The 144,179-nt window shown below is 39.5% G+C and overlaps 1 protein-coding gene across 1 annotated transcript; it reads right to left on the reverse strand.

Annotated features, from left to right (window-relative positions):
• Positions 1-25,245: 25,245 nt before the first annotated feature.
• On the reverse strand, positions 25,246-91,200 carry LOC128468609 (cGMP-dependent protein kinase 2-like). Its single transcript, XM_053450360.1, has 19 exons — positions 90,822-91,200; positions 71,012-71,607; positions 69,254-69,420; positions 67,712-67,825; positions 64,261-64,366; positions 61,702-61,765; positions 59,543-59,620; positions 58,241-58,335; positions 56,402-56,470; positions 53,964-54,065; positions 43,072-43,222; positions 42,049-42,185; positions 39,481-39,570; positions 35,497-35,638; positions 34,549-34,712; positions 33,975-34,097; positions 28,218-28,280; positions 26,989-27,055; positions 25,246-26,517 (listed from the first exon to the last, which is right to left on the reverse strand). The coding sequence occupies exons 2-19, from the start codon at positions 71,473-71,475 to the stop codon at positions 26,422-26,424; spliced, it is 2,292 nt and encodes a 763-aa protein (XP_053306335.1). The 5' UTR covers positions 71,476-71,607; positions 90,822-91,200; the 3' UTR covers positions 25,246-26,421.
• Between the last annotated feature and the right edge of the window lie 52,979 nt (positions 91,201-144,179).

Below are 144,179 nucleotides of genomic sequence, written 5' to 3' on the forward strand. Positions count from 1 at the left end.
GAAAATGGTGGGGTTGAGACACATAGGATAACCATACTTGGGAAAGGCCAGTCATGGGTATTTTTCTTTCTATACACATGAAAAGCTTCCTGCACAGGCAGCTGGCAGCAAAGTAAAATGTTCCACTGCTAACCCCTTAGAGACAGCCAAACTTTATTTGAGCAGAATGGATGCCCACCAATATAGATGACATTTTCATTGCAAGCTAACAAGGAGAGAAATCCAATTACATCACAAAAGGGGCTCACTAATAGACTATTTTCTGTGTGGTTCTGTTTTTGAGATGAAGGTTTTTTTTAAAGATGGCTGCATCTAGCAGAGCGTAGGGGTAATCCATCAGCAGCACAAAGCAGACTGAAAAAAACCTCACACTTTTGTCTTTTGTCAGTGTTTAGGGATAAAAGAGAATCATTGTAGCATTAAGCAAAGAAAAGCAGTTCTAAAATAAATAAAACTAAACCTTTTTTTATGGGAATTGGACCACATCTCTGAATTTCATTATTTGCTTGTCAAATTAACAAATTTGGCAAATGTACATTTGTTCTCATAACATGTGTTTTGGTGTGCTTTCAGCATTTTGGATAGCCTTAGTTGATCAGTCTCCATATGTTATAATTGTTTAATTTAGTATAAAGAAATTTAAGTCGAAGCCTAAACGTGTTACTAATTAAATAATATGGTTTCCACCAACCGTGTTTCTGTCCATATATGGAATAAACTTGCAGATTATCCAACCATTGAATGTTCAAACAAGATACCGTGAAAAGTTAAAACAGAACCTGTTCTGGAAAACAAAATTTGTTGATGCAAAATATGTATCAAAGTCTTCAAAAATCTACATCGTTGTCACCTGATTTTGCATAAAGATGCTTAGATTCTTTGTAATTCTGTCAATGTAGACACTGTCATCGTTATCTTCCTCATCTTTATCTTTGTCTGTGGTGTCTGCTCCATCATCTGCAAATCATCTTCTGTTGCCACACTTCAAAAACAAACAGTGAAAAATATCCAAAGAACAGACATACCCAGACACTAACATACCCAGGGCTGGACTAGTTGAGGAGCGGCATTGGGGTAAAGCTGACGGGTGCCTAATGTTATTAATGCGACCAGTGATGTAACAACCACGCGTGTGGTCCCACAGCAACCTCTCTTTTACCACCTCTCTTTTACCTCCCCCCTAGGGGGTAAAAGAGCTGAAGCTGCAGGTGAGGTAGGGGGACTATGAGTAAATGAATGAATTAATATTTGTTTGTTAGCATGAATGTGGATGTATGAGTGTGTGTGGAGGTATAGGTATTTGGGGGCAAAGATGGTACAGGCAGACTTCGGGTACAGTTGGCAAAGCCAGGCTTTTTTGGGGGGGGGGATAAAGATGGCCCAAGCAGGCTATGTGTTGGGTAAAGGTAGCACAGACAAGCTTTTTGGGGTAAAAGGAGTTATAGACAAGCTATTTGGGGACAAATATAGCACAGAAAATCTGTTTGGGGAAACAGATGGCACATAGAAGCTGTTTGGGGGGCAAAGGTGGCCCTCACAACAGTTTGGGCCTTTTTAACACTTGGTTCCTGGGATTTGAATAAAGTAGTATTTTGTTATGATTAGGAACAATTTAATATCATTTTTAAATTAATTTTTAAATACACTGCATACACTAACACACACACTAGGACACACTAACAGACACACATTCAAACACGCTACTTACTTCAATGCAGCGCTCACAAAGGGCAAGCTGATGCACTACAGGACCTGATCCCTACCCTCGAAGCATACGTCTTTTCACCAAAAATCAGGAAAACACATTGTCCTGAATACCACATTCTAACCACCGTTTGTAAGAGTCTTTCCCTTTGTATAATGGCAGTATATGCGGGTATTGCACTTTTCTAGGGGACGAGTAGCCTGTAAAACTAAATGTAAAGGTTAATCCCCTCCTCCGTAACCATAAATATGCACTCCACCCCTCGATCCTCGGTTCTTTCAACAACACGGGTTGTTGTCTGGGGGTAGCCTTCCTCCGAGTGCTCATCAGATGTGAGCAGAGAGAGGTCCGGCCTGCCACGCGCTACGGAGGCAATCTCCATCGCAATCTTTATGCGGCATGCAGTGGGAGCATGCGTACAGCGGTGGAACGCATGCCTGGGTGACGCTGTGTTCCACTGAAGATCCGATCACACTACGTAAACGCAGGAGATCCAGATCCTCCTCTAGGTCAGAATTCTCAGGGGAATGCTCACAATCTTCGGTTACCTTTTCATTTAGTGACAATTCTGAAGAAGAAGCAGGGTCTCAGGAACTAAGGAAGTTCATTAAAGAGGTGACAGAGGCATTTTTAAAACAAATATTTTAATTGTAATGCATCAAAATAGGAAAAATGTCAAGCCACTGTATGCCTTTGTGAATTGAGGTGCATACTGCTCCTTTGTCCGCAAATTGTGGGTTCACAGCAATAGCTTCCAAACGCGAATGCCGCACCTTGAATCGACTCCAGACATTTTACCTGCCTAATTGATGAAGAAATAACTAAGGAATAGCCCACACCTGTACATGAAACAGCTTTTGAGTCAATTGTCCAATTACTTTTGGTCCCTTGACTAAGATGGGGCTATATACTGGAATTCTTAAACCCTTTCTTCAACCTGGATGTAAATACCCTCAAATTAAAGCTGAGAGACTGAATTTATTTTGCTAAACAGCCAGAATTACAAAACTTGTGTCAGTGTCCACATATTTCCAGACCTAACTATGTGTTGATGCACTATAAACGCAAGTACAATTTATCCATAAAAGGAATCTGTTTCCATGACCTTTCTCGACAGTCCTGTTATATGCTAAATAATTTAACAGAAACAGAGCTACATAGATGTTTGTCAGGCTTTAAGGAGGAGTTGCGTTTTTTCACTCTTTTCCACAGTATATTATGTTAGCCATGGTATTGTGATCTACTTGAAGCCCATTTATGTAACTCAAACATTTAACTGAATCTTTAAAGCTGATATGTTTCATTGTGTGAACATCATTCCTTCGGAAGAGGTCTCTACATTTTTTGTGTTGACCCAATAAAAAGGTATCAACTTCAACTAAAGATTCCACTTTCTCTTGGGCTAATATAGCAATATAAATTTTTCTTACTAAAAAGGTTTTTTGAAATATGTAGGTTCATTTGGAGCACACTACAGATTAGCGTTTAGTTGCTTGTGATCTTGGAAATGCTATATTAAGAAGTTTTTAGGTTTTAGAAACTAAACCTAAACAACCATGGCTGTTCTTCTTGCACCCTCTAGTGGACATAATTTGAAACGGTCAAAATACATCCAATAGAATCAAGATACAGATGGTTATTCAGATATACTGTAAGTTGTGAAACTCTTATTTAAATGTAATGCTTTACAGGCATTTTTTTGCTTAATTAATTTTATTTGATATAAAGCATGAAATCCTGAGGAATAATCAATGAACAATTATTGCATGCATTATGTCCCCAGAGCTATGTAAAGGTGTGCATACCCTGCAGGTATATATGCTGCCCTTTGACTACTCTTCTATGGTATAGATCATAAAATTTTGATGTATAACGGGTATGTTAAATTAACACTCAGAGTTTACTTTATTCACTAAAGAGTGAGTGAGCAGTAGAGTTTGCAAGGTAATTTCCTTTTGAACTCACAGACATCACTATACATTTTGAAGGTCCACTCACAGACAGCTTCTGATCCAAGGTGTTTCACAGAACACTCTGCCTCCAGAAATGACTAATGCCTCCCATTTAACAGCCTTTTGTGTGCTGTCTGGGGGAGGTTTTCCAGAGCCTGGCTTAGCTGGGTCTGGCTGGGAGTCAGTCTGGGCCAGCATGGTACAGTTAGAGAGGGCTCCAGCTGGGAGCTAGGTGTTTCTTTTATGATTTTGTTTTGGGGTGTTTTGTTACAAGCTGGTGTTCCTGACTAAGTGCCCTAGAGGACTCCTAAATGTGACATGTATGGCCCTCATGCTGCAGGGTTTGTCACAATATATATATATATATATATATATATATATATATATCAAAGTGTGGTGTGAGTAACCCAAATGTTTAGATAAATAAATAGTGAATAATTTTCCCCCAACGTGCAACAGCCCTACTTATGCACTCTTCACTGGTATACACGAAGGAGCGCTCATACAAAGGGAAAGAAAAAAACAATAATATTGTAGAATGTCCAATGAAAATTTTATGCAATGAATAGTGGTGCACTCACAAAAGAAACTGTGCAAGTAAGATGAGCTATCTTACACAATTTCTTTTGTGAGTGCACTACTATTCATTACACTATTATTTTTATTAAATATGCTTTATACAGGACCATCCAATCTATTGTTGGAGCAGAATGTCACTGGGGTTTGCCCTTCATAATGTAAAATTAAGCCACTTCATCAAAGAAGTTGTACACTCCAGATGCAACACAGTGAGTTGTATGCACCGGCCACCTTGCTAGTTAGTATACAAGGTGCTGGAAACATTCCTCTGAGATTTTGGTCCATATGGACATGATGGCATCACACAGTTGCTGCATATTTGTCAGCTGCACATCCATGATGCAAATCTACCTTTCCACCAAATCCCAAAGGAGCTGTATTGGATTGAGTTCTGGTAATTGTGGAGGCCATTGGAGTACAGTGAACTTATTGTCATGTTCAAGAAACCAGTTGGAGATGATGTGAGCTTTGTGACATGGTCCATTATCCTGCTGGAAGTAGCCATTATTGTTACACTGTGGTCATTAAGGGATGGACATGGTCAGCAACAATACTCAGGTAAGCTGTCGCATTTAAACTATGCTCAGTTGGTACTAAGGGGCCCAAAATGTGCCAAGAAAATGTCCCCCATACCATTACACCACCACCATCCTGAACTGTTGGTACATTGTCTTATTTTGGGGAGCCTGTGCAAATTGTAGCCTCAGTTTCCTGTTCTTAGCTGACAGGAGTGGCACCCGGTGTGGTCTTCTGCTGCTGTAGCCCATCTGCTTCAAGGTTCGATGTGTTGTGCATTCAGAGATGGTATTCTCCATACCTTGGTTGTAACGAGTGGTTATTTGCGTTACTGTTGCCTTTCTGTCACCTCGAACCCGTCTGCCCATTCTCCTTTCACCCCTGACATCAACAAGGCATTTTTGTCCATGCAACTGCTGCTCAATGGATATTTTCTCTTTTTCAGGCCATTCTCTGTAAACCCTAGAGATGATTGTGAGTGAAAATCCCAGTAGATCATCAGTTTCTGAAATACCCAGACCAGCCCGTCTGGCACCAACAACCATGCCACATTAAAAGTTGCTTAAATCCCCTTTCTTCCCCATTTTGATGCTCTGTTTGAACTTCAGCAAGTTGTCTTGACCATGTCTACATGCCTAAATGCATTGAGTTGCTGCAATGTGATTGGCTGATTAGCTATTTGTGTTAACAAGCAATTGAACAGGTGTACCTAATAAAGTGGCGTGTGAGTGTGTATATATACATAAATGAATAGGATAATGTAATGTTTGTAGTTCATCTGTGTTCTCGTTTGGGAAAATAATCTATTTTATCTATCCGGTACAGAAATGTATAAATGATCTAGCATTAACCAAAAGTTTCTGGTTCAAAACATCAAAGACAAAGCATTATGGTTTCAACTAATTGGATAAGCTGTGTGCACAGTAGTGCAGTGAAGACTGTTTTAACACTTTAATTAGGATTTCTAGGAACTTAATAGGAAACATGTAGCGTGTTGTACATTTAACTGTCAGAGTGACAAAAGGGGATGTTATGCAATCATGTTATAGAGGTTTCATATATTTTCTACAGAATGCATGCCAGTCAAAAACATAAGGTATTCTGAATTGGCTATATAGCTAAATCATGGGATGCTTTTTAGAGGTGAGCAGTGTGTTTGTATATCTGGATGATATAAGGATGTTTTACACTTTATGACCAAAAATATGCAGACACAACTACCGTATATTCCAGCGTATAAGACGACTTGGCGTATAAGACGACCCCCGACCCCCGCAGTTAAAATATAGAGTTTGGGCTATACTCGCCGTATAAGACTACCCCTCTACCCAGTATACAACAACCAGCCAATCACGGCAAGCGCTGTACCTTGTTGTTGTTGTATACAAAGCCTGCTTGGATTGGGTGGGTCAGCTCTCCCTAACATACGTACACACCAGCTTACAAACACACATATACACATACACTGCCCTTACACACACCTGTCCATACACATACACTGCCCATACACAGACATATACATACATACACTGCCCTTACACACACATACACACAGACACACACAGATATATATATATATATATATATATATATATATATATATATATATACACACACACTAACATACGCCTGTCCATACATACACATTTATACACTGCCCTCACCACACACCCCTGCCTTAACACACACACACACACACACATATATATATATATAAACACACACACACACGGTATATATATAAACACACATCAGCTTACAAACACACACCTGACCATACACATACACTGACCATCTCACACCAACATATAGACACACTTACACCCCATCTCTTACCTTTCTCATCTTCTATCTTCCATCCAGTTGTGGGAGCGTGAGGTCTGTCATTTCAGACCTTTGCTTTACTGCTCCCTCATCACTACGAGCGGCGGGACATGACGGCATCCCCGCGCTTGGCATCAATAGCCGGCGCGTAGTGATTAGGGAGCACGGAAGCCGAGGTCTGAAGTGCCAGACCTCGAGCTCCCTGTTGGGCTAGTTAGAGGGAGGTCGTGATCTCCCCAACCAGCCCTACTCATCTTGCACCTACCTCGGCGCGGCCCTGAAGACCGGCCCAGGGGAGGCGGCTTCTTCGCTCGCCCCTCCCCTAGAGATACGTGATTCTCCAGTCCGGCTTGGTAAGTACGGTAAGTATACCCGGCGTATAAGATGACCCCCGACTTTTGAGAAGATTTTCTCGGGTTAAAAAGTCGTTTTATATGCCGGAATATACGCCGGAATCAAGCACGTAGGCAGCCATCTCCACAGACAAACATTGGTAATAGGATGGGTCATACTGAAGAGCTCAGTGACTTGTCCAATTTCCGCCCAGCTAGATCTGCTTAGACCACTGAAAGTGCTATAATTGTGAAGTGGAAGCATCTAGGAGAAACAACAGTTCAACAGTGGACTCTGCAGCTGTAAAATAATGTCCTCTGGAGTGATGAATCACGCTTCATTATCCGAAAGCCGGATGGACGAATCTGGAATGCATAGTGCCTACTGAAACCCTTAGTTCCAGTGAAGGTTGATGTTAATGCTTCCACACATGTACAGTGTCTCACAAAAGTAAGTACACCCTTGACATTTTTGTAAATATTTTATTATATCTTTTCATGTGGCAACACTGAAGACAATATAAAGTAGCGAGTATACAGCCTGTATACCAGTGTAAATGTGCTGTCCCCTCAAAATAACTCAACACACAGCCATTAATGTCTAACACATGGCAACAAAAGTGTTCTTCTCTCCACTCTCCAATAATTTTGCAAATTATCAAAACACAACCAAGTCAAGATGCCTCAGTGGACCATCTCTGCCATGATTAAAATCATCTTGTCAGATAATGTCTATTGGGAGTTAATAACACGGTTCATTTTTAAGCTTTTGTCACATTATTCCCTTTTGTGTATCAAGTCTGACAGAATGTCTTAAATAAATAAAATTCCAAACGTTCTGCAAATGCAGCCATTTGGTTCATAGAGACGAAAAAGGAATTTATGACTATGTGATGAAATTGTTGAAGCTCTGTTGCTGACCTATTTGGTCAATGATGGACCTGAAAAGTTTTTCTGTACCTTGGTCTACCAACTCTCTCCATAATATTTATGTTTTATTTTATAGCTCAAGAAAGCTAAGGACACCATAATATGGTTTCACTTCTGGTAAAATTTACTTTTTTATGGCTTGATTATGATGATGGTTGTGAGTAATGGGAAGGAATGTTGTACGCTTCCCTGAACAGGTGGGTTTTCAGAGAGGTTTTAAAAGTTGCGTATGAGGCAGAAAGTCTGATGGAACGGGGAGGGAATTCCACTGGAGGGGTGCAACGCGGGTGAAACCTTGAATACGGGAATGGGAAGAGGTAACAACAGTAGAAGATAGCCGCAGGTCGTGAGAGGAGTGAAGGGGGAGGGTAGGGGTGTATTTAGATAGGAGGATAGAGATGTAAGGGGGTGCAGAGTTGTTGAGGGCTCTATAGGCCAGGCTCAGAAGTTTAAATTTGATTCTGAAGGGTATGGGGACCCAATGAAGTGATTGGCATAGTGCAGCAGCGGATGAGCAATGGCAGCAGAGAAAAATTAATCTAGATGCAGTGATGAGAATGGATTGAAGTAGGGAGTTGCAATAATCCAGGTGAGATATCACAAGGGAGTGGATTAGTAATTTGGTGGTTTCTTGTGTGAGGAAAGGGCGGATTTGGGAGATGTTTTTCAGGTGGAGGCAGCAGGATTTGGTGAGGGACTGGATGTGAGGGATGAAGGAGAGAGCAGAGTCAAGGCAGCGAACCTGGTCTGTTGGTTGGATAGTAGAGTTGTCAACAGTAATATAGATATCAGGGATTACCATGAGTTTCATCTTAGAAATGTTGAGCTTTACGTAACGGGACGCCATCCATGATGCAATTCCTGATAGACCGTAAGTGAAGCAAGTTTGAAGAGAGGGGGGAAGGTCAGGAGCAGAAATATAGATTAGGGTGTCATCTGCATATAGGTAATACTGGAAACCAAAGGAAGAAATAATTTGTCCGAGGGAAGAAGTGTAGATGGAGAATAGCAGAGGCTCAAGAACTGTGCCTTGAGGAACACCAATAGATAGCGGTAGGGGAGAGGAGCAAATTTCAGTGAATGAGACACTAAAAGTACGGTCAGAAAGGTATGATTTCAGCCATGAAAGAGCCGTGTCACGGATGCCATGAGCATGGAGGGTTTGTAGGAGGAGGGGTGGTCGACTGTGTCAAAGGCTGCTGAGAGGTCCAAGAGAATAGCCAGTGAGAACTGGCTTTTTGTTTTAGATGCGAGGAGGTCATTAATAATTTTAGTGAGTGCAGTCTCTATTGAATGCTGTGGATGGAAACCAGATTGTAGAGGGTCAAGTAGAGAGTTTGAAGAGAGAAAGTTTGTTAGTTGATTGTAAGTTAATCGTTCCAGCAGTTTGGAATCTAGCGGGAGAAGTGAAACTGGACGGTAGTTTGATGGGGATGTGGGATCAAGGGAAGGTTTCTTTAGGATGGGGGAGATGATGGCATGTTTGAATGAGGATGGGAATACATCAGAGGAAAATGAGAGATTAAAGATGTTGATTAGGGTTGGGGTAAGGACGCTAGGGGGGGTAGAAGATGTGAAGGTGCAAGGTCAAGGGGACAGGTGGTGAGGTGGGAGGACAACAGGACCTAGGAAACCTCAAAGGGTGTAACTGGGCTGAAGCAGGTGAGGATGGATTGAGGTGAGGAGGGAGGTTGAGGTACCATATGATTGACACTATGGGAGAGGATGTTGTCCCTGATGGTGTCAGTTTTGTTTTTGGCAAGCTCTTGGGCAATGAAGTTGGAGGGCAAGGGAGGTGCTGTGGGCCTGAGAAGGGTGTAAAAAGTGGAGAATATACGTTAAGGGTTATGGGAAAGAGAGGTGATTAATGAAATGAAATGAAATATGTTTGTTTAGAGAGATGGAGGGCCAATGTATAGGAACGGAGCATGAATTCCAGCTTTCTTGGCACACTTTGGGCCCCTTAGTACCAATTCAGCATTGTTTAAACGTGACAGCCTACCTGAGTATTGGTGCTGACCATGTCCATCCCTTTATGACCACAGTGTACCCATCATCTGATGGCTGCTTTCTGCAGGATAATGCACCATGTCACAAAACTTGCATCATCCCAAACTGGTTCCTTGAGCATGACAATGAATTCACTGAACTCTAATGGCCTCCACAGTCATCAGATCTCAATCCAATAGAGCACCTTTGGCATGAGCTGGAACGGGAGATTCCCATCATGGATGTGAAGCAACATATCTGCAGCAACTGCATGATGCCATCATGTCCATATGGGCCAAAATCTCTGAGGAATGTTTCCAGCACCTTGTACAAAGTATGCCATGAAGAATGAAGGCAGTGGCCAGTGACTGTTGTAGTAAGGTACCTATTAGGACACTGCTAGAGTAGCAGGGACAGGAGGAGTATCAATATGTTTCCAGGCTTTTATTGCACCAAATCAATTGAACAAACACACAAAGAAAAACCTACTCCTATTTAGGATGCTTACTAAACAGTAGTTTTCCCTGACTAACAAAGAACTGGCAAGCTAAGCTGGTTTCCAGTATAATATAAAACAGAATATACGTCAAACGGATTCCCAAAAGTCCTCTCTCCTACCAGCCCTCCTTGTAGCACACTGGAACTCAGGTACACCTCCTGTTCCTTCCAAGATGTAGACAAATTTGCAGTGGGCTGCTCTCGGTCAGAGAGAGAGGCTGTTTCCTCCACCCTGCGTTTATCTCACAGTGCATAGTTAAACCGGGGGCACCTTTGTTAATAGGACCAGCAGTTAACCCATTAGTCACTGGGATAAACTTCTTTACAATCTCCTGCTTACATAGACGCCATCTTTCACCCTGTCACAATGTATATGTGTATATATATATATGTGTGTGTGTGTGTGTGTTTATCCCATAACTTCCATAGAGTTCTAAGGAAGACCGTAACCATAGTGATCTCTGGTGAGAGTCATAATTCCTTTACCAGACAAAAGCAGGAAACACTATACTAGCCTATACTATATAACATTTAAACTGTTATACTGTATGCATATTTTAATAATAATATCTCTAGCCAACCTATGGCCCTATCTGCAGAGACACTATTGCTATGTTTAGGGCTGCATCATAGAACCCTTAGCTCCAGCCTTTGGGCTTTGGAGAACAAAGAATGTGTTACGAAAAATTATTATATATTCAGTTGTCTCCAAATGAAAATGCTATGTTCAAATTTGTAGCAACCCAAATAAACAACAATGAGCACTAGGATAATTAAAAAGAATAGCAATGAAGACCACAGCAGGGGCTTTCAACTGAAATTAGAGCTGAAACTGTGAGAATTATGTCTTTTGCAGCCTGCCAACAGAAAGCTATATTCTAATTGCTGGTGTAGATAACAGTTTAAATGTCTCTGTAAAAAGGAGCAGACATACCTTTATCTTATTAAGATGGCTGAAAAGCATGTGTTTCTGCTAGTGAGGAGATTAATTCATGTTGCTAATTCCAAGATAGCAGAAACACATTAACTAGCTCATTGACCACATATGTATTGATGCAAATGCAAGCTACAAGTGTAGTACAAGATTTCTTTTCAGGTACGTTCCTAATAATATATATATTTATATTATATAATAATATAATATACAACATTGTGTTTTCCACATACAAAATGGTGGACGCTAACCATTGGCAACCATCCTCCGTCCCCCAATCCACTCTTTGCACACTTGGAGACTCTCAGAGATAAACAAAAAATAAAAAACAGAGAAAGTAGGAGGTTGTCTAAACAAATAAGGATTGCTAGCTCTTTAGGACAGATTGGGGATATTAACAGTATGCGATATACAGTAGGATTCCAGAGGACGGTAGCACCTGCGTCAGTGACTCTCCTGTTAAAATATGAGATGTTCTGGCAGTTTTCAATAAATTCACTTTGCAGCTGAAGACTGCCGATTCAAATCGTGTCAGAAGATGGTGCTATTATCATGGCCATATAATGCCAGTGAAACAGAAAATGTAGCCTACAGGTATTAATTATTGTTTTCATGCTCGTTGCATCAGGCTGCTGGAGGACCATCCAGTGCTGGGAAGCAGAAATGTGACACTATTCATGGCTGTTAATGCATATTTCACTGAGCAATCCAATTCTAATGCATATACTAAGTCTACTAAATAGCAGCTTCAGGTTATTTCATGTAGAGTTGAAATATATTCAGCTAATGGCCTTTCTTCCTAAGTCTGCCATAAGCATGGTCACGTAACACTTGTGTATACCTATCCTTTTCCCCCCAGAAATATAGATTATCAGGTTTGCTGTTAGAGGCATAAATCCTCAGGCAGCTGAGCAGATGTGCACTGTAACTCCGACAATCCTCAGCCTGCCAAGACACATGGTATTCATAATGTTGCATTGGCTAGAAGGGCAATGATAGTGCTGCCCAAATGTATTTATTTTGAGCGAAACCCTGCAAAACCCCACAAATGTCCGGATCAGTGAATCCACTCCTACATCTTGGTCTTCCCAGGAATGGTCAGGTCATTTGCAGGTCATTCTGTAAAGCTCCAGTTCCCACTGTAATTCCTGCTAAGGTAAAAGAGTGTATTTTAACCTTTTAGTGTCAGTGACATGTATAACACCTGGTTGAAAAGTCGATCCAGAATGCCAACCATGTATGTCATATGTGGTGGCACTGTAGGTTTCTTTGAGTGATATAAAAAAGAAAATATTTTATCCCATGCATCCCACTAATAAGCATGTTAAGGAAGAACCCTGGTTTATCACATGCTCCCAGCTTGACCTTCGATTGCACTCATTTAAGCAAGCAGGGCTCAGAAGAAGACAGATATATGTTAGCATTGATCTTTTTAGCCCATTAATAGCTGCTGGGCCTAGAGTGACATATCAGCCATTTTTTGTTCTAGTATGTGGTGATGGGTAACTAACTGATTCTTTCCTATGAGGTTATACATCGAATATACTACAGGTTAGCACATGTGTTGGTAACCTATGAAAAAATGGCCAACATCCTCACCCTAACCGGACCTATGGGGCTAGGTGAAGTTGTACCCCTGTCTCCCATGCCTCTGAGAAGCCCACCCTGTTGAGAAACATTCAGTTTCTAATATACGTCTAATAATATATGTAGATGTAATTCTTTCTTCCCACCTTAAAGTGTTGGTTTGGTCACACTTGTTTAAAAAAAAAAAAAAAAAAAAAAAAAAAAGATTCTACTTTTTTAGGAAAAACATTTGTTGTATATTCAAATCTATGCGTATGATTCATTTTAGCTAGTTGTCTACAAAAAAAAAACCCATAATGGTGAACAAAAAATCTCAGTTCGGTTGTAGCTGGATCATTAGGTATGAATCCTTTAGAGACTGAGATCACCCAACAGCGATAACATTTTGGTGGCTAAAGTAACTTTGACCAGTGACACATAATGTGAGTAATAGATTTTTATAGTACTTGTTGAGCAGAGAATAGACTTACAATCTGAACTATAATTTGTGTTTTAATTACTTCAACTTCATCCTGTAGGATGTATATAATAAATATTTATATACACACAATATATTTTGATTTGACCTATAGTTTGTCCCATATAAAAGAAATGTTTAATCAGCCTATTGATCAAATGTCTATATTTTCTCCCTCCGAGCATGGAAAATACAGATCAATTAGGTGAATAGATTTTATTCACCCCTTTCATGCCATTCAGTGGCACGTGTCAAGTATGTGAGTATTGATACCCTGTCACTATGATGTGGTTTCTATAGCGATGACGCATCTCTCGTCCTCCATTTCTAGCTACTGGACCCCGTCAGTGGGGGGTTGCCATGACGACTCTCACTTCATGTAAATAATTTCTTAGGTTTATTTGAAGAGTATCTTAACAGGACAGCTGTGGGGATTTTGTATGTTATGCTTTAACCCCTTAACTTGCAGTATTTCCAGCTGCAAAGCCTCTGGACGTAAGAGTTGTATCTGTAATCTATTGCTCATCACTTTTAGCCTTAAATACTTTTTTTTCTAGCTATAAGCTATACATTCTTATTTGATTTTGATTATTTTAACCCTTTAAGAGACTGGGCAAAAAGTATTGGGAATATAATGTATATTATGCTGCCAAAATGAGGGTAGTTTGGATTTTATTTTGAGTATTATTATGACAAAGTAAATATGATATATTATGATCAATTAGCAGTAATAATTTACCAAGACTACATGTTGACAGTTGCAGGCACCCATATTTCCAATGATGCTCCCCTTAGAAACTTGTAATACAGATAAGCCAGTATGTGGGGTTGCCTATGGATTAGGGTCCTTTTTCTCTTTACATTGCACATTCTTTTTTAAAAATCAGAGTGAAAACATGCTGGTTGTCATAAATACTGCAAAATGGACAGAGAAAGCACATTTTAGAAACATCAGGGGTCTCTAAAAAGAAGTCAACCGCGGAAACAGAGTGAAAAAGGTTCCTACTGAAAATAGAGAAATACAAGCACATCCTGGCAACCTTTACTTTAGGTATAAACTCATATTGTGCACTTTGCCCCCAGACTTACTTCAATTTCTATCAATTTCAGCTGTCTAGCCCTAACGGGACAATGTTCCAGAATTGCACATATGTGGCTTAAATCTATTGAATTCTTTTGGAAAGTCTGCCTAACGTGCGACCTATAGTGTAATTACCACTAGATATGTGTGGTTACATTAAATTTTTTTTCAAATAAGTCCAAACTGATTTATATGTATGTACGTCTGATTCAAGTCCATACTTTTATTGCTGTCATGTCTGTGTTTGGTAACTACATATAGTCATAATAGTCCGTAAAATAGTCAAATAGGGTTTATGATCTAGTTTATAGTAAGAATCAGGTGAAGGGACCTCCAGTCTTTTTGTTCGATGTCTTTATAATTGGTGTTCCAGGTGTCAAGGGAACCTCGGTGTTAATGATCGTGGTACATATCTGTGTTCCATAATAATGATCTTCCTTCTCATCAGCTTTTTTTAATTAGGTGCAGTGAAAATCCTTAAATCTCCATAATAAGCATAAACAAACTTTGCATTTCTTGACAGTGTTCTGTTGCAACTAACTATAGTAACACATTGTTCTATCAAGCTTCCACTTTTGCTTACAATAAAAGCCTGATATGTTACAGTCCTTCTTGAGACATTGCTCATCTTTTGGTTCTTTATTGATTACATTCAAGATCCTTTGGGTTTTAGCTAACAATGTTTTATTAACCATAGTGATCTAATTTATTTTGTACTTTTCTGGCCATTTTAACTAAGTGTACGCTACTTGAACATTATCAGTAGTGCAATTGATCATTGTTCAGATGTACACACTAGAGCCCTGCGCGGGACTACTTTTTTAATCCCGCTCCCGCGGATTTTAATCCCGCTCCCGCAATGTGGGTGTTCCGCTCCCGCCACATTTGTGGCCAATCCCGCCCGCTCCCGCCACATTTGTGGCCAATCATGCCCACCTCCTTACCTGATTTCCCGCGCAGTCCCGCGCGGCTAACCTCGAGTTGTTCCCTCACGGCGTCTCTTCTCTTGCTCCGCCCAGGAACAAGGCGGAGTCACAGGAAGTGACGTCACATCACGTGACTCCGTTTTGTTCCTGGGCGGAGCAAGCTAGGAGACACTGTAAGGGAGCAGCAAGAAGGCAGCCTTGCGGGACTGCGCGGGGTTACCGGGACCCGCAGGTACAGTGCCTGACCGCCCGCTCCCACCCGCAGCCCCAGCAAGACCGCCCGCGCCCGCAAGTTTTTTGGCGGGTCCCGTGGGACCCGCCTCCCAGTGCAGTCCTCTAGTACACACTATAACTCTAACACAAACTTTCTCAAATGTTGACACAAACACACCTTCACTCACTCAGACTCTTACCTTGCACAGAACATGACCCCAATGACTGTCTCAGTTACAAGTGTGTGGTGTACCTGCCTTAATGTGCATATGCCACTGATACTGTGTTTGGCCGAACACATCTCCTGCACGGAAAATAGATGTGGGATAGACAAAGAGGCAACCACATATGGGTGAATTCTGCAAGGAAAATCATGTAACTTTAAAGGGTCCTCTCAGTTATCATATGCATTAAAGTGCATATGGTGGCTGGACTGTTCCTTTAATTGACATAGAGAATGGATATACAAATCCAATCTGTCAGAATGCATAGTACATCATTTTAAATGCCCTCTAGACAAATGATAAAATACAATTTAAATGAATGTTCTTAGCAAGAAAATAAGGAAGGGCTCTGAAATCACCTAATATTAAAAAAGTTACAATTTAATACACACCTACACATTATCAAATAATAATGATGAGTATGTTATTTTTATATAATATACCAGAAACCTATGCAAACATACTAAATATGGATATACTGGATGCTTTTATGCCTTGACAAGCCTTAATGTCAATGGCTACTACATTCATGTTTAGGGATAGTTTAAAATATTTCTATGCCACTTCACAGAAATACTTTGTGTTAAAATATGAGGAATGTTTATTTAAAGCAACTAACACTCAATAGATGCACAGATTACATATTCTGCCTGTATGTCCCCTGAATTATAAACAGTCGTATCATTTATGTTATACGGCTGACATGTTTCATACCAGTAAATACAAGCAGAAACACATTTCTACTTATAAAAACTATACTAGAAGTATGCAAATGTAATTGAACCATTAAAGACAACATTATGTTGAATGAAAAAAATATGGTATCTTGTTTTCCTATGTAAATCAGGATTGGTTCACAGCAGTAACGCAGCAGGACCCCTGGTTATATAGGATTATTCTTTAGGAAGTAGAGTATTTGAAAATGTTTAAGAAATAAGATGATGTTTTCATTACAGTGATGCTTTAGGCAACAGGCAGAAGAAGAAATGGCACAGCTCATTAACATGCTGTGTGGAATGCAGGGGGCCTTTAAGCAAACTACCCCCAGAAAACATGTTTACTTGTGCATTTACTTATTTTTTTGTTATTGTATTTGATACCACGTTGGCTAGTAGCAGCTGTGTCATCTCATGGTTTAGGGGTAGGAGGAGATATACAGGCGCCCCCTGTGGTGACAATTAAAAATAGCTTTTCTTTGGTATCAATTTAAAGGATTATATGAAAAAAGTTGACATAAAAAATTAATAATGCTTGTAATATTAATGAAAATATTTATATGTAAATAACCATTTATATGTGAATAACCATTTACTATAACCATGCCTCTACATATATATACATGTATCATTTATCATGATTTTTAGTATTCAAATCATGATCACATAGCAGCATATGTCTAGTGCTCTGAATCCATGATCCATACTTTTTTCAGGGTCTTTAGTGTAATCTTACAGTAGCTAACTTTTTTTTTTTAATCACCATCCATAGCTGTCTTGGGCAGTATACAACTTTTCAGAATGAATTATTGAATTTTACTGGTTTTGCCCATGTTCCAGACAGAGGAACCTAGTATCAGAAAGCTCAGCACAATAGTATAACTAATACATATTTTCATAGTTTTGAAAGTAACGTGGTCATAGGCTGTTGTTTTATCTGTACAGAATAAAGGTTGTAATTATCAATACTGATGTGCGCTGCTCACAGGGAACTCTCACATAATCAATAAGCTTTTGAACTTAAACCTTCAAGTTTTTTTTAGCGTTGCTACTTTTTATTTGTTTTGACATTTTCATTCCTATGAAAACATATGCAATCATAGCAACACGGTCAAAGCGCGGTATTCTGCTATTAGAAGTCAGTGTAAACTTATGTCCTTAGGATATTTGTGTTCTTCGGGGATCAAAATTACGTCTTTCATCCAATATACAAATGTTTGTGTCCTGTATTTCTTTCTGATTTATTTATTTCTGTAAACCCACATATATGTCTATGGGTTCTTAACAGGTTTCTGCTTAGTTGGCAAGAACCTACCATGCCTGCATAAATCTATGTACATTGCATTATACGTGGTTAGTGGCTACTAGACAGTATTTTTATCATGGCTTTTTAAACACATATTTACTTTTGGTCTTTTATTAAAAGACAGGTCTTGCAGGTAATTTACAAAGCATATTGAGCTAGCTACAATGTCAGTGGTTTTAGGCAACCATGCAAATAGATTGGGTGCTTTGGGTGCTTTTGACGGCTCATGACCACCTAAACATTCTGAGTGCATTAATCAATACACATTCTGATTAAACATTACTATCTTTTCACTGAATGCAAGCCCTAAGATATATTTTATATATCCAACTGCATCCTAAAATAGATCTACATGCCTTATTTGCAAAGACATCATAATTAGTATTGGATCCATAGTGTAATGGTTTGTTGACCAAAGAGTTCTCAAACATATCTCTTCACTTTATCTTTTTCAGTTCATGTGGTCACTTGGACTGCACCACTTATTTTATGTAATGTACCGCAACCGGTGCGATCACTTCTGGATTTACATGCATAATCTATGCCAAACACCAGTTCTTTACAAGCCGCTTCTCCCAGTAAAATGGATTTCATCTGTGTCCATATAATGGAATGCACTGCTACATTTTCTCTATTGATCAGTCTCATATAGTACAAAATACTGAAAGGTACTGGAATATATATATATATTGACTTGTAACACAGAGCTTTGAGAGATTTATTGAAAGTCCCATGAGTGCCGGCAACCATTGGTGGAATATATATATATACCGTATTGGCTTGAATATAGGCCACACTTTTTTCCCCCACTTTAAGTCTTTAAAGTGGGGGTGCGGCCTATATTCGGGGTCTAGCGCCCCACGCCGGGCAGGCAGCGGGGTTAGGATACAGATCCCCCGCAGCGGTGCAGGGGACCTGCATCCTACTCCCCGATATGCTCAGACAGCCTCCCCTGCCAGCACTTCCCACGGGGGGGGTGCCGGCACAGGAGGTTGTCTAAGCGCATCGATGCGTTTTACCTCTGCCCATGTGTTTTACCTCTGCCCACCCCCGACTTACCGGAGCAGACTCCCGGGTGTCTTGCGGGGCCGGCGGGGGACATCTACGCAATACGCGTATGCAACTTCCGGTACCGGCACCGGAAGTTGCATACGCGTATTGCGTAGATGTCCTCCGCCGGCCCCGCAAGACACCCGGGAGTCTGCTCCGGTAAGTCGAGGAAGGGGGGGCAGAGGAGGACAGTGGCAGCATATCTCGGGGGGGGGAGGACAGTGGTAGCATATCTCGGGGAGGGAGGACAGTGGTAGCGTATCTGGGGGGGGGGACAGTGGCAGCATATCTCGGGGGGAGGAGGACAGTGGTAGCATATCTCGGGGAGGGAGGACAGTGGCAGCATATCTCGGGGGGGGGGACAGAGTGGCAGCATGTTTTTTTTGGTGCTTTTTTAAAGAAAAAAACTTTTTCTTTAAAAAAGCACCAAACTTTTAGGGTGCGGCCTATATACGGGGGCGGCCTATATCCGAGCCAATACGGTATATATATATATATATATATATATATATATATATATATATATATATATATATATATATATATATATAGCAAAATATTGTCCTGATTCAATAACATATATTACTGGCTTTACTTGGGGAAAAGCCATGAAAGCATTCTTTTCTAATAATATAAAGCACTATTCCATGGAAGAAACCTACAAAAATAAATTTGTATCAACCAGATATCCTGCATAATGTAGGACACATGGCAAAATGTATAGTACATGTTTAAACTGTTCTCTGCGTTTAATCTCTTAAACTCCAATACCTAAAAGGTATCTTGTAGCAAGTAGTGCAAAGTCATAATGTCTCATTGAGAATGTAGATACTGATGACCTCCTCTGTGATTAATGGGTTTATCCATTAAAAGGGGTATTTTACAGGAAAGTTGTAGTTTCATCTTAAAGACTTCACCGATAAGGACCAATCCCAGTGAGTTTCTGCTCATGAACGTCAAAGATGGCCCTTTGTAAAGCTTATTTAAATAAAAAAATCTCCCCACAGACTAAAGTGTACATTATGCAGGGTAAATTCTGCCCTTCTCACAGAGAAATAACCAAAGGTTAAAATACATAGCAAATTCAGGAAATTGATACCACCACTTTAGTGAAGAAACATTTTTAAGACCATAAAATAAATTCCTATATCATCAATTTAGTGAACATTCACTGTGATTTTGTAAGCCCTGAATTGCTACAAAATGGAACATTTTTTATTAAGTTTTTTTTTTATGGAGCTCATTGAAGTTGTATTATCACAAGATGAAATATTTCTATGCTACCTTGTTTCAGTTTTGTTGTTTGGTGTTGTGAAACACATTGCCTCTATATACGTATCATATTAGAAATACATAGCTTTTATTTTCCAATTAAATTTCACAATTTTTTTCAATGCATGTAACAGTCCATTTGTTGTGGACTCCGATGCACTTTACTGCTGTCTCATTTTACGCCTCTCCTAGCTACCGCTACTTGAACCAGGAAGAGTAAATATTAAGCAAACTTAAGTCTACTTCCTGTCTCAAGTTCTCAATGCAATGGGGGTAGAAACATTCAGTTTCATGTATGGTCATTGAATGTTAGCCCAAGCAGGACAAGCGTGTTTGGTGGTTGCTAGTCTAATGGATTTCGTGTAGCAGGTCAGCTCATATCGACTATAACAGGAGTGGTACATCGTTTGCGCAGGAAGTTAAGTATGCTTCCTCTTTTAACTTCCTGGTTTGAAGAAAGAGTGCAAGTACCAGTTTTCAGCAGAATGCATTTGAGTCCATGCAAAATGGGCTACAATATGCACATTTTTACCTCAAAATATGGCTGATGTGGTCCTTTAAGTGGGTTGCTTCACTCGCAATAAATGCATGAATATTATCCAACACAGCTGATGTGCAGCATGCACAACTTTAATGCCAATTAATATGTAAGATATAATCTATCCCAGATTGCGGAAATGATGTTTTATACACATGCAAATGTGTGCATTCAAAAACTCCTTTGCCACCTTTACTTACTTGAGATGAATCCTTTTCATATGGCTAATTAAAGCAGAGTCTAATTGAGGAAACATCCCTTTTATAGATAAATCATTGTGTCTGTTTCTGTAATTTGTTCTTTCTTGAAAGCATATTTTCATAATATCATGGAGAGAGATGAAAATATACACTATATGGACAAAAGTATTGGGACACCTGACCATTACACCAACAGGGACTTATATAACATTGCATTCTCAATACATATACATTAGTTATGTAGTTGTTCCCCCCTTGCAGCTGTAACAGTTTCCATTCTTCTGGGAAGGCTTTCCACAAGATTTTGGAGTGGTTCTGTGGGAATTTATGCCCATTTATCCAGTAGAGCATTTGTGAGGTCAGGCACTGACATATAAAATATGTCAGAAGAAAGTCTACACTCCTAACCATTATCAGCTATCCAATGACACCAACAGGCCCTGATTGACCATTGTTACTAAAGAGATGACTGGCTATGGCAAAATTGAGTAGGGTAATCTGAGTTTTTAACCAGTCTGTTTATGCAATTATATAGATAATTTAAAGATGATTGCTAACATTATGCCCTGGTCCCTCAAAACAGGATGTGGATATGTGAATTGTGGGCAATTTAGCATCATGTTTTGTCAACATTGATTGACGTATTCACAGTTGATCACTACATTACCACCAGAGTTACTTTTGAAATAGACCACTGTGGCAGCCCATCTATTTTTACCCCGAGTTATTTTGGCGCCAAACTGTTTTCCTGTGTTACACCCCATCCCTGTTATTTTCACAAGGATTAAAGTTTCACAGACAGGATTCAAGGGCAAAAGTCACAATCTGGGGATGGTAAAATGAAATTGGGGGACATTTGGTCACTCTAGATTAAAGGTTACTGTGACAACAATACATTTCTATATGGCTGTTTAACTGGAAAGAATATAACACTGTTCACCTCAAATCTGAAGTTATAGACCGGTGTTGATTTTAATAATGATTGCTCACATTCTCATACCTTACTAACTATAAGATATTTAAAGACATCCAAATCACCAAAACAATTGGAAATTGTTTAAAATCATCTCAGTTTCCCAGAAATTAATGTAATTTCAGAGTAGCATTGAGTATGTTTTTTTTACTCTGTTTACCAATAGAGGTGCCTCTCAAGCATTTTGTATCTAGTGGCCTCTTTACAATGGCTCTGGAATCAGAGGAAGTTTCAAAAAACATCTTTGGGATTCTGCTGACTGACCATATCCAGAACTGCCCCAAATTTATGTTGTGGCTTCGGATAATAAAACCACTGCAAACTCAAACCATGTTTTACAAGGAATTAAACCTTATTGCTGATATGTCATATGAAAATATATAGGAATTCTTGGCATATTGACATAGATGTTGTGCATATATTTTTCCATATCATGGCTCTCCTCATTTGTCTGGTAGCAGCTTGCTGTCCATGGGTTAATTGCACCTCCCCCAACACATTAACCCCTAAAGGACCAGGCTGTTGTCATCTCCTAAACTCCTTTAAAATGGGCTTTCATGTATGGAGGACGTTGATGCCCCGGGGAGGGGGCACATTTATGTTTATATTGTTGTTACCAACCTTATTAGGATGAGAAGCACAGACAGTTTTTGTTTTTTTTGTATACACTGTACAGCCAATTTGAGCCTGGGACTAACTTATCGGACCAACATTTTTCTTTTCCCTACTTATAGTATGGTACTTTTTAGATGGTGTTCCAAAATCCTGAACGTATTTCTGGAATATGTGTGGAAAAGTGATAGATGAATCTAAGCTTTGTTCTTCAGCGGCATTTTGGGGCTTTTGTCCTCTCTCTGTCCAAGAATATGGACTAAAAAAACACAGTTGTTGTTCTGAGTTTCAGAATGCAGTGGATAAATAGAAAATCCGTCTACTGTGCTCTGTATCTGAAAACCTTTCCCTAACCCCATACTTGTTTCATGGAATGGAGATCTTTGTTCTACACGTTATGAAGTGTATGTCTTCTAAATCACACTGATATACACAGTCTAGCATATTTTTCTTGTTACTAAACAAATTATTTTAATGTTTCTCCATTTAAATATTACCATGATTTGTTTTCATTCTGTATGTAACTAGCACAAGGTTGGACATTACAAGATCAAAAGGCTTGTATGAGTCTGGGATTGTATCACTGGAGTTTGTGATACCATTTTTTCTATACATGTGAGATTGTAGATTAGGATGAAGAAAACCATACCACAGATATAAACATACAAAGACATTGCAAATGCACACGAACATATGTCACTGTTCTCCAGTGGAAAGTTAATATAAATAGCAAACAAGCTAAAGTTAGAACTTTTCAATCCCATTTGCTTCAATGTTCCTACAGCTGAAATGGATATGGTATAGTAAAAATAACTGCATTATTGATTTTCTCTTGTATGACCCCTGCACATCAGAAGATCAGTATTTTCTTAAAGCAACAAAGTCAGACAAAAAAAATGTGTTTTGTTTAAGACAATAAAATGACCCAAGGGTGTTAAGGTGACTCTTAAATCTAGAATTATCTTGTATCCGGTTTAATCTTGTCACAGATCTTAAACCATTTCTTATTTGACTGCTGATGATTCCCTTGAGAAAAGCATTCTACTACGTGCTTGGAATGATGATTAGCTAGGTTCATATTTCTTATTTCAGCTGGAGTAAATGTTCATTAAAGGGATACTCTAGTGTCTTAGGCAGTATATTCAATATATATATATATATACTTAGTGAGCATCTCAAACTTGCTTTGTATGGTATTTCCCCTTGTGCAGGGGAAATTTACCTCACATCTCGGTTCTGGACTGCCCTTGGGGAAGAATTAGACTTGTATGTTGATTGAGATTTTTCCTCTATAATGGCACAAGAGAGTTAAAACTTGAGATGCTCCCAGGCACAGACGCATTGTAGAACAGGCAAGAAGAGGCTGTCCATTCTTAGTGAGCATCTCAAACTTGCTTTGCATGGTATTTCACCCTTCGAGGATCTCTTGGGGCCCACCTAAAGTCATATGGTGAGTAGAGACATGGACCTCCTTGCTCTCTTGTGCCTACAGGGATATCACCCAGACCCCACTGACGAGGCTCATGAAGGCCTATGAACCTTTGTCTGGGGTTGTTGGTTTCCTTGTGCAGGGAAATATAACCTAACATTTCAGTTCTGGACTGTCCTTGGGGCAGAATCAGACTGATATGTTGATTGTGATGCTCCCCAGCACAGACACATACTAGGAGATCTTTGTAAGTACCTCAAAACACATTCTTGAAACCTTCAGAAAAAAAACCCAAACCACTTATCTTTCTTAAGTGTCTTGACATTTCATGCCACTGACTCGTTGCTGGAGCTGACTATAGGTAAGTAAATCATCGAATTATATATAATGCCTGGAGTGTCTGTTTAAACCACATTGTGTATTTATCCCACCACCCAGCCCCCCTTTAATATTAGTATTTTTTATGTGATGCCCCCAGCCAGCACACCCTGTGGAATAGCCCCAGTCAGCCCCACATTGTGTAGTTGAGCCTACCTGTGGCATCTTTGTCTCAAACAGCCTCCCTGCGCCATCCTTGCCTCAATCAGCCTCCCTGTGCCATGCTTGCTCCCACTTACACATCCATGCTGTCACACACATATTAATAAATTCAGTCATTCACAAATATGAATTCACTCATTCACAGATACTCATTCACATGTACTCATTCACAAATATTAATTAATTCAGATACTCATTCATTCACTCATTCACAGATACTCATTAATTCCCTCATCCAGATACTCATTCATTCACTCAATCACCCATACTCATTCATACAGCCCCCTCCCATTACCTGAAAGGGAGATCTCTCTGTGCTGCTCACAGACTTCTGCAGGGGCCCGCTGCTTCCCTCTGTGTTGCTTGCACTCTATGCAAATAACTTGTTTTACTGCCCAGGGGAAGCAGGAACGCATCAGGGTCATGTGACGTAACCTAACGTGACGTGACTCCTCTGGGTTCCAACATCCCCCGGGAAGACGCTGCTCGCACAGTGCACAGGTAAGTAGCGGACACACGGGGAAGTGATCGCAAGGGTTGTCTGGGCCCCTTAGAGTGGCGGGCGTGGTCACAGTTGCAACCCCCACGACCACAGTTGCTGCCCCATTTGTCCCGCGGGCCAGACCAAATGATTTTGTAGGCCTTATACTGTCTGTGGGTCGGACATTCCCCACCGCTGGTTTAAACAAAGGATATAATGAGGCACCTCTTAGGTGGGTTATTTTTGAGAGATAACTGTTGGCTCTTATGGGATACTGGGCAAATATTGTTTATACAGTATTTATCATATACTTTCAAATCTGTTTGTTACACCACACTGAAGACTATGACACCTCTGTTTGGAAAATATGAAACACAACCATTTTTGTGATACATTGATTTAGTTAAAGCAAATATATGTCTGACATTTACCAGACCTTTATGTACACAATATTTCATATTACACAGGCATTAGTCTGTGCCTCAGCCCCATCTAGAAAAGGCACATTCATAAACACTTCTACCACACAATGAAACAAACCTGAGACACGTGTTGTGTTGTGACTGCAGAATAAACAAAACATTTGGTTCTACTTGAAGTCAACAGATGGTTCTGCTCATCCATGATGATGGGCTATAGGCTATGAACGCAACAACATTAAAAAGAACCCAGTCACCCCTAGAGGGCCCTTTGAACTGTTGACGTCAAAAAGACAGAGAGCAATAGTAACTTTGCTCATACAGCAAACAACTGTAGTAAATTTAATATGGAACTAAAGTTTTCATTAAAAACCCTGAAATTGTTTTAGCAGATTTATGCCAAGGGTATAATTTACATGGAAAATGCAATTGGTAACCAAAAGAAGCAAGTAATGTTCTCTAAGAATAAGAACACACCATTATTGGCACAGACCAAAATGTAAACCTTGAAATGGCACAGTATAAATGCAAAAACTGATGTGTGTCATCACTACTCCATACTGTAAGGTTTATGTATAAGGTAAGTTAGCGGTTGTCAGTTCCCTATAAATTATAGGCTTTAAATTTTGTGGAAATTATAAATGACTTACATACATTCAAAAAAGGTCATTAGCATTTGTAGATCACCAAAGTTGTTTAAAACACGGGCTCCTCATACTAAAAGCAGAAGAGGCAAATAAGCAATATTTAATGTATCCTAATGGTTTGTATGTGTAAAAGTGAGGTTAAAAAGCACTCCTGAGAAATACTCTTCTAGCATTACTTAACAAAATGGCTGCCTTTTATATGGCAGTGCATTTCTAGAAGCATCACTGGGCAATCATATTAAATGAGGTGGGAAGAAATGATGTTGGTATGTCTTATGATGCCACCATAGAATGTTTACTCTAGTCTGAGATGAAAAATAGCTATGTTCTTTTTGCTAAGCTCATTCTTCATGTAGTCTTACTAATGCTGGATTTGTTTGAAATATGAGTTGTTCAACTGGTGCTGTAAGTTTTTGCTGTTCTCAGATCTAGATCCACTGTGTGTTGTAAACAGGGATATCAGAGTTACAAAATAGTCACAGCATATCTCTTCAGAAGTTTTTGTCCCATCCTGAAAGTTCATCTGGTGGGTCTTCAGCTTCAGGTAAGAAAGAGTCAAAGTAACTGTGATCTGTGATCCCTTTGATCTGCATGAGAAAAGATAAGTGGTCACAGCAACTTTATGATGATCTTTGCATTACTCTGACCTTTCAGGCAAAGGGACTTTAGGCTGTGAGTGGTTTAGCAGCAACATCTGTCTGAAAAACACTGTATTATACATCTTAAGGTGTACTCTCTAAACAGACATAGTGTATGTATGCTATTTACCACCAGTTCCATGCCACTTACATGACAGCAGTTATGATATGACAGCAATAAATGGAAGCCAACTGTCTGCAGGCCATCACTCATTAAATATGGTAATTATATGTTTAGGCTTTTGCCGTATGTGTCCTAATGATTTCCAAGATTAATCAAGATTCATTGGTTACTACTCAGAGCAAATGATTAGATCTCATATAAAATATAGCTTTCATTCAATATTGAAAATGATACTTTAAATCTAGGAAACAAAGTGTTTCAGAGACTAATTCTAATAAAGCAAGACAAACACCCACCTCTCTTTTCAGTGGCGAGATCAATTTGCGATTTCGCAAGCCCTCCCAATTAAATCCTTGGAACCACCTGTAAGACAACATTGCATTTACTTCCTATGTAGAGTTGGTTTTGCTCATTCAGTATAATTTACTTATTCTTTTTTCTAATGTTAGTTTAATTTTCTGCAAAAATCACCAGTACAGCTTTGTGTACTTCTCTGTACTGATGGGAGGCATGATTCTGTTGAACTGATATAATAGCAAGTAGAAGAATACGTAAGGCAATGACCATGCATTATTTAACGATATAATGCAAGGTTTGATATTGAAGCTGAATTATTCCAAAACTAATTTATATGATTTATATCATGTTAGATGCCATTGACAACATTTACAGGTCAATTATGATAAATGTTGGTATCTGTCTATCAAACAGAAATTCCTGAGCAGAGGCATTCATGTGCAAAATAATAGCAGGAAAGTACTCAATAATTTAATATCGCCTTTACTATAATCCCAAATAATAACAGAACAACAGGAATATTACACATATGTTTAATGTACCGGTATTTTTTTTTCCATACATCATTTAGTTTGTAAGTGTCTGTATAAAATTTTGTTGGATACTGTACTGCTTTTGTAGGCAGTGGGGTCATGTGCCAGCTTGGGTATAGTCTGATTTCCTTTGACCAGCCTGAAGAGCTATAAACTCAACGGAGGACTGTGCTGTTGCACCACAAACTTCCATTGTAACTTCCACGTAGCCACTTCATAACATTCTGAAGATGAGGTGGCAATTTGCGCAAGGTGGGCAGGGCAGGCATGCTTCTGACCTCAACCATGCGCCTGCCCTTCCTTGCCTCTGGGGTAACCCAATACTGACTTGGACACCTTAAATTTTAGGGGGGGGGGGGTGATATAATAGTCTGATGGCCAGTTATGAGGTGACTGTCGTTATTGTTCAGCATTTTATTTTAAAGATAAAGGGAATTACATGGGGTGCTCTCAGGTTATATTCATGATTATGCTGTTAGAACAATATTCCATTAACATTCTACTGAATTGGAAACTGTTGTACGTATTGGTGAAATCCACCCTATGACTGGAATGAGTTTACATTGCACTTGCTCACTCTTGCATGTGCTTCCTATCATATTTTAACCGTATTTGAAATATACCAGAAATGTCATTATTTAGAATGTTACAAAACTCTTAAAGATTGATTGAGCAAATTTTCATAACATGCTTACTTGTGTTTTCTAATGTCACTGATGCCATTTTTCCGATTTCCAAGTCGTTCTGCTGGATTAATTCTGAAAAAAAGTGACATAAAAATATTTAGTAGCAGATATTTACTGGTGAGGTTATTCTGTGTGTTCTCTCTACAAAGAGTTAATTTTAAATAACATAAATTAGTGTTGCGATAGGAGCATATGCATCAGTGCTGCCATCTGCAGAAATGTAGAAATAAGGCAGAACAAGACTCTATATAGCATGACAACTAGTATTTATATAGCACCTTTCTTCCAGTGGGACTGCAAGTGCTTTTTGGATCACACTCTCAGAATTAACCAAATTGTGAGATAAATAATGTTATAATTACCCAATTGATGGGTAATAATATTTATTTAAAGGGGGCAGGCTATGGACCATGCCAACCAGACTTCCAGTGCACTCCCTGCAGGGCACAAAGCAACAGCCAGCCCAAACTGGCCACCCCATATTTCCAGTGTAAAACGCCGGCACCACCAAGTTATTTTTTAGGATATAAAACCCTTGGATGGCTTTGGTAACCACCAATATACTTTTTCCAAGTATGGCAAATGTACTAAAAAAATTGCTTCGATAATCCAATTGCCATACCTGGAAACTTCTGGGCTCTGGCTACCCGGAGCCTTCCCTTGTGGGACGTGGATAGGACTGCACACTGACGTCAGCGGGCGGTCGCGCTGACGTTGGTGGGCAGTCCCGCTGATGGTGAGTGGTCCCACTTGCGTCGGGGGAGTTCGGGCTGACGTTGGGGGAAACACCCCCATTAAAATGGGCGGGGAGTGGGGCGTGTCAAGACCCTGCTCCCGCGACCCCAAAGGATTTGGGTCTTGAGCCGGAGAACCGGAGGAGCAGCGCTAAACCGGCAATCTCTGCGTCAAACCCTGGTAACGTGGGATAAAGGTCCTTCTCCGAGCTGAGTAAAATTAGAAAGCAAAGACAGAGCTGATGAATTTAATTTTTAATCTAAGTAAAATGTTACAGTGCTTTTTATGCAAAAATGCATACAAAAGAACACGTATACAAGTACCAGTAAATAAAACTCTTTCCAAAGTAAACAGGAATAATAGAATATAGGTAAGCCATACCAATGTATAGTTCTGTGGGAGTCTCATGCACTTTTGAGTGTCTGAGGTCTTGACAGCTTATGAGATACTACATCATACTCTGTGTTGATTCAGTCACTTTTCCAAAGTATATCATTTCTAGGACCATGATGATTTGCACTATATATATTCTAGTATAAATCTTTTTGGTGCTAGGCACAGAGATAAGTACAAGGCCACCAACTGAACCCCTAGGAACAGGTTGCCCTATTCTAAATAGTGTGAAATCCAACCCTGGGGTTGGGCATCACATTGCAATGGCCAGCTCATCTGTCTGGGACAGAAAGTACTAATGGAAGAAGAATCTGAGACATTCAACAACAACAAGAGAACCACATTTTATATTAACCTAGTGTAGCAAGATAGAAATTATATGCCTTGGCTAAAGAATTTGAAAATAGTTTACAGAAAGATTAATTTATAGAATAGCCCACTTTCTTTGTTATTATTTGAAAGCTGGATCAATTGCACATTTTGTGGATTTCACTTTCATGTTATTTTTAAGTAGTTTTCATATGCGCACGAAAGAGGAATTAATCAACCTCATCTCATCGAGGAACTGCAGCTTTAAACACCCTTATGTAGGATATATATACCTTCTAAGAGTAATCTATACTATATGACCATCCCACCTATATGAGCTTTTTCAATGTCCCATTCCAAAACCATGTGCATTAATATAGAGTTTCCCCACCTTAGTGGCTATAACAGCCTCCACTCTTCTGGGAAAACTTTCCACAGGATTTTTGAGTGTGTCTGTGGGAATGTGTGCCCATGGAGCCAGAAGAGGTTTTGTGACGTCAAGCACTGGTGCTGAATAATAAGGGTCACTTGAGCTCTTCCATATCAAACTCGGAAAAACATGTCTTTATTGACTTTGCTTAATGCACAGTGGCACAGTCATCCAGGAACAGTAAAGGGCCTTCACCAAACTGGCAGAAGTTGGACACGTAAATTGTCTAAAATTTCTTTGTATGCTGTAGCATTAACATCACCCTTCACTGGTACCAAGAGGCCTAGCCAAAACCATAAAAAAACATCCCCTGACCATTATCTCTCCCTCCACCAAACTTTAGAGTAGGCAATATTCATTCTGGTAGGTATCATTCTCCTTGCATCCATTAACCCCACATTTGTCCATCAGACTTCCAGATAGTTAAATATGGTTCATCACGCCAGAGAACATGCTTCCACTGCTTTAAAGTCTAGTAGCTTTAGTCTTTAGCTTTAGGATATTGAAAATAGTATATGCAACAACAAAAATGATTTCTTCAAAAATTCTGCTTGTCTTGGTGTTAATATATAGATATTGTAGAATTTAGGGCTTATTCCAAATCTCTAGGTTTATTAATTTCTCTAAAAAGATACCCTTTGTCTAATGTAATTATTTTAGTTCCATTCAGTGCAATTGCTTGCATTGCCTTCTGTTTAATGTCTATACTCAATATGCATCCTTGGACATTTGTAAATAACCTCTGTGTTTTCTATCTTTGGGAAAGGGACTGAAAAGCCTGATAGAAAAAACTTTTCAGTCCCTTTTTTTTCATTTTATTTTTTTCTGCACAGCCAAGCGCTCATTTTGATTTTATGATAGAGCCAGCAGTTACATCACATGTAGAGTATAGCTCTAAAATCAGCAGGTAAATTGCCTAAAGGGCAGAATGGAGTTAGGCTTGCTATCATAAAGGGAAAGAGTAATTTGAATGAGTGATGTGGCCTCGTAAAATTAAAAGTTTACATTTATGTATCCCATTCTACATAGATTTTGAATTGATATTGTTGTGAAGAATTTCACGCTGTCAGTAATTGAAGTCCTCGAGATTGAGGTCATCGAGTACACTCAAGGAATGGTGTTCAAGCAACCAAGACTGTGACATTGGCCATAGTTTCTCAACAGTACATCTGATCTCTGTTTTTCAAACCTGTATGAATAGTCACTCTTTAAGAGGTACTTCAGGACACAGAGGAGCTTTGGTAACTCCAAAAGTGTATTCATTAACAGTTACTATGTTCAGTCAAACAACTTCCACATTAGTCAATTAACCTTTTTTCGAACTAGTCAATAAGATTGACTTGTCCAAGCTGTGCAGAATGGTCTTGAGTTTTTGCTATCTACAGTAACACCATACCTGCAACTCAAGGCATAGCAACCTCTTGAAAGCATGTGTGTTGTATTTCCTTCAAGTGCAATAAAAAAACAACCCAGAGCACCTCAAATGCATTCAAGTTGTATTCCTCTGTCTTTTTGTATGCTGTGAATGACACTCGTAACACACTTTGAAGATTATGACTGATTCTTTTAGTACAGGTTCTTAGTGGTTCTTTATTGTTTCATTAATTAACAATCTCTTGTGATGCCTTGCTAACTGCTGTTTACATGTCTAGTAATATCTTCATATTAATGGATACATTCCCAAGGCCAATTTTGCTGTAATTAGCAAATCCCAAGTCCTTTGTTTAAATGTGTGTACAGAATACCGGTAATATAAAGACTTATTTGAGTGGAGATGGGCTGGTGACTCATACTGCCATTTTTTTTCAGTATAAGTTTTAATTCCCATGAAAAATAATTTCATCTTTGTGCATTGATTACTTATTACATATTCTGCAGTGACTCATATTTGCTACGCTGTGTCTGAAGCCAACCTCTCCTTAAGTACTGTTTAGGAATATTAATTGTACAATGAACCGATTTAATGATAGCCTAAAATAGATGCTAAAAATTGTGATTTAAATTCAACTACTGTTACAATACTAATGAATGCCACATTAAAAGTTATCGCAAGGTTTCCAAGGACTTTTGACTGGGTAAAGAAAACAATGAAAAAGTTAAAACTGGAAATGTTAATAGGAATGTTTATTTTGGAATAAAAATGTTATTTTTATCGGAAGGTTTGGAATTTCATCTGCATACACTGGCAGACACCTTCACTATATTGCCAAGGGAAGGGAAGGACTTTGCAATTAACCAATCTTTACTTTAATATGAATTGTTCTTTAGTGGAGTTATCAGGGGCAGGTAATGCATCCCTCTTAAACAACGCATACAGTACAGACGGAGAAATGGTGGTTTGAATGTCCATGCTTTCAACAAAGAAAAATCATGGTTTAGTGTTCCTTTAAGGTCACTGAAAAGTTTTTATTAAAATAAAAAGGTTTTGTTTCAAAGAATCAAGGTACACAGAGTAAATAATTGCGTTACCAACAATAGGATGGCAACATGCATTAAAAGTGATGTGAAGCTTGAAATGCATTAAGGTAGAATGCTTTATAAATATGTTTTGCTTTTGTGTTTCCCATAGCGCTTTTGTTAGGCTTATTCAGAGATAAGGACAACAGTGTGTTTCAATTTCATTAAATACAGGAAGCATACAAGTATTGCTCTCCATTTGCTGTTGTATTTGAATGAGGATGATGGGAGTTGTGGCTGTAGTATGATTTGTATACATATCCACATATGCACATCAATAGACAGTTGGTATAAGGATACTGTTTTGGATCCTGCACGCGTTTTATAAATATTTTTGCTCATTTCCCTAGTTTATGGCTACTGACATGGTTCAATCGGCACCAGCTGCCAGTGTTTGTGAAGAATCCAGTAACCGTGCACAGAAACCATTAACTGTGATATGTTCAGCTTTTTGAAGCACAACTCAATTGAAAAAAGCACTCACTCCCTAAAATGTAATCATATTTATAATATTGTGAGTTTTGCTTTAAACATTTTTTTTTAGCTATCAAGTAAAAAGCTGAATTAAAAGATCTACCTTATTTTGTTCCTTTGCATGTTTGAGTACTTTGAGTGTTTGTAGGGGCATTCAAATAAATTTTCAATTGGATGTTACACATGCTTGCATGAAAAATACACAATTTACCCCCCCCTCAACATTTAAAAGTTGATTAAAAATGGTGTCCTCAGGACCCCCTTTTAGCCAGGGGGGTGCTGGGTGGTAATAAACCCGGGGGTTATATTCCCGATATATACTCAGGTGAAATGGGGGATGTTAAAACAAAATAACTCTTGAAGGCTCTGGTTGCGTAAATATGTATTTGTGTACCAGGGGCCACCATTGTTTGAAAGCTATCCTCTATAGACTGGAATAGGTCCCATAAAAGACTGTTAAGGTATCTCAAAATGGAAGATAATCTGCTTTAGAACCCACTGACATCAGAGTGTACATTGACCAACTTTATTACTATAGGTCTGATGGATCTAATCAGGTAGTCTTTCCAGTCTCGTAGCAAAAGGAAGATAGCTTTTCACACTCCCAAGCGGGGCCTTAATATTCCCCTCTGGTGGTGGTAGCTACGTTTGTATTTTGTAGTGTAATGTAAGTGTTGGAGAGCTGAGCTAATTGGCTTTAATTATAACGATAGCGGTTTATTTTTTACAATGTAATTTCTATTTTTGTCTTCTCAACCACAGCATCAAGTTTTTATATTTTTGAGAAGCAGCCCAGCGAACATTGTCTTTGTGACGCATTTATATCTCTTGGCTGGATTTGTCCTTACCACTTCCTCAGGGATAGTCTTTGAAAGAACCATTAACCTTTCAGCGAAGAAGCTCTTCTTACATTTCCCCTGAGTATGCTATCTTTCCAGACTCAGAACATGCAATTTAGCCACAATTACCTGCACAGCCTACGGATTAGGTCCTCAGACCGCCGTCCGACGCGATGTGGGAAGTCTACCTTCTCAATTCCTTTCAACACCATGTTATAAATTTTGATGGGATCTGTTCCGGAAAATGGAGGGCTAAGGAAATAGATTTATAGGTAATCTGTGTGTACCAACATCTGATTATTTAATGAAACATATTAGCTCTTTAATTTTACCTAATATTTAACATTTCTACAGCAAATGAGGAAACCAACGTTGCAGTTTAAAAAAAATATATATTTTTTTAAATTATGTCTGCCTTTACACCAAATTTAATGTTCTGTTAATAGTTAGTCATGACTAAAAATGAATATGTAAGTATCAGAGATACTGACCCAGTTACATTACGAAGGTCTGTGCGAGCTTCCATACCAATCTTACTTGGCGTTGAGGAAATACGACAAGGAGCTCAGCATAGAGAATAGTTGCTGTGGAGGTAAGTGTCTCGGGATGGCTGATGCACCACCCTGGGTCAGGCTTAGGGTAGCGGTCAGAATATACCATTGCCTGACAAATAATTGTGTGTGACATAAATAAGGAAGCTCACCTTCCTGTCAGTAGCTCGTAGATGAGTATTCCAAGAGACCAGTAATCTGCCCCAAAGTCATGCCCTCTGTTCATGATAATTTCAGGGGCCACATATTCAGGGGTTCCACAGAACGTCCAAGTTTTCTTTCCTGCCCCAATCTTTTTTGCAAACCCAAAGTCCACCTACAAAAAATTACTTATTTCAGTAGGAAATAATGTTGGCAAGGCAGAGCAGATTAGGTCTCTAATACACACAAAGAATTTCTACCAATGTAAAACTGATGGAAAAGGCTCCGCTTACAAATAATTTGACAGCAGATAAAAACCATTTGTAACACCTAGTATGACAACTTCATCCTTCTGTAAAAAAAAAAGAAAAAAAAACCTGGCTCATTCTTCTTGACTTGTATTAAGGTCAGCTTTATGGCAAGCCATGTATGTTTTAATTCCCTCACTGCTTTAACTTCTATCCTTTCTGCTTGAAGGCATTTAATACCCTCTCAGTGAGTAAAACTTCCCCTCTCAATGTGTATGTTCAATTTTTACAAATTTAAACCAAAAAACTTTTTCATGTATAACACCATCTCTGTGCGTTTTACATTAGATTAAAATTTGTATTTTTTATCAAAATATCTTTGTTTTTGTTGCTATAAAAAAATTTGTAACATAACCCAACATTTTGTAATTATGCATTTTTCAGAAAATTCTTCCACGCAAGATAAACAACCTTTCAGACTAGGGCTTATCAACTATTTAAATAGCTTCAAAGATGCAGAAGCAATATTCCCGCAAATTGTCTTAAAAGCGTTGCTAAGTAAACATAACCTTAGGTGTCTCGAAACACATTCTTAATAATGGAGATATTACGCTTGTTCTCTATGGAGAATACAGGTTTTGGAATATATAATTAGGATTATTGTCTCCTGCAATAACCTTTTTTTTAATGTAAGACATTTCAAAAACCAACCATCTTTATATATCCTTCAGAATCCAGAAGAAGGTTTTCAGGTTTGAGGTCTCTGTAGACAATTCCTCGATTGTGCAGGTAATCAAAGGCCTCGAGAACACAGCCAATGCAGAATCTAGCAGTGCCTTCCTCGAAGGAGCCCCTTGGGTATAACACAGAAAATACATCTTAATCTCTTAAAGACCTAAGATCAAAACCTTGCTGGTTTGAATTTCTGCTAATCAGTACTGTTCCATAATTTCCAACATTTTGTTTTACACTGTTATGTACCACCCACATTGCATGGAATCATCGTGTCACACCATACCCACACTGCATGCACATGAGTCCCTCTTTTAATACTGTGCTGACCGTTGGGCAACTATGCTAGTTTACAGATAATGAATACCTATTTTTAACTAATAAAATGTGAGGTCTACATTCTAGATCAATGGATGCTTATACCCAAGACAAACTGTAAATGTAATCTGGAACAAGGGTTTGTGTTTTCTTAAATATGCACCAAACAATATATCGATACTGTAAATTATTCAAAACAATAATGTCAACAAGTTGAAACCACAACTCTTCTGCAAACTGTCCTGATACCCCTCCCTTTGGTTGATACATGGAAGTAAGGCCCCCTAAACAGCTTATTGTTCATAGTTATTCATTAAGAAGTTGAGTGGTCAGTCTGTGGGTTACTGGCTACACTTGCCTGAGGTTGTATGCTTCTGCATACTAATACTCGCATAACAATGGACATCTACTTAAATGCTCGATGTTATTAAGTCCTTAGGACTTTAAAATTTAAACGTTTCAGGTATCTAAGCCTGAAAGCCATCAATCCTCTCTTTCTGTCCAAGAAAAGAGAACATCCAATATGGATAAAGGCTGAAAAAAGTAAGTCCTTTGTGCCCAATGGTGATGAATAATAAAATGGCTACTGGTTGTACAGTAGCATGTGTATGTAATCCTGTTCTTTTTCTAGTGTCCTAATTGTCTCCATAGGACAGTGATGGGGGAAGGCTAAGGTCATGGGATGGGGCCCTTGCCTCTCTAAAGGCTTTTATAGTCAGACAATATGTAATCAGAAACATAGTCAAAGACAGGATTAATTGCCAAGCCACCTCAAAATACTTGAGTGAATTTGCCAAATTAAACAAAATGATTGGTTTTTAATGTGATCTGCGATATACCGGCATTAGTATCTTCCAATACTGAGGTTATGAGGGAGCACCTAATTAAAGCTAGCAATTATTGAATCACAAACCATCATTATTGCCTTTCTTCCTTTTTTGCAATGAAAGTGTAGTTTTTCCAGAAAATTATCTGCATCAATGCATGGATGTATAATATAATCATATAAATCATATTGTATGCATCTGCTGTAATGGCATTATCTACCATCTGGAGCCAGTCAGCTGAACAGGTAATGTGTCATCGTGTACACTCAGCGCATTAACTCCTGCTCCTTATTGTTAAAGTTTAAGGTAATTTTGCAGTCACTAAGACTAACCATAATGCTTAAAAACTAGAAGACTTCACTTTTTTTTCAATTAGCTTATATGGTCTAAGAAATTATTGGAGCCTGTGGAGTTCCAATCATGTTATCATTTATTTTTATGGTCATTCTAGTCGGTCACTGCACACTTCTACTGACACCACAAAATGGAACATGTATGTGGTTTTGTTGTAGGCAAATTCTAACTATTTTGTTTTCATTTTAGACATTAATGTGAATTTTTACATTAAGCACTAGATATATTGACACCCTCATTACAAATAAATCATATAATGGCTGCCTCCACCAAGTCACTGGTCTACATCGCTTGTAATGCATTATTGCAGTGTGTGCGCAGAAGAATATGTGATCTTTGCTGGTTACTGTTGGCTTTCATTGGCTGTCGGGCTCCATGTCTGGCGTGATGCCTCTGTGGTGTTCATTCCGTTGCCTCTATGTCCGTACCTGATTTTGTCTCTCTGTTGCTTGTATTTAACCTGCCCCACCCTGCTCCTCTGTTTCCTACCTGCTACTGGCAAGGACCTTGGTCTGTTTCGCCTGTTAAGGTTTTGGTGTTCTGTTGTTTAGTTAAGGGTAGGTTTTAGAACTTGCCTAATTTGAATTGGCATCATGCTTACATCTTACAGCCAGTGTTCCCTCTAAGCTGTGCGCTCGTGCAAGCGCACATAACTTTTCGAGGGAGCGCACACGTCCTATAATTGTGCGCACGGGGAGCTGGGGCGGCGGGCAGTCCGTCCAGGGTGGCGCAGGCACTCCTCCAGAGACGGACAGTAATGTCCGCTGCTGGAGGAGCAAGCTCGGTTGGGGAGATCAAAAATCTCTCCCCAACCGGCTTAAAATCAATCAAGGGAGCGGGAGGTCTGTTAATGCAGACCTCCGATCCTGCTTCCTTGCGACGCGCCCGGGAACTGATGCTGTGCGTCGGGATTTGATGTCAGATCCCGGCGCACAGCATTGAAGCCACGCCCACTGTCTTTACTACACTGGAAGGACAGGACACAGAAGAAGAAGAGGCAAGAGGAAGAATGAAGAGGAGGAGGAAAAGTAACTAACAGAGGAAAGGTAGGAAAACATTAAGTGAGAGTGGATTAGTAAGTGTGTGAGAGTGATGGGTGTTATGCTGTATGTTTGTGAATGAGTGTGTGTGTGATAGCATGGATGTGTAAGTGTGGGGGGGTAGCATGGCATAGGGAGGCCGTAATCACATTAATATGATGCCCAGGTTCCAGCATGTACTGGCTGCCTGGGCATGATAGGAGTGTGATTGCTGTTAGCAATTATATGTGTATATATATATATATATATATATATATATATATATATATATATATATATATAATGTTGTTGTTTTTTGTCCAATTATGGTGTGTTATTTTTAATAAAGTGGGTTGTTTTTTTTAAAGGGGGGGTCATTTTCAGTTTCGGTCAAGTGAATGTTGAATTTTCAGTCCAGAATTTTCATTTCGGTGCATCCCTTTATACTAAGCCAGGCACTGAAGCGGTAGGTCTACACCACATCAATGTTTGGCTTAGTATATAGTGATAGGGGTTATGCTACATTATTGGCAATGTCTGGCTCAATGTATTGTGATAGGTGTTGTGCTGTGTCTCAGTATATAGTGATAGGTGTTATGCTGTACCACCGTCAATGTTTGCCTCAGTATATAGTGATAGCAGTTATGCTGCACCGTCAATGAGTGCCTCAGTAAATAATAACAGTTATGCTGCACCACTGTCAATATTTGCCTCAGTATATAATGATAGCAGTTATGCTGCAACACCGTCAGTCTGCCTCAGTATATAGTGATAGGTGTTATGCTGTACCCCTGTCAATGGTTGCCTAACGACAGAAAATATATAGCTCCACCCCCCTTGCAATGTGAATTTTTTTCATCTCCACCAACTTCGCTTTATATGGACTGTAGAAGCATATTGTGCGCACAAAATTTTGGCTCTGGGAATTTTCTGCGCACACCACCCAAGAAGAATTAGAGGGAACATTGCTTACAGCCATATGATAAACAAAATCTTCAGATATTTGCAGTAGTGTCAGATACTAGAGCTAGCCGGTACTTTTCTTGTTTTGTGTTTGCCTGTATGCCTGTCCTTCGCTCCTGTTTACCATACTTGGTTGTCACCTGGATCCGCCTACATACCTGTACCACCAGCACTAAACATGGATCCTACAGGTATAGCTTATATTAATCTTTGTTTCTGTAGTAGATACCTACTGCTATGTACCCCTCTGCTTCCTGGACTCCCTCTCACAACACCAAGATCCCTTGAATGTTGTAAATCGTCAATTAACTATTGTATATGAGTTCCCATAATGTCAGTCTAAGAAAACTAAAGGATACCAGAAATGTACACTGATTTCTTTATAAGAAGCACTCACACATCAGCTGTGTATACTCTTTTATTTAGACTACCAAGCTAGCATTGTTAAGAAACAGTAGATAAAGTATTTTTTAATAACTCACGTGTCTCTGAGAATAGTCCAGAGCTCTCCCCCAAGACATACCTCCAGCAGCATGTAAACATACTTGGCATCCCTGAAAGTTCTGTAGAGCCTAAAACAGAAGCACAAAAAAAACCCTTAACATCTGCCACCCGCATTAAGCTGCCAAGATTCAGCAAAAGTAAACGGCAAAGTCCTGTTTTAAAGTCATTCATATCCCACTGAGCCTAGCGTATGCATAAGCAGGCTTGTGTATTTACTGTACAGTCTCATAATTATTAAGGATGTCTATTGTACAAGCATCTGCACAGGCTGAAAATGAATTACTCTGCCATGAATTCTTTCCCAACACTTGTGTCTGGGAAAATGACATATGTCTGGTAGTTTGTTACAATGCAGTCTGACAGGCTTATTGTCTACACGAAAATTACACTACATACATAACAGTTGGAAAAGTGAAGCAAAAAAATCTATACAGGCGGTTCTTCTTTTCATAGTATTTAGCAATAGTGATTTCTAGAAATTTTAAGGAAGGGTTGTAGTATTTGCCCAGGAAACTGTTAAATTGAGCTCTAACTATAACTCCTAATATCAAAGGGTACTCGAAGGTGGGGAATGAAGTGATTGTGACCTATTTGATAATTGCATGTGGAGTTAAGGGTGTCCAATAAGTGCCACCTAGATTGTGAGTGGAATTTCTGAGACAGTCTTTTAAGAATGTATATTGAGTGATTGTGTGAAGAACTGTTGTGGGGTTATCATGTAAAAATGTACATGAATGACCATGCGGAGATATGGCAAGAGTGAAACGTTTGTGTGGGGGGCTGTGGAGAATGCACATGCATGTTTATGGAGTGATTATGGGGAGGTGTGAGGTGGTGGCAAATGCCTTAACACGTGCATGGTGTGAATGTGGGAGATGTGGTAAATGTGTTCACGAAGCTTACATACGCATTTGTGTGATTAGCACAGACATGCAGTGACTGTGGTGGCAACAGGAAAACCTAAGTATTAGGGGCAGAGATGTATTTACCTCTGGGGCTGCCCTATGCCTGACCCAGGGCAGACCCTGCAGCTGCAATCCTCACTAAAGATACCCTGGAGTCATTGGCGTAAGGGGAACATGACCCTGCCAGCACTACAGGATGGTGCACATGGTATTAGGGCAGGAAAGGGTTAACCCAGCAAGGGTCAGCACAAGGAAGGAAGTCACAAGGAACGTGACTGTAGCGGAGGCTATAAAGCCCCTCTAAGCACATGTGCAGGGGGCAATTACTGAACACCACAGGAGCAGTTTCATGCCCACCCTCCCCTTTTGTTTTTTGGGCTTTGTATTTCCAGCTGGCTGGTGTTTTCTTTCCCCCTTTCCCTGTGTTTTTTTCTGCTTCTTTTGCAGGGTACATTATCTTTGCTGATGGCAGAGGAGTTCCCTGGAGATGTTTGAAGGATAATGGGAGTGGCGAGTTGATTGTTGGTTAGAGGTTAGAGTTAATGCTCTCGCTGTGCAGGATTAAGCGGAAACTTAAGGTAGAGCTCCCTCCAATCTATGGACGATTGCTGGTATCCGGCGGAAAGGGGTAGTGTGCCATTATCTGCGTTTAGGATGGGAACCCTCAGTTGATTGTTTGTACACAGATGTACAGAAGACTGTATATTAATAATAATAATTAATTTAATAATTAATTTAATAATATTAATTTATTATTTATTATTAAAGTGGTTTTAAATAATTTACAAAATGTTAAATAAAGTTATGTCGAGACATGTGCTAAATAAATGTCTCGGCCTTTTCTTAATCCAATCTTGCTTGTGTCTGAGCTTTATTTCGGGTTTGGGAAATTGGGAACCTCCTGGGTATGGGCAGTGCAAGGGTCAAGAGCACCATAATATGCACCCTGGACCTGCTGCCCTACTTGGTCCAAGCCAGAATACATCCCTGTTTAGTGGGTAGCAATTAATTTTAGGATGATTCATGGCAATGGAATGATTGTTGGGTGTTAACATAGCTCAAACAATTGATGTATGGAATATGCATGGACGTATTGCTGGGGTGAATAGTGTGAAAATGAATGAAAAAGAGTATATGTGTGCTAATGGCATTACTAGAGTGACTAATGAAAAATGGTTGTTTGTGAATCTCTCGACTAAATCCTTTGATGATAGCTTTTTTCATTCATCCCTCTTTTTTTTATTCTCCCCTCTTGATTATTTAGAGGAATGTAGGGAATAAGATATACCGAGGCAGGTTGCAGATGGTGAACAGTTACACAGGACTGTTGGACAAGAGTCTGTACCTGAGGTTATAGGGTCTGTAGCTGCAGCTATGAAGGACTAGAGATACAATTATGCCTTGTCCAGATGGAGGTTACGAGAAACAAATTGCCCCTTTCATGTGATATATTGATCTCTACTTTAGTTGTATCTTAAAATGTTATGCTTTATCAGATAGGACTGTTATTATCAGCTAGTAGGGTTTTAGCACCTGGTAATCTTTTTTCTGATATTCAGTAAAGTCATTATTTGAGTTTTTGAATCTACGTGGAATGAAATAGTGGGACTGGCCATGGAATGATTGCCTGGGATTACTTACCTGATGATGAATGGACAGTTAATCTGCTGTAAAATGTTCTTTTCCCAATATACATGTTCCTGTTGATGAGTGTCTACAATATGTTTCTTCTTAATACACTTTAGTGCAAAAGTCATGTCTTCATCTTTCAGTTTCACCTAAATAAAATGGAAAAGAGCCCTTAATTTCCAATGTTCCTGGAGCAAAGATTGCTTTGGAATCCCACTCTTTCTAAATTGCATTAGAGCGTCTGTTGCAAGGGATTATTTTCAACTATACATCTCCTCTACAAAACTATTTTCTCAAATATTTTGGAAAGAAGCAACATTTTTTTAAATATATTATATTGAAGAAAGGTGGCAGCTTACATTATATTGATGAAAGGTGGTAGCTTATATTCACATTGCAATATACAATGATAGATGCCATTTTTATGTTAATACTGAAGACAACAGAAAAAACAAGGTAAGCATGTTGTATAGCTAAAACCATTGACCCAAGATAAGATTTTGACATATGGTAACCCCCTGAGGCAGAGGACACATGGGGGCAGGCTTCAGTTTGAGAGGGGGGCCACAATGGATTCATGGGGAGACTCTTTGCATGCCTGCCCAGTCTCCTCTTATGTCTAAGTGACCCTGTGCTCATTGGGGGCACAGGGTGACCAGAAAAACTTAGTCTGGTCTGCCCTAACCAGACTTTCATGGACTAGCCGGCTATGGGGGCTCTACGTCCATTTTTGATTGGACGCCAATTCAGCAGATTTCCTTAGCTATATCTTGCCTTTATCAAGTCTGAAGCAATACTGTATGGCTTCATACTTGAAAAGAGAACAAAATAAATCCATAAATCACATTTTTGATACTGGCCTTATAGCTAGAGTATTATGCTATATTGCAGAATCTTCCCTTGTTTTATTAGTAGTTATGTTGGATATGTGTCTTGATTTGACTGAGATTATCCCAGTTATTTCACATAATTTGTTAAAGGGAAATAAAACTACAATATCCCGAATCCCCCTCCAATAATAACTGCCAGTCTTACCAGTTCAACACGTCCAAATCCTCCTGTTCCTAGAGTTGTAATAACATCTAAATAGCGAAACGGGGACGTGCTAGAGAATCTGGAAACCAATTCCCGCAGCTGGTTGACCTCTGAATTATCCCGAGACATTGAATGATGAAGGCTTTTTCGCCTACAAGGCAAAAACAAACAATCCACTAAGCTCACTTCACAATGAAGATTTCACTATTTCCCAAGACAATTTAAACCAACTACTGGAGGTAGTTTGGGTTGTTTGAGTCCAGGAGTAAACAAATTCACTGTTTAACTCACACAAAATAATATTCCAAAACCACATCACCTTCTGAATACCCTAAATATTTTGACTTTGTTTAAGGCTCCTTATTAGCCAAAGCCACTCATAATGTCAATTTACCATATGTATTTACATTTGTTGGTGGAAAAATATTATCATTGCAAAGATTAAGGGTTTGTACATCCTTGGGACATCTGATATATTTTCAGCATGTTATGATATACAGGGAGTCATGGGGAGAGGGGAAAAAAGATGACTTAAATACTAATTTGTATGCCTACCTTGAGAATCCTTAAGATGTGTGAGCCCCATTGATGGATCTCTGTTACTGAACTTATCTGCACTAAACACTATTCCCTAGTGTAAGATGCATGCAATGTAATTTCCACCACAAAAAATGTGTTGGATGTAGAGGGAAATGCAACATAGGAAAAGAATACAAATGGGTTCATATTACTGCTTCAAGGGGGTCCTCACAGGAATATGCTATATGACACAGTACATATTGAGTTATTAACAGAGCTATGCTAGAAAAGACAAGAGTTGGTCTATATTACAGTGGCTTTCAGGTCTCATTTTCATGGGTTTTTTGGGGGGGGTTTGCACAATTTTCACACAGTTCGGACAAATGAGTAATCTTTCACATTATATGTATGGCATATATGAGACATTAACAGATGTTGCTTCTGCAAGACGGAACATGTATAAATACGTTTTTAAATATTTTAATCTATATATTTTAACATACAGGAAGGGTAATCTGTAGACATAAAGCAAGGGGAGTGAATGATGATGAGAGTATTACATTTCAAATAATTTTAGCCATAAAACTGGTATGGTCGAAATGAGGAGTACATATGGGAATGGAACACCCAAGGCAGGAGAGACCTAGCAAGGTCAAAACATTGCCCATTTTTAAAAGCATCTGAATAATTCTGCAGCTATAAATGTCTTGAGATTATTATGAGTGCCTGTTTGTATCAGGAGTAAAGGTGGGACCCCACTAATTCGTTACCAGCAACTGCTTCTAAACTGTACAAATATATTTGCATTGGTAGAGGGCTTCTACAGATGGCTTTATAGGCACAGTCCTAGTCTTTCTAGTTTAAAATCCAGCCCTGACCTCTGAGTTGACCTACCTTCCAAGTCAACTACTATGTACAATGCAAGCAAAGTATAAATGTCTGCTAATATATTTTTCTTTCTTTCTGTATACCTTTAATCCTTTTTTTAACAATGTGGACTACTTTTTTTCTAATTGTGTTATGCATCAAAATAAGTTGTAACATCACTGAAGTCCCATGCATGTCGGGGCAAACATGGTGCATAAGGAATTTATGCCTTCAATTAAACTTTTAACTGCTATACTTGCTCAGATCAGGAGAGAAGGGATGTGCGTGACGTAGGACACACGTATGCCTCGTTCCCTGGAGCTCCGCCTCTGTTTGGTGCTTGATGCCGACACTACCTCCGGATGTCGGTCCTCAGCATTGATTGTGCCACTGCTTCTGCTGATGCTGGTATCGCTGCTGGTGATGGTTGTGAATCCTGAATGCACTTAACTCGGTGGCTAGCTCTGTTTGTTTTTTTTTGTTTTAACCTGTATTAATAAGGCTGGCAATGCTGTCTCTGGTTGTGCCAAACTGCAAGTATTATAGACTTCTATAAGGTTGTAAAACCTTTTTTTTATATAAATAAGTACTGCTTTTTGAGCGTGGAGGGAAGAGAGGAAGAGAGAGTCTATTTTTTAGGAGAAAGTTATTAGGAAAAATGGAATGTGAGGGGGACAAATGCTAGTCGAAAGAGAGCTCTGATATTTAAATATTTGATGTCTTATGACCCACAAATTGTTATTTTGGAAGAGACACACTTGCAGGAAAAGCTTGACTTTAAAGTATTTAAAGGGTTTTTTACAGTAAGGACAATAAGGATGTGGAATTCTCTGCCTGCAGAGGTAGTTTTATCGGAGTCTGTACAGACGTTTAAACTGCAACTGGATGGATACCTGGAAAAACATAATATTCATGGATATAATCTTAAATTTTGGGGTCAAGAAGGAATTTTTTCTCTGGTTAGTGCAAAATTGGAAAGAGTGAAACCGGGGGTTTTTTTTTGCCTTCTTTTGGATCAACAGCAACAAATTAACAGATATAGGAAAGGCTGAACTTGATGGACGTATGTTTTTTTCAGCCTATGTAACTATATTGGGTGGGCCACCAGTTTTCTCCACTTCCTCAAGGGGTGTTTCAGTTCTGATTCATACGAATTTACCATTTACTTCAAATAATTCAAAAATTGGAATCAGTCCCCTCCAAAAGCCCCAGTGACGGAAGGTTCTGTCACATTTCTCCCCCTTCCGAATGGGACAGACCCAGGAGGAGACCCCAAACGGGGTTGACTCCATAGTCAGTCAGTTCACTTGGCCTATCAATGCCCTCCCAATACTGGTGTCCCAAACAATCTGCCCTTCCAAGAGCAGTACTCCCACACCGGACCTCTGCCTCTCCAGAAAAATACAACTGCTGCTGGAGAAAAGTGTGAACTGCACCTTTTCTCTGGAATCTTCTCAGCCGCTGGGGAGACGACAGGGTGGCAGAGGTCCCTTCAATTCAGGGTTGAGGATCTGACCCAGCTGTCCAGCATTTCTGGGGACCACAGGTGGCGACCACAGTCCCATCCACCTGTATGGGATACATGTCCCAGTGCTGGTAGAGAGGGGCCGCCCTGCTTTTCTCCGGTTGCCAATACTTCCCACAGGATAGGCGTGCCAACTGCCCCTTCTCCCTGGAGTCCACTTAGCTGCTGGGGTGTGATGCTGCCTGCATTCCCTCCCTCGTGCTGCCGCTGGGGAGTTAGGCCATCTACGATATCTCCCAGGACCTGAGGAGATGGGCCGGCTGCACCATCTCCCTGGTGCACACTCAGCTGCTAGGGAGTGATGTCACCTTCATCCCCTCCCTGGTGCTCATGCTGCCGCTGAGGTAATGGACCTCTGCAGCCTTCACAGGTGCTGGGGAGAGGCCCACAGTGCTCTGCCCTGTTGCCAGCACTTCAGCTGGGGCTAAGGGATCTTGTGGTTCGGCTTGCTGCTGGGGAGGGAGGACTTCTTCCCCCACTCTCCCATCTGCCGCTGGGGAGGGAGGACAAGTTCCATTGGGGAGATGGGCAGGCAACTTTTATTACAAACAAATAGAACTTATATAGAGCCTTAATTCTATTAACATTCCTTTAACAGACGCTCTCAATGTACACAGTACCCAACCCCAAATCCCATCAGCTAGGGGAGTACACAAGCTATGCATCAGGTAAGGGGATTAAGGGATACAATAGGTTTCCCCGCCTGTGTTATTCCCTCCTGTAGTGAGGCCGCCATCTGGGCAAACAGGGCTGTGCTGGCCGATTAAGAGCTCCAGCCAGGATACATGATTGTACCTTTGAAGGGCTGGAGCTGCAGCCACATTCAGTCTGTGGGGCTGGTTATAACCTAAAACATGTTATAAAATATTATAACATGGTATCGGAAACAGGACACAAAAGTGCTCCATGACCCGGCTAAACTGTACACGAATCTTCAATAAAGATCTGTAAAACATTTTTACGTAACGGAATACTCTGTGTAAATTGCCTTCAGTGAACCCAACTTCGAGTTCCCAGGAACAGGAGGTCTGGGGCAACTCCAGTTAACCTGGCCCTTTCACAATAGGTCCCCGAGCTCGAGTTCCATCACCACCAACCGCTTCAGTTCGGCTACTTCTTCCTCGGTGGGCTGCCATCTCATCAAGCAAAGCCGCAGCGTAACCAGCTCCACGAAACGCTGTTCTGGGGTGGGCAGGATCTTGCCTCTGCAGCTGTACCAGCTTTCCACAGCATCTTCCCACAGCTCTAGCCGAATCAGGGCTCTCCATTCCAGCCGTACTTCTTCTGAAATTGTCCCTCCTTGTATCGCCAGGACGACCTCAACTCGCCTCTCAAAGTCCCATAACAGGGATTCCCACTTATAATCATCAGCTCCCTGCATCGCATTGCTCCGTAGATCCGAGTCCCAGGTGAGCTGCCTATGAATCTCTCTCACCGTACTCCAGACCGCTTCTTCAGATCGGGTGGCTCTATAGATTGCCAACCTTCCCTGCAGTCTGTTGTGAAACTTCTTCGCTACCTGTTCCTGACACCGGCTAATTTCTTCTGCCACAGTTGTCGCTGTCAGCAGGCCTGTTAGTCCCGGTGGTGGTTTTGACATTCCCTTTGGAAGGAGGCGTCCCGCCGCTGCCACCAATGTGAAGGGAATGACCTGTGATCCTTCCTTCTCCCCATGGCCACTGGGAACACAAAACTTCAACCATCAGGCAGGACTAGCGTCGAAGACAGCAGGAAACATAGCTCTTCGCGAACCTCGGCGGCACTGTAGTATACAGAAGCATAGCAATATAGTGCTATAGTGCCTGACAAGGGCAGCACCGCGGCTTACTCCAATAACAAGACGGGTCTCATATTGAGGTAAAAACAGGAACTCACTTTATAGAGGAAACAATCACCACCATCCTCCAAGAGCCTTTCAATAGCCTGACGATGAGTTACGACAAATATACAAATTAGCTATAACAGAAAACCACATCAATTTACACAATCCTGCCATCAGAACCAATAATATTGGTCAGACAGGCAGAAGGAAGGCGGAAACTGGGATCTAGAGAGCTCTGGCTCTCTCACTGTTGCCGCTCTGGCTCTCTCACTGTTGTACCTGACTTAAACATAAATCCAAGCAAGGGAACCACATATTGCACTGGAATTAGTGTCCACTGTTGCCTGTTGGAATGCAGGAAGTATGTAATGGAAATTGAATTATAAATGGATATTACAACCAACTATTATAGAGGATTGTAGTAGAGTGATTGAAGATTTGAGGGACTATAAGAGTCAGCAGGTGAACCCAAACATTTTTTGGGAAATACTGAAGGCGGTGGTGCGTGTTTTTTTTTTTATATAGAAAATATCTCTGGGATAAAAAGGGGGAAGAAGGAAGAGATAAGGCTCTGGGAAAATCAAGTAAATAAAGCCAAAGAAAAGTATATATTATGTCCAACTCAGTCCAATTATGAATAATGGCTACAAACCGAAAGGATGTTTAAACTTTATATGAAGGACCAGGTAGCTTTTGACTCAATTTCTTGAGTATCAGGGCAAGGGAGTTTTCAGAATACGGGAGTTTTCAGAATACGATAAGGCTGGGAAATTGCTGGCTCTGCTGTGCAGAGAGGATACAAGTCCAACTTTAATTATAAGAATAACTGAGGATAGTTATACTACAAACCCGAAAGCAATTACCATATTTCCCCATGTATAAGACACACCTTTTTTTTAATTTTTGGGCCCGACATTTGAAAAAAAATGTATTATCATAAAATCCATACTTATCATCCTCATCACTCCCATCCATTAACTGCCCCTAAATTAAACTTAAAGACCCTATTAGCCATAACTGCCCCTAAATTAACCCTAAACACCTCATTAACTAAAACTGCCCCTAAATTAACCGTAAAGACCCCATCAACCATAACTGCCCCTAAATTAACCCTAAACACCCAATTAACCATAACTGCCCCTAAATTAACCCTAAACACCCCATTAACCACAACTGTCCCTAAATTAATCCTAAACACCCCATTAACCATAACTGCCCCTAAATTAACCCCTACCTCCAGCCCGAATATTAATTTTATACTTACTGTTAGATGAGTTGCTCAGCAGTGTCAACGCTATAAGGAAAGGGGTGGGGCCAACCGCCAGTGAGTCAAAAAGGGGCAGGGCCACTCAGTGTGACTGCAGGGAGGTACTGGGAAGTAGTAACTACAACCTACAACCACTGCATAAGATGCACCCAGTTTTTAGACCCCAATTTTTTTGAAAAAAGGTGCGTCTTATACATGGGGAAATACGGTAATGCTTGCTTTGAGAAATACTATAGCGAGCTAAATAGATCAAGACTTGCTGCCCAACCTTCTCGGATAAAAAAGTTTTGGGGCCAAATGTTATGTAGATATCTTAATGATATTGATAGAAATACCCAGGACTCACCCTTGACTCTGAAAGAGATTATGGAAGCAATATATTCTTTACAATCTCAAAAAGCTGCCAGCCCAGATGGTTTTCCAGTTGATTGGTATAAATGTCATAGATCTGTATTGGCTAAGCATCTGAGTTTTTGAATTTTCTAAACATTCCGGTTCTCTTCCAGATTCGATGTATGAAGCTGATTTAATTGTGCTTCTGAAACCTGGAAAGGACCTGGCTTTATGTGATTCATATAGACCGATATTGGGAGCAGATATAAAGATTCTGGCAAAGATTATACAAAATTATAGACAAATTTATACATGATAATCAAACAGGCTTTATGCCTTGTAAATCAACTGCCACAAATCTGAGGAGATTAATTACTTTGTTACAAACCCCGAGATATGCTAATGCTGCTAGAGTAGTAGTTTCTCTTCATGCAACCAAGGGCAGTCCTTGAAAAATTTAATTTTGGCCAAGGCTTTATTAACTGGATCAAGATTCTATATAAGAAACCCAAACTTAGGGTATATACTGGCTAGGTTGTATCAAATTGGATTGATCTGGGTAGAGGAACTTGCCAAGGTTGCCCTCTTTCCCCAGCATTATTTACTCTATTTATTGAACCGCTGGCTGAATATATTAGAATATCAGATAGGATAAATGGTTTTAGAGTGGGCTGAAAAGTAGAGAAGGTTGCTCTTTATGCTGATGATTTTTTATTATTTTTGGAGGATCCATGTTCTTCATTGGTGAATCTTTTAGAGATTGTAGAAGAATTTGGGGCCTTATCCTGTTTAAAGATAACCTGATCTAAATCGAATATAATGCAACTTAATAAGGGAGCTAGGGAAAAGAGCTTAGTTACTGTAACTTGGACTGATGATTTTAAGTATTTGGGGTTGTGATATCAAGTAATGTGACATCATACTTTAAACTAAATGTCCAACCAATACTGGAAAGAACGGTGCAAAAGCTATCTGTTTTGAAACATTTACCTATCAATGTATCTGGAAGTTTGATAAAGATGATGATTCTTTCGCAATATATGTTTTTTTTTCAAAACTCTACGATTGCTCTCCCAAGAATCTTTTTTTTTTAAAATGGGCTAGGGTGTTTGAGTCTGACGCAGAAAGATTCTGTCTCTGAATCTCATAGATTAACCCAACTCTATATAATTCATAGAGCACATACGACACCAAGTAAGTTGTTTAAAGCAAAGTTAAGATTGTGTGATATCTGCCTGCGCTGTTTTTGAAAAGTAGGCAATTGGGTCCATATGATATAGCAATGTCCCAAAATCTCTAAATTTTGGTTTACGGTCTTGAAAATTATAGGGTCATGTATTGACTCAGTTTTGACTATTGATCCCAAATGGTGCATTTTGGGTTTGGTTGACAAGAATAGTCATCTAGATAAATATGTTTCTACTTTAGTCTCTACATTATATTTTTACGCTAGGAAGACAATTGTTAAAAATTGGATCAATCTAAATCCACCTTCTATTATACAATGGTTTAAATTGATCAATAACGACCTACCATTGATTAGGAATTATTTGGTAATGGGGAGATTGGAGGAATTTGAGAAAATATGGAACGTATGGTTGAGCGATCCCAAAACTGGTTCTTTTAAACCACCATGATCCTACTTACTATAAATATGTACATTTGATTGATGATCCTTTTTCCTGACAACCATGACCATACTATCTATAAAAACATATATAGGTTTGAGGATTCTTCTTTTTTTTTTTTTGTTTTGGACATGTAGATTGGTTAGAACACGGAAGATAACAAAATAATACTAAAATTGTAGGGTCTCTACAACTGGGGAGAGGTGGAGGAAAAAAATGAGATTGGGAGGCAGTATGGGAGGGGTGTATGAATTCGCTCAAGGATGATGAATTATAATCATTAAACTCAACTGAATGAATGAAATCTGAGAGCAAAAAAAAAACAAAAAAAACACTTGCCCAGATTGGTGATTTTGGGGAGCCTTTTTTTAAATAACTACTGTATCTTACAGTTTATTTGTTAAAAAGCTTTAATAACTACTTGATTTTTTCAAAGGGACTTTAAATTTTATCAGACACAAATAGATACTAGATTACATTTGCAGTAGCGATATTTGGGAACTTCCCAGGGTGGGTGACCCAGAGCTCCTCTGCTAGAGTGATTTCATATGGTGACTGGTCCAGCTGTGCATATGGCCAAGTCTAGGCCCAGGCTACCTTGTGAGTGCTGAGAGTAAGAGGGGGCATGGCCAAACACTGCTCCCTTGCACAGAGAAAGGAGGCTCTCAAAGAGTTCTCCGGTATGATGATGGTCATTGGATAATATGTATTCTGAGAATTTTGAAAAATATAAATAGGCATAACGTAGCATTCTGGCACTCTAAAAATATATTTAAGTTTAAAAATAGTTATTTCAGGGATCAAGTATTTTGTCCTTTTCAACTTTAAGTTGTCAAAATATGTCTGAAACCCTAAATGAGCATTATCACACTGTGAACCATTTTATATTAAAGTATCCAATTTCTCTCAATTTTAAAAAGTCACTGTGCAAAGAGTATAAGAGGCACAAAGAAAGCTTTACCAGGCTAGGTTACAATTGTTCATATTGAAACAATCCAACTATGTAATAAAGAAAATTGTACCTCTAATTCACTCATCACAAATACACACTGTTACTTTACACTCTAAACTTTTATTTCAGCAGGAAATATTGGCCAAAATTATATATAGCCAAGCTTATTTGGGAAGTAGAACCAAGAAATCCAGAAAATCTTCACTATTTTAATGCATGGATTCACAGGTAAATGGTACATTTATCATAGATGTAGAAATGGTCATGCCTCCTGCCTTCCTCAATTTGCATGTTAATGAACAGCATTGACCTTTACTGTGAAGTATTCCGTAAAGTGGCAGAATTGGAGAGTATAAAATAAGATGGAGGTGGTAGAAATAGTAGAGGACAGTTTGATGGACCAGTGGAAGAAATGGGTGATAGAGGTCCACTTGTTGGAATGACTTGCAACTTAAATTCCCACACCCTTCTATGACCTTCCAACAGCTGGTTTATAGTGGGCTTAAGAAAAAGGATCTCATGAATGTAAATCATAGTTATGGAACATTTTGGTATATGCATCTGGTTCCCCGGGCCTCAAGCTTGGTGTTTTCAATCACTGGGTGGGGAGCAGTATTTGGTTGCACCCATTCCTTACCCAATTCCACTGCTTCATGCATGGTATGTGCCACGTCATCATCACAGACACAACTTTCCTGCCTCCTACAAAAAGCAGGAGAGGGGGAACTCTGGGCAGATACCCCCTGATGACCACTGCATATTTTTTTTAGAACTCAAAAGAACAACAAAAACATTATCGTGGCCATCTTAAATGTCATTATTCCATATAACTCATTAATTCTAAACTACTACTAATCTACTACTAATATATCTCCTAATCTGTCACATATATTTTACAAAATATTTTGTATTTTATGAAAATGTTATCGTGGATGGTGCTTCATTTTCCGTAAATAAGGATTTATTGCTTTAAAGGTACATTTCATGTAGTAATTTACAATCCAGTAATATATTTGCCTTAATGAGAAATCCAGCATCAGTTCATAAACAATTCAATTGTAAGGCAATTTTGAGCAATCATGCTTGCTATGAAAGGACCTCTTATTAATGCATTAAATGGACAGCGCTTGTTGCTGTGTTACTAGACATAAGGCGTCGGGATGAATTTTTAATGTTGTTTGTGGAGTTTAGAAAAGCATTAAATTGCATGGAACATTTATGACCTGCAATGGAAATGAAAATCACTTGGCTCCATCTGAGAAGCTAGTTGTCTATTTGCTTTGATTACAGACATTCTGTATTTTCTTCATGCTTTCAATGTTGATCCCACTGAAAAATCATTAGGTGCGTTCTAGTAACATTTTCAATTCCAGTAGCATGCGACACATTAAAGTATCGATCTCTAGTACCGATTGTCAGTGGTACAAATAAGACCCCGGTAGGAAAGTTCATATAGTACTTTAAGAGTAAGAGAGATAACATCTGCTTAAATATTCTTTGGTCACACATTAGAATGCACCTCAAAGACATTGAAAACATATTACATGAATATATTAAGGATCTATAAAGACAAACTACCCAAGATATCCCTTGTGGTCTTATATGAACTCACTTATTAACCAAGAAAAAAAAATCTGGTTTCTCAAATGATTCAAATCATTGCAACCTAGGGAACAATGGAGTTTCTGGACCTTCCATTCCAGTTATTCCAGTTATTGCTAGTGCTACTGGACAGTGGAACTGGGGCTCTTCAAGATGATACGAGCAATGTAATAGGTTTAAACTAGAACTTTGTCGGTTATATTATTTTACAATAATGTGAAATGTAACGTAAATAAACTTAATGATGACCTACATTTCAAAAAAAGAGTTGGGTTATGGTTCCCATGGTCCAACTGTATACATCAGTCATAAAGCACTCAACATTTAAGAACCTGTCATAAAATATATAAAGCATAAAGTGATATATTTCATTTTACCTTGCATTTCTTCTGTCGTGGTCATTGAGTGCAAGCTGGAACACATATTCCCGAAGGTATGTCTGCAGCTCTTGGTATGTCCCAACCATTTGATTGAAAGTACTGATCAAAGAAAAGGGAAAATAAAACCAAAAGACACTGAACAGAACGTACATGACACATATGGCGCTTTTGTTCAATGATCAGACCTTACATTGACATAAGAAATTATACTAAGATAATACATGTGAATGTATGTGAATAAATGATTTAACTAAAAATGTTAAATCAAGAAAAAGGGGCCGTTATAAACATAATTCTCAAGGTAAGTGCTCAGTATCCATGTCAATTGTGTTTATGCAATAAAGTATCCCAGACTCCAAGCCTTCTGAACCTTTCCATGACAAAATCCATGCCATAGTGAGATTAAAACATTAATCACATTAATTAAAAATATATACCTAATAAATAACACATCACACATTAACCAAGCCTATATTGATTCCCTCTCCCCATTTTTGCATTGGACTAGAATCCTAGAAATATGATATTCTTCTAATTTCCGCCTAGACAAAGGATTTCTGGGGATCAATGAGTATTAATTGAACAACAGCTGAAGATCTACAGTGTTGCTAACTTTTGACTAATATGTATAATCCAATACAAGACTGGAACCAACATGATATTGGCATTATAGGTCAGGAGTAGTGATTTTGCCATACTCTCACCTTGCAGCCCACCTACAAGTAGAGTAGTTTATGTTAATGCAGGGGCGTACAACATGCGGCCCGCGGGCCAAATGCGGCCCGCGAGACCTCGAGGTGCGGCCCGCGTAAGATCAGCAGCCAGGGCAACCGATCTTACGCGAGCCGCACCTCAAGCCCTGCTACTTACTTGTGGGAGGGTCTTCTGGACTGCACACAGAGGAAGCGGAGTTCACGTGACATCCTACTTCCTCTGTGCTTTAGCAGAGAAGGCAGAGGGAGGCCGCGCCCCCTGCTGAAGTCTGTAAGCGGCATCGAGGAGCTGCCTTGCAGGTAAGGAGGTGGTGAGGGTTGAATGAGTGTGTGTGATTGAGGGAATGAATCTGTGAATGAATGATTATATGAATAAATGAGAGTGTGTGTGTGTGTGTGATAGCATGGATGTGTAAGTGCTGGAACCTAGGCATGATGGGACTGTGATTGCTGTTAGCAATCACACTCCTATCATGCCAAGTCAGCCAGTACATGCTGAAACCTGGCCAGCTGCCCCCCTTGTGTATTGATGCTGCCAGCAGTATGGGGTCTGCACTTACAGCCACCCTGTACCAGCATGTACTGGCTGACTTGGCATGATAGGAGTGTGATTGCTAACAGCAACCACAGTCCCATAATGCCTAGGTTCCAGTATTTACTGGATGGATGTGTAAGTGCTGGAACCTAGGCATGATGGGACTGTGACTACTGTTAGCAATCACACTCCTATCATGCCAAGTCAGCCAGTACATGCTGAAACCTAGCTAGCTGCCCCCCTTGTGTAGTGATGCTGCCAGCAGTATGGGGTCTGCACATCACTTACAGCCACCCTGTACCAGCATGTACTGGCTGACTTGGCATGATAGGAGTGTGATTGCTAACAGCAATCACAGCGAGCACAGTCCCATCATGCCTAGGTACCAGCATTTACTGGTTGCCTGGGTTGCCAGCATTTACTGGTTGCCAAGTCATATTGCTAATTTTGTCCAATTGTGTGTTACCTACTTTTATTAAAAATGTGAGTTTTTATTATTATTTTTAAAGGTGGGGGTCATTTTCGGTTTTGGCTAAGTGAACCCTGAATGTTTTGGTCCAGAATTTTCATTTTAGTTCATCCCTAGAATAAATCTATGGAATCCTGAATTTGTAGTCGCAAAACTTTCTAGGCCCAGAAATCAGTGATAGGAAGAGTAAAGGTTTTGTGTTATTTACTTTATTTTAATCTGCATATTTTATTAAAGGCCATATTTTTTGTCACAGTGAAAAATGAGTGCGGCCCTCGCACGTATACAATTCTGATGAAGTGGCCCACTGCAGAAAAAACTTGGACACCCCTGTGTTAATGCCTGATATGCCTTATAACAATTCTAACACAGTGTTTATCTGCATATGTGATTGATTTTACCACTGAATAATGCAAGTATGGGCCTTTTTAAGTCCATACTGATGACTTGGTGAATTTTGTTTTGTTTTTTTCGCACGAATGTTGGGCAAGCTCTGGTGGGTGATAATTTTTAGATGGATACTTAACCATGTATTTTCTAAATGGGAGTGGAGTAGTGATTAGCTGACTGGCTGCAACTGATTGAAACTTCCATTTGATTGAATTTTCAATTTGGTCCAAAATTTGGGAACTGTTGGGCTTGTAAAAGGCTGGGTAGTTTCAACAACGAACAAAATTATGTGAAATAGACCATGCGATACTTAGGATAAGAAACTCACTCTCTGTCAATCACAAGGCACTGTGTGTCATCCTCTTCAGCTATGATGTTGGCAGAGCGGACATCCTCGCTTAAAAAAAAATACAGTGATAAATCAAGCATTGGAGATTTTATTAGCTATGTTACTTAAATTATTCAATTATAATTCAAATGAGAGGAACTTAATAGTAACAATATGATCATCATAAGTGTACAATCTCTGTTAATAAAGCCAGTAAAACATAAAACTATTCGTTTACGGGTTTGCTTGTTTAAAACGTGCATTAGTTCAATTAAATCATATGGCCTATGTCACATTGACACAGCTCAAGTAACACATTTTCCTTCTAAAACTACCGGTACTTTAATGCATGGCCTATATTTCAGAACATTGTTATAATATTGGCAAAGAACACAGAATCCATTACTAAACTCCCACACAGCCTTAATCGATTGAGTTTGCAGCCGCAGTCTCTAGGTCGCTTTTCTCTTTCTCTGGGCAGTTAAGTGCCCATGTTTTTTATTGGCTACTTTTCATTGTCCACACCAGAGATAATGTAAATAGCACTTATTACCAAAGCCTATACACACTCATTCTTCATAAATTAATATTCTACAGATACCCTATGGCATTGTGAATATAGGTTGTTATATGTCACAAAGGTCTACACTTCAAGAGACAATTTCTGTTCTGTTGGTCAATCGAAGATACAAGGAGCAGATTAGTAGCAGCAGTGATTTCTAGCATGGTCTGACTAGGCCTAAGCCTAGGACTTCAGCTCCTTATGCAAAACCAGGGACTATGCTGAGGCAGCACAGCCTCCATAGCATGCTGAACTCAGCACCATGTGTACTTCTGGTAGACATTATATCCACCACAAAGCTGAATGGACATAAACTGCAGAGGTAGGATTGAAGGTACTGCCTCGAGACAGGCATCAGACATAAATATACTGCTGATTATATGTGTTATTGATACAAAATCTATTACTGAACCAAACCTAGAATCTAACATTACAGATATTTTAAGTTTGATGTGATATAGCACCTCGTTTTCACTTAGAGTTATTTAAACCCTAGTCTGTCTAATACCCTAATATGTTGCACCTTTGGACTATTAGGTTAGCTGAGCCACTCTTGTGGTTTTAGGATTATTAGGCTGCAGGATCCCACACCTGCAGTGTATAATTAATTATGGCAGCCAACAACTATTTAAACCCCTGACTCAGGGTGCTGAGTTGTGCTCTCAATTGCAACCTAGCAGTCTGTCTGCGTATTCAAGCTCCACCAGTCCTAACTGCTACTGCATTCCTGTTGCGTACTCCTGACCCATCTGACCTGCCTAACCCTTACCTAGTACAGATCTATGGATCTATCTTCTGTGCTGCTTCTGTTGCCCCCCGTCTGCTGTCATTGTCCTTTGCCAGGCTCCCTGTTTCCTAGTCTTGCTTGGGACCATTGTTTCACGTTTGTCTGCTTTTGTCTTGCATATTAAACCCAGGTGTTCTCTTGTTTACAGTAGTGTAGCTGGGTATAAATGTGTTTTCTTAGTAATATAAGAAAGATCTAATATATGCAGTTTGTATGAAAAAAACATAATTAATAATTTACAGGGTTATGCAACATGTCAGTTAGGTTATTGAGATGTTTTCTATGTATGCATGTAATGTGAAAAAAGCATAAATCCCTAAATCTCTAACTGTGGGCAACTGTACATGTTTTGGATGCCACTGTGTAATAACCCTACTGATGGATGCATCTGGTGTCCCTCGGTTGCTTTGATGAAGACAAAATTGCCTCTGCCTCTAAAAATACAAAGATATGTCTCACGCAAAAACATATTCTGCCTTGTGTACAGTACCTAATTAATGCTTTTTCCCCAAAGTAGTCTCCAACTCCTAGGGTTTTGATTTCTTGTGGTTCCTGAGATCCCTCCACAGCTTGAGTTACACACACCTGCCAAAGAGAACAGAAACGTGTTTGTTACCATAGTCCACATATGAACAAATATGCTCCCTGTATTCTTTTTGCTTTCTTCCATATGGCTGTTAGGTTACTAGAACAGATTTAATTTGATGAAGAAGAGCCTGCAATAATTATGGTCCCTGAGATTGTAACCAGAGTCATACTGAGACACGGGAACAGGTGGACTACTGCGAAAAACCCATTAAAAAGCAGTTAGCAACAACCACTGTTTGAATATGAAACTGGGTGCGCTGCCATTCCAATTAACAGTCTAAATTTTATTCTTGAGAAATTGTTGTTTTTTTTCTCTTCATGAAAGTGATGTTGCCAGATGTGTCTTCAAAACATTGTTTACAAGGAGTCCCTGGAGCCTGCAAAGACAGGTTTGTTCATGCCTACTTGCGTCCTTTATTCTAATGCAGAAGCTTTCTAAGATACAACCAAGCTCTTAATTACTAAAATTAGGAACTAGCAGATCACTGGCAAGCGAGAAGGCAACCACAATTAATTTGTATCAACACCAGAGGGGACGATGCTACAGTCTGAGCAGTTTGAGACGTCTCCTCTAATTCCAGTCTCTGCCAATAAACAGGTCTGCAGGAGGAGAGGATAGTGAATTGTTATCTGTTGTAGTAATTAACACAGTTGGAGCGGTATGTTGGAAAACAAGTTGCATCTTTAATCAATGAGGTTTTGTTGATTATACATGAAGTATACACAGAGATTTATTTTTTTCCCCTAAAGTCAGTAGCTAATTTAGTAGGTTGGCTAGCAAGTGGGGGCTGCACCGGTGTCTGACTTGTTTATCTATATACAAGCGATCTATTTTGGCACTCGTGGTTTCATTTAACACTTACAAGTCTCCCTTTATTGACTTGCAAAAGAATAAATATTTTTTGTTCTCATTGACCTTTGTATTAAGTACAAATTAAACAACACACGGGATGCATGTTTTGAAAGACCCCGACAAAATACACCATCTTGAGCATTTTCTGAACATTCAGTATTGTAAAAAACCTGCTGTATGTATATATATATATATATATATATATATATATACACCCAAACAGTTAAGGTTGCCCCTTTTGGGGCAATATTATTACACAAGATTTTGACGTTTCGGCAAAACATAACAATGGGATACAGATGCTACTTTTGCGCAAAAAAAAAGCTTCATTTCTATGTAACTAGAGCTTACCTTTCCTTTGGCAATGATGAAGAATGTGTTGCCCTCCTCCCCTTCTCTGATAATATAGTCTCCCTTGTCATAAAAGTCCTGTAAGTAGAAATGAAATAAACATGTAATCATCTACGGTGAGCAAAAGAGAGAGAAGTTCTTCCCATTTAATGAGGATTACAGCTCAAATCTCTAGAATATTTTTCAGTGAATTGAAGCTGGGCATCAAGTGCCATTAGTAATCATTGAATGTAGATATTCTGACTGTAAATTTGACCTATTGCAATGCAATTTTAACAAGAATGTGTTAACTGTTCCAATTCCCAAGAGGTTTTCATACAGTTATGCACAGACTGCGACTAAACTTGTGTTTTATTGCGTTTAAACATGTTTATTCATCTAATAAATATTTAACCTTTTCCTGAGCTTGAAAAATGTATTAGGCATTTTTTTCCCTGGACGACATGTTTGGCATCTTAACAAGAGCAACTAAATAGTTCTATTATCCAGTGAACTCTTACATACCCAACATCGAGCAAGCCTAAGCAAAAGTGCCAGTAGATATGTCAAATCATAGTAAATGAATAAAATGTTGGTTGCTGCATCTTATGAGCCACAGTTCTTAATTAGATTCAAACTTCATTAATACAGAGGTAAGAGATGTAGTTGTTACTCATAGATTTTAGGATGTTGAGACCACTAGTAAGGATGTTCTACAGTAGCTGAGATCTTTCATTTCTAGATCCAGCCATACCAGGGCTATACTTGGTATCAGGCCCAGGGAATTAATTCTACAGTTATTTCCTTGGTTATTTAATTAGGGGAACCTGAAATGTCTGTGCTAAATGCCTGTATTGCGATAATGAATTCATTCTGTTAAGCATGTAACAGAGCCACAGTGTTGTACAATAGGAACATAGCTCTTGAGTGAAGCACGTATACTTGAGCACACAACCATGCACTATAAAATATTCAGATTAGAAACCCATTCACTGAATTATTTGCAACTGTCTGATGGAGAATGAGTCATTTGCTCAGTGAGGGACAAACAATTAGTCAAGCAACGTTGCTCTCACCAGATCCTAAATTGTAATTGCCTCTTTTTATTCTTGATGAGGAGTTTGCATTGCACTGCGGTGTCAGCAGAACGCCAGTTCTTCACCCTGTATTCCCTAAAATGTTAATCATATGTGTTCCTGCAGTCTTCAAGCGGCATTGTTTGAATACACCATGTGAAACGGAGAGTTACTAACTTTGAAACAGCGGCAGGCCAAAAATAACACGTTGATCTAGCTGCCTGATGCTGCCCCCCCCATTTGGGATATTTTAACATAGTAATATATTATAACATTGTTGTGCAAAAAATCTGTATCCTATCAAATATATAAACTATTATATCCTTATCTGGCATACACAGTGTTAATATCATGGTGCTTTTAGTGTACAGGTACAAACCTCTGCTATTGTCATACCCCTCAACATCATGGGTGTCAACATATGGAGACCTGTGTTGGGGGGTGGGCAAGAGGGACCGTCACCTAGCCCACCTTACATGAATACCCCCCTCACAACGCAGGACAGAACAGAATTTCATCTTTATGTTTTCCACATATTTTGTTACCACAATGTCATTTAATTATTCAATTCCCAGCTTCAATGTGACATTGACATACACTTATTCAGGGGCATTTTAAAGCACATTAAAGCAGCATAAAATGGTCAGGGGTGATTCTAGTTATGTGACTGTACATTAGAAAACATTAAGGAGACTTTTCTCTAACACAAGTCCATCAATTAAATACAAATTAAAGAAGATAGTAAATATATGTGTGTGTGTTTTACAAAAATTACAGAATGATGATGCAACATTAGGGTAAATTAATCTCCACCCTCTGTCTTCTGATGGCCATATACCTACATTTGCCCCTGTCAAAAGACAGACGTTGTCACCCGTGGCAGTTGAGTGCAACCAGTGCCAAGTGTTCCAATTAGGATCCCTAAGTAAACTGGAATACCACTGTCGGTTTCTGCTTCACCGAATATTTCATTTAAAACCCTTTTTTAACATACTTTAAAAAATACAACCTGGTCATGCACATTATATTATTCCAATACTATATATCGGGAATACAGTCACATTTTGAATAACCACATTTCCCTGGCAAGCAGCCAATACCTACCACTTCCAAGCAGTCTACTATCTTCGACAGTTTTTCTTCGGGTAAGTCTTTCAGAAGAGAAACACTAGAAAAGAAGCATAGGGGAAAAAGTTATATTCTGTGAAATAACCGCTCAAATGCACTTTGGCAGAACCATAATTCATATCTCACTTCCTGTCTCAGCTAATATAGATTTTCTCCAGCTCCCTTTCCTACTAACGTCTGTTGTCCACAGTCCTTAATGATTTCTTGAAAGGCACTGTTGTTTAATAGAAGGGACTAGTTGATATTTCTGTGACACATGACTTTCTTACTGTAATATAGGATGACTCTCACTGTCCCAGATACATAAAATTCATCCACATACTAGCTTTGTCCTTTTTGGTTCAATGGCTTAAAACAGTCTGGGGAATTGTTAATTTAGCCCGTAGGGGTCATTTAAGCAAACGACTGCAGTACTGTAATAACTCCGTTTTACAGCCAAGGGTTGCATAGCTTTGCAACAATGCTGCAATCATTAAATGACCTCCTGTGTCTGGCATTGCAAACTTGAACAACTCAAAGTGTCATTAACATCTCATCTGGTACATTACAGTAAACATGGTCTAAATACACTAAACGGCAAGAAATCATTAAGGAATGCAAATACTGCAATATCTAAAAAGCTATATTTGCAAAAAAGTGCATTGTTCAAACCGCTATAGAGGAACATTTTCTATGATTGCAGCAAACTTTATATCCTTCCTTTCTCCGTGGGAAATATTTAATGTTAGGCTATGACCTCCTTTAGCTCGGGTTTGCATATTACTTTCTATAAATTTTAATCAAATAACAAAAATGTAAGCCTTTTATTTTCATCGGCGTAGTTCCGCATACTGATGATAAAAGCTGGTCTTTTTAAAGGGGAGCCTTTAGTGCTAATGGACCCCCAGGAAGGCCTCTGCTGAAGGGCCTACATCTTCAAACTAGGGTACCTGTGGTGTTGTATATGCTTTTTTCACAGCACAGTGGAAAGGGGGAGTATGCTGATGTAGTACCAGCCATACTCTCTGTCAACTGGATTTGTGCTAAGATGGGCCCCTATTTGTAGCCGTTCAAGCCCCTACAGAATCCCATTTTACTGTCTGAGACGGAGACCCGTACTCGGACTGAGTAGCTCCGTCGTAGAGATCTTCCTTGCCGCGGAAAGCTTAATTGCTCAAGGGATAACCCTTCATATAACCCCAAGCACTAGCCGAGACTTAGTGTAGGGGTAAAACTGACTCTATTGAGAACAGCACAGGTATTTATACACACAAACACGATAGGATTAAAGGTATAATCTGCCCACCCAACAAAGAGTCACCATTTCGGGGTGAAGGAGCATCGTCAATCTCGGGGTACCATTGGAGAGGTCAGGGCCCTTAGATGTTATGGTCCAAAAAGCCACGTGATCTGACGTTGGGACCCTGAGCGACAGCGTCGGAAACTTCCCTGGGAATAGTTCACGCGGTAGCCGGACCAGAGTTCCATGGCCGTGGCTGGGTAACCCAGTCCTAAAGATTGGTAAAACCAGGGTTCCCAAATAAGCTCCCTCTCAGTGGCCACCATCGAGTGTTGCCGGCAGCTAGGAAAGGCGACGATGGCCGACAATTGAAACTATGTCGCTACGGACATCCTTTGTCCCACCACGTCGCTCTTTTTAGGTTATATTAAACACGTGGTGGGACAAAGGATGTCCGTAGCGACATAGTTTCAATTGTCGGCCATCGTCGCCTTTCCTAGCTGCCGCACAGTTTAATGAATTTGCGCCTAGGTCCCGGTCAGGCACCAAGCAGGGGGGGAAGGTGGAATCCGACCAACATTAAGGGTACACAGGGTCCCCAAAACTTTAATCCTTGTGAAAATAACAGGGATTGAGTGTAACACAGGAAAACAGGTATGGGGCCGAAATAACATAGGGTATAAACAGATGGGCTGTCACACTGTCTATTTAAGTCACACAAAATTTCCTGGCTCAGTGCTAATCTTGAAACTGAGCCATTGGAGGTTATATGAAAACTATTCTGCTGCAAAGTTTTGAAGCTTTTTACTTTAATATGCATTCTTCTTTAGTCTATAAACTGTCCCTTTAATAAGAGGACTGATTTAAATGATTTGGCTCACCATGTAAGGTCACTTGCCTCTTACAGCTATCTAGGAATCATAACGTCTTTATTTATCACTCGTGGGGTAGAGGTGGCTTTTGAGTTTATAGAGATTCACAAGCATTGGCTCAACCAGGCCCCCAATTAATATAAAAGAACAAAGCATTTACACTCCAATGTTCATACAGTTTTCTCTATTGCTAGAAGTACATTGCCTCAATATAGAGTGTTTTATCTTGAGTTCAAATAGCTGCATTCTGTCCATGGCAGCTGAACGAATGGATCATCAGTGTGACAAAAATGTATAACTCTTTCCCAAGTCAAAATATTGATGACCTGCTCCTATTTTTACATCCTTGGGAAAAGTATTATTACATAAGTTGTGTACTGTAATGAACTTGTGTACTATCTTTTTACTGGGATCATTGTCATCACGGGAAATTAAAAATGTTACCTGCGTAGGAAGCTGAAATATTCTTGATGCTGTGCCTGTGCTGAACTCATCATAATACTTTGGAAAACCTGCCTGTCCAGCACCCATATTTTAGAGTCTTTAACAGCTGTGGAACAAAAACATTGCAAAAAACACGGTTAAAGGTAAACATTGGTCACAATGTTTTCTCCTTCATTTTACCCATTTTTGTCTAAATGGATTTGTAATGGAAAACCAAATACTACTAATTCATTATATTCTTATATGCTTTATATTGCTATTAATAATAATTATTATTGCTACTTATAATTATTTTTGTTAGTCTTGTAAGCAAAACATTTTACCAGTGTGCACCAGGGTCTTCTGATAATGGGGTCTCCAAAACTGTACACAATAAACAGAAATCTGTAATGTGGCAGAATCACCTCATTCTGCTACTGATGCCCCTTGCTATGCAACCCAGTACCATGATTGCGCTATCCATTGCTTTGTGAACCACAAATTCTATAGAAATTAGATCCATAATAAGGAATTTAAAATATATCAGATTATCTGCAAAAACACATATTGCTGATTTATTCAGCTTTTTAGAAATTGTGATTTTAATTGAATATGCTTTTAGTATATGTTGGTACTTACATTACCTGTATCTTACATTTAGAGCCTATACTAAATACACCTGAATTTCACATTGACAGATTGGGTTTGTACCTTTTTACACTATTGCATAATTAGAGAACCCCTCTGATTCCTATGCCCATGCATTTTTAATGATTTACGTAACACGTGTATTATTAAGACTGGCACACGACTTCTTGATGCCCTAAGTCAGGTATTGTAAAACCAAGCCTAAAGAACCATTAATTCAAGATTTAAGGAATGCTCCACTATGCTCAAATGTCTGTGGGTATGGAAGGTATTAATATAATAATAACACTGTGTCAAATTTACTCACTGAATTTTGTGCCATTCCTGCCGGGAATTGAGCTCAGAACCTGGTGGCTACTAGAAGTTGTCCTTAACCATTGTAGCCCAGAGGTACATGACACAACGTTCTGCACTTGCTTCTGTAAGAAGTTGGGACCTACTCAAACTCCTGGACTCCATATCAACTGCCTGCCTGTTACAACCTCTATTGGCGCCCTTTAAACTAGTAAGGTCAGAGGGCCCCTTTCTGATGCAGAGTGGACCAGACAGCGCAATTGAAATGTTTGTTTCTATTGTAGAGGACTGGAATGTTACACGTTTCTGTCCTATCAGACCCCCGAAGACAACAATGAAAAATAAGAGGGAGTGTAACAGCCTGCATCCTAAGCGTCCAGGCATTCCACTGTTAACTGCTACCCAGTTAAGAGTGGCTGGTACTCACGAATAGTCAATCTTGTTAATCTACATCCAGAATGGAGAACCTACTATGTACCGGTAAGGACTTGCACAACACTAGGTTCAGCTATAGGTTCATGCAGAGACTGTCCAAGGGGGTTCTCTTGATATGGGTCTTATGGCACCTCAGCTGATGTTTACTACTTTTATTATACTTTGCTGTGAATTTGATGCTGTTTGCTTCAAACATGGAATGTCCAGAGGCCATTTTTTAGGTGGGGAATTTGTAGAAGAAACAGAAAATTTTACGAAATGTGGATATTTCTTCAAATTGTACAAATCTCTGAAAACATGGTATGACTCCCCAATGAAATGAACAAAAAACAAAATGAACAAAAGTTAAGAATTTTTGTTCGAATTTTGTGGGCTCATTCGCTCTCTCAAACTCACTAAACGTCTCCCTACCTTCCCCGCTGACCACTTTTATGTCTTGCAGCTCCGCTTCTTCTCTATCATCCCGTTTTGTTCTTCTGTCTTCATAGGCATGACCTCCTGGAGAACTTCCACAAAAATGGCAGAGCTTCTGGTGACATCCACTCCCCAGATTGGAGGATCGGTTGTTCCCAGAAGCTTCGCCATTTTCCCTGAAGAAAGCCTAGTGAACTTCTGCAAAAATGGTGAAGCTTCCAGTGACATACTCTCCCTGATTGTAGGATGTCACTGTACGCTCTGCCATTTTTGCAGAAGTTCACCCGGTAGGTCATGTCCACGGAGATGCGGATGTAGACGGAATACAGAAAAGAAAAGCACAAGAAGATCAAGAAGTACTGGAGAAGAAGCAGAGCTGCGAGACACGGAAGTGAAAGTAGTTGGCAGAGAATGTAGGGAGCCATTCAGAGAGTGTAAGAGAGATAGTGAGTGAGAGTGAATGTGGGCGTCGGACAATAAAGCCCCCATTTTTTGTCTGAAGGAATAGAATTCATGGTCCGAAAACGTACAGGCCAAAAACGAACCAAAATGTTTCTTCAATTTGTTTTTGGCCTATTTGCACATGTTCATTACATATCCTGGACTATCCTGGACACATCTCTTCTCCACAGCTGTTCCAAGTGATTCACCTGTCTTGGATTCTAATTAGCAGCACTATTTTAACCAGCCTTTGCTATACCCCAGTACATTATTTCAGCCTCATCTACTGGTGGTATCCTGCTTGTGGCTTGTTACCCGTCTTTCTGCTGTGCCTCTGATTGACCTTGGCTTGTTACTTGTGCTGCCACTTGCTTTTATCCTGTTTTTGTCTTCTGACAAATGCTGGATTGTGCATTTCTGTTTGTGGTTCATATGTAAACATATCACCTTCCAAAACTGATAAGGGTTCTGGACATGGCTACTCAAAGCCAGGGGCTAAACAACTGGTGGACAGCAGTTACCCTGAACAGAGAACCCTTCACCAGATTCCAATCCTGCGAATTTTTGGTATTCCTAGATCTCTTCATATGTACAATGGATAATGTGGTCTTACTGTCTGGTTGTGTGATTTAGGGTAAAATTATTTACGTCAATAAACTATTCATTAAATCTGCAGATAACTCATGGAGATCACTGTATCTGTTCAACATCCCTAAACTGCTTACTAAACACTAGTGTGTGAAGGATGATGAGAATTATTCCACAACAAAAAAAATATTACTTCATAAAATAAAAATCGTGTAAATAAGGGAAGATACAGAAAAGCTGCATCTCAACTTTAATACAGAAATTAGACATTTCTTGATAAACTTCCTTTTTTTCTTTCTACAGCCATTTCCTACTTTAATATTTCAAGTGCTTGTATTTCCTTAATGAAAAACTAATTAAAAAGAATAGCACAGGGGACATTTTAAATATTTTATGGGAGTGTGGTTCTCAGTCAGTCTCCAAGTTCTAGTAATGATTTGGTATCCTCTTCTGAGCACAATTTTGGTAATCCCTAAATCCTGCACTATTAGCAATCCTTACAGACTGATTTGAAAACACACGCTTAAGGAAATAAAAACAGCTTCAAGACAAACCAGATCAGAGAAGAAAGATTTGTACTGCAATGTTTAGTGTTTTCAGCAGACTAGAGGCTAAATGTTTGAACTGTCAGACCTGTAAAAATGACTCATACCTTTGACTGTAGCTGTTCTCTTACAGTTATACAATATTGCGAGTTCACCAAATGCGGTCCCTGGATGCATTTGTCCAAGTAGTCTGCCGTTCTGAATCACATCAAGCAAGCCCTCTGCAGAAATGAAAAATTCTCATTTAAATGTTATTTTATTAAAACTACATCTAGAAACAGTTATTACTCCAAGTGTTTCACAAACATAGGGGTTTGGTGCAGGTATTGTAGTTGTAGGGCGCAAAATATAAATCTGAATTTCTGTTATTGTAACATACAGCAGATTTGTTGTGAGGGTAACGGTATACTTTGAATACTGGAAACAGACTATTGGCTTTGAATAACGAGTTAGAATAACGAGTGGAAGCCAGAGCCATCTCTTATGAAGAGCACATATGAGTAGTGGTGCATTCTGGAATAGGTTAACTAAGCCTACGTCTAAGGTGGCAAGTCCGGAAGGACCACAGCTCTTCTACTATAACTAGAAGGCAGATCAATCAGGCACCCTCGTATGCCTCTTCTCAATGGGCCCAGTTACAAAGAGATCTCTACTGTCTCTAGCCATGCCATTTCCACAATAGAAATAGCCTTAATAGTCTGTTTAGGTATAAATACCGGTATATACTCATTTACCACTGTAAGACAATAACTCTCTGTAATCCATTTTAAGTACAGAAGGATTTTTTTCTCAGGTTATTTAGGATTATAGATTTTTCCAGTCACAGACTACATGATTTAAATTCTTATGAGTCAAATGTCTATTTATTAGAAGGCCATTAATAATACATGCATGGTGGGTTTTTTTTTACTATAAATGAAATATATAATGACAAAAAAGAGTGTAGTTGAATCCTTGTTCAGTCTTTAAGTTTTTTTAAGGATATGCACCCAAAATGATTGACAGTAAAAAATGTGTTACTGCCATTTTCCCCCATTGGGGCCCGCCATCACTGTTTCAATACTAATAGATGTTAAACACGTAAAGTCATTCATATTTTAATCCTCCACAAATCTAGCAACTGAAAAATGTACTTTACCCCTAATTGTGCCTATATATATTTGCGTTGACATTTCATCAGGGGCCTGATGGTCTTGTAGAGAAACTGTTTTTGGTGTTGGCATGTGATTAAGTGCCATATGTAGAGCAATTCACGAGTTAATTAGTCACATAATCCTTTTGTGTGGACATACAAGAGATCTAGTAGGTTTGATAAACAGTGACCAAATCTACACAGCTTCTTTGTTTGAATAGATAACCACCATTTTATTCTTTTGGAATCCAAAAATTAATGTACCAGCGGGTCTGACCCCTGCATTATACTCCTCTGTTTTGACTCTTGGGGTTATGGTCTAGGCAAGTATTCACTCTGACCCTGAAAACACAAGGGATACACGGGAAACGTTCACTTTGTGGTAGCAGACCCAGGTCAAATGAGAATAAAGGCTTAAGTGAAGGGTACTATTTAGAACATGTATCTGCTTTCAGAGAGCGATAATTTAGTTTAAGATGTCCAATAAGTTACGAGAAAGTACTTTGCAATTACTTACCTGCCAAAACATAGAGATGGTTTCCTGCTGCGCCTTCCTGAATAACCAGCTGCGATTGACTATATATCCGTTCATACATACAGTCCACCATTCGCCTGACATGTGAAGCCTCAAGCTGCCTCAAGAAGTCATTACTCATAATTGCACCAGTGATTAATTTCTTGGCACTAGGAAAAAATATACAGTGGTTATTAAAGATTACTTTTTTATATCTAGTGTGTATAGGTTGCTATATTGTTGCGCATTGTTGTACTTTCCGACAGAGAGAATGGGTCGTTATTCCAAATGCTATTTTATTTCAACAAGGAGTAAAATGCAGTGAAGAATAAACACAGGGTAAGGCAGTTCAATATGTTGGCAATAATTTAGAACTAGGGAAAGAGCTGAGCTGTATCTATTTCAATAATTTAAGATTAACTTCAAGAATAACTTTCCGCTGCTAATGTAAATACGGATTTGGAGCCATTCAAAAGCCAGCTATTAGGAGAGGACCTGTATTGGATATTTTATGCTCCTTAAATGCAGTTCTGATCTAGCCAGACAGCTTATTAAAACATCTTGCCAAATTTGGAATAACTTTGGCACTATCTTTTTATTTGTTTTGCCTTGGTAGGTAAGTTTCTACAGTTGAAGCGCAGAAAGACCAAGCAACTCATATGTACAGAAGCAGCTTATCTTCTAGAGGAGTGTCTTTTATGGACAGGGCTAGCTGAACATAGGGGCAGGGTAAGGGACATAAGATATAATATATGTTTTGGGGTTTTTTTATTTAAAAAGACCAAAATATCTTCCTTGACTAACATATTGATACAGTTCTGACTATTTAAACTGGTATTTACTGTTTCATTGCTGTGATGCACTGTTACACAATTAGACACACCACAATTATGGCGCACTTACTGATATTATGTTCTGTATGAATAGCAATTAAACATGATATATGAATCATTGGTTTATTGCTAGTTTAACTCCAAAGCAAGTGCAAATATTTGTGTTAGCATCCAAAGAACTGGAAAATAAATGTCATGGTGAGCATATCATTTCTTAAAGACAGAGAAAACGCTTTTGGATGTGTCTCCCCATGGGGGATGCACCTTATAATCTTCTTTAGAAAAGACTCTAATGTTCTATTTTATATTCTTAAGCAGAAAAGAAACAGAAATAGATTTTCTTCCAACCTCTGGAATAATTCCAAATGGTTTTCTCCTGGGAGCCTGACTATACGGTATGATATTTTCAAATATGATCATTAAGGTCATATCAAAAAATGCTCAGTGGTACTGTAACCTTTTAACGTAAAAAGCTAATTGTTTCTCAGCCAGGAGGTGAATGTCTGACATCTAAAGAATTAAACTGTAAAACACACAGAACATCCTACTGAATGTATAATCTATGTTGACCTAGAACTTAAAAAATTCAGATAGCCCCATTGAAAGTTAAGCTTGTCTGTTAACCTTTGATTTGAGTAACACCGTTGGCAACCGCATGCCACATTACCTCTCCACATACTTACTTTTACTCCCAACCTACCCGAGTTTGCCCTGGAATTGGTCTTTTCCTAAATAATTCCACCGACTTATTGGTCGTAATACGAACGTACTCGGTGCTTTACCCAGCTGCACAGATAACCAATGTGACTTATTGGTGTTATTATCCTGAAAAAAGTTAACTGATGCCTTTGTCTAACTAAGACTCATTACTGGGGAATATAGTAGATTAGTAGGTTCGTGATATACACCAGATCCCCCTTCATCTCACCTGGAATCTTTACGGACACATGTGACTGCAGGATTCTGTGATGAAGGATTGTAATAATGACGTGACGTTGGCTCTGCTGAGACTCCTTCCTTTGCCTTCTGCCGTCTGTGGGCCTCAGTAGCCTTCTCGTTGCACTGGGCTGGCCCTTGGTTTATGACACTTAGCAATTTCTTTTTCTGACTACCCTTTGGGGACAGCTGGATGTTATTGTACCCAATAGCATCTTGCAGCTTGTCTATCTGGATAGACTTCATTTCTAATTCCTTCTCAAGCTGTCTGATTTTATCATCCTTTTCTTGGAGCTCTTTCCATCTTTGTTTTAGCTCCTCTTCTAAAAGCAGTACAGTCTCTTGCAGTTTGCTGAAGGCCGAAGAAGAATGCTCTCTCCTTCTAGAAGAGAGACAGCTGTCCTCTCTTCTAGTGGCTCTGATGGTCCCATTTCCCATACTGTTTTGGTTGAACATCCCAAAGCCGGGAAAATAAGTCACTTGTTTACTGTTGTTTATCTGAGTAGTTTTATGTTCATTTCAAAATTTCCAGAATGTTTTTTTGAATCATGTTCTTAAAAAGTGTGTGTTTCAAAACCAGGTAATGTCCTGTAAAATAGAAATAAATACAACAAATTATTATTTTCATATATACAATGCACTCATTCTACTGCTTATCTTTAATTTTGATGTAGATTTTTCATGTGACTCAGGTCTTGGAATTTTGGGGTTCTTTATTATAATTCTATATACTGTACCATTCGATATCAGTTATTTTAATCTTTTTTTGGACATAACAATATACTGAAATGTAAATTATTTTTCGAAGTCTAATGTTTTATATTTGTATTTTGCATATAGATGATTTTGTATTTATTACAAAAAATATGGCACACACACACAATATGGTAGCAATTTCCAACAAATTGAGTAAATAAATTTAGGCTGAGTAATACATTTAGATCATTGATATCAGCCAAGAAGATTTTCACTTTTATGCTTTCCCGTATTGTGGAACTACTGCATGCGTGGGAAGTTAAAGCCTGCAATGATATCAAGAAAGGTTTTCAAGGAAAATGACCGACTAAGGAAGAAAATGTCAGAGTCTACCAATGAGGCAGAACATTTGGAATAATATTACTATAGCACCTTTTCTGTGCAATTTAATCTATAATTTCATCCTGCACAAAACAATTATCATAATTTCTCTTTCCAACTGGCTTTACTCATCAGTATTAATAATTATCATCTAGATTATTATATTTATCACTCAGATAAAAATTGATTCAAATAATTTAAACTGGACCATTTTTACAAAGGCTTTCCCGGAGAGATAACTACATATTACAGCACTGTACCTTGAGCTTGATTAATGGAAATTAAATCATTTTTGTTTTCTGGGGGGAGGGGAAGCCTCACTTGTATTAACAAAATCTATATAGATTGAAATTATACCTCTTATCTTTATATTCATATATTCATATGCTACAGGAAGAATCCATCCATGATGCTTCATTAGTATCTTATTTATATGAGACTAATTGCATGGCAATATATGTTATAGAGAAATTGCATAAGTATTACAAAGTGTACGTAGTAAGCCTTTGTACTGCGTGCAGCTGCAATCCTTTCATATAATGATCATCTGACATAGGCAGTAGCATTCGCCTTCAACTGTCATAGGCACATTAGCAATCACAGCAGCAAATCACTTCATCATATTGTGTGATAGAGACAAAAGTAGGCAACATCAACTGTCATAATCGCCAAAGCAGGTACCCCTCTAATACTGCGTGACAGACGCAGAAACATAGACCATCAACTGTCATAATTGCTGCAGCAATTCACCCACTCCCCAATGACAGCAGACTTCACTATCAACTGCCATAATCACGGACCGAGGCAATATTTTTCTCTTTTCTTCTCCCTGCATACAACTTTAAATGTGTCACAACGATATCAAGGAAGATCGGCTAATTTTTGCACTTCAGACAGGGCCGCCATCAAAAATCTTGGGGCCCAGTACAGTCTTAATGCCAGGGCCCTCATGCCCCTACCATCAGCCTACCTCAAGTCCATCCCATTGTCCTACCCATTGCTCCACCCTTTAGTCTGTCTTAAGCAGGTCAGCCATCATGGGAGTACGCCCGGTACTGGTGTACCAGAAGTGGCTGGACTGGGGAGTTACGGCAAAACTTTTGGTTGATACTGGCTTTAAATGGTTTTTGGAGTAGAGCATATTGAATGATATTGAATAGTTTGTATAAAGACAAAATATATGTTTATGCTTGTGCAAAACAAGTATGCATTATGCAATGATAGGTAATAACATTTCTATTTTCATAAACTTTTTAATCTCGTCTAAAATTTGCAGTGAAAGTTCTGGACATGAGTTCATAAAAAATATATAATTGGAGAACAAACAAAGAATCTATAAAATTAGATAAATCAAGGGACGTGGTATATCTCTGTGTGACAGTCCAGTTCCTGCATCATCTGCCACTACCCACATGTTTGACTCAACCACTGTAATCTGAGTTTGATAAATTTAGTCCATATTATGGACAATACTGGAGAATTGCCATTTGAAACCTAAATACTTATTTTATTATTTAACATTGTTTTATAGTTGGGAAACTAACTTTCCATTATTTCTCTGATCGTAGCAGCGATGAAGTGTTGGCGAAATAACAGATGCTAATATTTCCCACAACAGACACTAAAAATGCATTAAAACACTCGCCCACATACATCTTTCTATTTCAATATTTGAATAATTTGTGGAATAATTTACCAATATTGTCAGGCTTTGCAGCAATTACACAAATAAGTGGTAAGTGTATTATTATAGATTCACATGTGATTCATGTGTATTTCTCTGTGTTGCATAATAAGGATATTTTTATATTTACTTGCTAGGCATAGTAATTACTAGACTCAGGCGCCAGCCAACCTTTCATGTTAATCTTCGTGTTCGTCTTTGTGGGGGGAAAAATCTTTGTGTTCCACAAATATTCACCCGTTCCTATGTTTGGTTCGGGCAAATAGGCGTGTACATTCTTCATGTTTGTTTTTTTCCTTATTTTTTTGCTGTTTTTTTATTTTTTTTTAGAAGGGTTTAATACAGAGTTAAGGTGGTAAACACTGCGCAGCAGCTTTGGTGCCGGGATTTTAAAGGTCCGTACGACCAACTGGTGCACCTGCTCTTCATTGGTTGATGGCAGACTAGCCCCCTGCTGGCGACCAATAGAGTCGCTCGTACAGACCACTGGTCTCCCCGCTCCAGGAGTTAAAGGTCCGTACGAGCAACCAATAGAGACCTTTGACAGTGAAAATCCACCTGGGGTCTCCATGCTTCAGGAGTTAAGGGTCCATACGAGGGACCATAAGCCAGAAAAGAATTATGGTATAGTAATATATACAATATAAAATCATATTAATTCATAATCATATAAAATGTGGGAGAGAGTTTACTTGGCAAGGAGGGCATAAATTAATCAGGTGCATTACCAGAGCATTAAATCAGGCTATCATTAGTTAATGTAATACATTAAATATTAAAATAAGATTTGCACTATAGTAAAGAAGTGAAAAATAAGTAGTTTAATTCAATAAAAAAACACAGGAATGCAGAAAGCCAGCAACATCAACATATAGACACAAATGAACTCCTTTGGACCCTGCCACAGATACTACTATGAGATATTGGAGGCACTGTCCAAGGCACCTGACACATCAAGCTTGCAGTCACGCACACCAATACACTTAGACTAACACACACCAACATATTGACACTAACTGTCAGACACCAGCAAGTGTCTGTATTAGCAGGGTAGAAGGAGCCCAGAATGCAGGACTACAGGTGGCAACTGAAAAATAGTCCGGAGTAGTAGAGATAGGGCACAGTAGAAAAATCAGGTAGAGGCGGTACTCCAAATAGCGTAGGCAGGTAACAGGCCAGGGTCAGGTCCAGGCGGCTAAGAAGCGTAAACAGGTCACAGGCAAGGGTCAGGTCCAGGCGGCAAAGTAGCGTAAACAGGTCACAGGCAAGGGTCAGGTCCAGGCGGCAAAGTAGCGTAAACAGGTCACAGGCAAGGGTCAGGTCCAGGCGGCAAAGTAGCGTAAACAGGTCACAGGCAAGGGTCAGGTCAAATTAGTACAAAAACAGGTTAAGGAGCACAGAACTGGGGACGCTGTGTAGGGCACAGAGCGTCTCAGAATATCTGAGCGCCGACATAAGGGAGCTTGAGGGTTTTATGGAGATCCTAGACGTGGCGTCTGACGTCACGTCTGGATCTCCGCCCTCTGTTCCGCCCCCTACCGTCAATCTCCTGCTAGACAGCACCAGAGGTGCCGCCCCTCTAGGGGAAGCCTCTATCCCCACTCCTCCCCCTCCCTCCTGCACACTGTTAGCAGGAGGAGAGGAGTTTAGGGCGGCGTGCTGGAGCGCCGTCCCCTTTGTGGGGACCAGAGCCGCGTCACCGGCGTGTTCCCCAGCTCCCCGCGTGGACGCGGGGAGTGAAGAACAGACTGCCCGAGCCGGCGACAGGGACCGGGAGTCTGCCGCGGGCAGACGCGGTCTGCCACGGGAGGTAAGTCCCGGACCTTGAATGGCACGTACCGTACGCCGGGCGGTACGTGCCTTACAGAACCCCCCCCCTAGACGACCCCTCCGGGGGCGTTCAAGTTTGGGGCGGTCAGGGTGGTTACGGTGGAATGCGCGGAGTTTAATAGGTGCATGAATATTACTAATGGGTTCCCAGGAACGATCCGTCACCCCATAACCCTTCCAATGTATGAAATATTCTAACCGGCCGTTCTTAATGCGGGAATCAAGAATGTGCTGAACCTCGTATTCGTTCTCTCCTGCAATCTCCACAGGAGGTGGAGGAGGAGGATCTGACGAGGGTCTCCAGGGTTTCACAAGGGAAATGTGAAAAACAGGGTGGATACGATATTTGGTGGGTAACTGGAGACGGACTGCAGCGACACCAACCATCTCAATGACGGAAAACGGACCAATAAATCGAGGACCAAGTTTCTTCGAGGGACAGGATAGACGGAGATGTGTAGTGGAGAGCCATACTTTGTCTCCTTTTTGGTAACACGGGGTTGGAGAACGAAGGCGATCGGCATAGGTCTTGTAGGACTCTTGGGCTTTAAGGATGTTGGTTCGTATGGTATTAAAGGACTGGATGAGATGCTGAAGTCTCGTTGCAGCTTCAGGCACAGAATCAGATATAGGGACAGCTGGCAGGGAAACAGGGTGATACCCAAAGTTGGCGAAAAAAGGGGAACAGCCAATAGTCCTTTGTGTTTGGTTATTATAGGCATATTCGGCTGTTGGCAATAATTGGATCCAGTCATCTTGAAGGTAAGTTATGTAGCAACGTAGGTATTGTTCGAGTATCTGATTAACCCGTTCAGTCTGCCCGTTGCTCGGAGGATGAAAAGAGGAGGAATAGTTGGGCTGTATCTGTAGTCCCTTGCAGAAAGCATGCCAGAAACGAGAGGTGAACTGTGTTCCACGGTCAGTGGTGATTGAGCGGGGTAAGCCATGAAGACGGAAGATCTCTTTGAGGAATAAAGTGGCTGTTTCAGAGGAATTGGGTAGACCTTTGGCTGGTAAGAAGTGGGCCATCTTGGTGAATCGATCCACCACTACCAAGATAGTTGTGTAACCATGTGAATTAGGTAAGTCTACAATAAAATCCATTGAAATATCAGTCCATGGTTGTTCAGGTACTGGTAGTGGTTGAAGAAATCCGGCAGGTCGTTGACGTGAGGTCTTGGAAGTAGCACACACTTGGCAAGCTGAAACGTAGGCCAGGATCTCTTTGCGCATAGCCGGCCACCAAAAGAGACGTTGGATTAACTCCATCGTTTTACGTAAACCTCCGTGTCCTGCAGCCAATGTAGAGTGGTGAAGACGGATTACCTCCTGTCGTACAGGAGGTGGAACGAAAATCTTGTCGCGGAAATACAGCAACCCCTCCTTACGAGTACAGAAACGAGGGGCAGTAAATCTCTTGGAGGTGCTATGGTGACGAAGTCTATCCCACATAGACGGGAAGGATGCTAGAAAATGACCCTTGTGTAAGATGGTCTCATTAATGTCAGGTGTACTCTCAAATCTTTCAGTCATTCGTGACAGGGCATCCGCTTTGCCATTCTTGGATCCGGGACGGTATGTAATGTTAAGATCAAATCGACTAAAAAACAAGGCCCAACGAGCCTGGCGAGGTTTTAGCCTTTTAGCTGTGCGGAGATACTCCAGGTTACGATGGTCAGTGTATACTAGTACAGGATGAGTAGCACCTTCCAAATGATGTCTCCATTCGTCAAGGGCAGATTTTAGGGCAAGTAATTCGCGGTCACCGACATCGTAATTCCTCTCGGGAGGAGTCAGTCTCTTAGAAAAAAAAGCAACTGGGTGTACCATATTCTGAGGGCCATCTCTTTGAGACAGTATAGCCCCTATCGCAGAGTCAGAAGCGTCTACAAGGAGTCAGTCTCTTAGAAAAAAAAGCAACTGGGTGTACCATATTCTGAGGGCCATCTCTTTGAGACAGTATAGCCCCTATCGCAGAGTCAGAAGCGTCTACTTCCAAAATATAAGGTTTGGAGGGATCAGGGAAAGCAAGGATAGGTGCTGAGGTAAAGAGGCGCTTGAGCGGGAGGTGTCCAGGCGAATCTACCCTCCTTCTTGGTCAAAAGTGTAAGAGGCTGTATTACTTTAGAGAAATCACGAATGAATCTTCGATAGAAATTAGCGAAACCTATAAAACGTTGGACCTCTCTCTTATTGGTAGGACAAGACCAGGAGGTGATGGCTTGAACCTTCTTGTTATCCATCTGAATCCCTTGGGGGGTTACAAGGTACCCGAGGAACTCCACGGTGTCAGTCTCAAATGCACATTTCTCCAATTTAGCATAAAGATTATTTTCACGTAGACGGACAAGAACCTTGCGTACATGTTCTCGATGCTCTTTCAGGGTTACTGAATATATCAATATGTCATCCAAATAGATTACGACGAAGACATCCAAATAGTCCCGGAATACATTATTCAAGAAATGTTGAAAGGTTGCTGGGGCGTTGCATAAACCAAACGGCATCACGGTGTACTCAAAATGTCTGTACCGTTTCCGAAAGGCCGTCTTCCACTCGTCTCCTTTTCTTATCTGTACCAGATTGTATGCCCCACGTAAATCTAGCTTGGTATAAATATGGGCCGAGCTAAGACGATCTAAAAGTTCAGGTATCAAGGGCAGCGGATAACGGTTTTTAATTGTAATGTCATTAAGAGCACGATAGTCTATACAAGGACGCAGACCCCCATCTTTCTTTCCCACGAAAGAACATGCCTGCACCGGCCGGAGAAGTAGAAGGTCTTATAAACCCTTTATTAAGAGCATCATCAATATAGTCTTTTAAAATCTTGAGTTCAGGACCCGAGAGGGGATAAATACGTCCATACGGAATGGGAGCCCCAGGAAGCAAGTCAATAGGACAGTCATAACTGCGATGAGGCGGGAGCTTGTCTGCACCTTTCTTTTCAAAAACATCGGCAAAAGTATAGTAGCTGGGAGGGATACCCGGCGTTATTTTGTTGACAGGTTGAGACTCCAGAGAAAGCAACTGTCCATGTGGAGGAGTGCGTTGACATAAACAAGTAGTTCTGCAATGGATGGAGGAGAAGGAGAGAGTTCCCTTCTCCCAATTTATACAGGGGTTATGCCGTCTTAACCAAGGTAAACCGAGGATAACAGGAAACAAGGGGGACTGGACTAAATCAAATTGCAGAAGTTCATGATGACGGGTTCCCAGGCGAAGAGTAAGGTGAGTGGTTTCTTGAGTAACAGGACCAGAGGCTAGAGGATTACCATCGACCAGGTGAATATGCAGAGCTTTGGACTTGGTGAGACGAGGTATACGATGCACGGAAGCAAATGCTGAATCCATGAAGTTCCCGCTGGCGCCGGAATCCACCATGGCCGACGTGGTGACGGAACCCTCAGTCCACTGTAGAATGAGAGAGACGGATAAGTGAGGAGCAGAACGAAACACAGTGGGTCTCTCTGTGGAATGCATCGTAAACAGCTTACCTCCCAACTTAGAGGGTCTTACAGGGCACTCGCGGAGCATATGGCCAGCCTTGCCGCAGTAAAGACAGAGATTCAATGTCCTTCTTCTGGAATGCTCCACGGCTGAAAGTGGTCCCCGAAAGAGGCCTATCTGCATAGGTTCCTCCATGGAGGGAGAAAAGATCTGAGGAGATCGGACAACCGCAGGAGTAGGGGCAGAAGCTGGAGCAGGAGCCTGATAGAGCCGCCGCCTAGGAGGGCTGGATTCCAAGGTACGCTCCTGTCTACGTTCACGTAATCTGCGATCAATCTGAATCACCAAGTCTATAAGTACCTCCAGGGAGGTAGGTATCCCAACGCGTGCCAGTTCATCTTTCAAAGGGTCCGAAAGACCTAAACGGAATTGATCAAGGAGGGCTGCTTCATTCCACATAGATTCCACCGCAGCTTGGCGGAAGTCTGTAACATACTCTTCCACTGGTCGCCTACCCTGTTTGAGGTGGCGCAGTGTTTTCTGGGCAGTAGCTGCTCTTAGTGGATCATCATAGACCTTGATTAAAGCTGACTGGAATGTGGACCAGGAGTCAATGACCGAGTCATTAGTGCGGAGGAGGTGATGGGCCCACTGCTGTGGTTCACCTGCCAGTAATGAAATTACTGTGTGTACCTTCGCACGGTCTGAGGCAAAGGTGCGAGGTTTCAGAGTAAACATCACCTGGCAAGCTGTAATAAAAGTCCGGAATTGGGACCTCTCTCCGGAAAATTTATCAGGCATAGCTATCTGAGGTTCGGGGTCCAGAACCCCTCCAGGAGCTAGGCGTCCGGATCGAAGTTCCTGTAGCTGATACCGGAGATCAGCTACCTCCGCTTGAAGTTCCCCCACAGTGCGGTTAAGGGAGGTTATCTGGTGAGACATAGACGTCATGGCCTCAGCTAGCCCCGCAGACTCCATGTATGGCTCAGATATTATGTCAGACACCAGCAAGTGTCTGTATTAGCAGGGTAGAAGGAGCCCAGAATGCAGGACTACAGGTGGTAACTGAAAAATAGTCCGGAGTAGTAGAGATAGGGCACAGTAGAAAAATCAGGTAGAGGCGGTACTCCAAATAGCGTAGGCAGGTAACAGGCCAGGGTCAGGTCCAGGCGGCTAAGAAGCGTAAACAGGTCACAGGCAAGGGTCAGGTCCAGGCGGCAAAGTAGCGTAAACAGGTCACAGGCAAGGGTCAGGTCCAGGCGGCAAAGTAGCGTAAACAGGTCACAGGCAAGGGTCAGGTCCAGGCGGCAAAGTAGCGTAAACAGGTCACAGGCAAGGGTCAGGTCAAATTAGTACAAAAACAGGTTAAGGAGCACAGAACTGGGGACGCTGTGTAGGGCACAGAGCGTCTCAGAATATCTGAGCGCCGACATAAGGGAGCTTGAGGGTTTTATGGAGATCCTAGACGTGGCGTCTGACGTCACGTCTGGATCTCCGCCCTCTGTTCCGCCCCCTACCGTCAATCTCCTGCTAGACAGCACCAGAGGTGCCGCCCCTCTAGGGGAAGCCTCTATCCCCACTCCTCCCCCTCCCTCCTGCACACTGTTAGCAGGAGGAGAGGAGTTTAGGGCGGCGTGCTGGAGCGCCGCCCCCTTTGTGGGGACCAGAGCCGCGTCACCGGCGTGTTCCCCAGCTCCCCGCGTGGAGTGAAGAACAGACTGCCCGAGCCGGCGACAGGGACCGGGAGTCTGCCGCGGGCAGACGCGGTCTGCCACGGGAGGTAAGTCCCGGACCTTGAATGGCACGTACCGTACGCCGGGCGGTACGTGCCTTACACTAACATACCCCACACATGCATACCTCCCAGCTTGTACCCCTGCCAAACTGTGCCAACAGGGGCAGAGCCTAGGAGGTATAGCACCACTGGCAGTGTGCGCACCCCAAAAAGTGGGACCCAGGTAGAGCTCGGTGAGAAAGCAAGATAGTTGAGAGGCATGCACATGCACACACTAATATACCCACACACTCACACACTTGCAATAACATACACAAACACACATACGCATAATAGCGCGCCCAGACACACATAATACCATACACAGACACAAGCTAACATACCCACACATTAAAATACCCCCACACACTAACAAATATACCCAGACACACACGCTATCATACCCAGCAACACATTCAAACACACCCATGCCACATACTTGCCCTGGTTCAGCCTATTCTTTAATGTAGCCTGCTGCACCTGTGGTTTAGGTAAATCAGGTAATGATCAAAGAGAGAGGGGGGATGCTGCTGCTCAGAAGCAGTGTTGGCGCTGTGGCTAGCTGAAACATAACGTATTAAATCACATGTACTGTCCTGAAAACACAGTTTTATTGAAAACACACCACTATTTAAACAGTTCAAGGGGGTAATTTATATACAATAGTCACAGCAAACCACACATGGTTCTCCATCAGGCCCTCCTTTGCACATGGGTCAGTATTTGCACTCAACCCAGTAGGGGGTCGCTGTTGTAGTCTGTGGGGAGGATGGTAAACAAAGGTGGTTCCCTGATTTCTGCATCCACCTGCATGCCCTCTCTGGCGTTCCTGCTGCTGCTGGGGAGATAAGCCGGTTGCACCATCTCCCAGGCCCTCACTCAGTTGCTGGGGAGTGATCCATCTCTGCAATCTCTGCGAGGACTAGTAAGCAATCCCACTGCTGCCACCAATGTGATGGGACGCCCTGTACCCCGACTGGGCACTCCTGCCAAGCTACTCTTTCTCCTACTGTGACACCAGCAGGCATCACCCAGAGTCCTTGCTGTGCGGATGAAAAGCAGAAGACTTTGAATCTGTAAACCGTGGCAGAAGGCATGCCAGAAATGTGAGGTGAATTGGGTAACATGTCTCTGGCCATTTTTTCTTGGGAATAAAGTGTGCCATTTTTGTAAATCTGTTTACAACGACAAAAATAATATTGTATCCTTGAGTGGGTGGTAGATCTACAATGAAGTCCATGGACACATCTACCCATAGTTGACTGGCAAATGGAAGAGGTTGCAAGAGGCTAGCTGGCCATATACGTGAAGGCTTAGCGCTGGCACAGATCTTTAATGCAGAAACATAGGAAATAACGTCCTTATACACAGAAGGGCCACCAGAAATGTTGTTTGATCAGTTCTTCTGTCTTTCTTCTTTCACACATGAAGTAATCTTGTTATTTCTTGGTGGTACATTCGTATTATGGTATAGCAAACCATCACGTGGTGCCAACTGTGAGACCCCAGAAGGCTGAGTACTATGCGTAAGAAGCAAGTCCCACTTACAAGGCCTGGTGGCCAAGGAATGTCCCTTGTGTAAACTTCTTTCTTCTTGTGCCTTCTGTGACTTGTGCATATGTTGCCATACAATCTCAGTTTTAGGGTTGCTAGGCTGTGACAAAAGTTATATTGGGATATCTTCCCAGAGAATTTCTCAGGTAGAGGGATCTGTGGTTCAGGAGCCTTGGCTTCTCCAGGGCAGGGGTCAGTTTGGCCAGCCCGCATTTCTTGCAACTGATGATTTAGATCTGCTTGACCTGCTTGTATGTCTTCGACAGTTTGTGTTAAAGAGGCCTGGTCATAGCCACAATATCCTCAGCCATACCTGCGGACTCCATAATGGACTCAGTTATTCTGTTAGGGTCTGAAGTAAAAGACTGGAACAGGATTCCAATTTCCACAATACAGTCACAGTGATACTTCAAAGGTGACTGACCGGCTGCAGGATATCCGGTAACAGACTAAAGGAAAATTGCAGGCAGCAAGCAATGGGTAAATCAGGTCACGACCAAAGGGTCAATGGTAGGCAGAAGACTAGGGGTAAACCAGGTCAAACTCTAAATGTAAGGGGCAGGCAGCAGGCAAAAGGTTAATCAGGGCAGGTCAGAGGCCGGTGCAAGACAACAGGTTAACCAGGAGACAGACAAGTGTCAAAAACCAGTAGACAATTAAACAGTTTGGGGCACTCAGAGAATACACATCCCCTTGTGCTGGCAGCCATGCTAGAATGTTGCTCCTGACATCAGCTCCCTGCAGACCCGCAGGGAGTAAAGAATATACGAAAGTTGGCATCCGATGCCAACATGGAGAAGACCGGGATCCTGCGTACCTGTACCCCGCTCTTACAAGGGAGAAGACGTGAGGTATGTGCCTTACACCACCATATTGAAATCTGTATACTGACACCAACACACAATCCAACACACACACACACTGAAGACTAACACAGTTTAACATTATACAATTCCAACGACATACACACGCACTCTAACACCATACTCCAATACACCACACCGTCCAGAAATACACACTCATTCTAACACCATACACTTACACCCAACAAAGTTAAATATGGTACAATGACACCCCCCCAAAACACACACTCAAACTGTGCAATGACACACACAAAGCATACTCATTCTAAAAGTTTGCACAGTCAAGCATTATACTCTAACACGCACACTCATTGTAGCACTGTGCACTGATGCTCTCCTCACACACAGAAACACCATATGCTGACACACGCATTCTAACACTGTAAACTGACAGATATTGTACCCAGTTTAACTTGTATACCATCACACAAAATTAGTTTAACCTTGTACACTGACACCCACACACACTAATTTTAACCAGGAAAATGCCTGGAAATGGTTCATGGAGGACATTTTCACAGTTGCTGGACCTAGCGAAGAACACTATCATTGTTTTTTTTTTAATTTGATATGAATCAACTGATAAAACTTGTTAGCTTAAACTTGCTAATTGATGCAATCTTTATGACTGGCTGGGGACCCTTAGATTACTGACATAGGCATAACAGTCCCTGTCTGGTGGATGCTTGCCAGTCATCAAGGATCCAGCCCGCTGTGAGTCCAGCACTTAGCTGCTAGTGCGAATTCCACTCAAACTAGCTGTACCTCAGACAGCTGTATTCCATGCATTAATTCTTCATTCCAGGCTGTTCTTAACAGTAGCGCAGGTGTCTATAAAGTAAATTTGACTTTGTATCTCCATATCTCTGGGATACGAAGCACTACTGACAGATAAACTATACCTATAATTTTAAAAAGGACTCAAGTTATAGCCACAAAATAAACTTGTGTACCAAGAGGATATAAACTATGCATGTACAAACAAAATGACCTATATATTACCCAAATATGATTTCTGCAATGCCCACAACGATCGTTTAATTAATTATCTCAGACCTACTGAGCAAATTAACTGGTGTCATTAGCATCTATTATTATTCTAAATCAGTTTTGTTTGAACCATCAGTTGCCAGTAAAGTTGGAATGGAATTTTACTTGAGGCTGGACAATCTATTGAGGTTTTTTTCCATAGTGCTATAGGGCCTTTGAAGATAAAAATTCTGCAATTTATTTATTACATCTAGATAAGGAATGTTATTATAGCTTTAATGCTCAGCATGCCTTTGTGCTGCTGCTCAAAAGAAGAAAAGAAAAATAGAAATAGCATTAACTGAACGATATATAAACCAAAATGTACTCTGAATTAAATGTGTACTGCAGTGTAAGCATAACAAGTAAAAGCATAAAACAAAAGGACCTAAGAGTAAAGAAATAAATTTGCAATGAGCTACTTTAAGCATGTTTAATGGAGTCTGATTTATAGATATTACATTTACAAAGGCACTTATAACTTCTAGAAATAGCCTTTGTCTGATAAACTAACCTCAGACTTTACATCTTTAGGGAATATGGAAAGTCAGAAGACAATCTAAAGGTCATTATCTAATAGCAACAGATACCCTACACTCCAACAGACATAATTGGCAACTTCTAGCCATCGTAGTTTGATTATCTTATAAAATGATGGCAGGGACTGTGCTTTATAATTATATATAATGAATATATATGTATATGTATATATATATATATATATATATATATATATATATATATATATACTAGATGTTCATATTCAAAAACATATGTTTATACTGAAACTATTTTACTCTCTATGTCAATATTTGGTTCCTCAGTACATTATTATTAAAATAAACTGTAATGATAAGTGATATATAATTATATATATATGTGGCCCAATAACCTCAATAACCATGTAAAATCGTCATGTAAGAAACAGCTGATTCTAACCCGTAGACAGAAGGTTCTTGACTAAGTTACCAGTACAATTCTTTATAATGTACTGAAATATCCACAGACAAGATTATACAAAGCAAGAGCTTACAATTTAGCAGTGGGGGCAGTGGCAAGCTGTTTACTGGCAGAGACAAGCTGTTTGGGGGCACTGACAGGCTGCTTGGTGGCACAGATAAGTTGTTTAAGGGCACCAACAAGCTGTTTGAGACGAAGATGATGCAGACAAGCTGTTTGAGGCACTGGCAAGCTGTTGGGGGCACTGGCAAGCTGTTTGGTGACAAACATGGCACAGCCAAGCTGTTTGGAGGCACTGACAAAGTTGTTTGGGACAAAGATGGCTCAGACAAGCTGCCTGGGGCAGTGGCAAGCTGTTTGGTGACAAAGATGGCACTGACAAGCTGTTTTGGGATAAAGCTGGTGCAGAGAAGCTGTTTAGGGCAAATATGGCACAGACATGCTGTTTGGAGGCACCAACAAGCTGTTTAGGGACAAAGATGTCACAGACAAGCTGTTTAGAGGCACTGACAAAGATGGTACCGACCAGTTGTTTGGGACAAAAGTGGCTCAGGCAAGGTGCCTGGGGCAGTGGCAAGCTGTTTGGTGACCAAGATGGCACAGCCAAGCTGTTCGGAGGCACTGGCAAGCTGCTTTGGGATAAAGCTGGTGCAGAGAAGCTGTTTAGGGCAAAGATGGCACAGACAAACTGTGTAGGGGCCCTGACAGGCTGTTTAGGGACAAAGATGTCACAGCCAAGCTGTCTAGAGGCACTGGCAAGCTGGTTTGGGGCAAAGATAGCACAGTCAAGCTGTTTGGAAGCACTGACCAGTTGTCTGGGGCAATGATGCAGACAAGCTGTTTTGGAACAAAGATGACACCAACAAGCTGTTTAGGGGCAGAACAAGCTGTTTGGGGACAAAGATGTCACAAAGAAGCTGTACTAGGAGAAAAATGGCATAGACAGGCTGTTTGGGGCACTGACCAGTGGTTTGAGACAAAGATGATGCAGGCAAGCTGCTTGGGGCAATTGGCAAGCTGTTTGGGGCAATAACAGGCTGTTTGGTGACAAAGATGGCACTGACAAACTGTTTGGGGCACTGACCAGTTGTTTGGGACAAAAGATGGCACTGACAAGCTCCTTGGTGGCAAAGTTGGCAAGCTGTTTGCAGACAAAGATGGCCCAGATAAACTGCTTGAGGGCAGTGATAAGCTGTTTTAACACAAACAAGGCATAGACAAGCTGCTTAGGGACAATCACAAGCTGGGGACAAAGATGACAGAGACAAGCTGTTTGGTGACAAAGATGACACTCTGGGACATGTTGTTTGGTGAAGTCCTCAAATGCAAGAAACTCATTCCAGCATGTTTAGTAAAAAAATATTATAATTAATATCACATTATTACAAGTTAAATGTATTATTTATTCTGTATGTACATCTCTTTAAAAGTTGGCAACTTACTGTAAGCAATGTAGTAATAGTAATAAGTAGTAATATGGTTAAAGTGCAACTTCTCTTATCTATTATTTTAAAATAATAAAGCCATACAACACCCGTACATTCTTGCTTAATGTGAAAACATTTCTTCAGAAATGTCTTTAGATGGCAAACCTACTATTCATTCAAGTCTTTTACTAGTTTAAAGAATCCTATATCAAACAACTAAATGTATACAGTATATAATGGTCAGTTTTTACAAAACATGATTTTGGTGCCAATAGGCTTTTCCTGCTGATTGAACTGTTCTATTTGACCACTTTTCATACTTCTGCCCCAGATAACACCTGGTGCTGCTATTTGGTCTGATTCAAAGCTCACATGGTTGACTATTTCACGAAGAGTAGCAATGCTTGCAATTTAAAAAATAACTTTTTATTATAGAATTATCTGACACAGCCTTAAGTTATCTTTACGCAGTATTTTCAGTCTTTCTTATTACTATTTTTATTTCATTATTTTCTGTAGTGTTGACATGTATTACATTTTTGTTCAAATAGAGCAGATAAGAAAAGATTTCTGAGGATTTTTCAATGTATACCACTGTTACGTGTTTTTGTTATTGTAATGCTGTGTCCCATAGGTAATAAGAAGTTGAAAAGCATTGCACATTTATACCATACATTAATCTTGCTTATGTTTTTAACTACAAAAATCTTATACATACAAAATGCTGATGCTGGTGCCTTTATATAAAGAAAAATTAAGAATGCAATTTGATCTGGGCTCTGAAGCACACCTACTCTGAATCCATCCCAATCCATATGAGTTCAAATCTCATTCCACTTTATGATGTTCTCTAGTAAGGTGAAAGTGCTGATGATGAGAGGAAGGCTAGCGCAAACACAAAACGCTCTTAGTTCTATGACTATCGCTAAACCTTTATTCTCGGATTGCCTTCTGCGCCATATATGAACTGCTTTTCTTTTAGGCTAAAAAGGTGAAACATAAAAATAGCACTTTCTGCCTCTCAAATCTTGGCACAACATCCTTAAAAACATTGTTAAAATGCAGTGCACCGGTATATAACATCATATGCCAACACTCAACACAGAAGAAGATTTTTTTCTCATGTATAATGCAACTGAAACCTGCCTTGATCCTTAGCATCGCCTGTAAGATAAATACAACTTGTATTTATATATATATATATATATATATATATATATGTGTGTGTATATATATATATATAGCATTTTGGATTTGAATTCCTATGCGGACATTGTAAAGAATGACTCTGATTCCGGTTTTAGTTTAATTGTATTTTCAAGCCTTCCAAGAACTCCTCTATCTATAATATTGCGTTGATGGATCTGGATAGGCGAAATGTATGTGAACCTCTCTCTCTGCTACTCCTACACAGTATGTAAGAAATATGCAAGCTCTCTTCCTTAAGAAGAGTGTTCCCCAGACTCAGTGCTGGATTCCCTAATAGGCTAAGTAGACCTTTCTGACAGCTACATTGTTTTAGAACATATTTAATATCTTACTCCAGAATTCTACACATAAGAAAATTCACAAAGCTTAGTTAATTGGTTTTGTGGACTGAAGAATCAGATCTGGTGTTATGTTGTTATGTCTCTTTTAGGCCAGCACTGGTTTGCCTCCATATTTTTGCTCACTCCATAATAATTTGCCCCATATTTAACCATGTAAATTCCAGACCATGATGCAGCATACACCCCTTTGAAATTGGATGTTAAAGCCATCCCCTATATCTGAAGAAGTCATTCAAAACACAACGTGTTATGCTTTCTCGTCATTTTAGAAACTGAATTTGATGGCAGATAAGAACCATTCACCCCGTCTAGTATGGCTGTAAACACTTAAACCTTAATCAGCCCTTGGTCTCATCTTTGATTCAGGATAGCCACATGCATATCCCATGTATATTCTACATTCCCTCACTGTGTGTACAACTATACCTTCTGCTAGGAGGCTGTTCCACCTATCTACCACAATCTCGGTAAAGTATAGAGTGATAATGTCTGACATATGTTTTCTGATTTTGTAACATACACAACTATATGAGCCATAAGAAAAAATATACAACTGTGCTCCAAAAATATAGCTATTTTGTAACATGTCATATGTAGTATCAAGTGTTATTTTTGCCTCCAAAATGTTGCAGGTAAACATTGATTTACAGTTGCGGTCTAAACAACGTACGTTTCTGCTGTCAACTCTAACAGCTACAAGCCTGACAAAATGTTTTGTCCTGAGACAGATTTGGAGCAACAGGCAACATTTCTAAACCTTATATCAAATAGCAGATAAGTCAGTGTACCTACCGGAATTTTATTAACAATTCTTAAGTAAAATAGAGGTTTTTTCTTTATTTTTTTAATTACATTTTTAATTACATTTTTACATCTAATAATGCTGGAAAAAGTTTGCAAAAATCAATGTTACTAACCTTTATAATAAAGGAGTCATGAAGCTCTGACAGCACATTGTGCTTTTCTAAAATCAAAACCATCATGAATTATATTAACTATTTTTTAATGTTATTTTGTTTGGGTTACTCTGGTATTTAAGACCAAACACATAGAACACACTAGATTATCATAGATAAAATTTGTTTTTTATATTTTTGGCTTGAGGTGTTGTTCATTTGTCTTAATGTGAGTTTGATTTAAACGTATACCATTACTCTGTTTTATGTCAATCTTGTCTTCAAATTTAGAAACCACCCCAAATTTTATTTTTGAAATTCTGAAATATCCCCTTGACAAAGAATCCGTCTAAGCCTCTTGTGTTTGCCTTTGCTTATCTGTGGGAAAATGGTTTATACGGTAAAATGGACACATTTTTTTTCATGACTTGGTAATTCCATAATCTCCACAGACCCGTGACATATGTGCCCGTATACTATCTTTAATAAGAAGCAATAACCTTGGTCCATGTAATAACAGTCACCTTGACAACAAACACCACAGGAATTATTTATTTACATCAAACTGCAGCAATTGGCACTTTCCATACAGCTCACAAAACCCTGTAGCATGTAATGTTTATGTTACAAAAACCTGTGATGATATCTTAAATAAATGAGATAAACTTTCTTTATTTGCAAGAAGTGCTGGTCATTGGATTTTTACATAACTAAAAACTTAAAATAATAATAATGTTAATGTTGCATTAACAAGACTAAATGCCAACAGATCGTTACACTATGCACATAGCCCATTGCGGGTAATGCTTTATAAAGTGCTTCTCTGTTAATACAATTAGTTTCACTAATTAGATCACTGGTGTACTATTTTCTTAGTATCGGACACAGGCATACAGACACATTCTCCACCAGTATGGAAATCCCTGCAGTTCTCTGTAACTGCAGGAAACCCCATATAGAGAACACTATACTGAACAGAGTAAACAAGCTATTTATGTGTGGCTACTTTCATGGGCTGAGAACCAAGTTTTCGGAGCCTGTACCCAGCAAACTTAGACATAACCCAAAACCTTTCCCGCTATAACACTTTAAGTAGTTGGAGATTCAAAATATTTCTTTAAATACTTGGGTTATATAGATAACAGCCTATACAGAACAGCATGCAGCAAATGTAATACGTATACTTAACTGCCCTCTGGACATATAACATAATACATTTATACATTTTTGTACACGTGTATTATGTACCATGTACTTATCAGGTCCATTTCCATTCTGCTTTATTCAATTGAACATCCTTTTTATTTTCTCTGGAGGAAAATCCCCCTTATTACAGATGTTGTCATCAGAGTCAATCCTCTGGGACAAAAGCTTAAATCACTCATCCTGACCTTATCTGGTAGACACGGCACAAACTGATGTCAGTTCTAGACATATGTTGCGCTAGGAATATCCACAGAAAACACTCTGAACACAATACAGAAGGCAGCGGCAGCCCAGGCATTACTGTGGGTAATCAGTTGTCACACATGAAGAGATGTGCATTTCAGGAAGATGCGGTGTGCGTATTTTTTTTTTTTCTTTTCGGAATGGGATAAAGACAAGTTGTCCTAGTCAATGCAGTAGGGAAAGAAAATGATGGAAAACACTTAAGAGAAGTTTGCTAGCTAAATGCACATGAATCTTACAGGCTAGATATGAAACCCACCTCTGACTCCATGAAGCAGACTAAAATCCTTCCAGTAGGTTGACTGCATTGAGCCCAAGCAGACAATCTGTTTTTATTTTTTTGTTCAGGGTGATGTTGAATATATCCAGTTTCTCTAAGGATGTTGCACTGCGAGGACATCCTTTATTCACGTTTTACATTTTTGCATCCAGGTCTGATACACGTTGGCTGGCATTCCAAACATCACATCTGGGCATCAGGCAAAGAAACAGCAAGGGACGGGCTGAAAACGCAGCTTTCTCCCTTTCGCATTTTCTATCCAGCTCTGTGACAAGTGCAGTTAATATCAGGGCTTGCAGCGACTGAAGAGGCTTCGCAGCAGCTGTGAAAACATGAGGCAGGAAGGGTATATGGGATGGGGAACAGAGTCAGTGAGTGCCACCTGCAGGGAAGCATAGGCAGCGAGATCCGACATAACCCTTTGTATCCCTGTTTGCAATGAGGGAAAGGGTTAACTGCTTAGAATCTATTCAGCGTAACTCAATGGCAAATTACATTATTTGGAATACACTTAGTTACAGATGTCTGTAGATCTATTCGTTATAAGACACTAACAAACCTTAAGACCTGTCACTTTAAATCTGATGTTGACTGGCTACGCATGAGTCCATGGAGTCTATTTATTGATATAATGAAGCGATATCATTCTAGAGTCACATTTTTTATTGCTTTTCTCAACATTAAATATTTTAAGATATCACCTACGAACAAAAATATTGTTATGAGAGTCACAAAGATACACATTTTATAAATGAGAAACAATGATGAATAAGTGTTGGAAGAAGGCTATACGTCCTATTTTTGTTTTACGGTAGAACACATTCTACATTCTGTAGACAAAGGTTACACAAGTAAACAAACCATGAAAATGTATATATTAATTATTGAGCAACCACAAAACCTCTATAGATGAAAATATTATTTAAACTGTTATAGACATAGGCGCCTATTGCAAGGGAAAATCTGGGGTCTTCTTTCTATTATAATAAATATACAAAAGAGTTTGACAAGCTCAGTGGGGCGCAGACAATATTATATAGCTTGCTATAGGCTGAGTCTCATATTTAAGCCCACATGACACAACCGATTAAATATCTTGACCAGCATATCAGACAAATCCTTCCAAGGGGAATCTAGAACCAAAATACAAGGCAAATTTCCTCTACCAGGAGTAATCGGCTACCCTTGTCCAAGTCCTTTGGAAGAGTGAACCTACTAAAGTCGTCAAGGGGTGATGGCAGCCAAAAGGCAACCAAAAACAAACCTGGTTCCACTATGGGATTCTTAAGTGAAAAAAGGTGTGTTAAAGGTTACAAAGAGCATTACAGTGCTCTTATCAGCCAAGCTGTGAGGTGCAAAAATGTTGGTCCACACAGTACACCCAAGTGCTCAGCGCCTTGGTAGACCAAACCAGGGGCCTCTGTAAGTACCTTGTACAATGCAACCTAGTCTGGCTTAAGGCCAGAGGACCAAGCTTTCCCTCTCACGGGTACTTATTTGATCTTAGCCTAAAGACAGAGAAGCAATCTTCGCTTTGGCCTTCATAAATCTAGTCAGTGAGGTAAATAGATCATCAGGCTCCATGAGGCTCCATGAGATCATCATATGGCTTACCCTCTTATGATAGGGGAGAGCCTCTTGACCTTTCCAAAAGAAAAAAAGAAAATGAGAAGCTAGCTCTCTGAGAACAGACAACAGGAAATAGCTTGCCCCGCTCAGGAGTGTCTCAGATTTTAGATGATGTGCCATTACAGTAGAACAATCTCCATCCTTACATCAAGCTAATCTCTCATCCATAAGGCAAATTTCCTTTGCACAAGGGAACCAACAGCCCTGCCTAGTCTCATACTTTATTACATTCTTTTCCTTGAAATCCAGAATTATCTAGAGATTTTTTTTCTTCACAAAATATTTCAGCTCCTCAAGATCACTGGGTCCACACTGCGTCAGTGGTCATGCTATTAGTGGCTGCATTGTTTTAGACAGCCTATGATTAAGTCTCCTCCATAGGAACAAATGCATCAGGCTAATCCAAATTCGTAATGTCTGTGCATGAACTGCTTTTCACTGTGAGGCAGTATACCAAATTGGTGAATGGATTAAAGCACGTGCCTGTGCTATTTCTAGTACAACTTCTACTCAAGCAGTGTCTCTGATAATGGGGGAACAGGCAATCTGTGCATAAAGTAACTTTATGTTCTGTTCACTCACAATACACACAACCTGTTAGTGACAGAATGGTATATTACGTCATACCTACTTTCATAAGCCCCCCAACTGGAAGACCACAAAGGATCAAAAAGGAGTAAACCTGTGCCGTGGATGCCCCCTTAGAGCTCACCCTGTAAAAGCCTCACCCCCGAGACCCCAAACAATCTGTGTCTAGTACTGTGATTACATTACATTATTTTGCTTAATGTTGGATGAAAGTGCTTTATTCACTAAAGGGAGAGTTGTCAGGTTTCCACTCCCTCACTTCACTATTGATTGTGAAGGCCAACAGTAGGTTTCTCCAGCAGGAAGGGCAGAGCTGGCCTTGTATAATGTAGGATCCTTGTGTATTAGGGAGAATATGATGCCTTCTTCCATAATGTTCATTACTAATACATTGTAAACAGTATTGTCTGGAACAGTCTACTAGCTTTCACACATACATAGGCAGCATATACAAGGTGTACTTAGTTGCCAAGAACAAAATTTGGTATACATCGGATAGATGTTTCCCATCTTATTTTGTCATAGCATTTTCAATAGGCTGTGAAATGCCCAATGCCCATAACCCTCAAACGGTCCTTAAATTAATGATACTACTGATTTAATAGCATGTTAGGTTTACAATAATCAACAGAGAAAAGAATTTAAATAGTCCACCAGCTTTAAAGAAACTCTCTTCCAATGTTCCAACTCCACCTTACCCTCGTGACTGGTTTCTTTGTAATATGCTCTATAACCAGTGCATAAAACAGGAAATAAGAGGGTGCCCTGAATGCCCATTGTGTAATGGCCTTCACATTTGTCAAAATATGTTAATGATTTAATTTTAAGCCATGAATTTTAAAACATTTCCCATAGTATTTATACATTTTTTTTCTTTAGATGGGACCACTAGTGGTCCAGACTATAGTAGATGCTACAAGTAATGGATATACATCTTTGCAGTGTATCATTGACTTAAATGGTGAGTTAAGTATGTTACGTGACCAGTTCTTTCACCATACATTAGAATAATCATTTTTTAATTATGCTGTTGGTAAAATGCCGTTGAAATAACCCATCAAAATAATGCATAACACACCCAATTCAGATTAAATTTGACATTTACTAAGAAATGTCAAGTGGATTTCCTCTTATGATGCATTTTACGGTGATATTTTACGAATTCTTGTCCCAGCTATTCAGTGCTCAGGAGACATTTCTAATAAATCCGATGAGGAAACCGTTTCTCCACTGAGCGGCTGCATTTATTAGTTGATGATCAGTCATTACCAATTAGCAAAATAACCATGTTTAACCTTTGGATTGCTCCAAGCACTGAGCATTTTACTGCATACATTCTATAAAGCACTAAAAGGGTACATTTTGATAATGTGAAACGTACGTGCGAGTTATACTTCAGAATTGTGATGTGACTTCTTCAACGGAAGTGTATGGAGCTTCTGGTTATGATACAGTTAAGAAAAGTCTTAATTTATCACATACAATACTATTTTTTAACTTGTCTTAAAATCAAAGCTAGTTTCCACCACCTCACTTTACTTATAATGGCTGTACCCTTACGTTTAATGTATACCAATACACTAGTGTTCAAAAGTTTGGGGTCACTTAGCTGTTTCCATGCTGCGTAACATAATTGCAAAAAAAGGTCTTCTAATGATCATTTAGCCCTTTAAACATAAACTTAGATTAGCGAACACAAAGTGCCTTTGGAACACAGGAGCGATGGTTGCCGATAAGGGCCTCTGTACGCCGTTTCCAGCTACATTAGTCATTTACAACATTAACAATGTCACCGCTGCATTTCTTATGCGTTTCATGTTATTTTAATGGACAAAATTTGCCTTTCAAAAACAAGGAAATTTCTTTTGAACAGCGGTGTATATCTTACTGTGCCCAGGAAAATGACATGCTGGGCCTTTAGGGAAGATGAAAAAGACAAATTCACATCCCTATGGCTTCTTACAACAGGATCCGTAGATGATCTTGTTTCCTGTATTAATTGTCTAAAATGTAAGCAGTAAACATGTTTTTTTTCCCTATAACACAGGAAAACCATGCTTCTGCTTCTGAGTGATTTAAAATGTTTTTTTTAATATATTTTGACTTTAATTTTTATTATTTATCATAATAAAACAAAACAACTAAAATAAAGGAAAATAATAGAAAGAAACGGGATAGAACAAAATGATAAACATGATGGGTAGGGCAGCTAAAAAAAAGGGCTAAATACAATGCAAACAAGCCAACCTGAAACACTGCAGAAAATACCATCAATTAGCTTGTAGATAAGGGACAGCCATCATTTCTACAAACAATGCAAATGTGGATGTGAAATTTCCAAACACGTATCACTAAGGGGTTCCCTTTAAATGCTACTAGGGCATAAACTAATAGGGATGCACTTTACATGAAGGGTATACTCTAATTGTGTGTACATATTAAATATCTTCTATCTCTCGCATCCTTTAGCCATAAATGTGTATTTATTCTTTTTATGATGGCTTCCCCTACAATATGCAGCAATGAATATGTGCTGGCATGCATAATGCAGAAACCAGATGAAAAAGTAAGGTTTCTCCCCATGATTATGATATAAAAAGATTGTGCATGCATTTTCACAATCCCGCTTTTCATGCTTAGTAAATCTCTCCTTCCCATGCTATTATTTATTTGCAGGCAAGCAATCCATTTTTTTGTTTGCTTTTTACTACCGCTGCGAGTGATTCATATAACACAGAACATGTTAGGCAGGAAAAAAAAAATCTGTACTCTCCCTTGTCATCTATCTAAACTGCCTTTATGCAAACAAATACAAGATTGTTTAACAATTTGCTGTCATTGGCTTATATGTTCACTAGACAGACAAGTGGAAACATTTTTTGCTGTCTAGATATGACCATAATATTTTAAAATTCCCAGTTCCCTGAAATACTCTTGTAAACCAGAGAAAGTAGGGTTGTGTATCAAGAGGCACTTCCATCAAATTAAATGAAACCGGGTTTCGGTGAATTAGAAAGGTAGCTTTCCCATGCCATATATCTTAGGAATGTATTATACAGCATAATGTTTAAGGGACTTGGACACAAACACTGCAGGTATTTGCAAGGAGCATTCTGCAAGTTGAATTTGCTCTTGACATATCCTTAGTGTTGGCTGGCAACAGGCCCAGGAAATTTCCCAGCAGGTTTTTAACCACGAGACAAGACAATTATATGATATCATAGATTTGGCTGGAAGCTTCTAACACAGAACCTTTATAACTGCATTGATTCCAACCACTGCACTGCAGATTAGGAGTCACTGTGGTAGCGAGACACGGAAAGGGGGGATAGGCTTTTATTCTAAAAACTGCAACCAGAGTGAGGAGCGGTGATTATAACATAGCACCCACATAAAGGAGTGGTGCTGATTCTGCAGGTACATTGCTTTTTGCGGCGTTTAATGGTCAATATACAGGGCTAAAGGTTTTGTTTTTATTTTCTGATTTGCTTTCTGGAGAATTAATTTCTTTTTAATTGGCATGGTACAAACAGTCTGCCCTTGTCTTTAGATCTCTAAATATAGTCATCCTACAGTATATAAATATATATATATATACTGTAGGATGACTATATTTATAAATATATATATATATTTTTATATATATATATATATATATATATATATATATATATATATATATATATATATATATATATATATAGTAATATGTATGTGTATAGTCCACTATACAGTCATGTGAATACAGTCCTGTAAGAAGGATTGGAGGTTAGGTAGTTAGTTATGTTTTTATAGCTGCATTGTATTTAATTGTTTGTAAATTTCATTCCAATACACAATCAATACAGCATTACAGTCATTAAATTGCTGCAGATACACTTCTTGTGCATGCAACGGTATAATAAAGAATAAGCCCCTTTTTGTTTACTAAAAGCAAGGCATATAACATTGAAATAGTTAAAAGGACAGTTTAGTCCCTTATCTTAGAATAATAAGTTATAGTGAGTACTTTAATATGCATACTTCAAAATGTAAAAATATCTAAATAAACTAAAATACATCTTCACTGTGGTCTGACAATTTGCGCCACAAACCGAGGCAATAGCAAGAATAATAATGTGATTTACACAATTTAATATATATATGTATATATGTATACATATACACATTTTCTTTTTATATACATATTTTTGTGCATGATAAGGACTCATGAAAAATAAGGTAGACTCATGTCTACCAAACATTTGAGTCCAAAAGAAGTCATATACCTACTACTTGGGGGGTGCCTTCCCTTTAAATTCAGTGAGGTTTTAGAACTGTGAAGTTGCCACTTATATATTATATACTTAATCCGGCATTGCCACAGTAAGTATATTATAAATCCATTGACTGATACACGCTTGTAAGAATCAATAGTATACAATTCTCCCTTTATGATGGGATCTGTGAACACACTGCTAACAGTATTTGAACCTAGAGTAAAATAAGTCAGTTAGCCAGTGCTCCGATCAGAGAAATTTAAGTCAGTATTCTTCATTTTGTTAATGCGGGAGCAGTCAGCCATTGAGAACTGTAGCCTAGGGAGAGACAACTCCCATGTATGCAATGCAGTAGAACATATGGGTCATTCAGAAAGGCCAAATCTGTTCTTTAGGTCGCCAGTTGAACAGTTATCTATGGGGGCTGAGCAGTGTTGAAAACTCCATATACAAAGAATAGTCAAATGCAGTCTTACTAATTTTCCTATGAACATCAATAACACACAATGTTTACAGATGTTCATGGGCGTCTTTATATTTTCAATATAGTTCTTGTTATAGAGTTTTAGATTCATGAATAATTTTATGTTGGTTCCATAGTACATAATGGGACGGCCACCTCTAAAAACATGGCACGGTCCATCATCAAAATATTATTAGATACATTGTTGCAACCTACATCTATTAAATTGTGAAGCAGCTCTTGTGACACAGGGGGTTAAATAGGCAAGTAAGGTGCACTTCCCATGATGTCCACTGTGGGGCAGCAAAACACCAGTCTTAAGTCATAGCCAATCATCTTGAAATGAACTGCCATCAAATGTGATATATTGTAGTGACCAATGAGCAGTTTAACTACAAACGGGTATATTAGAACTCAATGCAGAATGCTAGTCTGCCTGTTTATATTTATAGAAAAAGCTCACACAGTTAAATGTGAATGCACGCAGACTATGACAAAAGCAATACTTCTCCTTGCTGTGACACTTGCGCTGGTGTATTATATTTAATGGGATGTGTATGTTCTCCATTTAATTTGGGGAAAATTAGCTTAAACATACTCAGTCTGCATATGTAACAGTAAAGCAAACCCAGAGGTTTATGCGTGAATACAGGTATAATACTGTTTAGGTAAGGATAAGTAAAATGAGTACAGCTGAATGTACTCATAAGTAACTCTCTGTTATGAACTTCATGAATTCTTGACCAGCATTACACAGAGATAATAATAATAATAATAATAATGTCACCTTTGGGTTATTGTGAAAAGTGTCTGTTAAGCTTCGGATGTATAAGTAATAATTTTATCTGTTCTCCAAAACATAGTTGCCTCATAAAAGTAGTTTCTTTGGGGTCATTAAAGTTCTAACCCAACCAATTTAGCTGATAAATAGTAAACACTGGCTAGAGAAGTTGTTAGTGTTTTCTAATAATTGTTAAACATTTATAATACACACTTGCTGCAATGCATGCTGACATCTTTGTTTTTGTTTGGTTTTGTGAGCAGACATTAGTCAAGAGCTTAGTAGTAGAAGGGGACCAGAACTGCTACCCAAACACCGGGCATTGCTGCTAACTTGGCACTTAGTAGTGCCAAGCTATACCACCCTGTGCCTTTGTGGGTATATCTTTAACAAAAATAGTATAAAGACAGAAACTGACAGTTACTAACACACAGACAGCAGCCACCTTGGGGACCAAACATATTTTTTATGGTATAGAACTAGATGTATATCATTTGTTCATACTTTTACATAACTTTAAAATAATTCAAATCAAAGGGCATGTTCATGGTTTTGTAAGTTTCTTCCAAAGTGGCTTCAGTTTCTAAACATATGAGTATCCTCAAAAGGATCTCCTGGGCAAGATCCTTCATTACAAATAAGTAAATCTGAGAATTCACATTGGCCATGGAAAAGTGGAAATAGTTGATCCATTTAAAGAGAGTCCTTCCACCACCATCATGACCGGTGTTACTTTGACATGGCTTACTGTGATAAATGTTAACTGCTAACAGTAGAGCTTTTAATGTTCAAGGAGCAGATAGCTTAACGGTAACATCATGACCAAGCATGGTCATAAACTTGCTCCTATGTAGGAGGCATGTTTCAGTGTGCTTAACTGTTGTGCTGTCTTACAGTATATATATATCTCTTTCAATTGACCCCTCCTATCTTTATAAGAACGTCAAGCTGGTGCCTATGATAATTATCAATTCCATATTATTCTGGTACTGAAGCTCAAGTTTCAAACTCTGGTCTATTGAGTAGTAGAGGTGGGCCAAACCTTTTGCTCATATTCTACAAATTACAGAAATGTCAGGTTCTGCCCAAACTTTAGTGATTCCATGGGCAATGGTATTCCCATGGATGGTTTCACAAAACTAGGAAGGCACTGGAAGAAAATCTTTTGCCCAGCTCTAATAGAGAGACAATTTCTTATTCCCGACAAGAGTAGTACCGTATGCAATCTGTACTTCTTCTAGTAGGTACATAGCAATTTCTAAAATCCACATTAGATCTGTTCAACAAAAATAAGTTTGTTATTAATTCGTTTTTTCTTTGTTATTTACAAATGAAGATGCACTGCATTATTTGCATTATTTATGCAATCACACATACTTCTCCACATCGAATACATTCATAAATATACTTTGTACTTTTGTTATCTTTGTTACATACAACAGCAAGCATAATTGATTTGCAACTATATGGAGGATTTAATGCAGAATAAATATAATTAACTCAACATCCCTCAAAAATACAATCTGTGGTACCATGGAAACGAGATCTCAGAATATGACGTAAACAAACACAAGAAATAAAAGGCACCATACCATGAAAGGATCAATATGTTCGTCACTGTTCAGAACTGGTAAAAAGTACATTTTTGGAGGGTTAACCATTCGTTCTGTTACAAATTTGTAACATTAACCACATCAGTGCCAAGGTTTATCCAATGTGCTACAAGCCTCCAGGAACTTAATCTTCTTAAGCGACGATTACGGTTTAAATGCCCTTGTATGGAATTGACCTGAATTGAAAAGGACTTTTTCCATTTAAACTCCTGTTTAACTGGATTATACTTTTTGCATTCATGCACACAACCATTTCTTCCCTTCTTTCATGCGTTTTAATCACCAGGAAGTTAGGAAGCAGTAGGCACACAGGAATCCACAAAGTGGTGAAAAGTCTGCTGGACTCTTTTGTTAGAATTGAATATTTTGGTAGTACTTGACTTGTTTAGCTTTGGAGCTAACGACATAAACAAGAGGAACATAACATGGCATTAGCTTTACTAGGAATTATCAGCTACCTCACTATCAAGGAATGTTAAACCATCACAAACGGTGACAGGAGGAGGTGGTGTCTGCATAGAGAGGTACAAGGAAAATGGATTGTGTGAGAAAGGAGAAGGGCACATATGCCTGCTTAGCTCATTTTGCCGTTTATTATCTTAATGTATTGTAAGTCCTTTCAAAAAATAAAATGAGGGTCAAAAATGCTCAGTGTTACAAAAAGCTATTGGGAACAACTTAAAAAACATATTAAGAAGAAATATACAATTAATTTATGAAAACATCAGAATGACTTTAGTAGTCTAATGGACAATAGTAATAATTGCTTTGCTACAACAAAGGGTTATAGGCAACAATATAAATTTCATTTTCTTCTAGTGCAGGCATGTCCAAAGTCCAGCCCGCGGGCCAATTGCGGCCCGCGTTCCGGACTGATACGGCCCCCAAGTGAGCCACGGGACTTGGCGTCATCAGCCGGCGCAGGGAGAAGGAAAGCGCGAGATTTGGGCTTTCCTTCTCCCTGTGCCGGCACACACAGCCACAAGGGCATCTGATGAAGAAATTGTGTAGGGGAGGGTTAGATTTCAACCCTCGTCTACAGTAACTTTAAACAGGGTTCATGTTTGACTGTAGACGAGGGTTGAAATCTAACCCTCCCCCAGTAGCGTACCCAGCGGGGGGCGGTCCGCACCGGGTGCCGCTCATCAGAGGGGTGCCAACGTGCCGGCATCCGGCACCCCTCCAGAGACGGACGGATCTCTCTTGAACCCGGCTTAAAATCACTCAAGGGAGCCGGAGGTCTGTTAAAGACCTCCGATACCGCTCCCTTGCGATCCTCGCGGCAACAGCTGTTGTGCGCCGGGGTTTGTTGTCAGATCCCGGCGCACAACAGGGAGAAGGAAAGCCCAAATCTAGCGACGTCCGAGATCGCAAGATTTGGCCTTTCCTTCTCCCTGCGCCGGCACACACAGCCACAAGGGCATCTGATGAAGAAATTGTAGGCAGTGGCGGAACTTCCGGGGTCGCGACCGGGCCCTGGAGTTCTGCCAGTCAGTGGGGCCCAAGGGGTGCCGAGCGGTTGCTGAAAACGACCGCTCAGCACCTCTTGGGCCCCCCTGACTGACAGAAATCCAGGACTCCTCTGCTCGCCGTTGCTGCCGCCGCCTGCCTCTGCGCTGCCCAGAGTGCAGTGTTGGAAGCGTGAGGTGTTTGTCTCGGGTGCCGGCGCTTCACGCTGAGTGCCGGCATATGACATCATATGCCGGCACTCAGCAGTGAAGCACCGGCACCCAAGACAAACGCCTCACGCTCCCAACACAGGAGTTGACAGTAAGTGACCTACAAAGGGGAGTAGGGAGGGAGTGGGTAGATCGTGAGAAGGGGGGGTAGGGAGGGAGGGAGAGGGTAGATCGTGAGAAGTGGGTAGGGAGGGAGAGGGTAGATCGTTAGAAGGGGGGTAGGGAGGGAGAGGGTAGATCGTGAGAAGGGTAGGGAGGGAGAGGGGAAATTGTGAGAAGGGGGGTAGGGAGGGAGAGGGGGGATTGTGAGAAGGAGGGGTAGGGAGGAAGAGGGGAGATTGTGAGAAGGAGGGGTAGGGAGGAAGAGGGGAGATTGTGAGAAGGGGGTAGGGAGGGAGAGGGGAGATTGTGAGAAGGGGGTAGGGAGGGAGAGGGGAGATTGTGAGAAGGGGGGGTAGGGAGGGAGAAGGGGGGTAGGGAGGGGAGATAGTGAGAAAGGGATAGATGTGGTTTTCAATAAACTTTGCATAAAATAGTTAATTTGCATTTAATTTTAATGGTTCAGAAAATGTCAGGCAAAATGGTGGGCCCTCGCACATGTTCACTTCATCAAATCTGGCACTCTTCGAAAAAAGTTTGGACATGCCTGTTCTAGTGTAAAGAGAAATGATTTTACTGTGTTAGCCAAAATCAAGGTATTTATATTATAAAGAAATCACAAAGGTGTAAAAGGATACCTTTAATGTCTAATTGAAACAAACAATGAGTCCCTTCCTAGGGACAGGCTGGCTTGTGGGCGAGTAGAAAATTGCTACTGTGCAGGTCCAAAAGACTTGATAGAGAGCCGAGCCAATCTGACCTGGACCAGCCCTCATACTGGTCACTGGAAGTTCAACATGGCACCTCATGGCAAAGAACTGAGAATCTGAAAAAAATAATCTACATAAAGATGGCCTAGGCCAAAAGAAGATTGCCAAGATCCTGAAACTTTTTTTCTATAGGGTAGTCTTATATTCAGGCTTTTTCTTGTTTTTCTAAATAAATATTCACATTTTGGGGGGGGTCGTCTTATAATCAAAATACGGTACATTAATCTTTTGGTAATGCTGTCCCTGAACTGTCCCTGTAATTAAAAAAAATGTATTCTGAATTCTACAAAAATATCTGAAGTGTATTTTTTCTCTGAAAAAAGTCATCTGGATGATTTCATTGCCTAAAGGAGTTCCGTCAGTGCACTGTGTATCTTGCAGGCAAGAAAAAAGATTGAAGGGTCATATCATACACTCAATAAAGGCCTGTTCCAATTGACACATCATCTTTCATATGAGGATCATGAAGCACCTAATTTAACATCAGATAAAAATGGACTTCCTGAACAACTGCGTGCGCCAGCTGTAACCATGAAGACAACCAACACACTTCTTCCCTAACAAAATGCTGCAACCCTATTGGTGCTGGCACATCATTAAACATCTTTTGGACAGACACTTGAATGAAACATTACAGTTTGTTCTTAAAGGGTTTACTTAATATTTAAAGGGGAACTGTCACCGCCACAACTTTAAGCGTGACTAAATTAATTGATTGAAACTACATCTAATCTATGCTTTTTAGTATCTCAACCAGCATAGGATTCTTTAAGGTATTCTGTTTAAACATTTAAATCATGGTGAGATATACATGTTAGATGGCGCAATAAATGGTACCTCATCAATTTCTTAGCGTTATCACCTCTAGATTGTAAGCTCATTGGAGCAGGGCCCTCCTCACTTGTTGTTTCTGTATGTCATCTCGTTATGTTATATACTACCTGTTACGTAGCCATGTACAGCGCTGCGGAATCTGATGGTGCCATATAAAACAGAATTAATAATTATATGAACTCTCCACAGAAAGGCTGCATTACCCAATCAACAACAATCAGAAACTTTACAAAAGAGGAGAGATTACTTAGTAGGGGGCTAGAGCATTAAGAGGAGAACATAACCGTAAGAAATAATGCAAATGGTGGGGTTTCTATACATGTATATTGTTTTGTTTCATCTCTAATTGAAAATATATAGGTTTACTTACTTGATAGATTAGGAAAATGCAGCATTTGTGATAGATGTGCTTTAACCCTTGTTGAGTGCCAACAACTTATGTAGTTAGTAAAGTGGGCTTCGAAAGCAAACTATGGACTATATAGGAAAGTGGGCTTAGAAAGCAAACTATGGACTATATACTGGTATGTATATGCTCTACGTGTATTTTATCTAAACCTGGTAAATAGTTCATTGGTAACAAACTTGTTGTGAGCAGGACATATGAGCACTATAGACAGCTGTAATATAATTTTGCCCCGCTCATATGTGGGTGGGGGTTCTATAATAAGGTTATCAGGCTCTCGTCCATTATCAATACATAGACCTCGATTTCCTGCTTACTTGCTGATGTCTTATACACATTAAACTATGATGCATTCTAAGGAGAACACAATCTATTAGTTTTAAGGAAAGCCAGAAAGCCAGTCATTTCTTAACATTTAACCAGTGTCAGGCTGTCCTTTAAAGGAACCATGTAGCTTTCTTTTCACAAACCCACTAAAACACCACCGCCAAGTGAACAGTAAAAATAGATACCGTATATAAAATTCTGCAAATTCCTGAAATAACTTTTATTATATATATATATATATATATATATATATATATATATATATATATATAAATTATTTTTTGTAATTTAGAACATGTACTTCTTATTGATCAGAAGGCGTTTCATAATCTCAAATTCAAACCTTTTGAAAGAAACATCCAGTTGGTAAAAATGATTCATCTTACAGTGAACTTTTAATGTAAATAATGTATTGATGTTATGCAAACCTATTATGATAAATCTAGACAATTTTCGAATTCTGAGCTATAGAATATGTCTCTGTTAAACAGTAATAGCAAAGATAATTAATTATTGATTTGTAGAATATTTACCGTGGGTTGTATTATGCTTCATTTTCCCACTGTCTCATTAATGAATCTGGAAGTATATTTGGGGTTGCTGAAAATTTGCCAGTGTCTTGTCACCTACTGAAAAGAAAAATATAGTTTGTTTTTTTTTTATCCTATCAAGATATATCTCTCTTTATATATGACGCCAGGGAAATTAAATGTAATATATGTCATTAAAATGTGTTAAAAAGAAACAGCTACTGACCTACTTATCGTTATTGCTTTCATTATATGTAGAAGTTTATGGTTTAATGCATTTGATAGTCGTTACCTTTTTTATTTGCATATCTGAGGAATTAATTTAATATGTAATATACCAATGCAGTTGCATACTGGACGGCAGAGCATTGTGTCCTTGTGCCAGGGCCATCATCAGGTTGTACAACCAGTACCACTGTTTGAGGCCTCGGCAGGCAGGGGGGACTAGCCTCCATGATGTGTCATGGGCCCCCTTAGTGGCACTTGCAGCCCAATACCCAGGACTGTGACCCTGTGGCCCTCTACCTGGGTCTCTCACCCTGTGTCTGGGCCTTTGCAGGCTTTGGGGCATGGTGACCCCATCTGGAACATATGAAAAGACATGTGAGGTGGGCCTTGTCTTTGGGTTCGGACTGGGCCCCAATGTTTCTGAATGCAGCAGGTGAAAATGATACATTTTAGAAGCTATTAGAAGAGGATTCATATTGTACCTGCATCAACAAGGCAGCAACATTTAGACACATCTGCGTCTTTATTAAGACAAATAAAACAGACAACTACATTAATAATGTATAGTAAATAAGGTCTCCCACACGTGCTGACTGATTGTATCTACAGTTATGAAATATTTATCTCCTCCATTTGTCCAGTAGTTATATGGCTGGTGTGAAAAGCAGGTTTTACACCTGGACAAACATCTGTATGTATGCCTCCTGGTGAATTCCTCAGTTGTCTCTCTTGTTTTGCCAAAAACTCCTAATAGAAGGAATGTCTGGGAACAGACAAATGTTCTATTTAGCACCCCAAGTTTAATACCTGGAAAATCCATTTTGTTAGACACACTCCAGAGCTTTGTCTGAAGGAAGCTTGTTATGAGACATTTCTCCTGATAAAGTAATCACTACGGTGGGATGGTTAGGAGGTACAATATTCTAGTTGGGATAGAATGTCCCATTGTGTTATATACTACAAATTACAGATACCTAGGGGTTTCCATCTCAATTGTTAAACATTGATTGTTCCTGTAATTTCCTATGATTATCTCATGATTTTACAGGAGACAAACTGTTAGCTTGATTGTGCTAAGGTGAATCACAAAGATGTTTATGCTTTCAAAAGAAAAGATTTTAATGATGTATGAACTTAACATGGTGTATAAAAGCTTCATGAAATAGATAAGAAAGCGATTGGTACAGCCAATAGCAATAAAATATAATGTGCAGTGATGTATGTGAGGTTTCCTAAGATTAATCTAATCGCTGGTGTCCACCTCTTCTAGATGCCTGAGGGGTCCAAACAGAGCCGACCCTCACATGGCTCCAGTGGGAGGGGTTCAGGGGTCAACAAGGTGTCTGTACACTAACCCTGCTGTCTGTCACCACAATTTCTAGCGTCTGCCACCCTGCCAGCTCTCTGTAGAGGTGGACTGGAGTGGCTGCCACTGGAGGAGCAGGGCCAATCGAGGAGATCATGGATCTCCTTCTAACTGGACCAAAATAAAAGTGTGAGACCTGTTCAAGCAGACCTCTGTTTCACTGCTCCCTTGCAAAGCATGCCGGCTATTTATGCTCAGCACTAAAGCTGCCAGTAAAACAGAAGTCGGTTTGGGAAGAAAGGGGACAGATAGTGAGAAGGGAGAGAGAATGAAAAAGATGAGAGATGGAGAAAAGGGGGAGCGATAACGAGAAAGATAAGAGAAAATGAGGAGGTGAGATGGGGACAAAGGGAGGAGATAAAGAGAAGGAAGAGAGCTATAAAGAGAAGGAAAGGTAGAAAAAAAGGGAGAGCTGAGATAAAGTGACAGGAGAGAGATGGGTGGAAAGGGACGATATAATGAGAAGATTGCGACTTACATGTCCATTTTGGGTCACTTGTCAGACCCATACCATTCATTTACTATGAGATCGGCATAGTAAATGAATGGAGTTATGTTAGGATAAGAAGGAGGGTGTTAGAAACCACGGGACGTGAACTAAGACCCTGAGCATGGCAGACCATGGACCTACCGGAAGGCACAGTAGTTGCTGGAATGCCTGTGCCCCTGTCCTGTTTGTCTCTGTTTCCTGACACACATGAAGCCCATCAGGCAATTAAGGGCCTTTATATACAGGTGTGCTCCCTTGCTGGATCATTGTACTTCCTGGCCCAGCAGTACTGTGAGTTTATCGCTTGATCTGTGTATTCCTGGTTTTGAAGAGTGAATGATAACCATAAATTATATATCCTAAAAAAAGATGGTTTATAGGTAGGAATTCCATGGTACATGTTAATTTAAAGCCAATATTAAGTTTGTCACAAGAGTCACAGGTCATTTACTGGAATCCCTAGTAATCTTACTGATGTCCTTTGGAAATGATCTTATGATCAGCTGTGATCAGTTGTATTTTGGAAAGTAGTGGAGAAGATGATATAGCTCCTTTGAGGGGACTTGAAATCAGCTCCCCCAGCTCATAAAGTAGACAACTATGAGTGTAGGTAAAAAATGTAGTAATTTATTAAGAACAAATCTAGGGTTTTATACCGTGCAGAACAATGGAAATGTGATAGAACAGCACCTTCTTCATGTTCTTCAATGAGAATCCAGACAAGCAGCAAGCTGACGAATCCAGAAAGCCTCTTCCACTCTGGTCACCTGCACTTCAGTTACATCCCGCCTCCCTTATCATGTCTTCAATCCATGACAATCCATTGCCCTTTTAAACAAAAATGGGAAGCATATATTAATATAAGCAGTTAAAGAAACCACAACATCATATAAAACCTTTTTTAAATGCAGCAGGCCAGCCCAAATTGAGCCTTAGGCTAACCCTGTATGGAAAATGAGAATCGGCCCAGGGAGCAGGGGGAACAGTAGGTTTGCTGACAGAACTAGTAGAAATATCTAACCAGATCTATGCATAGGCTTGATCATCTTGATCTTGCCTAGTACTTTGCCTATAGCATATCCATGAAACAATTTTAAGGCTTCCTTGTATATTTTTTCCAAGCTCCGCTGCCATGACAAGGCATCCAAATGTCAAATATCCAATCACTCAAATATGTTACAGCCTAGTGCAACTGTGGCAACTTGAACATACTTTAGTTTAGAAATGAACCAGAACCTACATAGATTTTTTGCTTTTTTGTGTTAATTTTTATGTTAATGTTTTAATTATGGGCAGTACATCAGTTGTGTTATCACAAGTGAAGCTAATGTTCAGTGCAGTATGAAATGTAATTCATTATTGAGCAACATTTATAAAGCTTTAAATATTATATATATATATATTTGTAAATAAGCTATTCATACATAATCTTTCTATTTTGCGATGGGAATATTAATGACCTTGTAATGTACAAAGCAAAATACCCTTACATTAAAGTAGGAAGCTCACTATGCCTGCTGTGCTGTTCATTCTCTAGATGCATTTGGCTTTCATCTTGTGATGCTCCATTCATGGTTCAGAATGACTTTACATCAGTTTTACTAGTGATTGGTATGCTGTAAAGCAAAGAGATGTGTCTACACATCGTTTTTTTGTAATCACTCACAAAGCGGTCTTATTGACAGTTTTTAAAAATAGTTTGCCGTTAGCATCGTTGGAATGCAATATTAATAACTATAGGTGCTATTATACACCGTGGTTAATTTTCACTTTGATCTGCAAAATGATGTTTACTGAGTAGTTCCATCAGAATTAATTTCATTGTTTTCTGTTTACCATGAAATATTAAGGAAATTTGTTTTCCTTTTACTCCTAAGAATTATCTGGTTGATTTTAACCAACAGATTGGAATAGTGAATGAAGGATTCTACATTATTGTCATGGAACAAAGTATAACATTCGGAAGGTGACCACTAATAAATGATTGATGCTATACAATCAGTGAGTTTGTTTGCAGAATTTGAGTCATAAAAAAAAACCTTGAAGGAAACATCTGGCCAATGGTCCACTTGGACAATCAATCTATACTGTAAGACAGCGTCTTTAAGTAAGGTTGGTATAGAAATCTGCATGGCTTCCTGCTTTCACTGAGGTTTGCAATTCCCAGAACACTAAATGTTTTTTTGGTATCCCTGGTGCTTTTGTAAAACCAATCAGACAGATAAAGAATTTTTGACAGGACAAAAAAACCATGGTTCAAATAAGTTCCTGTTCTGTCTAGGCAGGTGAATAAATTGTCTAGGTAAAATAATGACCTTTATTCATCTGTTTCTTGTAAGCGCTTTATGTGAAGTGGTTTTGGTAGCTAACATCTGGAGTTTTATATGGCAGCAATTGATCTGGATAGTAAGTTTGCGAGCAGGGTACTCTATCTAATGTATCGGTTTGTCTTAGTCTTTCAATTCTAGTTTTGTCATACCCTTTAAATGTACGTATTGTACGAAGCGCTGCATAAGATGTTAGCACTATTTAAATAAAATAATAATAATACACTTGCTATAAAAGTAACACATATATACAGTATCTCAGAAAAGTGAGTACACCCCTCACATTTTTGTAAATATTTTGTTATATCTTTTCATGTGACAACACCGAAGAAATGACACTCTGCTACAATGTAGTGAGTTACAGCCTGTATAACAGTAACTTTGCTGTCCCCTCAACATAACTCAACACACAGCCATTAATGTCTAAACCTTGGCAACAAAAGTGAGGACACCCCTAAGCGGAAACATCCAAATTGGGCCCAAAATATTTTGTGTGGCCACCATTACTTTCCAGCACTGCCTTAACCCATCTGGGCATGGAGTTCACCAGAGCTTCACAGGTTGCCACTGGAGTACTCTTCCACTCCTCTATGATGACATCACGGAGCTGGTGGATGGTGGAGACCTTGCCCTCCCCCGCCTTCCATTTGAGGATGCCCCACAGATGCTCAATAGGGTTTAGGTCTGGAGACATCCTTGGCCAGTCCATCACCTTTACCCTCAGCTTCTTTAACAAGGCAGTGGTCGTCTTGGAGGTGTGTTTGGGGTCGTTATTATGTTGGAATACTGCCCTGCGACCCAGTCTCTGAAGGGAGGGGATCATGCTCTGCTTCAGTATGTCAAAGTACATGTTGGCATTCATAGTTCCCTCAATGAACTGTAGCCCCCCAGTGCCGATAGCACTCATGCAGGTCCAGACCATGAAACGCCCACCACCATGCTTGACTGTAGACAAGACACACTTGCCTTTGTACTCCTCACGTGGTTGCTGCCACACATGCTTGACACCATCTGAACCAAATAAGTTTATCTTGGTTTCATCGGACCACAGGACATGGTTCTAGTAATCCATGTCATTAGTCTGTTTGTGCATCATCTTTAGAAGAGGCTTCTTTCTGGGACGACAGCCATGCAGACCAATTTGATGCAGTGTGCAGCATATGGTCTGAGCATTGACAGGCTGACCCCCCACCCCTTCAACCTCTGCAGCAATGCAGCAGCTCATACATCTATTTTCCAAAGACAACCTCTGGATATGATGCTGAGCATGTGCACTCAACTTCTTTTGTCAACCAAGGCGAGGCCTGTTTTGAGTGGAACCTGTCCTGTGAAATGTGTATGGTCTTGCCCACCGTGCTGCAGATCAGTTTGAGGGTCTTGGCAATCTTCTTTATGTAAAGCAACAATTCTTTTTTCAGATCATCAGAGAGTTCTTTGCCATGAGGTGCCATGTTGAACTTCCAGTGACTAGTATGAGAGAGTGTGAGAGCGTGAGTGTGAGAGCGAACCAAATTTAACACACCTGCTCCCCATTCACACCTGAGACCTTGTAACACTAACAAGTCACATGACACCGGTGAGGGGAAATGGCTAATTGGGCCCGATGTGGACATTTCCACTTAGGAGTGTACTCACTTTTGTTGCCAAGGTTTAGACATTAATGGCTGTGTGTTATTTTGAGGTGACAGCAAATTTACACTGTTATACAGGTTGTACACTCACTACTTTACATTGTAGCAGAGTGTCATTTCTTCAGTGTTGTCACATGAAAAGATATAATAAAATATTTACAAAAATGTGAGGGGTGTACTCACTTTTGTGAGAAACTGTATTTCTCCTTTTGAATTACAAATAATAAAATCCCAGTCTATTTTGTATACTTTTCAGTTGTCACTCCTAAATCACATTTACATTATTTAATGTCTGACATAACAAAACATAAAATAGATACTAAGCAGAACAGATATCATCATGCATAGTGTTAAAACTGGAAACAGGGCAAGATATATTCACCACACTTTATAAAGACATGAATGTGCTTTCTAGTACAATTTTGGCACTATACTTTTTAATACACTACACTAAATTACCCTTAGAGAACAATGTTTTCTAACTGTTGATGGCTGAAAAAACATGTAGCAGTTTAACTACATGACTGATAATGGAGATAGGTTGGAGCCAAAGGAAAGTCTTAGACTGCTGGGCCTTGTGGGTGCTTCTTTCAACATCTGTGTGTAAGGAATAGAGCCTTCCTACTGAACCAAAATAATAAAAAATAAGACACAAAATGATTCTGATTGTAATGACTGTAAAAGGCATACTGATGGCCTGTAACAAGTAACATTTCAGCTGAGACTTCAATAACTACAGGAGCCCTGTTATCACATTACAGAAATTTAGCAAAACATTGACATTTATTGTTCCCCATGAAACAGCAGGAAGGCTTGTGGAGAAAATTGTAGTGTAGCCAACCCACTACATGTCGTTAACCATAGAGAGAGTTCAAACCCCTGAATTCTACAGAGGCAAGTAACGTTATGGAAACTATTTTTTCATTTTTCGTGTTTAAAGGAACAATTTAACATCTCAGACTATAGAAAAATGCATAGTAGTCTATGAGTGCTTCAATTTGCAATCTTCCTAAGCACTGGAGCAGAATACAGGTGAGTAAATCACCGTCCAAAAAGATCTCACCTATGGTATTTAGCTAGGAGGTGGGGGAATCCCTCCATGCATTTGAAAGAGGGACACCACAAAGTTTTAAAGGCACCACTTATGATCATATGTGTTAAAGTGCATATAAAGGCTGTAATGTTCCTTTAGGTCAAAACAAAATGATCTTTAGTATCTTTAGAATTCATTTCTGCATAGGCAGATACTTATCTATAGTCAATAGTAAAAAGCAGACAACTGTATCATGGTTAAAAGTAAACTGGCTTGAGACGCATCTCATATACCAATAACATATACAGTTGTGTTTTTAATATTTTTTTATAATATATTCCTGTTCCGTTTTTAGTGAAAACACTTAATGGACAGCCATAGTTTCTGCTAAATGAGAATTGTCCAGGTTTCCTATGCAACATTTCACAATTATGTCAACTGTTGTGAAATCAATTAAAATAACGTTAATAGTAATACCGAATACTTTGGATAATGTCTTTTACAGAAAAAAAAGAAGTGTTGTTTCAAATAGATTATACAGTTTTTGCACTTTGAGACTGACTGACTTTTTCTGAAGGAGTCATTATACTGGTAAACTGTCTGAAAAGTCTTTTTATTAGTCTGCTATGTGGGACAGACTTTGAACGGCAGAATACAATAAGGAAGGGTGTTTGGTTTGCTTTCACAGCTGTCTTTTATTTTGTTTTAGGTTTTCAGAGTATTGCTTGATACGCTATTTATTATTCAGGATTGGTATACTATAGTATATGGGAGTAACCAGATACAGCAGGAGAACTGTATGTATATAGCCTGATGATGGTGTTTGTCAGGATCGCTAGCTAGTTCCATCAATCAGGACAAAATAAGTAAAACATGATTCAAACAAGCAGTAATGGTCAATGAAAATGTATACACCTGCCAAATATCTTGCAACATGGAAAACGGAATAAGCCGTATCAGTCTGCTTACGTATCATAGGGGTGTATGTATGTAAAGCAATTACCGTATTTGCTTGAATATAAGACAAGTTTTTTTAGAGCAAATGCTCTGAAAAATATCCCTCGTCTAATGTATGAGGTTATCTTATAATCCAACCTCAAATAGTGGTTGAACTATAAGACTAAGATCCAGATCCCCCGCAGCAGGACCTGGATCCTTCTCTGTAAGCCGGTGAACATCTGCACGATGTTCACCGGCTTCTACCCGGCACTTCCGCAGGGGCTTCTGTGACTAAGCACCGGAAGGTCGTGTCACGCCGGGGCTTTATCATAGAAGCCCCATTGGAAGTGCCAGGTAGCAGCGGAGGATGTCTACGCATATCTCGCAGACGTTCAGCGGCTGCCTCCACTAGACACCAGGGAGTCTGAAGCAGGGGTGACAAGTCTGAGGATGTATTGGTAACTCTAGGGGGGAAGAGTGGCATATCAGGGGCAGAGTGGTATATATGGGGGTATAAGGCATATCTGGGGGCAGAGTGGCATATCAGGGGACAGATTGGCATATCGGGGAGGTATAAGGCATTTCTGGGGGGCAGAGTGGCAAGTCGGGGGCAGATGTGCACAACTGGAGGACAGGTTGGCAAATAAAAAGGAAATAAGAGCAAGAAATGCATTTTTCTCAATCATAGTTTTTATTAAATATGAAAAAATAATTTACATGTGAATTAATATTTACTAGTAAAACTTTTTTCCGATAGGGTAGTCTTATATTCAGGCTTTTTCTTATTATTATAAATGAATATTCAAATTTTGGAGGGACGTCTTATAATAAGGATCGTCTTATAATCGAGTACATGGTTGTGTGTAACATAGTGTTTTAGCCCCTTTAGATGTGTAATTCAGCACACATGCAATACACAGTTATGTATTTACATTGGGTACTGCCCTATACGTGATCCAGGGCATCATCACAATTTTCAATCAGAAATAACCTATATATCAGCTACCCTCTCTTGAGAAGGAAGAGTTGTATATGGTTATATTAGAGATCTCTTCTAAACTGGTCCACTTAGCAATAGTGCTTCAGGAGCTGGATGAACCACAGTTCCTGGGAACAAAAAATATTGCAATCAAGAAGAATGTAACAGCAAATTTTACTATTGTGGAAGGCGCCCGTGAAAATTGGATATTTAATTATGTTAATAAATGTTTGGAGCCATCTCAAATTTTTATTGGAATTTTTTTTTATGATGAAACAAATGACCAATTAACCATAAATAATTTCCTGAGTCTGGTTCTTGCATGAGTTATCGTATCGTCAAATCAGCTATTGTATTGTCACTGAGCTAGAATGTTTTGGTAAACTCTCCCTTACATCTGAAAGAACCCAAAGTAATTACAGAGAAGTAAATGACCAGGTATAAAACAACACTAAGGGATGATTAATTTATTTTGTCAATCTGCAGTTAAATCTGCAGGAATCAGAGCTAAATGCTTAATGGTTTCAAGATGCTAATGTGTTTTGTTTGGGGTTTTGAATCAATATCTTGGGATAATATCCTAAAATAGTTTCCTCATTTTGCTCAATACTATTAAGGTATCGGTGAGTATAACATTAGGTGTTCCTCAGCCCCTTCTCAGCCTCTCACCAATTGAATTGGAGGAAATTGAAATAATTTATTCTGAACCCAAATATATTATGATAGTTAATCTATAAATATGAAGGTATACCAGCATGTCAATTGTCACTAACTGGATGTTAGTGCATGACGTGCCAGAACCGGCAATTGTCATTAAGGGGGTGAAAGGGAATTTAGCCACTGATTTAATCAAAATGAATGTACCTGTTTTGAGATTAATTTACATGTCTTCTAACATTTATAAATTACTGGATGCCGGTCTGTACTTTTATGTAACTTTAAACAATATGTATTTCGTAAACTTTTCCATACATAAAATGGTTTCATGAAGTACTTGTTCTAACAGGTGTATAAAATCAAGTACATAGGCATGCCATCTTTATAGACATATATTGGTAGTAGAATAGGTTGTGCTGAAGAGCTCAGTTTGCTTTATTTATACCTAGCTTCTTTTAACCCCTTAATGACAATTGCCGGTTCTGGCACGGCACGGAAAAACAAGTCGTTTACGACAAATGACGTGCCAGAACCGACACGTAATTAAACGGGTGCAGAAAGCGATCTACGTTCGCTTTCTGCACCCAAACGGCGTTGCTGTAATGCCTCGACCTCGAGGCATTCAGCAACGCCACGATCGGCACAAAGGGGCCATCTCTGGCCCCTCCCCGGGCGGACACCCGTTTTAAAAGCATTTAGGAGGCGATCAACGATCACCTCCTAAACTTTAATGGTGTCGCTGGAATGCCTCGATCAGGAGGCATCCAGCGACACCAAACACTTACCTCTGGATGGACTGTGACCGCTAGAAAAAAAATTGTAAAAAAACCAGTAAAATGTAAAAATAATTTCCCACTGATGTCACTATCAGGGGAAACTTCAAGTTGAAATTTAAAAAAAAAAAAATGTTTTAAAAAGGCAAAAAAAAATAAAATATATATATAAAAAATATATTTTTGTGAGCAAGTCCTAAAATTAGCACATTAGCTTAAAACAATTCTCGCTTGGAAAGAGTTAAAATACTGGCATATTAAATGCCCATGGGCTGTCTATTTTTAAAAAATGTATGATTTGATGGGGTAAATTGAATTGGCCGGGTTCAACAAGGTCCCAATTAACACGGGGGGAAGGATGGCCACACATCTAATTTCCAATTAGAAAAATGGACACGTACCAAATGTGGCCTTTTAGTTCCCCCAAAAAATGACAAACCCATGCATGTGGGGTATCACTGTACTCAGGAGATGTTGCTGAACACATATTGGGGTGTCGTGTGACAGCCGCACATACCAGGAGCTGTAAATTCATACATAACATAGGTGTGTGGGGGAAAAATACACACAAAAGAATACTACTGCAAACTTTGAAAAAATTCTGGTGGTAAAATGTGTGCATGCAAACTTCTCTGCCACTTCTATATGTAGAATTCCTAGTTTTATTATTGTGCATTAATTGTGACAAGATGAAGACCTAAAGCTTCCTATGTCACCTATTCATACGTGGGGTAGGCGCTATGGTGAAGAAGCTCAAAACTGGATTTTAATAAACACAACAAATCATCAAAAAAAGGTCTCTAGAGTCTTATCCTCTTTTAATTTCTAGAAAATTGTATAAGCAGTTAAACCACTTGCTTCCTCAAGTTGGACATTGGCAGGGAAGCTTTGCCTTGCTCTTATGCCCTTTGCTTTTAAGGAATTCACTATATGGGGCGCCATCAGCAATGGGCTCTCCTAAGTATCTCACTTTCCAACTAAGCTCATAGAGTACACCTTACTCTACTATTTTAGAAGTAGTTCATTGCTAAACCTGGCTGCATGATCTCCAAAACTTGGCCCAGATCATGAACACATTCTCAGTGTAAGTCTGAACTTAGCAATTGGAAAAACAGTTTTTTAGAGGATAGGCGATACACACCATCACAGCATGATGAGCTATAACAAAATTGACCCGTGGTGATCAGTCACAATTAACGTTCAGTTCAGTTCATAAAACCATGATACTCAACTTAAAATAATCCTTAATATAGTTGAACCTACATTTTGCTTCAATGAGTTTGACTGTTAATGATTAATCAGTTTGTTTACGTTTAATACAACAGATTCAACAAGATGAACCAGTTTCAAAGGTTGAAACAAAACTCAGAAGGGCAGAATTGGACATTTTGAATAGTTTAGACCATTTGGAATAGCTAATTGTGATGGGCACGACCTGTACCTGGACTGGGTACACCCGCCAATCGTTGCTTCCTTCTCCCCATGGCCACAGGGATACCGGGAATTAACCCCTTCACCGCCAGACAGAACCAGCGTTACAGAGAGGAGAGAGGACACAGAGCAGCTGTGGCTAGCCGAAGCTAAGCTACACGGGGTGGCTATTGTCCTGAAAAGGACAATAAGTGATCATAGCAGAAGCCACAGTTCTTTGGGAACTCTTTGGGCGGCGCTGCAGTATACAGAAGTATAACAATACAGCGCTCTACCACCTTGATAAGGGCAGCACCGAGGCTTACCTCAATAACAAGACGAGACTCGTTTTGAGGTGAAACAGGGACTCTTTATTTGGGAAACATATGGGCTTATATATAGGTTAGATAAGAAACAAACCATAAATCATGTCCACATCTTCCCGCCCAGCCCAGACAGTCCGTCGCCACACTTAGGCCACCGAGCCCCGCAATGTCCGAATAACTTTAGCCGTCATTCTCGGGGTGATGTCCGTGGGCAGGGCATGTGGAATATGGACAGGGCAGTACATGAGGGAAACAAAAACCACAACAATAATCACACATATACTGAGACATACAGAAATCAAGCAATAGCTACGACAGACAGCACTTAATAACCCTGGGCCGTCACACTAATATTTTCAAACATCAGTCACAGGAGATAAAAAAAAAAAAAAGAAATATGATTGCTGCAAACTGGAGTTGTGCCATTAGCTGGAACACAGGGATGTTCACACGCCAACGACTCATTTGTATAGGAGAAGGAAAAATGAAAATATACTGCATATAAATAGATTTTGGACTGTTTAAATGTGAGCATTTTAAGCAAGGAAAATTATGGCTACAAATGGAAAAGATATACTAATCAATTTAGAAAATGAATTTACACAATACACTGTCTTCTTATCTTAAATACATATTTTCAACTCTTTTAACTGAATCTTTTATAACGTTTATTATGTTATTCAAGAGCACTCAGAAATATTTCACTGTGGAATAGAGTTTGAATTTAGTGGTGCATTTTAAGTTATGTGATCATTTTATAAATGTATAAAATATGTAATCATACTTCTGTACATTTCCATTTAGTTTTTTAGTGTATTCTTATATTTCACTTTCAGTAACACTGGATATGTTTATACATATGATAAATTAATCTTATTAGTGAAGAAACAAAAAATACCACACATCAATCTAGGTGAATATAATTGAAGTTTTTTTATATCTATATGCCAATCTAAGTAGGAACCAAGGCATTGTAAGAGCAGTACTCAAATGCAATAAAGACTGAATTATTTTCTTAAATAACACTAGAGAGTAATGGAAAAAAAGGAAAAGCTTTATGGGTCTGCAGAAAATCACCCAAAATTCGGGGAGGGGGCATGGTACCTTTTGTTTTTGAAAATCAACCCTGAGAAGAATGGAAAATGTCACCTAAAGGACTTGCAATAATCGCAATAATCAAACTTTATTATGGATTGCCATCCACATAAGACAAACAAATTAACATTTTTTAGGGTTATGATTTAAATACATTATGCATTGTGTTACATCACAGGACAATTAATATACCATATTTGCTTGATTATAAGACAACCCCCCCAAATCTGAATATTAATTTAGGAAAAAGCCTGAATATAAGACTACCCTATAGGAAAACAGTTTTACTAGTAAATATTAATTCTTATACTATTATAATATAATTATAATTCTTATAATAATTATATTCATTAAACATATTTTTTCATATTTAATAAAAGCTACCAACCTGCCCCCCTATATACCACTCTGCCCCCAGAAATGCCTTATACCCCTCTATATGCCACTCTGCCTCCAGAAATGCCTTATACCCCTCTATATGCCACTCTGCCTCCAGAAATGCCTTTTAACCATCTATATGCCACTCTGCCTCCAGAAATGCCTTATACCCCTATATACCACTCTGCCTCATGATATGCCTTTTAAGCCCCTATATGCCAGAGTGGGAAGTGATGGCAGGGGAGGCTGTCTGAGCGTATCGGGGAGTAGGATGTAGGTCCCCTGCACCGCTGCGGGGGATCTGTATCCTAACCCTGCTGCCTGCCCGGCGCCTGAAACTGCATGTCCCGGGCGTCGGGCGCTAGACCCCGAATATAGGCCGCACCCCCACTTTAAAGACTTAAAGTGGGGGGGGAAAGTGCGGCCTATATTCGAGCCAATACGGTATATATGGAAAAAAGAAATGTAAAAAGCAGACATATTATTGCTTTGATAAGCAAGTCATGTAATGTCTTCATTAACCTCTAGACAGCTGTCTTGGAGGCAACAATGTCTACATAGAAAAACTGCTTCAAGGTTTGTGTTCCCTATAAGTCTTTGTAGTTGTTTGTTTAATTTAGGTGTAGTTACAGAAGTTATGACCCAGTATTGCACCTGTTAATTCTATTAATATTATTTTATTTATGTAGCACCAACAATTTATGCAGCACTTTTTACAATACATATATTCAAGGGGTATGACAAAACTAGAATTGACAGATTAAGACAAACCACTTGTAAGGGTTCCATTTGGAAGCACTTAGCGGGGAGATGGTATTCACCAACGACACAGTACAGCAAGAGATAACGCAGATATCGTATTCAAAAACAGTCAAAAGGGGTCGAGGCGGGCAGCAGACAAATGGAGAGTAGTGGACAAGCCGAGGTCAGGACAATAGACGAGCAGGAGAAACCAGGAGTCGAGCCGAGAGTCAAAAGCCGTGGAATCCAATATGAGATGCAAAAGAGAAGAGGTAAGCAGGAGAGCACTCAGGGATAACAGTCTGTAGCATGTAGAACATTCAAGCAATGAGAGTGGACAGAGGAGGGCTTTAAATAGTCTGTGAGTAGGAGCCTTCCGCTTGGGTATAGGCAGAGAGGGGGAAGCCTTTCCCACTTTCTGATGTGGCCAGCCATCCTGCTCCCTTCTGAGCCTCTGGCCCCACCTCTCGGGGTGTTTGCTGTGCATGCCGAGTGGGCCGCACAAACTATGCGAGCCCGAGGATACGGCCTAGCGGGTTGTAGCGCAATGTTCGTTGCGATGTGGATCCCTTGGTCGCAGAGATGGGTGAATAACCCCCATGTTGGGTACCCGCGTGACCAGGAGCCTGACACCACTGCATGTTTCTATGTTTTAACTCTTTGAAATCTAGAAAAGGTACAAAGAAGATCCAGTGTTAATTAATTAAGGACTGATTGTGATTTTGTCATTAAGGTATAGGGACAGGGTTGCTAAAAGCTCAGTTACTATATGGGAGTCTATTTTAACACAGCCATGAGAGAAAATACCTTTTACATGTACCACAATATAAATATTGTTTTAACTTTAAGTGAATGTATAACCAAACTTTTTCACCAAGTTCTAAATATCACCTCAGGAATCCAAATATGTTCTTAGGTTATTTCTTGGACCAACCCGACCCAAATTTCATAGATCACCTGGAGGTTTCAGTAATGTATACTTGTGATGGCCAAACATGAGTCATGAAGTTTCATTCCAGACCTAAACCATTACAAAGGATTCCTTAGGAATTAGTTAACGTTACTCTCCCTTAGAACAGATACTAAACATAGCAGGGTGTAGAAGTCTATTATGTTAGAGTAGTTGTGAACATTGAGACAAAAATCCCCACTCTCTAATGTTTTTAATGTCATTACGTTAGAGTTGAGGCCTAATAACTACTAGCTATATTGTAACAGGCCCCAGCTAGAATGATATCTGTTACTCTTTTGCATGTTGTAGCTATATGAACTTCATTTAATCCTTTTTGTCATTCTTACACTGCTGAAGCCATTTTTTTGGTAGATTTATGGATGTTTTAGTATGACTCTAAATATTCAGTTTAAAACCGTGATCAAACTAGACTGGATTCCTGAAGGGATGGCATTTTCTAACAGATTTTGTCACCTAGAAACAAATAAAACTAATAGTTTGCAGGGAATTCTGATACATTTTCACAGCAAATAAAATTCAATGGGAAAGAAAATCTGAAAAGGACTTGTATACTTTTACCACAGTAGATCTCTGTAAAATAAAAGCCTTACTTCCTGCTTTAAAATAAATGCTTTTTAATTTGTTCCTTGAGTTTTCTGGTTTTCGGATACTGGGAAGGTTGCTAAAATGATGGAACATTTGTGCTCTCTGTAAAGGTTTTAAAATGTTTCCATGTGTTATGGCTTGTTATAAAGCCATCTGGTTAAAAAAATATATTTTAACCTAGAGTAAACCAGCTAAAGTTTAATAGCTACCTTTTGATATTTAGGAGCAAGACCTTTGTATCCAAGAATGTCCAATATCTTTACCCATGATGTTTATATGTCTCCTTTCATGAACTTAACAGAGAATTATAGCCATAAATACGGAGACTAATAAAGTAATCTGAAATACGGTAACATATCACTTTTTAAACTGTATTCCACAAAAAGATGACCAAAAATTCATTCATTTCAGATGTAAAAGTAAGAAATTTAATTTAATGGGTGTAAGTGCTAGGTGAATGATAGAAAAGAATAATGTCGACGTTGCTCAATTATATTATATTTTCCCCTTTTAATGTATCGTCTCAAACCTCAGCCTTTTAGGGATTAACTCTGGTATACAGGAAGACAGCAAGACTATTCAACTCTGGTTTATTGACAGGAAACACAACCCCAAGAAAAACCTCACATAACGTCTTAGTCTTACTTTGTTGACCTGATATATTAGCCAGAAATAAATTGCCTGTAAACTCACAGTTCGGGGAATTGTTAATCTCCTAACAGTGGTACTGAGGAAACACAGAGCAAAGTAGTCTCTTTATTTCTAAGAATTTTGTCGTGATGGTGCTAAGCAGGGGCATTGTTAGGTTCAACAAAGATCTGGGGGCTAAAGCCTAGTGGTAACTTTAAAAATGTGCCACACTTTGGTGCACAAACATTTTTATTCATACATGCAAATACAAAAAATACAAAATATAACGTAAACACTGCTGGCCCCTATCGACACCCCTGGTGCTTACGCTACCACATTATGGCACAATCTGGTTGTCTTTCTTCTTCTTTGCTTTTTCTTCAACATCCAATTTTTTCCTTGCCACCTGTGTTCCTGCCAACAAGCTCCCAGGTGTTCATAGGTTTATTTCTTACTGGCCTAGCAGAGAGAGTCCCCCCCCCCTAACAGTTAACCCAATCCGTTGTTTTATTCTCTAACACATCTTAAATTCAAAGATTTTTTTTGATGATCAAAGATACAGAACATTAACTTCTTACTTAAGTTCTTTATAATGAATTAAAATATGTATTTGATGTACAAGAAGGATGTGGGATTTTTGGAGATACATTGTTTTCTTGTTTTAATTATTTATTGCTTTAGAATTAAATAGCAAAGTCATGTTCTTTAGGATCCTTTATTAACCAAGAGGGGAGAAGTGGCAACCCTTGTCCTTCCAACCTCTGTGTGGGGTACCATAGGGTAATGAAATTTGATGGGGTAGAGATCCAAAATAGACACCCCTCCCCATTGTTTGGATTTTGGATTTAGTTAAGGAAATTTCAGGAAATAGTTATTTGGGCATCTAAAATGTACCTTCAGCTGTTTTTTTAAGCCAATGACTGATCTGTATTTATGAACCCAAAATATATATAATTTGAATCCATTACAATGCATAGGAAGCTATGCCACAGGATTGAATGACTTGTGATAAATTTACCTCTGCAATGATTCCAGACTGCTGTTATTTTTTAATTAATGTCCTTAATTATATCTAACCTAAAAACACCCCATTAATCCTGTGTTTCTCAAAAATAATGAATATCACATAAAATGTGCCACACATAAAACTGATACACTGTCCTCAAAAGCTTAATTTCTTGATTTTTGAAGATTATGATTTTTGCTGTTATTTTCCTTAACTATATGTTATCTATTTGGCTACTAGACAGAACTTCCATGTAGCATCAGGAACAAATGCCACAAAAATAAATATATATTTTCTGTTTTAATTGAATTTGCTTTAACTTCTTACAAATAATCCCATCACAATTTGTAATTAACTAAAAACTTTTTTAAAAACTATGATTTTTTTTTTCTTTGTTTTTTCAGATATTAACACTCAAAAATTAATACAAACTTCCAATGTCACAATCTTTGTTTTGTATAAAAGTATTGTATATATATATATATATATATATATATATATATATATATATATATATATATATGTATATACATATATATATAATCATACTTCCAAACAGTATAAACATTCCATTAGATGGTTCGATTATGGATCATTTTAGCAGAATCTTGATCTATTCTGAATCAATAATGCGAACCTATATCTTTTAGTGATAATAACTAGTGTCAAGGATTTACAACTACAAGCTACTAATATGGTGTATGTAGAAGAAGTGCAGGGTAAATAATGATGATTAACCTTTAGGTGGTTGTTTAATATATTCGGCATCCTCTGTGCTGTAAGTTTCACTGCGTTTAAATACCCAAAAGTTGTGTATGTCATACAGGCTGTTACAAAACAGTTTGGGATGTTTCGCTCATTTGATTTACGTGTCCTATCTGTCATACATTCTAGAAGGAAAACAACTAAATATACTTTTGCTTTGAAGAATTGACTTGTGAACTGTGTGTGTTTATTGAGAGGGGGATCAAAGATCTTTTTCTGGTGTGCTCATCGCTAAGACAAAGTGAAACTACAAGTGCAGCAAACTCGTAAACAAAAACATAGAACAACAACAGAAACGAACATACGGAAACCTCAGAAGAAAGTTGGTGCCAGGGTATAAAACTATGTATTGTCTGTGCTGTAATGTTTAATGCTGGTTTAAAATATACAGGATATATGCTATGACGATACTTTTGCAAAGTAGGTCGGATAATCCCGCAAATGACCAAGGAGACATAAAAGAAAAAGCATCAATTTCTCCTCTATTCTCAAATTACATTCACACGCTGTCCTTGTTCAAAAATAAACTATGGGAGAGAGGCAAGGTTGTTAGCGTGCATTAACTTCTACGTTCCAGACTATATTTTTAGGGGTGGCATTTATACTTGGCTCTAGTACAACCTGCTGAAAATGTAAGGCATTTCCTCTTCCTGTCAGATGATATTTCGAAATGCCTTGTCCCCCTAAAAATGTTGGAAAAGTACCTTTGGGCCATATTTGCTGAAATTGTATGTTACAGATTTTGGTTTCAAACTAATAATATTATGAGCATATCTAAGAAATAAGTAGCAACATACACTGTGTATTTCCAGGTGAGAGCTAATGATGGGATACATGGAAATTCCCCACCTGATACCCCTTGATTCAAAAGTCTATGTTTTTTGTTTTTGCATGTGATTGAAATCCCACATACATCCATGATCATTATAACTGCTTTGGTTATTCCAGTGCTGCTTTATGTTTGTTTTATACTGAGTATTCTCTGAATGAGGCCTCAACAGGACTAGATAGTGAGTGTTTGGTTTGGGATGAGATGTGCCATGTCTACCTGAGCTAAATTATGCTAGCCACGCTAGACTTGAGATCTGGCAAACAGGGCACATACTCACACGTACCTTTACTGCTACTATAGCGGTAGATTGTATGCTTCAGCTGCTGGATGGATACGCACAGCTGCATACTGCTAGAGTGTGGATGCCACCACTTGTATTCAGCTGTTGCCCACATGTACATTATTTAGAGGCCACCTGGCTTAAAGTTATAGGGCTGTATTTCTTCCCCAGTCCAGTCCTAATACCTGCCCTCCCCTGCAGGAGTCAGTATGAGACTAAATTAATCCTGAATTGTGTTTAACGACTACTTCCTAGCACCTTGGGTTTAATCTGCACTTCTATAGAGTGCCTAGGAACCATGTCTATACAGAGCCACCTTCCTATCTGCTGCAGGGGGGCAAGCACTGAGAGGAGGTCACATAACACAATGTTACGTTACCCAATTGCAGAAACCTGACAGCTCCTCTGTTTTATTGCTGGCACAACTTCACAAAATGTGTCAAGCCCTGGTCAAGCAAGGTACTTTTGCTTGGCCACGTTTCTCTTTTTGTTTTGGGGAACCTAGGACATTTGGGTGTGTGTAGTACTGCATTGTAGGAAATGTTACCGCCATATAGCTTTTGTTATTCTTTTAGTTATTTATACTTCTATATTGTAACTGCCAGAAAAAAAGACATTAATGGCTGTGTGTTGAGTTATGTTGAGGGGACAGCAAATTTACACTGTTATACAGGCTGTACACACTACTTTACATTGTAGCAGAGTGTCATTTCTTCAGTGTTGTCACATGAAAAGATATAATAAAATATTTACAAAAATGTTGTGTCAAGATAACAGCTCTGAGACCTCTCCTATAATGCCTGATGAGGTAAGAGTATGCATGGCAATGAATCTGAGACCATTCTTCCATTCAGAATCTCTCCAGATTCTTCAAATTTTGAAGTCGACACTGGTGGGCTATCCTAGTCAGTTCAACAGGCTTTCTATGGGGTTCAAGTCAAGGGACTGGGATGGCGATGGTAGGACCTTGATTTTGTGGTCAGTAAACCACTTTTGTGTTGATTTTGATGTATGTTTTAAACCACTGTCCTGCTGGATGGGCCAACCACAGCCCATTTTTAGCTTTCCAGCAGAGGCAGTCAGGTATTCATTTAATATCTGTTAATATTCAGAAGAGTACATGATGCCATGTATCCTAAGAAAATGTCCAAGTCCTCTGGCAGAAAAACAGCCCCAAAACATTAAAGAGCCACCACCATATTTAAACGTGGGCATGAGGAACTTTTCATTATGTCTACTTATCTGTGTGCAGAGATCAAAGGGTTAAACAATAAACACTGCATTTATTTGCCCATGTTTACCAAGGATGCCAGCATTATTGAAGGGTGCTGTATATGTATAGATCGCTTTACAAGCAGCTGCAATGTCTTCAAAACACATGGTAGTTTGTGTTCTCCAAAAATTGTAACTTTCTCAAACGTCAAATATACTTTATTTTACTAATATAACTTATTTTGTCTAATAAAAGAGAGACAACTAAAAGAGAAAAGCTTGTGCAAAAAGTGTTCCAGAAAAACTCCACCAAGGAACATAAAAGTTATCTTAGACAACCCAAAGAGCACAGAGATAACAAAACTCTCCAGTTGGTAACACAAAAGAGAATGTAACAGAATAAAAACGGATTGCTGTATTGTCTCTCTGCAGTTTGACACTTTTACCATATCTGTTTAATTTTATTTTCACTCTCAAACCAGACAGCAAAAACTGTCAAGAGGTCAGAGAGAGTACACGTTTACAAGAATTCAAAACTATTTTATTTATTTTTTCGCAGGTGCATAAAGTTCTTCAAAAGGCAGAGTTATGAAAGCATCGCTGGGGTTTATACAGCCACACAAAACACTTCCATTTTATTCTTTCAGATGTTGTTGAATTTCTAATTTTTAATTACATTTAATCATGTTGTTTCACATATCTATTCAAAACATCTTGACCACATCACTACAATACAATCTTTTGGACCAGAAAAATGCTTGAAAAGCAAAGTCTTCTTCCATTCATCCTGCAGAGAGGTCATGGGGTTATAACACGATCCATAAGTGCTTGCATAAGCACTTAAAAGTGCAATAGGGCCTCATAAAAACAGCTTTATATTAATAGACAATGCTGGTACATACATGTGCTTGAATTCACAACTTTTATAAAGAAGCCACATAATGGATTTTTTTTTAAAACTAACTCTTCTGTCATATTTTGGTAAAGCTATAACAAATGAAAACATAAAGCAAGGGGGTTCTAACTTTAGTTATTTTTTTCATAAATTGTAGAAACCTTTGTTCTGGAGAAACATTATGAAAGAGAGTCATCTAAGGTAATTATTAAAATAACACAAATTATTAATACAAAATATAATACATAATTAGTACCTGGCCACTGATCAATGTCAGTGGCCTAAACTTGTCACTTAAAAGTGATCTTACATATATATTATATATTAAAAAAATACAATATAAATTTAACCTAACAAAATGCTATGAATTAATGCCACTGATTAATGACCCTTTTGGTCACTAAGCATTGATCCATCTCACTTCAATAGACAGGGACCTTATCTGATCATCGTCCCTAACACTATACAGTACTGTAACCCAACATCTAACCGTACCTATAACTGTCCACCAACAGTATCCTAGTGTCCCTCCTTATGCTATCAGCTAATACCTAGGTATTTTTACTAAACTGAAAGGTAAGGGGCTGGCTTTGAGGTCCTTGGGCTTTGTGCTTTCAGGGAATATATAGTTTTATGGGCTTAAACTGATATTTGGGACCGTCACTGTGTCTCAAATGAGACATGGGTCCAGTAAAGTGATCTGTCAAAATTCCATGTTTGAAAACTGAAATGCGCTTGTTCCAGTTTTGACTCCACAATGTCTGAGAAACATTACTTATCCATGCATGTGGGATATTGCTGTACTCAGGGGTGTTGCTGAACACAAATCAAGACCTATTTTGTTCACACACATCACACAAAATAAACATGGTGAAACTGCAAAGTGGAAAAAAAAAATATTTTCTTTGTTAGACTAACTTTGGAAAGTGCTGGTGTGGAATCAGCTGCATGAGACAGGCCAATATGCCCCTAACCAGATTCCCTGAGCTGTGTGGTTTTTGAAAAGATATAGTTGTATGGGGTTAAGTTGAAAAATGGGACCTCTACTGTGTTTTAAATGAGACCTGGACCCAGCAAACCCATTTGTCAAAATTCCAATGTGCAATGTGCATGTTCCAATTTTGAACCAGCAGTGCCAAAAAGACATGCCCTACCATCAATGTGAGGTATTCCTGTACTCGGAGGTGTACACTTATTCACATTCCCAGGGAACAAAAATTACTGACATACAGTTTGGATATAATGGGATTGATAAAAAATACAAAAAAAATACAAAAAATAAAAAATTGAAATATATATATATATATATATATATATATATATAAAATATAATAATAATAAAAAAAGAAAAAACTTACATCCCATTGCCCTAATACAACATCTACCCTGTATAACCCTCCTGACCCCGTTCACAGCCCCCAAACCCATTAAGCCATAAGCATAAAAATTCTACGAATAATGCACACCTTATAGCATGTTCCCTATAAGTGCTGGAAAAGTATGGAAAATCTATATAAATTAGATATTTCTGAAATCAGGACACCTGAATTGATAAACTTGGAGGGGATTTTCCATCACTTTACCTAATTTTGTGAGGATTCAGATGGAAAATTTATAAAAAATTACCAGTAGGTGTTTTTTTCTAATTTTCACTAGTTTTCTAACTATGGTATCAAAAGAAAGCTCTATCTCTACTTGAAAACACAATATATAGTTTACATGGGTACTCTATTCACAGGAAAAGAGGTTAATCGCTGAACTGACATACAGCAAAAATTGCAAAATTGCTCCAGGACTTGAGGTACCAAATACCCCTGGGACTAAAGGGGTTAAGGAAATTCTTTATGTCACAAGTTCATGGAAACTACAAAATTAGGTTTTTGAATGAATCTCTTGTGACCTCAAATAGTTATTCAGTCACTGTGTTTAAAAGTCCAGAATGTAAGCCAGTCAATTTCAATATACTCACAATGCCCGCATCAATCACTTTCAGAACAGCCAATGTGCATTTTTACAAGCTACCTTACAGCCATTTTAGTTGTCCTGATTATTCCCTTAAGGATAAAAGGGCAAAAAATCTAAACCAGCAGGGTATGGTCTTTAAACTATATGAACAAGCACAAACATTATCCACATTTGTCTGAGAGTATCTGTATGTTATATATGTGCAGTCTTTTTTTGCGAACACAAGTAAATAAGTTATGATGGCCAAATTATTGATTTAGCTTCCTCTGCTCTGACTGCTCATATAAAGATATTCAAAAAACTTCATTACAGAAGACTAATGCTTAAAGGGATATAGTCGGGATCAGACAGTTGCTTGGAAGAGTGAAGAATGACAGTAGGACAATTAAATCCACAGAAAGCAAAACCAACCTGCCATCATTGTGGATATATATATATATATATATATATATATATATATATATATATATATACCGTATTTGCTCGATTATAAGACGAGGTTTTTTCCAGAGCAAATGCTCTGAAAAATACCCCTCGTCTTATAATCGGGGTCGTCTTCTAATCAGACCCCAAAAAAATGGCCGGGGCCATGCTGCTTACCGGTCGCGAGCAGCGTCTCTTCCGTTAGAAGCAGGAGGACAGGAAGCTTGTAGCTTCCTCACAGAACTCTATCTCCCCCTCCCTCCTCTGGGGGCGGGGCCAGAGAAGTTGCTGGTACAGCCGGTCCCCTGCAGAAGTCTTCGAGTGAGAGATCTGCAGTTCAGGTAAGGGGGTGGGGGAGGGTTTTTGGGTAAGTATGTGTGATTAATGTGTGAAGTATGTGTGATTAATGGAATGAATGAGTATTTAAATGTTTGTGAATGTGTGTTTGTGTGTGATAGCATGGATGTGTAAGGGGGGGTGGGGGTTGTAGCATGGCATAGGGAGGCTGTAATCCCACTACTATCATCCCCAGGTTCCAGCATGTACTGGCTGCCTTGGCTTGATAGGAGTGTGATTGCTGTTAGCAGCAATCACACTCCTATCAAGCCAAGGCAGCCAGTACATGCTGGGTTAAAAGGCATATCATGGGGCTGAGTGGCATATAGGGGGTTAAAATGCATTTCTGGACCTCCAGAAATGCATTTTAACCCCCTATATGCCACTCAGCCCCATGATATGCATATATACCTCCAGAAATGCATTTTAACCCCCTATATGCCACTCAGCCCCATGATATGCCTAAGGCATATCATGGGGCAGAGTGGCAAATAGGGGGGGTATAAAGCATTTCTGGGGGCAGAGTGGCATAACTGGGGGGGGCAGGTTGGCAAATAAAAGGAAATTTAAAAAATATATTTACATGAATTAATATTTACTGGTAAAACTTTTTTTCCTATAGGGTCGTCTTATATTCAGGCTTTTTGTTTTTTTCCTAAATTAATATTTTGATTTTGGGGGGTCGTCTTATAATCGGGGTCGTCTTATAATCGAGCAAATACGGTATATATATATATATATATATATATATATATATATATATATATATATATATATATATATATATATATATATATATATATACTAGCAAAAAAGAAAACTGAACAGGAAAGGTTTTAAAATGTATGGACCAAACTAGTGGTAATCTGGCTGCTCCATTAAAAATTAAGATTCGAGTTTGGGAGGTTTGTATGGTGATTAATAATATACAAGATTGTATATCAATTAACCCCTGATATAAACCAAACCTGCCTAAACACACAAGTGATATCTAATGAGTAATAGCTAAACACATACACTTAAATGTAAAGTACTAAACAAATTATGTGAGAGAGCAATGTGAAAACAGCAGATTTCTAGAATATTTTCCTCCCTTTTCATTCATGCAATTGAAAATTATATTTAAGCTTGTAGTAACAACATAAAAAAGGTAGAGCATTTGCAATAATCAAATAAGTCATGCTGTAAATCTCTGGTTAACAAGGAAGGCGTCTAATGATTTGTGAGGTTTATTGTGAGCAAATCTAATTCAGAAGCAAAACAATATCAGCTGCTTTCTATTCTTTCTGCTTCCTACGCTGGTATTTTATGCTTCATTAAGCAGATCAATATAGAGTAGATAAGAATAGAAAGGATTTAGATCCAATCAATGAGGATACATTATTCTTCTTTTCAGACCTGGTGAGTGATTTTAAAAGGGCAGAATTCCAGTGGTCAATAATCTGCAATCAGGCATATTAAATAATTATGAGAAATTATTTAACCATTACCATTTTTCAAATCCATCTGCAACAATATGGCATATAAGGCAGAGTACGAAGGTTTACAATGCACTTAATATAGATGGATACCCACCCGTGAAGTAAACAGGTGAAAGTTCAGCTAAAGAAAACTTATAATTTTTTCATGAAATCGATTTTACTTCGCCAGGAAGTAGGTCCTAAGGTTGCTTTTCAAGTAAGATGGGTTGTTGGTCACCCTCCCGCCCTACACATTTTGGTGCCTTCATCATAACTCCCAAATTACCGTATTTGCCCGATTATAAGACAAGGTTTTTTCCAGAACAAAATGACATCTTGCCGTTTATCAACATTGATTTTTTTTAGTTTACGCAAATCATTTGCCCCGTTTACCCAGATATGTGGTAGTCACACTGTCAATCACAGGTGGAGGATGTCCTGATGAGGATAATGTATGTTGGTAGGTACGCCAGCTAGGAGACTGAAAATCCTGAATATTATATATTAACTACAACTATTTGTTGCCTATCAGGCGTCGTCTTCTCCACTCAACTAATCATTCAGATTAAAATTTTGTGTACGGTACATATTTCCATATTATTAAATATATCTGTATCAATTTTGTTAAGAACATTCTTCAAATACCCATTTAACCTTGAAACAGTGGTGGAGACAATAAAGAGTTAACATCCACAAAGACTTTCCTATCACATTTAATTCAGCAGCCTGAATTCTTATTCTGAAACTGCTTTTTTGGTACTGAAGATGAAAAGATTGAAATAAAACCCTTTTCTGCAGTTGAACCTTTTCATTTAAGATTAGTGGCAGTGGGAATGCTGTCTCAGTTCAACTTACACCCTAACCCCTAGGGAGAAAAACTAGGAAGACAAATATCCATATGGAAAAATATATTGGTGCAAAACAGACATAAATCTCTGTCGCTCTGCCAAGAGGCTTCCTGGATATGTGCAATTAAAGGCAAGTGACACGGTGGGACAGATCTCCCTTATTACCAAGCAGATGTTTTATGAATATACTGGTCTGCGACAGCAGCTGTGAAAACCATCTAAATCCCCATATAAAAAGGTGATTTCCTTTAAGGAGAGCATCTTTTGATGAGGGAGGTTAGGACACTCCTAATGAGATGAATAATCCGGTAGCCTCTCTTTGTCTGTAGATCATGTCCTCAGAGGATTGTATATCAGCGTTTGGGTTTGTCCTTTTCTGTCATAATTAATTTACAAAACAGGTGGCATTAACTTTGACAAACAGGTGGGACTCTTTTAAAGTATATACCTATTCAGTAAACTATTCTAAACCACATGTATGTATATACACTTATATACACAGACACACATGTATATTTAGATTTTAATACCTGTGGTTTTATAATTATTTATACTAATCTGCCCCCTAAACGATCTTCCTCTGAAACACACACACAAACATTTTGAAAAGATACGTCTAAAATATGATGTTAGAAATTGGAGGTGCTCCATCACCTACGGAGGGAGCAATAACACCTTACATTCTGTGATGACGTCACATTATCTTAAAGTTTCAATATACAATAATACTACTGCAAAAACATCATCATCATTAGGTTCAAACTAGCCTGGCTAAATTTAGTCCACCGTGAGCCAGGTTAGTTTTATTCTACTGATGATGCGTTGTTGCCACAGTAATCCTGCTCAGTACGAGAGCAACCGCAGGTTCAATCAGCTAGTGAGTGTGCTTGGCCGAGGAGCCAAGCAGTGAAGCTACCATCTTTGGGATTGCAACTGCCTGCCTCTAAATCAGAATCCCCCCCAGATGTGGTATTTCGTGTATTTTTTTGTTTTCGGACTGTTTAAAGAATATTCGGCGCTTATGGTTTCTAGGGCTATGTAATTCTACAAAAATCTACATGCATAGATCTGTTTCTGTACTTTGCAGATACCTTGTGCATTTCACTTTTTACTTACACTGGAGTAAAGCCCTGTAAGTTCAATTAATTCATGTGTTTTGACAGGGCCAAAACCTCTGCATTGAACGTGTTGTTGTTTGCCTAACTGGCGACTTGGCTGAGCTTGTCTGCTGGACCAATCTTGCCTATCCTCGCTTATAGGTCAACCAAAAAAAATATGGGGTTATGAATAAAAAAAATACTTTTTTGGTGAAAACTTTGTAATGTTTTCTCATCACCATCTCATTCAGCAGAAACATCCAATTGGTTAGAGCTTCATGCAATAAAAATATACCCAAAGACAAACATATACATTAGTTAAAAGGTCACTGCTTGCAAGCTGAAATCACATAACTTCACTGAAGGCATAAATATCAAATCGTTAATGGAACATTCTATATAACAAATTGAAGTACAGTCGGAAATTTAATTTAAACACCAAATTATTCAAGTGTTAAAGTTGAGTTAAACATTTTTTAATGTTAATTAAATATATTTTAAGCAATTTATTTGAAGGCATTAGATTGTGTATTTTTGTTAGATGTGCCACTGTCTTTAGTCCTAGGAAAACAACCACTTAACCTACAATGATTAATTGCCACTTAAACGTAAATTAAGCTACAACTGAGTGGCAATGGGTAACTTACTGAGACACTTGTTATTATGGCAGTGATCCATGACCAGGGTCAACTAAAATGTTTTTCTGTGGGAATTTAACAAGCCACACTAAGTGCTAGAGCTCCCTCTTAACTTCATTTGAGCTACTTCCATTCAGAGAACTTTCACGTAACACAAAGGTAGGAGGAATGTTTGGACTGTTATGCCCAATTCTAAGAAAATGTCAATATATATTTCAAATTCATATTTCAAACTCAGCAACTGATATAACCGCTAATCTTTTTCTAACAAAAACAACCTTTCTAATCCTTGTATTACACAAAATAACAGTATGGCTAAATGTATAACATTTATTTAAACAAATTTGTGATGCTTTATTAACTTATTTACAAAAGTAGAGTAAACGGGTTATATCTCTGATATTTATTAACCCCAATACATTTCCAATTGTTGTAGAATAAATTAAATTAGGTGAAATCCATACTTAAACTTGCAATACTTTTCCTATGGCATAGCTATAACACACAAAAGTCGAAGCGTTGTCTAATTACGTGTTTGAATTACATGGTTTATATAACTTCTTATATTTCTTATCTACTTCTAATAGCATGCATCATTCTGATTGGTTACTTTTTAAGCAGGTTACGCCTCTTAGTAGATATGTTGGCGCAACTCGTGATACATCATAGACTAGACATTTTCTACTGTCTTTGTCAGCAATAATATTTATGATTACATAAGCATTTTTCTAACAGGCAGGACAGGAGATGATGCAGCCGCCTTAGCACCTTAAAGCCAGCAGCCACCTGATGACATAAGTGCGCCAGACGGCTGGATACCCGCAGCCACATGCTGCATTTTTTGCTCATGTTGCATGCAGCCAGACATATCAAGCACACAGCAGCACCTGATTGGCTGCTGGAGCGGTGTGTGTGTGGCGCTGCCAACCAGCAGCCCACCAGGGATTTCCCGGATGTGCCAGATGGCCAGAGAGATGACCGGGGTGAGCAAAAAGTATGTGACCGGCCTAGCAATGAAAATGAGATCAAGGTTAGAACTGTTTTGTGTGTGTTTTAATTGCTATTTTGCATATAGGTACTGTGGTATCTAGATTAGAGTCCAAGCAGTGTCCACGACGACTGGATATCTCTTGTGAGTACGCTGATTATTGTAGGAGCTATATTAAAGTAATACAGAGTTCATTACCTTCTGTAATTCCAGGCAACCCCTACCCATACCTGACTTCTTAATGCAGATGCAAACCTAGACTCAACATTTAAACTCAGAAATCAGGTCCAACTTAATTGCTTCAACAGGATTCTTACTAAAAAAATATTATATGTAATAGCTTTTGCTGTGATGAGTTAGTTAATATTAGTTAATATTTTGTAAACGTTGTTCTCCTAATCCCCCTCCCACTGATGCCTGAAACTGTTTTTTTCCCCAACATTATTATTATTTATTGTTTTTCTATAGCACATTCATGTTACGTAGTGTTGTAAAATGCGAATTTCCAAATTGGCAACACGGGGAATTTTTAAATATCCTTGCCCAAACGCATATTTTGAGAGTAAGGATATTGGTGTCCTGCATCACCACTCCACAGACTGATTATTACATTTTCATTTGTTTGTTTGATTTGTTGGTGCACAAACATTATTTCATTAAAAGTCTTGCTATCCCAGTGGATATTTTACAACATAAGGTCACTTTTTAAATGTCAATGATTTATTAGCAAAGCTGCAAAACAAGGCCTGAGGGTACAAGGTTGGCTGACTAGTGTTCCACCACAACAGAACGCTGAACAGAGACAAAGGGAAAGGCCACAGAAATTACTGAAATGTTCCAAAAAAACATAGTAGACAATCAATCATGTTAATGATAACAATAACATGATAATATGCCAGGTTGTACCACACTGATGTAGATTTTTGTTTATAGGAAGCAACTTACGTTAAAACAATCTTTTGATGGCTATTCCATATGGGGAAATGGAATATATGGTACATTTATATGTCCAACTGAGGCTATAAACACTTAGGATACTATAGTCTGATATAAAGGACTATGTCAATTCATTGTGAATATGAAAATCAATAAGCGTAAGGATTGTGCAGAAGAAAAAGCAAAGTTACAATACTGATTATTTTTCTCATTACTATATGCTACAAAGCATGAGTTATACTCTTAATTACCAGATTTGCATATGTAGCTGCATAATTGCAAAAATTACAAAAAAGGGTATTTCACAATCAGATTTCTCGTTTGGTTTTCTGTTTGTTTTGTTGTGTGTGTGTATATATATATATTGTAAATATGTATAACTGTTCAGTGTTGCTGCTAACTTCTCAGATGACCAGAGAAGGGCATAGAAACATAGAATTTGATGGCAGAAAATGCTTCAGCTATGCCCATTTTTCTTGACGTAAGTCCTTGGTATTGTCTTAGGGTCAGGATAGCTTTATGCCTGTGCTTTGCTAAATTCCTTTTAACTATTGAAATGTTTATTTCACATCTCTTTTCTCTCTGCTTTCCTCCAAGACATACATATTGAAATACTTTAGTCTTTCCTGATAATTTATACCATGCAAAACCATTCACCATTTTAATAGTCCTTCTCTGAACTCAATATCCTTGTGATGGGGTCTCCAGAGTTGTACACAATACTCTTAGAGTGGTCTGACCAGCAGGGCCGGCCCGACAATGGAGCCGAGCGGGGCAACCGCACCAGGCGGCACTTTTGAAGGGGCGGCGAGTGGTTTTCGCTTACCAAGCTGTCAGTACCCGCTCGGCCCCCCTCTCTCTCTCCTCTGCGGCGAGTTTCCCTGTTCGGTCTCGGTGCTGGCTTATAATGCTGAGTGCCGGAAGATTACCTCATTTCCGGTGCTCAGCATTACAAGCCGGCACCGAGACCGAACAGGGAGACTCGCCGCAGGACTGCTGAAAGGTAAGTACAAGAGGGGTAAGGGTAGATAATAGGGAGGGAGGGAGAGGAAGAGTAGATAATGGGGGGGCGGCAGGGACAGAGGGAGACGAAGGGTAGATAAGGGGGAGGGGCTGCATTTTAAAATTCGCCCCAGGCGGCATTTTGCCTTGGGCCGGCCCTGCTGACCAGAGTGACAGAACCACCTCCCTCTCCCTGCTACTAATGCTTCTTAGCAGAGCCAGCCTTAAGTGTTCTGGCGCCCTGTGCGGACTATTCCTGTGCCCCCCCCATCATCCCAAAAAAGGAAAGGAAAAAAATCTTGTCACAAAACTGCCCCTTCTCACTGCCCCCCCCTCTGCCCCATCTCACTGCCCCCCCCTCTGCCCCATCTCACTTCTCCATCTCACTGCCCCCCTCTGCCCCATCTCACTGCCTCCCCCCTGCCCCTTCTCACTGCCCCCCCTCTACCCCTTCTCACTGCCTTCCCCTCACCCCCTCTCCCTACTTCTCATTATCCTTACTTACCTTGTTGAGTCCTGCGGTGGGAGCGGGAGGCGTCCGTCTTCTCGCTCTGCTGCTCTGGATGTTAAATAAAGTTAAAACAACGCACTCTCAACCATTCTTTTAATTTACTTAATTTAAAGAACCAGAAGAAGACCAGTGATGTCTACTATGTTACAGAATATTAAAACAGGAGACATTTGTATTAGTGGGTGTGGTTAGAGGTGTGTCCAGGAAGGTGGGGCTTTACCAAGACCAGTTTGCTGAAGTGACCCATTCACACCCGAGACCTTGTAACACTAACGCGTCACACAACACCATGGGGGGGAAATGGCTAATTGGGCCCAATTTGGACATTTCCACTTAGGGGTGTACTCGCTTCTGTTGCCAAGGTTTAGACATTAATGGCTGTGTGTTGCGTTATGTTGAGGGGACAGAAAAAATTACACTGTTATACAGGCTGTACACTCACTACTTTACATTGTAGCAGAGTGTCATTTCTTCAGTGTTGTCACATGAAAAGATATAATAAAATATTTACAACAATGTGAGGGGTGTACTCACTTTTGTGAGATACTGTGTATATATATATATATATATATATCCCTCTCTAGCTTCCCACAGCTATAACTCCTAAAACACCATAAACCCTCTGCTAGCCGCCATCTTGACACTGGCACAGGTGAGCTGTAACTTGGGATCTTGGATCACGGGATGTTTTGCCCTGTCCAGCAGTCACATGCCCTTCTAGAAAACAAGGGAAGAACAAGTGGCATAGTCACAAGATGGCTGTGCATCCCTTATCTAGTGGTGCCCAGGGAAGCTGCCGCTCGTGCCCCATGAAAGCTGTGACACAGCATGTGTTAATCTACCCTTTCTTTAACTTTGCACATCTTGTAACATAACAATTCACTGAGACTTAAACACGTTTCCATGATGTACATCATCCAGAAATAATGCAGTCTAGAAAAGAGTTACTCCATTTTTCTAGGTCACAAAAGATATATTTGAAGATGTTAGACCCACGCTTTCTAGTACACATTGTTTAACCAACCATATGACACCAGCTTTTGTGTAACAGAAACATTTATATGAGACATGCTTAGCTTCCTAGGTTCCTATGACTTCTTTTATGCTGGTTACTTTGTTAAAGAATTTACAGAATGTCTGAAAATAGGCTTTGGGAATGTGTGCCTGAGATTAAAGGAAGAATACAGAATGGCTGAAAATTTTCAACAATACATTTTTGACCATATTAGTCCTGACTGTGCACAGAGGAGAGAGAAAAGTCTGATCTTTAACAATGTCATGAAGGGTAGGACAATGGTCTTACAATTTCCTTTTAGTTAAACGCCACTAACACACATCTATACATTCTCACATTGTGCTAAAACCTCCCTAGAGACTTATGACAGGAGTAACATCTTACAAACATGATTTTCTCTATGAGACCACTGACCTGAGGGTGATAAACGGGAGAAAAGCACAATAAAATAGCCATACGATAAAGTGGCGGCGCTAAACCCAAAGTGTATCAAGCTATGTCAAACTGTGTTAGAATTATTTTAACTAGACTTCAACTGATTGAAATTATTTGATCTGGAATTCAGCAGAGGCAAACAAACGCCTGTTATAGCTTCTTCCAAAGTACAATGGCTGTACACATATTTTAAGCTACATATTCTTCACTGTGATACATTTAAAATACATGTTTTATGATAATAGTAAGTAAACAACTATTAGCTCCTTTTTTACCCATTTTTAAGGACTTACATCAATGTATGGTGTTAATAAACCAGTTGATTGGAAAGAGCAGTGCTGGGAAAGTAAATAATTTGCATTACTGAGAAAACTACAGACATTTCCAGAAGTCATAATTTAAAATGTAATGAAAGGGAGGAACAGAGAGTAAGAAGGGAGAGATGATAGAGTATTATGAAGTAGAAAAAAAGAATAGAGCTATACTAAGAAAGGAGAGTAGAGAGATGAGATGAGAGCAATGTATAGAGTATAGTTAAAAGTAGAGAGAAGCAGAGTGATGAAGAGAGATGAGAAAAATAGAGAGCATAAGAGATGGATAAAGAGAGAAAACAGAAAAAAACAAGCATAATTGCACAGAAATACCTGCCTAAATGAATGGTATATGCTGGTATATGGGATATATACTATATAATGGTATAGGCTGTAAGAAATTATAGTTAATATGACACCCAGAATGTGTAGAGCGTTTAACAGGTCTCTGCTGCTTAATAAAGTATGTGCACTTGACAAAGCGAGAATGCCTGAGCAGCTGTGTGGTATATCCAGGAGACCGAAGCTGATATATACTGAGCCATATTATTTTAAGTTAGCTATGAACTGGTTCTTGTTTCTTGTAAAGTCCTATGTAAACATAGACATAAATGAGAATTTTCAATGATAATGAAAACTATACATAGCTTTGCAAGAAATATAATCAGACTGTCAAGTGTCTGACTGGATATGTCTGAACAGCAAGCTGGTTCCTTGCTTTTCATAATTTCACTAGTATGATTCAAGTGGATTGTCTAGCTTTAGTTTAAGAGATGGATTATGTCAGGGCCAGTGGTGTACTGTAGTTTAGGCCAACTATGATTATTGGGTCCAGAAAAATCGACGGGTGCACAAGCCGGACTCCAGGACCCTTAATGACAAATAAACAGATGAAGGCTCAACACTTCAAGTTGTGAGGTGTTTTAAAGTCCACACACAAACAGTGGCATCGTTTTGACCTCTAGAGGTCTTTTATCAAGCCATGTTTATTTGCCAAACCGGTAAGGAGCCCAGATTGCCCCCCTCTCCGAATGATTTACCAATATATCCAGAACGCTGAGGAGATAGGACAGCTGGACAAGTTCTAGCATTAGCTGCACCCACTGCAAGCCCCTTGCCCTAAACCATCTCACCTGCGGAACACTGGTGGGAAGGCCAAGACAGAACTCTTAAGAACTTGCAGGACAAGCAGGAACCCAGCGGAGGCTGTTTGAGGCTAGGATGCCACAGGCATGTTGTTTGGGGGCAAAGGTCCTTTGCTTCCAATCTGGGTGTTGGACAGATCCTGTGAATGCAATCAGGGTGCCAGGGCTGATGTGATACTAAAGAGGGGGGGGCATTAACTCACAAGAGGGTGCTGGCTAAGGGCTTCACATAAATCAATACTAAAGGAGGGCTGGATGGTGGGATAAGTATACAGTGTGGGGCTAGCTGGGGGCAATACACAAGGGTGTGGATGCATTAGAGTGACCACAACGGCCATGTTTTCCAGGACACATATAACTTACGTTCTGCTGACCAGCCCAGATACAATGCTGCCCTGCAGTATGGTGGTGTATAGACTCATGGAAGGCACAAACTAGTCAGATATACATCCTCCACACCTCTAGGCATCATTTTTTCTATGCTGGCGGCATAAATACACAAGGGGGGCAGTGGGTGTGATTACATTAATCAATACTAAGGCAAGGGGCAGGCTGGGGGCATAAATACACATAGGGCTGGCTGGGCGCAATACACAAGGGGCAAAAACACAAAAGGGGGGTCAACAACAAAGCAGTGTGAACAATATTGTTGTAGCTCAGACTGTCCAGATGTGGGTGTCAGAGCCTTTCCTGGTGTGTGTGTTTGGGTGTCGGTGTGGCAGAGCCTGTCCTGGTGTTTGTATCTGGCTGTCGGTGTGGCAGAGCCTGTCCTGGTGTTTGTGTTTGGCTGTCGGTGTGGCAGAGCCTGTCCTGGTGTATGTGTTTGGGTGTCGCTGTGGCAGAGCCTGTCCTGGTGTATGTGTTTGGGTGTCGCTGTGGCAGAGCCTGTCCTGGTGTGTGTGTTTGTGTGTCGCTGTGGCAGAACCTGTCCTGGTATATGTGTGTTTGGGTGTCGCTGTGGCAGAGCCTGTTCTGGTGTGTGTGTCTGGCTGTCTGTGTGGGAGAGCCTGTCCTGGTGTGTGTGTGTGTTTGGGTGTCAGTATGGTAGAGCCTGTCCTGGTGTGTGTTTGCATGTTGGTGTGGCAGAGCCTGTCCTGGTGTTTGTGTCTGGCTGTCGGTGTGGCAGAGCCTGTTCTGGTGTGTGTGTTTGGGTGTCGTTGTGGCAGAGCCTGTCCTGGTGTGTGTTTGCCTGTCGGTGTGGCAGAGCCTGTCCTGTGTGTGTGTGTTTGGGTGTCAGTGTGGTAGAGCCTGTCCTGGTGTGTGTGTTTGGGTGTCTGTGTGGCAGAGCCTGTCCTGGTGTGTGTGTTTAGGTGTTGGTGTGGCAGAAGAGAATAGTGGTGGTGTAACCCACCACAGTGAGTGGACCGAATAAGCAAATAAGGAGATATAGTTTACCCCTTTGGGGTTAAAAACAATAAGAATCCGGGATGTACATAGAAGATAAAATAAATAATAGGGCAACACAATTCAATGCAATAAAAGTAATGGGCTAGAACACTTACATGAGTGGAGCCAATATGACTGGCTCCAATGGAAATCGCTATGTGTGATTTGGGATCACATACCCATCTGTTGGTGAAGATCTAATCCAGAGCCCCTGCATTTACTGGTTGCCTGGGCATGATAGGAGTGTGATTGCTGTTAACAATCACACTCCTATCATGCCAAACCAGTCAGTACATGCTGGAACCTTGGTATGCCTGGGCATGATAGGAGTGCGATTGCTAACAGCAATCACAGTCCTATCATGTCCAGGTTCCAGCATTATATGTGTATTGTATTTTATTGTCCAATTTTGGTGTGATAACACTACACTTTTATTAAAAGTAAGTAACACACCAAAATTGGACAAAAAATACAATAACAATATCAATTTATATATGATTGTTAACAGCAATCACACTCATATTATGCCCAGGCAACCAGTACATGTTGGAATTTGTGTGTGCTTTTAACAATCATATTTGTATAAATATATTAATATTGTTATTGAATCTGCTTGTACAATTTTGGTGTGTTACTTTTATTAAAAGTTTATTTTTTTATTTTATTTTTAAAGATGGGGAGGGTCATTTTTTGTTTTGGTTTCGATCCAGAATTTTCATTTTGGTGCATCCCTAGAATAAATAGAACTATTTAATTTTTTTGTATCCAGAGATAAAATGCCCTCCTGAATTTGTAGTCACGTGAATTTTGTGTCCAAATTGGACCCAAAGTGTCAATATTTTGTGTGGCGACCATTTTTTTTCTCTTCCACTCCTCCATGATGACATCACAGAGCTGGTAGATGTTAGTGACCTTGTGCTCCCCCACCTTCCGTTTGAGGATGCCCCACAAATGCTCAATAGGGTTTAGGTCTGGAGACATGCTTGGCCAGTCCATCACCTTTACCCTCAGCTTCTTTACCAAGGCAGTGGTCGTCTTGGAGGTGTGTTTGGGGTCATTATCATGTTGGAATACTGCCCTGTCGCCCAGTCTCCGAAGGGAGGGGATCATGCTCTGCTTCAGTATGTCATAGTACATGTTGGCATTCATGGCTCCCCAGTGCCGGCAGCACTCATGCAGTGACCATGACATTCCGACCACCATGCTTGACTGTAGGCAAGACACACTTGTCTTTGCACTCCTTACCTGGTTGCCGCCACACACACTTGACACCATCTGAACCAAATAAGTTTATCTTGGTCTCATCGGACCACAGGACATGGTCATTAGTCTGCTTGTCTTCAGCAAACTGTGGGCTTTCTTGTGCATCATCTTTAGAAGAGGCTTCCTTCTGGGACAGCAGCCATGCAGACCAATTTGATGCAGTGTGCAGCATATGGTCTGAGCTCTGACCCCCTACCCCTTCAACCTCTGCAGCAATGCTGGCAGCACTCATACGTCTATTTCCCAAAGACAACCTCTAGATCTAGCACGTGCACTCAACTTCATTGGTCGACCATGGCTAGGCCTGTTCTGAGTGGAACCTGTCCTGTGAAACCGCTGTATGGTCTTGCCCACCGTGCTGCAGTTCAGTTTCAGTCTTGTTATAGCCTAGGCCATCTTTATGTAGAGAAACAATTCTTTTTTTCCAGATCCTCAGAGAGTTCTTTGCCGTGAGGTGCCATGTTAAACTTCCAGTGACCAGTATAAGAAAGTTTGAGAGCGATAACACCAAATTTAACACACCTGCTCCCCATTCACACCTGAGATGTTCTAACACAAGACACCGGGCAGTGGAAATGGCTAATTGGGCCCAATTTGGACATTTCCACTTAGGGGTGTACTCACTTTTGTTGCCAAGGTTTAGACCTTAATGGCTGTGTGTTGAGTTATATTTAAGTGGACAGCAAATTTACACTGTTATACAGGCTGTACACTCACTACTCTACATTGTAGCAGAGTGTCATTTCTTCAGTGTTGTCACATGAAAAGATATAATAAAATATTTACAAAAATGTGAAGGGGGTATTCACTTTTGTGATATACTGTATATTCATACATATATATATATATATATATATATATATTTATATATATATATATATATATTACATAGGTCATCAATCAATCCCTTTCTTCTTGCGTAGTACCAAGTAGCTGCTTCTACTGTTTACATGTTAGCCTCACAAACTGTAATATCACATTCTTAAATTGTTACACTGTTGATATGACTAATATTTTCACTGGGTAACCTGTTTTGTAAATAGTAAGTTACCAGCATTCAGATGAAGCCATTAATACTCAATGTGTGTCATTAATGTTGACTGATATAGGTGGCACACAAATAGCTAGGCATGGTGTTCTTAAACAAGCTCATTATGTATGCAGGAAGTAAAAGCAGGAATAGCAACGGTTATCATATTTTCATAAAGAATGTATGATCAAACAATAAAAGCTTGATTCTGGCAGCTACATCACTTTGCAGCTGCCAGTAGTTGAATGGTGAGCTTATAGTTCAAAGGATGTGGGCTTTAAACAGTGTATCCAAGTCCCACCACTGTTGGATCTAAGGGCTGTTACTTAACATATTTTGTCATCAAATGTGACCTGGTTAGTACTTATGTGCATCAGAAAAACACAATGATAAGGACTGTTTTAATCCACGTGTGTAAAATGTGCTCATCTGAATGTATTCAGAAATCTATTTTGCAAAAAGATAGGCCTGTTACAAGGGAAATGATTAATCTCTCCAACAATATAATGAACCTGTTGCCTGATCTCCCCCTAGTAAAAAAGTCTGGGGGCCGCCAGCCCTTCAGACCTGCCACCATAGGTCTAGTCAGCCAAGGAGAGAATATACCACTTTCCAAAGCCACTATAAGTGACAGTACATGGCATATCAGTGTGGGCACGCATAACACGAGGTTAAATACAATGACTGTACTACAGAAACACCCTTTTTCACCTTTATTGCACACCTGTAGTCTACAAACGCATGTCTGCTCACATTTATTTGGGGGCTTTGACAGATTATGGGGCTCCTGTGATACCACAATGTCTGATCTGTGCATGGTCCTGTGAAACACAAAGTATAAGAAAGATTTCACATTTTGCAAGGTCCTGGGAAGGTTTGTGGTTGGAGGTACTGCCTTAAGGCAGTTTCTTGCATTTGTGTCCATGTTCTGTATAAATCTAAATATTATGAGAATGATCAATCACAAAGTTGAATAGAGGATTCCCCATAAAACAGACTAGGACTAGGTACTTTCCTGA

This window comes from Spea bombifrons, chromosome 11, assembly GCF_027358695.1.
Source record: "Spea bombifrons isolate aSpeBom1 chromosome 11, aSpeBom1.2.pri, whole genome shotgun sequence".
In the NCBI taxonomy this organism is placed as follows: Eukaryota; Metazoa; Chordata; class Amphibia; order Anura; family Pelobatidae; genus Spea; species Spea bombifrons.

Bases quoted from the DNA above. Each gene is read 5' to 3' on its own strand.
- LOC128468609 (XM_053450360.1), bottom strand. From the start codon at position 71,475: ATGTTCAACCAAAACAGTATGGGAAATGGGACCATCAGAGCCACTAGA. The intron at 64,367-67,711 runs GTATGAGTCATT...TTTGTTCCACAG, and splicing joins GAGAACAGCTACAGTCAAAG to CTGTTAAAGACTCTAAAATA. The intron at 28,281-33,974 runs GTAATTGTGGCT...ACTTTTTTTCAG, and splicing joins CTAATCCGTAGGCTGTGCAG to AATTAATCCAGCAGAACGAC.